This window comes from Salvelinus namaycush, chromosome 4, assembly GCF_016432855.1.
Source record: "Salvelinus namaycush isolate Seneca chromosome 4, SaNama_1.0, whole genome shotgun sequence".
In the NCBI taxonomy this organism is placed as follows: Eukaryota; Metazoa; Chordata; class Actinopteri; order Salmoniformes; family Salmonidae; genus Salvelinus; species Salvelinus namaycush.
Genome location: NC_052310.1, coordinates 23,986,479 through 24,106,358, shown reverse-complemented (window position 1 = coordinate 24,106,358; position 119,880 = coordinate 23,986,479). Strand labels below are relative to the sequence as shown.

Below are 119,880 nucleotides of genomic sequence, written 5' to 3'. Positions count from 1 at the left end.
GAGTGTGCAAAGCTATCATCTAGGCAAAGGGTGGCTACTTTGAAGAATCTCAAATTTGTTTGAGATTTTGTATATTTGTTTAACACTTTTCTGGTTACTACATTCCACATGTGTTATTTCATAGTTTGGACGTCTTTACGATTATTCTACAATGTAGAAAATAGTAAAAATAAAGAAAATTCTTGGAATAAGTAGGTCAATCAATCAATCAAGTTTATTTTATATAGCCCTTCGTACATCAGCTAATATCTTGAAGTGCTGTACAGAAACCCAGCCTAAAACCCCAAACAGCAAGCAATGCAGGTGTAGAAGCACGGTGGCTAGGAAAAACTCCCTAGAAAGGCCAAAACCTAGGAAGAAACCTAGAGAGGAACCAGGCTATGAGGGGTGGCCAGTCCTCTTCTGGCTGTGCCGGGTGGAGATTATAACAGAACTATGCCAAGATGTTCAAAAATGTTCATAAGTGACAAGCATGGTCAAATAATAATCATGAATAATTTTCAGTTGGCTTTTCATAGCCGATCATTAAGAGTTGAAAAACAACAGGTCTGGGACAGGTGGCGGTTCCATAACTGCAGGCAGAACAGTTGAAACTGGAATAGCAGCAAGGCCAGGCGGATTGGGGACAGCAAGGAGTCATCATGCCCGGTAGTCCTGACGTATGGTCCTAGGGCTCAGGTCCTCCGAGAGAAAGAAAGAGAGAAGGAGAAAATTAGAGAGAGCCAAGATTTTCAAAATGTTCATAAATGACAAGCATGGTCAAATAATAATCAGGAATAAATGTCAGTTGGCTTTTCATAGCCGATCATTAAGGGTTGAAAACAGCAGGTCTGGGACAGGTAGGGGTTCCGTAACTGCAGGCAGAACAGTTGAAACTGGAATAGCAGCAAGGCGAGGCGGACTGGGGACAGCAAGGAGTCATCATGCCCGGTAGTCCTGACGTATGGTCCTAGGGCTCAGGTTCTCAGAGAGAGAGAAAGAAAGAGAGAACGAGAGAATTAGAGAGAGCATACTTAAATTCACACAGGACACTGGATAAGACAGGAGAAGTACTCCAGGTATAACCAACTGACCCTAGCCCCCCGACACATAAACTACTGCAGCATAAATACTGGAGGCTGAGACAGGAGCGGTCAGGAGACACTGTGGCCCCATCCGAAGATACCCCCGGACAGGGCCAAACAGGAAGGATATAACCCCACCCACTTTGCCAAAGCACAGCCCCCGCACCACTAGAGGGATATCTTCAACCACCAGCTTACAATCCTGAGACAAGGCCGAGTATAGCCCACAAAGATCTCCACCACAGCACAAACCAAGGGGGGGCGCCAACCCAGACAGGAAGATCACGTCAGTAACTCAACCCACTCAAGTGACGCACCCCACCTAGGGACGGCATGAAAGAGCACCAGTAAGCCAGTGACTCAGCCCCTGTAATAGGGTTAGAGGCAGAGAATCCCAGTGGAGAGAGGGGAACCGGCCAGGCAGAGACAGCAAGGGCGGTTCGTTGCTCCAGAGCCTTTCCGTTCACCTTCACACTCCTGGGCCAGACTACACTCAATCATATGACCTACTGAAGAGATAAGTCTTCAGTAAAGACTTAAAGGTTGAGACCGAGTCTGCGTCTCTCACATGGGTAGGCAGACTGTTCCATAAAAATGGAGATCTATAGGAGAAAGCCCTGCCTCCCGCTGTTTGCTTAGAAATTCTAGGGACAATTAGGAGGCCTGCGTCTTGTGACCGTAGCGTACGTATAGGTATGTACGGCAGGACCAACTCGGAAAGATAGGTAGGAGCAAGCCCATGTAACGCTTTATAGGTTAACAGTAAAACCTTGAAATCAGCCCTTGCCTTAACAGGAAGCCAGTGTAGGGAAGCTAGCACTGGAGTAATATGATCAAATTTCTTGGTTCTAGTCAGGATTCTAGCAGCCGTATTTAGCACTAACTGAAGTTTATTTAGTGCTTTATCCGGGTAGCCGGAAAGTAGAGCATTGCAGTAGTCTAACCTAGAAGTAACAAATGCATGGATTAATTTTTCTGCATCATTTTTGGACAGAAAATTTCTGATTTTTGCAATGTTACGTAGATGGAAAAAAGCTGTCCTTGAAACAGTCTTGATATGTTCGTCAAAAGAGAGATCAGGGTCAAGAGTAACGCCGAGGTCCTTCACAGTTTTATTTGAGACGACTTTACAACCATCAAGATGAATTGTCAGATTTAACAGAAGATCTCTTTGTTTCTTGGGACCTAGAACAAGCATCTCTGTTTTGTCCGAGTTTAAAAGTAGAAAGTTTTCAGCCATCCACTTCCTTATGTCTGAAACACAGGCTTCTAGCGAGGGCAATTTTGGGGCTTCACCATGTTTCATTGAAATGTACAGCTGTGTGTCATCCGCATAGCAGTGAAAGTTAACATTATGTTTTCGAATAACATCCCCAAGAGGTAAAATATATAGTGAAAACAATAGTGGTCCTAAAACGGAACCTTGAGGAACACCGAAATGTACAGTTGATTTGTCAGAGGACAAACCATTCACAGAGACAAACTGATATCTTTCCGACAGGTAAGATCTAAACCAGGCCAGAACTTGTCCGTGTAGACCAATTTGGGTTTCCAGTCTCTCCAAAAGAATGTGGTGATCGATGGTGTCAAAGGCAGCACTAAGGTCTAGTAGCACGAGGACAGATGCAGAGCCTCGGTCTGACGCCATTAAAAGGTCATTTACCACCTTCACAAGTGCAGTCTCAGTGCTATGATGGGGTCTAAAACCAGACTGAAGCATTTCGTATACATTGTTTGTCTTCAGGAAGGCAGTGAGTTGCTGCGCAACAGCTTTTTCTAAATTTTTTGAGAGGAATGGAAGATTCGATATAGGCCGATAGTTTTTTATATTTTCCGGGTCAAGGTTTGGCTTTTTCAAGAGAGGCTTTATTACTGCCACTTTTAGTGAGTTTGGTACACATCCGGTGGATAGAGAGCTGTTTATTATGTTAAACATAGGAGGGCCAAGCACAGGAAGCAGCTCTTTCAGTAGTTTAGTAGGAATAGGATCCAGTATGCAGCTTGAAGGTTTAGAGGCCATGATTATTTTCATCATTGTGTCAAGAGATATAGTACTAAAACACTTAAGTGTCTCTCCCGATCCCAGGCCCTGGCAGAGCTGTGCAGATCCAGGACAGCTAAGCCCTGGAGGGATACGCAGATTCAAAGAGGAGTCCGTAATTTGCTTTCTAATGGTCATGATCTTTTCCTCAAAGAAGTTCATGAATTTATTACTGCTGAAGTGAAAGCCATCCTCTCTTGGGGAATGCTGCTTTTTAGTTAGCTTTGCAACAGTATCAAAAATAAATTTTGGATTGTTCTTATTTTCCTCGATTAAGTTGGAAAAGTAGGATGATCGAGCAGCAGTGAGGGCTCTTCGGTACTGCACGGTACTGTCTTTCCAAGCTAGTCGGAAGACTTCCAGTTTGGTGTGGCGCCATTTCCGTTCCAATTTTCTGGAAGCTTGCTTCAAAGCTCGGGTATTTTCTGTATACCAGGGAGCTAGTTTCTTATGACAAATGATTTTCGTTTTTAGGGGTGCAACTGCATCTAGGGTATTGCGCAAGGTTAAATTGAGTTCCTCAGTTAAGTGGTTAACTGATTTTTGTCCTCTGACGTCCTTGGGTAGGCAGAAGGAGTCTGGAAGGGCATCAAGGAATTTTTTTGTTGTCTGAGAATTTATAGCACGACTTTTGATGCTCCTTGGTTGGGGTCTGAGCAGATTATTTGTTGCGATTGCAAACGTAATAAAATGGTGGTCCGATAGTCCAGGATTATGTGGAAAAACATTAAGATCTACAACATTTATTCCATGGGACAAAACTAGGTTCAGAGTATGACTGTGGCAGTGAGTAGGTCCAGAGAAATGTTGGACAAAACCCACTGAGTCGATGATGGCTCCGAAAGACTTTTGGAGTGGGTCTGTGGACTTCTCCATATGAATATTAAAATCACCAAAAATTAGAATATGATCTGCTATGACTACAAGGTCTGATAGGAATTCAGGGAACTCAGAGAGGAATGCTGTATATGGCCCAGGAGGCCTGTAAACAGTAGCTATAAAAAGTGATTGAGTAGGCTGCATAGATTTCATGACTAGAAGCTCAAAAGATGAAAACGTCATTTTTTTTTTTGTAAATTGAAATTTGCTATCGTAAATGTTAGCAACACCTCCGCCTTTGCGGGATGCACGGGGGATATGGTCACTAGTGTAACCAGGAGGTGAGGCCTCATTTAACACAGTAAATTCATCAGGCTTAAGCCATGTTTCAGTCAGGCCAATCACATCAAGATTATGATCAGTGATTAGTTCATTGACTATGACTGCCTTTGAAGTGAGGGATCTAACATTAAGTAACCCTATTTTGAGATGTGAGGTATCACGATCTCTTTCAATAATGGCAGGAATGGAGGAGGTCTTTATCCTAATAAGATTGCTAAGGCGAACACCGCCATGTTTAGTTTTGCCCAACCTAGGTCGAGGCACAGACACAGTCTCAATGGGTATGGCTGAGCTGACTACACTGACTGTGCTATTGGCAGACTCCACTAAGCTGGCAGGTTCGCTAACAGCCTGCTGCCTGGCCTGCACCCTATTTCATTGTGGAGCTAGAGGAGTTAGAGCCCTATCTATGTTGGTAGATAAGATGAGAGCACCCCTCCAGCTAGGATGGAGTCCGTCACTCCTCAGCAGGTCAGGCTTGGTCCTGTTTGTGGGTGAGTCCCAGAAAGAGGGCCAATTATCTACAAATTCTATCTTTTGGGAGGGGCAGAAAACAGTTTTCAACCAGCGATTGAGTGCTGAGACTCTGCTGTAGAGCTCGTCACTCCCCCTAACTGGGAGGGGGCCAGAGACAATTACTCGATGCCAACATCTTTCTAGCTGATTTACACGCTGAAGCTATGTTGCACTTGGTGACCTCTGACTGTTTCATCCTAACATCGTTGGTGCCGACGTGGATAACAATATCTCTATACTCTCTACACTCGCCAGATTTAGCTTTAGCCAGCACCATCTTTAGATTAGCCTTAACGTCGGTAGCCCTGCCCCCTGGTAAACAGTGTATGATCGCTGGGTGATTCGTTTTAAGTCTAATACTGCGGGTAATGGAGTCGCCAATGACTAGGGTTTTCAATTTGTCAGAGCTAATGGTTGGAGCCTTCGGCGTCTCAGACCCCGTAGCGGGAGGAGTAGAGACAAGAGAAGACTCAGCCTCAGACTCCGACTCGCTACATAATGGGGAGAACCGGTTGAAAGTTTCTGTCGGCTGAATGAGCGACACCAGTTGAGCATTCCAACAGCATTTCCCTCCAGAAGCCATGAGAAAGTTGTCCGGCTGCGGGGACTGTGCGGGGGGGGTTTATACTAACGTTAGTATCTGTACTTACTGGTGGCACAGACGCTGTTTCTTCCTTTCCTACACTGAAATTACCCTTGCCTAACGATTGCGTCTGAAGCTGGGCTTGCAGCACAGCTATCCTCGCCGTAAGGCGATCGTTCTCCTGTATATTATGAGTACAGCGACTGCAATTAGAAGACATCATGTTAATGTTACTACTTAGCTTCGGCTGTTGAAGGTGCTGACGAACCATGTCCAGATAAAGCGTCCGGAGTGAAAAAGTTGAATGAGGGAAAAAAGTTACGATGGAAAAACTAAAAATATAAACGGTAATTAAAAAGAAAAAAAAAGAAAACGTAAAGTTGTCAGCTAGCAAAGTAAAGTTGGCAACAAAACGCACAGCAACAAAACGCACAGCAACACGTCTGCAAATTCAAGAGGAAGTGACGTTCAAAGTGACGTGCAGTCACTAGACCTGGCCTAGTGGTGTCCAAACTTTTGAATGGTACTGTACACATACATACATATACACATACCTACATGCATATAAATACATATACATATTTTTTTTCTCCATTTATTACTTTCTAACCCAACCACCCCTCCCATAATTCGGAGTAAACTAGTGAACAACAACGCATTGGCCTCTACTTCCAGCTTATACATACTACATACATTTTATGGACACAGTCTATTTTACAATAGTTCTATTTTGTTTGTTTTTACTCCTGTCCTTTCTCTACCCTCAACCTCTCCCATCCATTTCTGATATGCATCAAGTTTGATTTCTATTTGCCATAGCTTTCAAACTATGCTCTTTCACAAAAGTTCTTAACCTATATACGTTTTAAGGACACAGTATGTTTTACATTAGTTATCTTGTAGTTATTAGTTGTTATTAGTCCCAATATTTTTCAACTGTGCTGTGATGTTTCACAAAAGTTCTGAATCTTTCTATTCTCATTGCTTCTACAGATTGTAAATTGAAAAAAAATTGTTTTGCTAAAAATATTATTATACTGTATTATTGATCGATTGACTATGACTTTTCAGATCATCCAGTAGTGCTATCTGCAGGGTTAGCTACAGGTAAATATTGCAATAATTCAGTCCTTCCTGGGCCTGTGACCAAAAACAATTTACATATGGACAGTACCAAAACAAAATATCTAATGACTCTGTCTCTTCGCAGGAAAAATCAGCAGAGCTGGGAAGGTTGTATCTCCCATACACAGTTGAAGTCGGAAGTTTCAATACACTTAGGTTGGAGTCATTGAAACTAATTTTTTAACCACTCCACAAATTTCTGGTTAACAAACTACAGTTTTGGCAAGTCAGTTAGGACATCTACTTTGTGCATGGCACAAGTAATCTTTCCAACAATTGTTTACAGACAAATTGTTTCACTTATAATTCACTGTATCACAATTCCAGTGGGTCAAAAGTTTACATACACTAAGTTGACTGTGCCTTTAAACAGCTTGGAAAATTCCAGAAAATTATGTTATGGCTTTAGAAGCTTCTGATAGGCTACTTGACATCATTTGAGCCAATTGGAGGTGTACCTGTGGATGTATTTCAAGGCCTACCTTCAAACTCTGTGCCTCTTTGCTTGACATCATGGGAAAATCCAAAGAAATCAGCCAAGATCTCAGAAAATAAATTGTAGACCTTTCCAAACGCCTGAAGGTACCACGTTCATCTGTACAAACAATAGTACGCAAGTATAAACACCATGGGACCACGCAGCCATCATACCGCTCAGGAAGGAGATGCGTTCTGTCTCCTAGAGATTAACGTATTTTGGTGCAAAAAGTGCAAATCAATCCCAGAACAACAGCAAAGGACCTTGTGAAGATGCTGGAGGAAACAGGTATAAAAGTGTCTATATCCACATTAAAACGAGTCCTATATCGACATAACCTGAAAGGCCGCTCAGCAAGGAAGAACACACTGCTCCAAAACCCCCATAAAAAAAGCCAGACTACGGTTTGCAACTGCACATGGGGACAGACAAAGATCGTACTTTTTGGAGAAATGTCCTCTGGTCTGATGAAACAAAAATAGAACTGACTATCGTTATGTTTGGAGGAAAAATGGGGATGCTTACAAGCCGAAGAACACCATCCGTGAAGCACGGGGGTGGCAGCATCATGTTGTAAGGATGCTTTGCTGCAGGAGGGACTGGTGCACTTCACAAAATAGATGGCATCATGAAAGAGGAAAATTATGTGGATATATTGAAGCAAGATCTCAAGACATCAGTCAGGAAGTTAAAGCTTGGTCGCAAATGGGTCTTCCAAATGGACAATGACCCCAAGCATACTTTCAAAGTTGTGGCAAAATGGCTTAAGGACAACAGTCAAGGTATTGGAGTGGCCATCACAAGCTCTGTCAGGAGGAATGGGCCAAAATTCACCCAACTTATTGTGGGAAGCTTGTGGAAGGCTACCCGATATGTTTGACCCAAGTTAAACAATTTAAAGGCAATGCTAACAAATACTAATTGAGTGTATGTAAACTTCTGACCCACTGGGAATGTGATGAAAGAAATAAAAGCGGAAATAAATCATTCTCTCTACTATTATTCTGACATTACACATTCTTAAAATAATGTGGTGATCCTAACTGACCTAAAACAGGGAATTTTTGCTAGGATTAAATGTCAGGAATTGTGAAAATCTGAGTTTAAATGTATTTGGAAAAGGTGTTTGTAAACTTCCGACTTCAACTATACATAACATTCTATTGGTTGCAAGAATTTAGTATAATAATTTAAATTGAAAAATGTGAAGTTTTGAATCTGCCATGCTTTTGCGTATCAGTTCATAAACCATGTGCCATGGAATTGGTACGTCAAAAATCTCTTAACTATTTTGAAATCTATGTGGCACGGCTGTCAATTTTTTGGTCCTTAAATTAAACTGGTATACTTTTTTATTAATCACAATTTTCTTTAACCAATTATGGTCTTTAATGCAGGTCCGACAAACAAGTTCCTTACTTTTTCCCCCTTCCGCTTTCCTCTTTCCCTTCCATTTTTGCTGTAATGCTGCAATTAGTTGGTTATAATTTTGTGTGGAGCAGATATTTCCATAAGTTTTTGTTAGCTGCATGTGATGTGTGACATAATTCCACCAGTCCTATTTCTGACATCATTTACGAAGATTATAACTTTTTTAAACATAAAAAAAGAAATAGTTTTTTTTATCAATAAGTATATTTGAGTTCAACCACAATATTTGTTGTGTTATTTGTTCTGTCTTTTCTGCTGGATTAAATAGAAATTGCAACCAACTTTCTGTATTGTTTTAAAAATTGTGATATTTGGGAGATGATTTCCTTTTCAAATAACTGAAAGTGAGAGGTTGTAATCTGAATAAAAGGAAAAAGAACATTCTGAAACATAGGGTGAGACATTCTTACAAATTTTCTAGAGAACCAGTTCGGATTTAAGTATAACCTTTGTATGACTCAAGCCTTTTGTGAGAGGTCTAATGCTTTAATATTTAATCATTTCTGCCCTCCTAATTCATATTCCTTATATAAATAGGTACAACAAATTTTGTCTGGATTGCCGTTCCAAATAAAATTGAATATTTTTTTTCTCATATAATTTAAAAAACTGTTCCCTAGGTGTAGGCAAGACCATAAGCAAATAGGTAAACTGGGATATGACTAAAGAGTTAATCAGGGGTATTTTTCCACAAATAGACAGGTGGATATGGATATACATATCCCTTTCCATGGTAGCAACTTTTTATTAAAATGTATTTGAGTGAGATCATTTACTTATTTCGGGATATGTATATCGAGTATATCCACATCAGACCATTTTATTGGTAAACTACATGGTAATGTAAAAGTATTTTTTTGTGATCCAATACATATAGTATACTTATCATAATTTGGTTGTCATCCAGAGAGGTTAGAAAAAGTATCTAGATCCTCTATGAGGCTGTGGAGGGATCCAAATTGTGGATTTAAAAGAAAACATGAATCATCAGCATACAATGACACCTTTGTTTTTAAGCCCTGGATTTCTAACACCTTGATATTATTTTGGGATCTGATTTTAATAGCTAACATTTCGATGGCCATAAAAAATAGATATGCAATCCAAGATGGCGTAGCAGTGCAGACGTGTTTTGTTCGTCCTCTCGGGTACTTTTGTATTTTTTCATATTTTTTGTATATATTTCAATTTTATTTTCAATCTCTTCTCCATTTTAGTTCAATTATACCTTCCGGTAACCTGCCTCACCCAATGTGATACGGAACCGCTATTATTTTAAAATTTTAGACCTTATAGCAAGAACCACCTAGCCATCAGAAGCTAACCAGCTAATTAGCTACAAGCTATTTAGTCATCGTTAGTCATTGCTAGCGGCCTTTACCTTCTGCACAGGTACCAGACCTTTTTTTTTGCCTGGATAATACTCGCCAGCCTACCAGTAACGGACTGTCTCTCCACTACAACGCCGGATTCCTGCCGTAATCCCTGGACCATTACTCCTGATCTTCACAGCTAGCTAGCACCCACCGAGTTACCCAGTACCGAAGATATCCCTGAGGCCCACCTCCCGGCCTACTCAGTTGTTCACCCGGACTCCACCCAAACACGGCTAGAACACACTACTCCACCGGATCCTTGCCGTAAGCTCTGGACCTTGGCACCGGATCACCGCTGCTACCGAGTGGCTATAGTGGCTAACGCCCCTGCCCCGAAGATAGCACCAGTTAGCCGTGAGCCAGGCGCATCTCCCAGCTAGAAAACTAAATTACTACAACTGCAATACCTCTTTCACCATCTGGCTTGGATCCTTAGTCGACACGGCAACCCGCCGCACCACCACGACTGGTCTGCCGACGATTACTCCATCCGCTGTGCCTTCAACCGGCCTCCGTCGGACGTTGGTGCAGACGCTTCTACTAGCCCCGAGCTACTAACTTTACTACTAACTTTAAACGCCGTGTCATCCGCGTGCTAGCGTAGTAGCGACTACTCCGCGGCTTCCCTGTTCCATCTATTGCTGCCCCCTGGACCCTATGATCACTTGGCTACATAGCTGATGCCTGCTGATCTGTCCATTAATCACGGTACTCCATTCTGTTATTTTATTATTATAATTTTTCCTCTGTCGGCCCCAGACGCAAACTCAGGCCCTGTGTGTAGTTAACAATCAACACCTGTGATTACTTTATGCCTCGCTATATGTCTCTCTCATATGTCAATATGCCTTGTATACTGTTGTTTAGGTTAGTTATCATTGTTTTAGTTTACAATGGAGCCCCTAGTTCCACTCATTATACCTCTGATTCCTCCTTTGTCCCACCTCCCACACACGCGGTGACCTCACCCATTATAACCAGCTTACCCAGAGATACAACCTCTCTTATCATCACTCAGTGCCTGGGCTTACCTCCGCTGTACCCGCACCCCACCATACCCCTGTCTGCACATTATGCCCTGAATCTATTCTACCACGCCCAGAAATCTGCTCCTTTTATTCTTTGTCCCCAACGCTCTAGGCGACCAGTTTTGATAGCCTTTAGCCATACCGTCATCCTACTCCTCCTCTGTTCCTCGGGTGATGTGGAGGTAAACCTAGGCCCTGCGTGTCCCCAGGCACCCTCATTCTGTGATCCAAAATGTCTTGGTTTCATGCATGTCAACATCAGAAGCCTCCTCCCTAAGTTTGTTTTACTCACTGCTTTAGCACACTCCGCCAACCCTGATGTCCTTGCCGTGTCTGAATCCTGGCTTAGGAAGGCCACCAACAATTCTGAGATTTCCTTACCCAACTACAACATTTTCCGTCAAGATAGAACTGCCAAAGGGGGAGGAGTTGCAAACTACTACAAAGTTCTGTCGTACTTTCCAGGTCTAGACCCAAACAGTTTGAACTTCTAATTTTTTTTATTAACCTCTCCAGAAATAAGTCTCTCACTGTTGCCGCCTGCTATTGACCCCCCTCCGCTCCCAGCTGTGCCCTGGACACCATTTGTGAATTGTGGTCAAATGACCACCCCTCATCACTGTCAAATGCTCCCTAAAACACTTCTGCGAGCAGGCCTTTCTAATCGACCTGGCCCGGTTATCCTGGAAGGATATTGACCTCATCCCGTCAGTTGAGGATGCCTGGTCATTCTTTAAAAGTGATTTCCTCACCATCTTAGATAAGCATGCCCCGTTCAAAAAATGCAGAACTAAGAACAGATATAGCCCTTGGTTCACTCCAGACCTGACTGTCCTTGACCAGCACAAACACATCCTGTGGCGGACTGCAATAGCATCGAATAGTCCCCGCGATATGCAACTGTTCAGGGAAGTCAGGAACCAATACACACAGTCAGTCAGGAAAGCAAAGGCTAGCTTTTTCAAGCAGAAATTTGCATCCTGTAGCTCTAACTCCAAAAAGTTTTGTGACACTGTAAAGTCCATGGAGAACAAGAGCACCTCCTCCCAGCTGCCCACTGCACTGAGGCTAGGTAACACGGTCACCACTGATAAATCCATGATAATCACAAATTTCAATAAGCATTTCTCAACGGCTGGCCATGCCTTTCTCCTGGCTACTCCAATCCCGGCCAACAGCTCCGCCCCCCCCCCCCCCCCCCCCCGCAGCTACTCGCCCAAGCCTCCCCAGCTTCTCCTTCACCCAATTCCAGACAGCAGATGTTCTGAAAGAGCTGCAAAACCAAATCAGCTGGGCTAGACAATCTGGACCCTCTCTTTCTAAAACTATCCGCCGCCATTGTTGCAACCCCTATTACCAGCCTGTTCAACCTCTCTTTCGTATCGTCCCAGATCCTGCCGCGGTCGTATCTTCCCAGCTGCCGCGGTCATCCCCCTCTTCAAAGGGGGTGACACCCTAGACCCAAACTGTTACAGACCTATATCCATCCTGCCCTGCCTATCTAAAGTCTTCGAAGCCAAGTTAATAAACAGATCACTGACCATTTCGAATCCCACCGTACCTTCTCCGCTGTGCAATCCGGCTTCCGAGCTGGTCACGCGTGCACCTCAGCCACGCTCAAGGTACTAAACGATATCATAACCGCCATCGATAAAAGACAGTACTGTGCAGCCTTCTTCATTGACCTGGCCAAGGCTTTCGACTCTGTCAATCACTGTATTCTTATCGGCAGACTCAATAGCCTTGGTTTCTCAAATGACTGCCTCGCCTGGTTCACCAACTACTTTGCAGACAGAGTTCAGTTTGTCAAATCTGAGGCCATGTTGTACGGACCTCTGGCAGTCTCTATGGGGGTATCACAGGGTTCAATTCTCGGGTCGACTCTTTTCTCTGTGTATATCAATGATGTCGCTCTTGCTGCGGGCGATTCCCTGATCCACCTCTACGCAGACGACACCATTCTGTATACTTCTGGCCCTTCCTTGGACACTGTGCTAACTAACCTCCAAATGAGCTTCAATGCCATACAACACTCCTTCCGTGGTCTCCAACTGCTCTTAAACGCTAGTAAAACCAAATGCATGCTTTTCAACCGTTCGCTGCCCGCACCCGCCCGCCCGACTAGCATCACCACCGTGTACGGTACCGACCTAGAATATGTGGACAACTATAAATACCTAGGTGTCTGGCTAGACTGTAAACTCTCCTTCCAGACTCATATTAACCATCTCCAATCCAAAATCAAATCTAGAATCGGCTTTCTATTTCGCAACAAAGCCTCCTTCACTCACGCCGCCAAACTTACCCTAGTAAAACTGACTATCCTACCAATCCTCGACTTTGGCGATGTCAACTACAAAATAGCTTCCAATACTCTACTCAGCAAACTGGATGCAGTCTATCACAGTGCCATCCGTTTTGTTACCAAATCACCTTATACCACCCGCCACTGAGACCTGTATGCGCTTGTTGGATGGCCCTCGCTACATATTCGTCGCCAGACCCACTGGCTCTAGGTAGAGCTCTGCCCTATCTCAGTTCACTGGTCACGATAACAACACCCACCTGTAGCACACGTTCAAGCAGGTATATCTCACTGATCATCCCCAAAGCCAACACCTCATTTGGCCACCTTTCCTTCCAGTTCTCTGCTGCCAGTGACTGGAACGAATAGCAAAAATCGCTGAAGTTGGAGACTTTTATTTCCCTCACCAACTTTAAACATAAACTATCTGAGCAGCTAACCGATCGCTGCAGCTGTACATAGTCCATCTGTAAATTGCAGACCCAATCTAACTACCTCACCCTATACTGTTTTTATTTTATTTACTATCTGCTCTTTTGCACACCAGTATCTCTACTTGCACATCATCATCTGCTCATTTATCACTAAATTGTAATTATTCGCTCCTATGGCCTATTTTTTGCCTACCTCCTCATGCCTTTTGCACACACTGTATATAGACTTTCTTTTTTCTACTGTGTCATTGACTTGTTTATTGTGTTATTGGCTTGTTTACTCCATGTGTAACTCTGTGTTGTTGTCTGTGGCACACTGCTTTGCTTTATCTTGGCCAGGTCGCAGTTGCAAATGAGAACTTGTTCTCAACTAGCCTACCTGGTTAAATAAAGGTGAAATAAAAAATAATACAAAAATATGCCGATAGTGGACACCCTTGTTTTACTCCTCTTGACAGTTTAAATCTTTCTGAGAAGTAGCCATTATTTACTATTTTACATCTAGGGTTAAGATACATGATTTTAACCCATTTTATAAGAGATTCTCCAAAATTGAAATGTTTCAGGCATTTATATATAAACTCCAGTCGTACTTCATCAAAAGCCTTTTCAAAGTAAGTTATGAATAGCAGGCCTGGTTTCCCAGATTTTTCATTGTGTTCCATTGTTCCCAGTACTTGCCTTATTTGTGACCCATTTCAGGAAACTAGGCAACTAGGAAGAAATGCCTTCTCGAACATGTGAACTTTAATATAGCTTAATAACAAACGTGTATGCCATCTGTAAATACTAATAAAATTGTTCAATTACGAGCCTAGTTGGTTTAGCCACAGAAAAAGTGGGGCAACCTTCCCGCTGGACATGCCGAGAGATGAGTTTGGATTGGTCTGCCATATAGCACGCTTCTGTTTATTTAAGGTGGTCAGTATGTCTAGGTAATCCTGTCTAAAGCAGCTTTTTAAAAAATATAACACGTAGTAAAACTGCGTAATCCTAATGTCAAGTTAAAGTGTACTGTGAGCTAGCTAACATTGCTGGCTGTATGATCTTATTATTTGTATCTCAGAGACATTTACTTGACTAGTTATAGCCTAATGTTAGCTAGCTAACATTGAACCCGGTTGGTTAGCTACCTGCAGATTCATGCAGGGTAGTAACGTCATGAGTTGGGAGTATGGTTAAATGTTTAGCTAGCTACATGTTTTAACAAAAGACTCCACTATACAAGTATCCATTTCAATAGAATGTCACTGCAACAACTGTTGATAGACGTACTAGCTGATAAATTCTCTCTGGATATCTACTCCCATTTCAGACCATGTGTAAGATAGTCTAGCTAACTACATTTTCAGATATTACATGTTTCTAATTTTGACATAAAGTCTTATAATTTCATGGCCTCCTGGGTGGCGCAGTGGTCTAAGGCACTGCATCGCATTGCTAGCTGTGCCACCAGAGACTCTGGGTTCGAGCCCAGGCCCTGTCGCAGCCGGCCGGGACCGGGAGGCCCATGGGGCAGCGCACAATTGGCCTAGCGTCGTCCGGGTTAGGGAGGGATTGGCCAGCAGGGACATCGTTGTCTCATCGCGCACTAGCGACTCCTGTGGCGGGTCGCTAGGTGTACGGTGTTTCCTAATACACATTGGTGCGGCTGGCTTCCGGGTTGGATGCACGCTGTGTTAAGAAGCAGTGTGGCTTGGTTGGGTTGGGTTGTGTTTCGGAGGACGCATGGCTCTCGACCTTTGCCTCTCCCGAGTCTGTGTGGGAGTTGTAGCAATGAGACAAGACAGTTGGATTGGATACCACGAAATTGGGGAGAGAAAAAAAAGGTTAAAGTTTACTGTTAGCTAGCTAGCTAACGTTAGCTGGTTTGCTCGCTAGCTAACGTTATGTGTATGATCTTATTATTCGTATTTGCTTGACTAGTTATAGCATAATGTTAGCTAGCTAACATTGATCCTGGTTGGTTAGCTACCTGCAGATTCACGCAGGGTAGTAACATCATTGGGATTATGGTTCATTGTTTAGCAGCTACGTGTCTAAACAAAAGACTCTCGTCTGAGTGTACCAGAACGCTACGAGAGCGAAACGCTCTGAACTTACGAATGGACAATCTGACACCACAGTTGCAGTCCCAAACGCTCTGGATAACATAACAGCCTAACCAGCTCTGCTAGGGCGAGTAATGTTCAGTGAGCTTTTCTCTCATTTGTGTCTGGAAGTAGCTAGCAAGTTTGCTTGGGTGCTTGACTGCTGTTGTTAGTATAGAATGCTCAGATCAACCCTTAAAGAGATGGGTGGGGCTAAGGCTTAAGAGGGTGTGATCGATGCTGAATGGGTATAGACGTAGAAGAGCTCTCCAGTAGTAGTACCAAAACATTCAAAGGCCATTTTCTCAAAAGTGAGTTTACAAGTTTGTCAACTTTCAAAGCAAAATTACTTTCGCATTGTTCCTCAACTGTGGTGTATGATATACTGTTTTGTAGCTCTGAGTCTCTACTTTTATCCAATGTAAAAAACACACATTTTGCACGATTTGAGCCAGTCGGTCACATATTATCTCCAATGTATCGTCCATGTAAAAAACCTGTCTGATTAGATTGAAAAATGCCCGACAATACCTTTTTAATTCTTTGCGCTATACATTTTGCTAGAATTTTTGCATCACAACACTGAATTGTAAGCGGCCTCCAATTTTTTAAATGGACTGGATCTTTTATATTTCCCACTTGTATCCTGTTTCAGTAATAAGGAAATCAGACCTTCTTGTTGAGTGTCTGATAATCTACCATTTACATAGGAGTGGTTTAAAACTTTTTATGGCTTGGGGGCAGTATTTCGACATCTGGATGAGAAGCGTGCCCAAAGTAAACTGCCTGTTACTCAGGCCCAGAAGCTATGATATGCATATAATTGGTAGATTTGGATAGAAAACACTAAAGTTTCCAAAACTGTTAAGATAATGTCTGTGGGTATAACATAACTGATATGGCAGGTGAAAACCTTTAGAAAATCCATCCAGGAAGTGTCATTTTTTGATGTGGGTAGTTTTCAATTTAATGCCTATAGAGTATCTAATGGGTTAGGACCCAGATTGCAGTTCCTATGGCTTCCACTAGATGTCAACAGTCTTTAGACATTATTTCAGGCTTGTTTTCTGAAAAATTTAGAAAAATGAGAACTTTGTCAGTGGACTGTAGAATCATGCAGTGCTGGTTTGCGCGCATGACCGAGTGTGCGCCCTTTGTTGTTTTTCCTTTCTATTGAATACGCTATTGTCCGGTTGAAATATTATCGATTATTTAGGCAATTGACACCTGAGGATTAATTATAAACAACGTTTGACATGTTTCGATGAACTTTACCGGTACTATTAGGATGTATTCGTCTGCATGTTTTGACCGCCTTTGAGCCAGTGGATTACCCAACAAAACAGAGTTTTTGGGATATAAAGAGGGACTTTATCGAACAAAGCAAACATTTATTGTGTAGCAGGGACTCTTGTGACTGCAACTAGATGAAGATCTTCAAAGGTAAGTGATTAATTTTATTGCTATTTCTGACTTACGTGACTCCTCTACTTGGTTGGAAAATGTTTGTATGCTTTTGTAAGCGGGGCGCTGTCCTCAGATAATCGCATGGTATGCTTTCGCCGTAAAGCCTTTTTGAAATCGGACAAAGCGGCTGGATTAACAAGAAGTTAATCTTTAAGCCGATGTATAACACTTGTATTTTTATGAATGTTCATTATGACTATTTCTGTATTTTGAATTTGGCGCTCTGCAATTTCCCCGGATGTTGTCGAGGTGGGTCGCTAGCGGAACGCCTGCGCCAGAAAGGTTAAACATGTTAATACCGGTCCTCTGAAAATACTGTATTAAAAAAGGTTTAGGATACCTCCAACTGGTATGACATCCAGCCCTTGAGTTTTCCTGAACTTAAAGGCTTTAATTGCATCAAGAAGTTCCTCCTTTGTAATTTTGCCTTCACATGAGTAGTTCTGTACGGCTGTTAATTTTACATTATTAGTGAAAAAATAAGTTAAATATATAATATAATAATACAAAAAAAACATACCGACAACACACCAACCTCAGGGTTTGATGGTTTACAGCCCAAGTAATCCGGTCACAACTTGTGGACTTTACGTGCTGCTGTGCGGTTTGTTGCTAACGTTACTTTGCTACCTGTCAACTTTACGTGTTTTACTTTTAAATTGCTGTTTAATATTTATATTTTTTTCCTCGCTCAACTTTTTAAATTCAACTTTTTCACCTCGGACGCTTTATCTGGACATGGTTCGTCAGGACCTCCACCAGCCGAAGCTAAGTAGTAACATTAACATTATGCCTTCTAATTGCAGTCGCTGTACTTGTAATATACAGGAGAACGATCGCCTTATGGTGAGGATAGCCGTGCTGCAAGCCCAGCTTCAGACGCAATCATTAGGCAAGGGTAATTTAAGTGTAGATAAGGATGAAACAGCGTCTGTGCCACCAATAAGTACAGAGAGTAGTATAAATCCCCTCGCACAGTCCCCGCAGCCTGACAATTTTCTCATTGCTTCTGGAAGGAAACGCTGTAGGAATGCTCAACCGGTGTCGCTCATTCAGCCAACAGAAACTTCAACGAGTCGGAGTCAGAGGCCGAGGCTTCTCTGGTCTCTCCTCCACCCATTATGGGGTCTGAGACGCCGAAGCCTCCCACCATTAGCTCTGACACATTGAAAACCCTAGTCATTGGCGACTCCATTACCCGCAGTATTAGACTTAAAAAGAATCATCCAGCGATCATACACTGTTTACCAGGGGGCAGGGCTACCGACGTTAATGCTAATCTGAAGATGGTGCTGGCCAAAGCTAAAACTGGCGAGTGTAGAGAGTATAGGGATATTATTATCCACGTTGGCACCAACGATGTTAGGATGAAACAGTCAGAGGTCACCAAGCGCAATATAGCTTCAGCGTGTAAATCAGCTAGAAAGATGTGTCAGCATCGAGTAATTGTCTCTGGCCCCCTCCCAGTTAGGGGGAGTGATGAGCTCTACAGCAGAGTCTCACAACTCAATCGCTGGTTGAAAACTGTTTTCTGCCCTTCCCAAAAGATAGAATCTTTAGATAATTGGCCCTCTTTCTTAGACTCACCCACGAACAGGACCAAGCCTGGCCTGCTGAGGAGTGATGGACTCCATCCTAGCTGGAAGGGTGCTCTCATCTTATCTATGAACATAGACAGGGCTCTAACTCCCCTAGCTCCACAATGAGATAGGGTGCAGGCCAGGCAGCAGGCTGTAAGCCAGCCTGCCAGCTTAGTGAAGTCTGCCACTAGCACAGTCAGTGTAGTCAGCTCAGCTATCCTGTTGGGGTTCGTTTCCTTGTTCCTTGTCAATCATTGGCTCATTGGTGCAATTAGCATTATGACAATATCTTTGATTAAATCATTCAAAAACCTTTATTAATGCAATTGCAGACAGAAGTTGACACCAGGAACATAGCACGCATGTTTCCGAGTACATTCTGCATCAAAGAAAAGGTCCCAAGTTATTTTATTAAACCCGAAGTCCAGCCCTAGTGATGTCACTGCCTACGCCATTATCTTCTACTCCTGAGACCAAAACCATGCCTACTCAACACTAAAACTCTTGTTTAAATAGCTATCTAAAAGCTTAGCAGTAAATGTCCAAGTTGATTTATAGTGGAATGTCTGACTAATCTCTTATCTCTTACACTCCCCTGCAGAGTTCTGTCTTCAGTCACACATTTCTCAGACAGTTTCTTCATAAGAGGCAGAGAGCCTAGAAAAGTACTGTGAAACAATATTAAACCTCATAATGTATATATATATTGTTAATCTGTAGTCTAGGACTCTATACATGTAAGGAGGGAGGGGTCTTATAACCCCTCCCTTTCTATTAATAAAACATAAGCATAATCAATTATTATAATACATCAAACATTACAGCCCCTATCATGACCCCTAGGTGAACCCCCTTCAATCCCCATTGAGACCGTGTCTGTGCCTCAATCTAGGTTGGGCAAAACTAAACATGGACGTGTTCGCTTTAGCAATCTCACTGGAATAAAGACAACCTCCATTCCTGTCATTATTGAAAGAGATTGTGATATCTCACATCTGAAATTAGGGCTACTTAATGTTAGATCCCTCACTTCCAAGGCAGTTATATTATAGTCAATGAACGAATCACTGATCATAATCTTGATGTGATGGGCCTGACTGGAACATGGCTTAAGCCTGATGAATTTAGTGTGTTAAATGAGGCCTCACCTCCTGGTTACACTAGTGACCATATCCCCGCGCATCCCGCAAAGGCGGAGGTGTTGCTAACATTTACGATAGCAAATTTCAATTTACAAAAAAATAAATGAATGCGTTTTTGTCTTTTGAGCTTCAATCACGTCTTTTGAGCTTCAATCACTTTTTAGAGCTACTGTTTACATGCCTCCTGGGTCGTATTCAGTTCCCCGAATACCTATCGGACCTTGTAGTCATGGCAGATAATATTCACATTTTTGGTGACTAACAACAACACACACAACAACACAGAGGAAACGTACAGGAACTTGCGAGCTTCTTCTGTATCGTCGGACGGTACCCCCGTTTTCATTTCAGCTGTTAAAAAATGACGTATAGAGGTACGTCATGACGATCATATGTCGTTGATAGGAAGGTGTGGGAAGAGGGTGAGTATAAAGTGATAAATGTGAAGGGAGGTAGAGGGGGAGCAGCAGCTAAGTAAAAATAAATGTGTGTGTGCGCAAAGTAACATCATGCAGAACATTGTAAAATGGTTAAGATGGCGCCGACAGAGGGCGCCTCACACTCCGATAAAACATTGCAGGATTCTACACTTTTCAGCATGTTTTCTAGTGTTTTTCTAAAATGTTCTTCATCCGTGCATTGCTACATAGTTTCTTCAGTGAGGCGCCGATCTACTTGGGAGTCCTGCCAGAGAGTAGGAAGCGAAGACGCCGACAGAGGCAGACGTGGCAGGGTCTTAGTGAGATTAAGACGCTGGCGACCCGTCCTCCATTACCGAGCATACTACTCGCCAATGTTCAATCATTAACCTGTTTGGGCTGCAGGGGGCGTATTGAGTAGCCAGATAAAATGTGCCCATTTCAAACGGCCTCGTACTCAATTCTTGCTCGTACAATATGCATATTATTATTACTATTGGATAGAAAACACTCTCTAGTTTCTAAAACCGTTTGAATTATTTCTCTGAGTGAAACAGAAGTCATTCTGCAGCACACTTCCTGACCAGGAAGTGGAATGTCTGAAACCGAGGCTCTCTTCTACTCCCTGCCTATACATGGGCATGATACGTAAGAGTCTACGTGCACTTCATACACCTTCCCCTGGGTGTCAAGAGGCGGTGAGAGAAGAAATTTCGTGTTTATCTTGGTCTGATGTTGAATACAGGCTCTTTGTATGACGTGTCCCTCATTTCCGGTACTCTGAGGAGCGTGCGCTGGACAGTGGGATTGCCTTCTGTTTAGCTGCCGTTATGGACGACCAATATCTCCGGCTTTGATTTTATTTGATACATGTGACCATATCATAGTAAAGTATGTTTTTTCAATATAGTTTAATCAGATTATTGAAATTTTTTCGGGAGTTTTGCCGTGTTCCGTTCTCTGACTTTGTTGACGTTGGAGTGATTAGAGCCACCTGGCTAGTGTGCAAGCTAAATCGAGAGGGATATTGGACGTCCCAAATCCAAACAACGACTGTTCTGGACAAAGGACACCTTGTCCAACATTCTGATGGAAAATCACCAAAAGTAAGACCCATTTTATGATGTTATTTCATATATCTGTCGTACATGTGAACAAGTCGCCGACGCCCAACCTTTGGGTACTCTAGCTATACCGAAGCTGCATATCGTAATGAAGTTATTTTTAGAATTCTAACACTGCGATTTCATTAAGAACTAATGGATCTATCATTTCCTATACAACATGTATTTTTTAGTTATGTTTATGAATAGCTATTTGGTCAGAATATGTGTGTCAGAAAAAGTGTCAGGAAAAATCCGGACGTAGTGGGGAAAAGTAGCTAAGTTAGCACACGGTGTAACCATTGATTTCAGCTCTAAATATGCACATTTTCGAACAAAACATAAGTGTATGTATAACCTGATGTTATAGGACTGTCATCTGAGGAAGAAAATCAAGGTTAGTCAAAAATTATATATATTTTGCTTGTTTGTTACGATCGCTTACTTTTGCTACTGGGAAATGGCTTGTCTTTCTGGCTATTGTGCTAAGCTAATATAACGCTATATTGTGTTTTCGCTGTAAAACACTTGATAAATCGGAAATATTGTCTGGAAACACAAGATGCCTGTCTTTCAATTGCTGTACACTATGTATTTTTCAGAAATGTTTTATGATGAGTAATTAGGTATTTGACGTTGGTGTCTGTAATTATTCTGTCTGCTTTCGGTGCAACTTCTGATTGTAGCTGCAATGTAAACTATGATTTATACCTGAAATATGCACATTTTTCGAACAAAACAGATTTATTGAATAACATGTTATAAGACTGTCATCTGATGAAGTTGTTTCTTGGTTAGTTTGGTTGGTTCTTGGTTAGTTAGATTGGCTTTGTGCATGCTACCTGTGCTGTGAAAAATGTCTGTCCTCTTTTGTATTTGGTGGTGAGCTAACATAAATATACGTGGTGTTTTCGCTGTAAAACATTTTAAAAATCGGACATGTTGGCTGGATTCACAAGATGTGTACATTTCATATGCTGTATTGGACCAGTTAATGTGTGAAAGTTAAATATTTAAAGAAAATATATTTTGAATTTCGCGCCCTCCACTTGAGCTGGCTGTTGTCATAAGTGTACCGACGTCGGGCTGCAGCCATAAGAAGTTAATTAACAAAGTCAACGAACTCAGAGCGAGGATCTCCTTCCAGAGGGACATCAGATTCTGCAACATATTTAGTTTTTCTGAGACTTGGCTTTCCTCCAATATCCAAACAGATTATATACAACCATCAGGTTTTACAGTTTTTCGAGCGGATAGGAGGCGGGCTCTTTCTGGCAAGAGCAAAGGTAGTAGACTCTGCTTTATGACCTACAATACAGAGGAAACCTACAGGAACTTGCGAGCTTCTTCTATCCCGACTTGGAATACTTGGTCAATAAATGTCACCCATTTTATTTTCTGAGAGAGTTCTCAGGGATTATCGCCATGGTTGTGCACATCCCGCCCCAAGCCGACACCAAAAATCTCTCAACGATCTCCATTGGATCCTGAAAAAACTGGAGACCGCATTCCTGGAGGCAGCATTCATTGTTGCGGGGGACTTTAAGAAAAGTAATTTGAGAACCGTGCTCCCAAATTATTACCAACACATCGACTGTCTAACTCCAGGAAATTCTACTCTCGATCACTGCTACAAGCATATTAACACAGGTATAAGGCCGTCCTCCTTTTGGCACTCTTGTTAACGAGTACGCACAAAAACACAAGAAAGAGAGAGCGCTCAACATTACATTTAAACTACTCAATCAGTGTGAGGAGTGAAGTCTCTGATGGGCATTGACTAGAGCAGTGAAGTCAGGTATAGTTTCTGAAACTATGTGCAGGATTGCTGAGAGGTGAGAGTCAGTAAGAGATGATCTGTGCCTTGACTTGTTATATTTCATCACTGAAAATGTCTGTTCACATACATAGGTTGACCCAAACAGTGCAAACACCTTCTGAGCATGACTCCTAAACTTTGGAAAGTTTTGTTCATCGAGAGATGCATAGAACCTTGTCAGTGACATTGTTTTGAATAGTTCTCCAATCACTGCATCAGACTGAAGATAGATAAACTCAAGTTGCAGGTCAGTGGGATTGTAATCCACATTGAAGGTGAAAGGAGAGGAAACCAACAGCATGTAATTTTCCAACACTTTGAAATCCTCATAGTACAAAGCACGCAGCAGCGATGTATACTTCTCCTGCTGGTCATCTTATAGGCAACAGACTAGTAGTGGCGGGAAGGTGGGTGAGATTGTTGGCTTCTACTTGGCGGGTCAGGAGGAGTCATTTTCCCTTGAAGGCTTTGACAAGGCTGTACATCTGATGTGAAAAAAGGCCCTTCCCTTGTAGTTTGGAATTCAGTTCATTCATGAGGACCATGGTGTCCACGGTGAAGGCAAAATCAGCCAACCATTCTTTATCTTGCAGTTGAGGGAAATCCACATTTCACTTTCATTTTCAAAAACATAGCTTCTTCGACTTCAGGTCCCACACCCTTTTAAGCACCTTCCCCAAACTCAGACATCTCACGTTTGTGTGGTAGGGGAGATCTGCATGACCCAACTCTGTCTCTTCCAACAGTGAGACAAACTGCCTGTGGTTTAAAGATTTTGCTCTTATGAAGTTTACCACTTTAGTGACTGTATCCACAACATGGCTCATTTTCAGAACACATTTACAGAGCACCTCCTGATGCATAATGCAATGCAGGAAAATAATTTTCTGATCTGGGTTCAGCTCAGCTACTTGATCTTGTATCCTTTTCAAAAGACCAATGTGTTTTCCTGTCAAGTTTGGGCACCCATCAGTGGGCATATTGGATAACCTTTCAAAACTCAGTCCCAGCTTCGCAACACACTAAGTAACCTCCTCCAATAAATCGGTGGTTGTGCTCTTCAATCGACTGCACTGAAGCAAGCTCCTCTGTAATTTCAAAATCTGGGGTTATGTCTCGTAAGAATATCAACTGCGCCATGTCACGTGCATCACTAATCTCATCCAGGGCCAAGGAGAAATAGGTGAAATCCTTTACCTTGTCTTTCAACTGTTGTTCCATATTCTCTGCGATGTCCTCAATACGCTGTGTCACTGTTCGTCTTGACAGGGAAACATTTTCAAACAGCTCTTTCTTGTCAGGGCAAAGTATTGCTGCATAGTCAATTAAACATTATTTAATGAATTCGCCCTCAGCGAATGGCTTGCTATGTTTAGCAATTTTGTGGGACACTACATAGCTAGCTCTCGCAATTCCGTCGTTTGCTGAATGCAGTTTTGTGAAAAGTCCTTGCTGCTTTTGCAACAGAAAGCAACTCTTTCGATGCACTTATCCTCTGCTCAGAAGACATATTCCTATATTTCTCTACATGCTTCATCTGGAAGTGTCGGAACAAGTTGTAGTCTTTCAAGACAGCGATGTTCTCTTTGCACACTAAGCACACAGCTTTCCTTGATACCTCAATAAAGAAATATTTTGATGTCCACTCTTGCTGGAACATTCATTGTCTACTTTCCTTTTCTTTGAAATCTTTGAAAAACTCATTTTTGCGCAATTACGAGCAACCTACTTTTCGTAACTGTGACGTGTGTGTCAGCCTGTCAGTCACTGTCTGTCCTCGTGCAGTTGTTATTTATACGTGCCTTCAAAATATATGTCCCACAAGCGGTGGGAGTTATATCATTACACAAAGGCGAGTATTCATTGGGCTTTTAATTTGAATAACAAATACGTTTTTCTAAACTTTATTATCACAAATTCTTTATGTGAACTGAGCATGATTCCGCGGGCCGTATTGAATCAGGTCGCAGGCCGCATACGGCCCCGGGCTGGCCTTTGCCCTGCCCTGAACAGTCTTTACTCAGCCTCCACCCCAATGGACAATTATTTATTCATCACTGTATAGTTATGATGTATACTGAACAAACTTATGAACACAACATGCAACAATTTCAAAGATTTTACAGAGTTACAGTTCATATAAGGAAATCAGTCAATATAAATAAATTCATTAGGCCCTAATCTATGGATTTCACATGACCTGGAATACAGATGTGCATCTGTTGGTCACACAGATATGTAAAATAAAAGGTAGAGGTGTGTATCAGAAAACCAGTCAGTATCTGGTGTGACCACCATTTGCCTCATGCAGCGCGACATATCTCCTTCACATAGAGTTCATCAGGCTGTTGATTGTGGCCAGTTTAATGTTGTCCCACTCCTCTTCAAAGGCTGTGCGAAGTTACTGGATATTGGCAGGAACTGGAACACGCTGTTGTACACGTCAATCCAGAGCATCCCAAACATGCTCAATGGGTGGCATATCTGGTGAGTATGCAGGCCATGGAAGAACTGGGACATTTTCAGATTCAAAGAATTGTGGACAGATCCTTGAGATATGTGCATTATCATGCTGAAACATGAGGTGATGGCGGCGGATGAATGGCATGGCAATGGGCCTCAGGATCTCGTCATGGTATCTCTGTGAATTCAAATTGCCATCAATAAAATGCAGTTGTGTTCATTGTCCATAGCTTATGCCTGCTTATACCATAACCCCACCATGGGGCACTCTGTTCACAACGTTGACATCATCAAACCGCTCGCCCACGCAACACTATACATGTGGCCTGCGGTTGTGAAGCCAGTTGGACGTACTGCCAAATTATCTTCAACAACGTTGGAGGCAGCTTCTGGTAGAGAAATTAGCATTACATTCTCTGGCAACAGCTCTGGTGGACATTCCTTCAGTCAGCATGCTAATTGCACGCTCCCTCAAAACTTGAGACATCTCTGGCATTGTGTTGTGTGACAGAACAGCACATTTTGGAGTGGCCTTTTATTGTCCCCAGCAAAAGGTGCACGAGTGTAATGATCCTGCTGTTTAATCACACCTGTCAGGTGGATGGATTATCTTGGCTCACTAACAGGGATGTAAACAAATTTGGCCACTAAATTTGAGAGAAATAAGCTTTCTGTGCATGTGAAAATTAAGACTTATATTTTTGTTCAGTGTATATAGTGATATTTATATTGTTGTTGTTTTACCATTTTCATTATTTTATTTAACTTAATCCTGCATGTTGCAGCGTCTACTGTATCCTGAAATCACACCTGCAACCCTGTACATGTGACTATTAAACACTCTAATTCTGAAGGATTTTTAGCTATAGGGAAGAGGCATCCTGGGGGGGCGGGATGGGACGGCTCGATCAGTTAGTGCAGCCTCCGCCTTTTAATTAACCTAGGAATCAATTATCATGGTGGCACTTCCTGTACTGATGACGAGGGTGACAGCTATTGTGTTTCCAGGGTCATGCTGTGTCGCACTAACGATGTGTTAACCATGTGCTAACGAGCAAAGGTGAATAGAACAGAATACAGGTGATGCTGATTGAAGTAGGTGTGCCTTAATCCCCACAGATTTCCCACCATGAACACTGTCCTGTTTAGCTAACACTAGAATCGAGAATTTCCTAGTGTTAATGCTGGCAAGTAGCTTATACATTGCCTTCAGAAAGTATTCACACCCCTTTGCGTTGTGTTGTGTTACAGCCTGGATTTAAAATGTATTCATTGAGATTTAGAGTCACTGATTTATACACAATATCTCATAATGTCAAAATGGAATTTTGTTTGTAGAAAACGTTTGAAATTAATAAAAAATTAAAAGCTGGTATGTCTTGAGTCAATAAGTATTCAACCCCTTTGTTATGGCAAGCCTAAATACGTTCAGGAGTAAGAATGTGCTTAACAAATCACTTAATAAGTGTTTAACATGATTTTTGACTGACAACCCCATCTCTCTACCCCACACATACAATTATCTGTAAGGACCCTCAATCGAGTAATGCATTTCTAAAACAGATTCAACTACAAAGACCAGGGAGGTTTTTCAATGCCTCGCAAAGAAGAGCACCGATTGGTAGATGTGTAAAAAAAAAAAAATCCCTTTGAGCATGGTGGAGTTCTTAATTAGGCATTGAATGGTGTATCAGTACACCCAGTCACTACAAAGATACAGGCGTCCTTCCTAACTCAGTTACCAAAGAAGAAGGAAACTGCTTAGGGATTTCACCATGAGCACAATTAAGATTTTAAAACAGTTACAGAGTTTAGTGGTTGTGATATGAGAAAACTGAGGATGGATCAACAACATTGTAGTTACTCCACAATACTAACCTAAATGACAGAGTGAAAAGAAAGAAGCCTGTCCAGAATAAAAATATTCAAAAACATGCATCCTGTTTGCAACAAGGCACTTACATAATGCTGTAGAAAATGTGTCAAAGAAATTAACTTTTTGTCCTGAACACAAAATGTTATGTTCTGGGCAAATCCAATGCAACACATCACTGAGTACCACTCTTCATATTTTCAGTCATGGTGGTGGCTGCATCATGTTATGAGTATGCTTGTCATCTTCAAGGACTAGGGAGTTTTTTTGGGATAAAAATAAACAGAAAACAGCTAAGAACAGGCAAAATCCTAGATGAAAACCTGGTTCAGTCTTCTTTCCAACATACACTGGGATACGAATTCACCTTTCAGCAGGACAATAACCTAAAACACAAGGCTAAATCTACAATGGAGTTGCTTACCAAGACGACATTGAATGTTCCTGAGTGGCCTGGTTAAAGTTCTAACTTATATCGGCTTGAAAATCGATCCCAAGACTTGAAAATGGCTTTCTAGCTATGATCAACAACCAACTTGCCAGAGCTTGAAGACATTTTTTAAAGAAAATGGGCAAATATTGTACAATCCAGGTGCGCAAAGCTCTTAGAGATTTACCCCTTTGGCAGCTGTGTAGATCGTTGACCAAAAATTACAATTAAATACATTTTAATTCCACTTTGTAACACAACAAAATGTAGAAAAAGTCAAGGGGTGTGAATACTTTTTGAAGGCATTGTATATGTGAACATATTGCCTTGGATCTTCTGATAAACTAGCATTTCAAAACAGTGCTACTATAACCTCAGTCATTCTAGTGTCCTTCTGGAGAAACCCTGATCCACCTAGCATAGCTAGCTATGCATTGATAGCATCATTGCTGTCTGGCTAGCATAAATAATTAAATCAAAAGAGGTAGCTTGCATTATCCTGGGTACGTATATTGAATGCTTACACCATGTGGGAAACGTACATCCCTTTCTAAGGTTATTCAGAATTTGGCCAAATACAAAAGATTTTTATACTAAAATCACATGAATGTTGTTAGTTTATCATGGAATCTTCAGTAGAAGTTTAATCTTACAGTAGTTTGACCTTTTAGGTCAAAAACGCAACACCCATAGGCAGTGCAGTACCGTGTCAAGATTAGCTCAATCGTAACAGAGGGATTATAAAGTATTTTTCAAGTCAATAACACATGTAAATGACCTTGCTTCCCCAGTCGATAAGGACACGTGTTGCATATACAGAGTATTAAGTAAGGTATGGATTTTGGGATAGTTGAGATATTGGAATAGAAAGGTTAAGTGAGGAGCAGTATACAGAGGAGGAGATTATAAGAATTTGGCTAGAAGCCTGTGCAACCTTTGACCTAGTGACCAATCCAGTGAGTTATCAGTTATTGGGGAAGCATATTTTATACATTATGTCGACATATTGTAAAAAATGTATTAGCAATGGTACCAAAAATTGAGTGGGAAGGTGAGGAGCCGGATGATAAGATCTTGGCTAGAAGCTGCACCTAGATGACAACCTTTCACCCAATGACCAATTCAAATCAAATAAATGTTATTTGTCACACGCGCCGAATACAACAGGTGTAGGCCTTACAGTGAAATGCTTACTCACAAGCCCTTAACCAACAATGCAGTTTTAAGAAAATATAGTTCAGAAAAGATTTACTGAATAAACTAAAGTTTAAAAAAATCGAAATAAAGTAACACAATAAAATAACAATAATGAGGCTATATACAGGTGGTGCCAGTACCGAGTCAATGTGCGGGGGTACAGGTTAGTCAAGGTCATTTGTACATGTAGGTAAGGGTAAAGTGACTATGCATAGATAATAAATAGCGAGTAGCAGCAGTGTAAAAACAAAGGGGGTGGTGTCAATGCAAATAGTCCGGGTGGCCATTTGATTAATTGTTCAGCAGTCTTATGGTTTGAGGTGTGAAGCTGTTAAGGATCCTTTTGGACCTAGACTTGGCACTCCGGTACCGCTTGCCGTGCGGTAGTAGAGAGAACAGTCTATGACTTGGGTGACTGGAGTCTTTGACAATTTTTTTTGCCTTCCTCTGACATCGCCTAGTATATAGGTCCTGGATAGCAGGAAGCTTGGCCACAGTGATGTATTGGGCAGTACGCACTACCCTCTGTAGTGCCTTACGTTGATGTCTTTGCTCATTTTCAGTTTGAAAGATAGTGGCCAAGGTTCAAAGGTCACTTGCTTTCAGCTCAGTTTTATTGGAGCTTTGGTTATGACTTCCTCACTCGCCCGAGTGTCAGCAAGCAGACCAGTGGACGAGGCTTGGTCCCACACACACACACAAACACACAGCTGTCATCAGTGAGTGGAGCCCCCAAAGAGCAGACGGTGAAATTGTAAAGGACGGCAGAAAAACCGAAAGATACCTGGGAGAAAGACAGGTAGGGTGGCAGTGCTTCATGTCATGTTTTGTGTGCTTGTTAGGTGTAGGGGTTAGACTGTTGACATTGGTCAAACAAACATGTCGTTAAGATTTTATTTGCATAACCCCTCTCAGGTGATCTAAAGATGTTCGACTAAGTATTGACACACTATCAGTATGATGAATTCAACTGCAACATACGTCAACTAAGTTTAAAGAAAACATGTTAGCAGAGTTAGCCTAGCTAAATGGTTTTAGACTGTTTGAGTATACAGATATGTAGTCCTGAATATGGTTTTGCACAGTTAAAACTGTTAAAAACTGGGTGTACTTTATTGGCTGGTGATGTTGATGGGCTAATCGAGTCTTTGTATTTGCCCCTTTATTTGCATAAACGGCATGTCAGATCGATAGTATTAACCACAATGCACCATTTTGACCATTGATCAGATTAAGAAAAACTGTGATATCAAGTGATGCATTATGTAATCGTAGTATGCGTAAAAGGACCAAATAGATAGAGAGAGAATAGATGGAAATAGAGTCAAACAAAAATGGCATGCTATGTGAAAACGTTTTTTTTACCCCCTATCGAATTAAAATACACTTGTATCATCAGGTAACAGAATCTGAGAAAGCATTTTAGATGCGTTTGGCAGATCATGAATATAAATTTGAAGGTCCAAATATCGATCCCTGTGGTACACCCTCTACATTTGATCTCAAGAGGGGGAGTATACTCCTGGAGATATGGTCAGTGGTATTATCAACAGTATCAAATCTTTATGCGTCCAGTGGGTCCGACCTCCCAAGTGCCCTTGAAGTTCTGACTTTGGACTGTAGATGACCATAAAGTCTTATCAATGTCTTTCACTGTTCCCTATGCAGGCGTTTCAGAGGGCAGATCTGTTAGCATAAATCGATTAATTATTCCTTAGTTTCTCCTCTTACTGAAATTACAGTTAGCGTTGAATACACACACAAGCGTGCACACAAACACACCCCAAACACACCCACACACTAGACAAATATTGCCATTGAGAATTGTTAGAGGCAAGCATTGAATTGAAGGAGATGGCGGAAATGGGTAAACCTAGGTAAACAGCATTCTACAATATACCGAGTAGACCACTACGTTGAGAATTACTCTGACAGTAAATGTACATGGGGCAAAAGTCATTGCAGATAACACTACAGTAATATAAACTGACTTTGACCCCATTTAATGGTAACACACACACATGCAGATCCAGTCAAAGTGTGGACACACCAAAACTCTGAAATAACACATATGGAATCATGTAGTAACCAAAAAGGGTTAAACGAATCAAAATACATTTTATATTTGAGATTCTTTAAAGTAGCCACCCTTTGCCTTGATGACAGCTTTGGCCACTCTTGTCATTCTCTCAACCAGCTTCATGAGCTTGTCACCTGGAATGCATTTCAATTAACAGGTGTGCCTTATTAAAAGTTAATTTCTTTAATTTCTTTCCTTCTTAATGCGTTTGAGCCAATCAGTTGTGTTGTGACAAGGTAGGGGTGGTATACAGAAGATAGCCCTATTTGGTAAAAGTCCATATTATGTCAAGAACAGCTCAAATAATCAAAAAGAAACAGTCCATTATTACTTTAAGACACGAAGGTCAGTCAATGGGGAAATTTCAAGAACTTTTTAAGTTTCTTCAAGTGCAATCGGAAAAACCATCAAGCACTATGATGAAACTGGTTCTCATGAGGACCGCCACAGGAAAGGAAGACCCAGTTACCTCTGCTGCAGAAGATACGTTTATTAGAGTTACCAGCCTCAGAAATTGCATCCAAAATAAATGCTTCACAGAGTTCAAGTAACAGACACATCTCAACATCAACTGTTCAGAGGAGACTGTGTGAATCAGGCCTTCATGGTTGAATTGCTGCAAAGAAACCACTACTAAAGGACACCAATAATAAGAAGAGACTTGCTTGGGCCAATAAACATGGGCAATGGACATTAGACTGGTGGAAATCTGTCCTTTGGTCTGATGAGTCCAAATTGGAGATTTTTGGTTCCAACCGCCGTGTCTTTGTGAGACACAGAGTAGGTGAACGGATGATCTCCGCATGTGTGGTTCCCACCATGAAGCATGGAGGAGGAGCTGTGATGGTGTGAGGGTGCTTTGCTGGTGACACTGTCTGTGATTTATTTAGAATTCAAGCAATACTTAACCAGCATGGCTACCACAGTATTCTGCAGCGATATGCCATCCGATCTGGTTTGCGCTTAGTGGGACTATCATTTGTTTTTCAACAGGACAATGACCCAACACATCTCCAGGCTGTGTAAGGGCTATTTGACCAAGAAGGAGAGTGGCCTCCACAATCATCCGACCTCAACGCAATTGAGATGGTTTGGGATGAGTTGGACCGCAGTGTGACGGAAAAGCAGCCAACAAGTGCTCAGCATATGTGGGAACTAATCATTCCAGGTGAAGCTGGTTGACAGAATGGCATGAGTGTGCAAAACTGTCATTAAGGCAAAGGGTGGCTACTTTGAATAATCTCAAATATAAAACATATTTTGATTTGTTTAACACTTTGTTGGTTACTACATGATTCCATATGTGTTATTTCATAGTTTTGATGTCTTCACTATTATTCCACAATGTAGAAAATAGTAAAAATAAAGAAAAACTTTTGAATGAGTAGGTGTGTCCAAACTTTTGACTGGTACTGAACATACATGATGTAATACATGTACATGTACCCTGCACAAAATAAAATTGTCATATTCCAATGAAATCACTACATATCTCAGCTAGACAATATGTACATTTGAGTCATTTACCAGACATGAGCAATTAGGGTTAAGTGCCTTCGCTTTTTGTATGTGTTTGTATTTCTTAAGTATCCCCATTTATTTGGACACATTGACAGATATTTCACCTAGTCGGCTCAGGATTTGAACCCACAACATTTCGATTACTGGCCCGACACTCTTAACTGCTAGGCTACCTACCGCCAATATAAGTGTATACAAGTAATAGTGTTAATATGGTGTATTGGTAACAGCACTTCCTCTCTCTCGTCAGATTTGAACATGGACTTCCTCCTCAACTTCCTGTTTAGCCCTCTGCCCACCTCGGCCATCGTCTCCCTGTTTGCCTTGATGGGGGCTGCCCTGGTCTACCTCAACACCAGGCCTAAACCCCTCACTATGCCTGCAGACCTCAACTGCCAGACCGTAGGAGTCAAGGTAAGGACACTCTACGGCTGAATTCCAAATTGACCCCTAGCCTCTACCTACACCATAGGCACTCCTGTATCTGAGAGGATTGGATCACATGGTTGAGGGTCAATTCCATTTCAATTCAGTCAAATCAGGAAGTCATAAACAGATTCCAATTGCAATTTTCCTCGTTGCTTTCCAATGCGTCTTCCCTTATATGTCATTGCTCTCCCTCATATCCAGGATGGAGCGAGGAAAAGTGTCCTGCAGGAAGATGACAACCTGATGTCGTATTTTCATGACGACGCCAGAACACTGTATGAAGTTTTCCAGAGGGGACTACAAGTCTCAGGTCACCACCATATCTCCTGTCACATATATCTTGTGTCTGCACTAAGAATAAGAGAGAGGTTTTTGGGAATCAACATTAGAATACATAGTAGTATTCATGTCTGACTGAGCGTAGCAAGGTCAAATCCATGTCTCCTTTACAGGTAATGGACCCTGTCTAGGCTACAGGAAACCAGGGCAACCGTACCAGTGGCTGAAATACAAACAGGTATGACACTATCACTGATACTACTTACATTGGCCAGCATTTCTCTGGGTCTGAATTCAGAAAATATTTTCTATACAACATTTTGGAAAAAATATGGAATGAGCCAATGGCTTTTCTAAGGGGTTCATGCTTTTACATTAATTTGTGTTTGTATGTGTATTTATTTGGTATCCCAATGTGTTAGGTCCTGTCCTAACCCATTAAGGCACGTACATCACACAAAAAACCTTACATCATATAACATTATTACACCACTACATATCTAAAATACAACATTTATAATACCACCATATAACAATATTACAATGTACACTACCGTTCAAAAGTTTGGGGTCACTTAGAAATGTCCTTGTTTTTGAAAGAAAAGCACATTTTTTTGTCCATTAAAATAACAACAAATTGATCCGAAATACAGTGTAGACATTGTTAATGTTGTAAATGACTATTGTAGCTGGAAACGGCAGATTTTTTATGGAATATCTACATAGGCGTACAGAGGCCCATTATCAGCAACCATCACTCCTGTGTTCCAATAGCACATTGTGTTAGCTAATCAAAGTTAATCATTTTAAAAGGCTAGTTGATCATTAGAAAACCCTTTTGCAATTATGTTAGCACAGCACTATTGTGCTGATTAAAGCAGCAATAAAACTGGCCTTCTTTAGACTAGTTGAGTGTCTGGAGCATCAGCATTTGTGGGTTCGATTACAGGCTCAAAATGGCTAGAAATAAAGCACTTTCTTCTGAAACTCGTCAGTCTATTCTTGTTCTGAGAAATGAAGGCTATTCCATGTGAGAAATTGCCAAGAAACTGAAGATCTGGTACAACGCTGTGTACTACTCCCTTCACAGAACAGCGCAAACTGTCTCTAACCAGAATAGAAAGAGGAGTGGGAGGCCCCGGTGCACAACTGAGCAAGAGGACAAGTACATTAGAGTGTCTAGTTTGAGAAACAGATGCCTCACAAGTCCTCAACTGGCAGCTTCATTAAATAGTACCCGCAACAGTGAAGAGGTGACTCTGGGATGCGGTGACTCTGGGATGCTGGCCTTCTAGGCAGAGTTGCAAAGAAAAAGCCATATCTCAGACTGGCCAATAAAAATAAAAGATTAAGATGGGCAAAATAACATAGACACTGGACAGAGGAACTCTGCCTAGAAGGCCAGCATCCTGGAGTCGCCTCTTCACTGTTGACGTTGAGACTAGAAATTTCTAAGTGACCCCAAACTTTGTAGAGAGCGTGTGCTAGCGTGTTTCCGTATGCGTGTGAACCTGTGAGTGTCTCTTCACAGTCTGCTTTGTTCCATAAAGTGTAGTTTTATCTGTTTTTTTAAACTTGATTTTACTGCATGCATGAGTTACTTGATGTGGAATAGAGTTACACTATATGTAGTCATGGCTCTGTGTTGTACTGTGCGTTTCCCAGAGTCTGTTCTGGACTTGGGGACAGTGAAGAAACCCCTTGTGTCATGTCTTGTGGGGTATGCCTTGGTGTCTGAGCTGTGTGCTAGTCATTTGAACAGACAGCTCGGTGCTTTCAACATGTCAATACCTCTCACAAATCAAATCAAATTTTATTTGTCACATGCACCGAGGTGTAGACCTTACATTGAAATGCTTACTTATAAGCCCTTAACCAACAACGCAGTTTTAAGAAAAATATCTTTAAAAAGTAACAAATAAAAGTAACAAATAATTAAACAGCAGCAGTAAAATAGCAATAGGGAGGCTACATACAGAGGTTACTGGTACAGAGTCAATGTGTGGGGGCACCGGTTAGTCGAGGTAATTGAGGTAATATGTACATGTAGGTAGAGTTATTAAAGTGACAATGCATAGATAATAACAGACAGTAGTAGCAGCGTAAAAGAGGCAAAAAAGACAAGTAGTGATGCAGTCAATCTTTCCTCTACTTTGAGCCAGGAGAGATTGACATGCATGGCATTGATATTAGCTCTCCGCATACATTTAAGGGCTAGCCTTGCTGCTCTGTTCTGGGCCAACTGTAGTTTACCTATGTCTCTCTTTGTGGCACTTGACCATATGCCTGAGCAGTAGTCCAGGTGCGACAAAACTAGGGCCTGTAGGACTTTTTTTGATGATAGCAATGTCAAGAAAGCAGAGCAGCGCTTTATTGTGGACAGACCTCTCCCCATCTTAGCTACCGTTGCATCAATATGTTTTGAAAATGACAGTTTACAATTCAGGGTGATACCAAGCCGTTTAGTCTCCTCAACTTGCTCAATTTCCACATTATTCATTACAAGATTTAGATGAGGGTTAGAGTTTAGTGAATTGTCTGTCCAAAATTACAAAACTTTTAGTTTTTTAAATATTTAGTAGTAGCTTGTTACTTGCCACCAAAGACTGCATGTCTTTGTTAAGGAATGCAGTGATTTCACTTGCTGTGGTAGCTGACGTGTATAATGTTGTGTTATCAGCATACATATATACACAGCCTTTACTCAGTGCCAGTGGCCGGTCATTAGTAAAGATTGAAAAAAAGTGAAGGGCCTAGAAAACTTCCTTGGGGAATGCCATACTCTACCTTGATTATGTTGGAAAAGCTTCCATTAAAGAACACCAACTTTTCTGATGGGTCATTCTTGATCCACGATACAGCAGGGGATGTAAAGCCATAATAACACGTTTTTACAGCAGCAGATTATGATTAGGCCCAGCCTTTGGACATTTTAGCCTAGATATGGCTACAATATTATGATCACTACATCCAAAGGATGTGGATACTGCTTTAGAGCAAATTTCTGCAGCATTAGTAAAGATGTGATTAATATACGTGGATGATTTCATTACTGTGCTATTTGTAAATACCCTGGTAGATTGATTAATAACCTGAACCAGGTTGGAGGCACTGGTTACAGTTTGAAGCTTTTTCTTGAGTAGACAGCTTGATGAAAGCCAGTCAATATTTGTCACCCAGAAAGTACACGTCTCTGTTGATATCACATACATTATCAAGCATTTCACAGATTTCACAGATACCGACTGTTAGCACTTGGTGGTCTATAGCAGCTTCCCACAAGTATAGGCTTTAGGTGAACCAATCTGTAGCCATATTACTTCAACAGCATTTGACATGAAATCCTCTCTAAGCTTTACAGGAATATGACTGAATATAAACAGCAACACCTCCCCCATTGGCATCCCTGTCTCTTCTGTTGATGTTATAACCATATATTGCTACCACTGTATCATCAAAATAATTATCTAACTGAGTTTCAGAGATAGCCAGTATATGAATGGATTCTGTTTCTAGCAAGTTATCGATTTCATGAACCTTGTTTCTTAGGCTACATATGTTAATGTTAATAATACATACGTTCATTTTTAGCGCTTTTCTGGGTTGTTTGATTGTTGTTATTGCTTTACTGGGAGGCTTGTTATTGCTTTATCAGAGGTAGACATGACAGTGACTTGTCCGTAATTAGAACTTTTGATGGACAGACGGATGCGTAGTGCATTCTTCGTGCATTTGATCAAGCTCTGTATGTATAGAGACCCTAACATCCTTGACTTGAGAACTTTTATGTAATGCCTTCCACCGCAGGTGTCCAATCGGGCTGAGCACCTTGGGTCAGGGCTGATCCACAGGGGCCTGAAGCCGACCCCTGATACCTTCATTGGTATCTTTGCTCAGAACAGACCAGAGGTGAGACATTTTTTCTAGGTTGAGTATATTTCATCTATCACTGTCATATTGATACATACAGAAGTTGCAGTTATTGAACTGTTTGAAAAATCCGAATTGGTATTGTATTCAAAATGGGCAACACATGAGCTGTGCTGTCCATTGAACATTGATCCTTTACGGCTTATTATTGCTCCCTGCTTGTTCTTTGGTCCAGTGGATCATCAGTGAGCTGGCCTGCTACACCTATTCCATGGTGGCGGTGCCCCTGTACGACACCCTGGGACATGAGGCACTGGAGTTCATTATTAAGAAAGGTAATTGGGCCTTCTCCACCATGTACTGCACTTCATTAACAGTGTTAATGAGGACAGGTTTAGGCCTGTCATTCCCTAGGGGTTCCACAAGGCTTGTTCCCGAGTCCACTATATTTTACCTTGACTAATCTTCTTCTTATTTTTCCTCTCTCACTTGGTAACTCCACCTCCTCCCCTCTATGCCACTGCTAGTATAGTGCAAGCCTTCATAAACCCTTTATAAAGCTCACATAGATGCTTTAGAAATAATTTATAAACAAATGTAATGCTATAAAGAATGTGGCAAAAGGGTTGTCCCACATTTGGCAAAATCAAGATGCATGGACCTGTTGCAACCCAGTATGAATACATACATGCACGCATGCGTATGCGATTTGTGAATGACTACCTCTTCTTTATGCCCCACTCATACAATTATCTGCAAGGTCCCTCAGTCGAGCACTGAATTTCTAACACAGATTCAACCACAAAGACCAGGGAGGTTTTCCCAAAGCCTCACAAAGAACGGCACCTATTGGTAGATGGGTAAAAATGAAATAAAAAGCAGACATTAAATATCAAATCAAATTTTATTTGTCACATGCGCCGAATACAACAGGTGTAGTAGACCTTACAGTGAAATGCTTACTGTCGTGTATGCTCCCACTCCGGCTTCTAGTTCACCAGCTGCTCATTATGGAGTACACCTGTCACCATCGTTGGCAATAACTGAAACGAAATGGGATTTAGCTAAGCACAGGCAAAATCCTAGAGGAAAACTTGATTCAGTCTGCTTTACACCAGAAACTGGGAGAGGAATTCATCTTTGAGTAGGACAATAACCTATAATGCAAGGCCACATCTACACTGGAGTTGCTTACCAAGAAGACAGTGACTATTCTTGAGTGGCCAAGTTACAGTTTTGACTTAAATCTGATTGAAAATCTATGGCAACACTAACAGAGCTTGAAGAATTTTGAAAAGAATAATGGGCAAATATTGCACAATCCAGGTGTGAAGAGCTCTTAGGGACTTACCCCAAAAGACTCACAGCTGTAATCGCTACCAAAGGTGTTTCTAACAACAGTATATTAACTCAGGGGATAATTATACTAATCAAGCTATATTAGTGTTTTATTTTTATTATAATTTTTGTCATTACATAGTATTTTGTGTAGGTCAATGTAAAAAAAAAAATAATTTCATTAATTTCAATCCCACTTTGTAACGCAACAAAATGTATAAACATCCAAGGGGGGTGAATACCCACTGTACGTACATGTTCCAGCTGCCACATTTTCAACTGATTGTCACGAATCCCGCTTCCTGAGTCTGGGTTTGCCTGTGTGTCTGTCCTGGAGTGTGTTTCAGGTGTCCTGGAACGCACCCTGTCTGGTTGCCGGGCGAATTAGCTTGTTGGGAGATTGATGTTCACCCGCACCTGTGTCCCATCAGTAATCTGCACACCTGTCCTGATCATCATCTCTCCCCTTCAAAAGCTCTGACCTGACTTCCATTCCCTGCCGGATCGTTAGCCATGAACATTACTCACCCGGATCATTCACCCCATTCACGCCTGGTCGACGGAGGATTCCGCTACTCCATTGGATTCACCTATTTACTCCCATCAATTCACCACCGCTGCCCGCTACGCCACCTGGATATATCTACCCATTCACATTTACTTGTAAATAAATACTCACCTTCTTCCTACGCTCCTTGTCCTGGTCTGCTTCTGGGTTCAATTTTGAAAGAACGTGACAGAACGATCCGGCCAAGGATGAACCCAGCGGACCTGGACTCCGTTTGCCATGCCATTACCCAGCAGGGGAAGACATTGGGACAACACAATACGGCGCTACATGAGATAGCGAGTTCAATCCAGAACTTATCTGCTAGCTTGACACAAATCCAGGATCAGCTCAGTTTGCCGGCGATTCATTCACCACCTGTTTCACCCATCTCACCTGCCGGGTCTGGAGCGGTTTCCTTCCGTGAACCCAAGGTACCGACGCCTGATAAATATGAAGGGGATTTGGGAAGATGCCGTTCGTTTCTTATGCAGTGTGGGTTAGTGTTTGATCTGCAGCCCCATTCTTACGCCACGGACAAGGCTAGGATAGCCTTTGTTATTGAACTGCTGCGTGGAAGAGCTCTGGAATGGGCTTCAGCCATTTGGGAACGACAGGGAACCTGCACGGCTTCATATCAGGAGTTCACGGGAGAGATGAGAAAGCTTTTTGATCATCCAGTCCGAGGTAAGGACGCAGCTAAACGTTTGTTCTCTCTTCGCCAAGGAGCTCGCAGTGTGGCAGATTTTATGATCGAGTTCAGGACATTGGCGGTGGAGAGTGGTTGGAATGAGGAGTCACTACAAGCGGTTTTTTACAAGGGGTTGTCGGAGGAACTTAAGGACGAGCTGATATCTTATCCAGAGCCTAGTGACCTAGACAGCTTGGTCACTTTATCTATTCGGGTAGATAATAGAGTCCGAGAGAGAAGGAGGGAGAAGCAGTGGGGCCCATCCAATCAATCAGCCACTCGGTTACCATTCGGTTCAGGAAGTGAACCAGAAAGTATTGATCGTTATTCCCCACACGGTATTAGTGGAGGGGTCTTGCCACCAGATTCTGAACCAATGCAAGTGGGGCGACACGGGCTAACTAAGGAGGAGCGCCAACGTAGACGTAAGACCAACAGCTGTTTCTACTGTGGTAGCTCGGGACATTACATCTCCGCTTGTCCACAGCGCCCGTTAAACTGCCCGGCTCGCTAGTTTTGGGAGGAATTTTAGCGAGCCAGTTTCAATCTCTCAAGGATCCTGTCAGACCCCGTTTTCCTGCGACCCTTATGAATAAGGATCAGAGATTAGAGATGAACGCTCTTATCGATTCAGGTGCCGATGGCAGCTTTATTGATGCCGACTTGGTGGAACAGCTGGGGCTTTCCAAGGAGCAATTGCCGGAAGCCATTGAAGCAACCACTCTGAACGGGAGTAGTCTGGCACGGATCACTATGAGGACTGAACCGGTTAAGATGTTGGTGTCGGGGAATCATTCAGAGTTGATCTCCTTCCTCATTCTGTCCTCGCCCCATGTTCCTCTGGTTCTTGGTTACCCCTGGCTGAAGGAACACAATCCCTCGTTTGATTGGGTGACGGGTAAGGTAACTAGTTGGAGCATTGAGTGTCATGCTAACTGCCTTAGGACTGCCTGTTCTCCTGCTGTTTCCAGTCAGGTCAGTGACTCTGCTCCTCCTGATTTGTCTCTGGTTCCAGAAACATATCACGAGTTGGGTGAAGTATTCAGTAAACAGAAGGCTCTGTCCCTTCCTCCCCACCGACCTTATGACTGTGCGATTAATCTGTTTCCTGGAGCTGCCTTTCCCAAGGGACGGTTATACAGTATCTCTCGACCTGAACGTGAGGCCTTGGAGACCTACATCAAGGAGTCTCTAGCTGCAGGTCTCATTCGGCCCTCGTCATCACCTCTGGGAGCAGGATTTTTTTTTGTGAGCAAGAAGGATGGCTCTCTTCGACCGTGTATTGATTATCGGGGGTTGAATGATATTACGGTCAAGAACAAGTATCCCCTTCCCTTGATGAGCTCGGCTTTCGATTCCTTACAGGGTGCTACGGTTTTTACGAAGCTTGATTTACGTAATGCGTATCATTTGGTTCGGATCAAAGAGGGGGACGAGTGGTTGACTGGGTTCAATACTCCGATGGGACATTTTGAGTACCAAGTGATGCCGTTTGGACTGACCAACGCTCCGGCTGTGTTCCAAAGTATGGTAAATGACGTTCTGAGAGATATGATTGGAATTTTTGTGTTCGTTTACCTGGATGATATCCTCATCTTCTCGAAGGAGCTTTCTAGCCACGTTCTGCATGTGAAGCAGGTCCTGCAGCGGTTATTGGAGAACCGTCTGTTCGTGAAGGCTGAGAAGTGTGATTTTCACGCCCACACGACGTCATTTCTCGGGTACATCATATCCAGGGGAGAGATCAAGATGGACCAAGAGAAGGTTCGGGCGGTTCGGGATTGGGTCCAGCCCGGTACGAGATTGCAGCTCCAGAGATTTCTGGGGTTTGCGAACTTCTATCGGAGGTTTATCCGTGATTACAGCCGGGTGGCCGCCCCTTTAACTGCCCTGACGTCTTGCACCAGAAATTTCTGTTGGACTCCTGAGGCAGACCGAGCATTTCTGGACTTGAAGAGCCGATTCACCAACGCCCCGATTCTCTCTCAACCTGACACTTCCCGTCAGTTTGTTGTTGAAGTGGACGTGTCTGATGTGGGGGTGGGCGCCATCCTGTCCCAGCGTAGCTCCACTGACGGTAAACTCCATCCCTGCGCTTTCTACTCTTGTCGTCTTTCTCCAGCTGAAAGAAACTACGATGTGGGTAACCGGGAGCTTCTCGCTGTGAAGCTTGCCTTGGAGGAGTGGCGTCACTGGTTGGAGGGAGCGGAGCAACCGTTTGTGGTCTGGACTGACCACAAGAATCTGGCTTACGTGCAATCGGCTAAACGTCTCAACGCCCGTCAGGCCAGGTGGGCGTTGTTTTTTGGACGCTTCAATTTTTCCCTGACGTTCCGACCTGGGTCGAAGAACGGGAAGGCGGACGCCCTGTCCCGGATGTTCTCTAAGACGGAGGAGAGTGGGGCCAAGACTGAGACGATTCTTCCCCAGAATGTTGTCGTGGGAACCGTTACATGGAGGATTGAGGAGGATGTGATGGCGGCCCTTCGGACGCAGCCCGGCCCTGGTAACGGTCCACCCGGTCGGTTGTTCGTGCCTGAGTCGGTCCGTTCTGCTGTTCTTCAGTGGTCCCACGCCAGCAAGATAGCTTGTCACCCTGGCGTTGCTCGGACTATGTCGCTACTGCGCAGACGATTTTGGTGGCCTGCCATGGGAGAAGATACCCGGAGGTTTGTTGCAGCATGTCCTGTTTGTGCTCAGAACAAAAGTACCAATCGGCCCAGCTCTGGGCTTCTTCACCCCCTACCTATTCCTCGGCGACCTTGGTCGCATCTGGCCCTGGATTTTGTCACAGGATTGCCCCCTTCTGTTGGGAACACGGTCATTCTGACCATTGTGGACAGATTCAGCAAGTTTGCTCATTTTGTCCCTCTCTCCAAGCTTCCATCGGCTACGGAGACGTCTGAGATCTTGGTTAGGGAGGTTTTCAGGGTCCACGGATTGCCCAGTGACATTGTTTCTGACCGTGATCCTCAGTTTACCTCTGCTGTCTGGAGATCTTTCTGTTTGGCCATTGGAGCTACAGTCAGTCTCACTTCTGGATTTCATCCACAATCTAATGGTCAGGCGGAGAGAGCCAACCAGAAGATGGAGTCCACGCTGCGTTGTCTTGTCTCCTCTGATCCTACCTCTTGGTCATCTCAATTACCCTGGGTCGAGTATGCCCATAATACCCTTCCGTCATCTGCCACTGGGATGTCCCCCTTCCAATGCCTGTACGGTTACCAACCTCCTTTGTTTCCTTCTCAGGAAAGGGATCTCTCGGTTCCCTCTGTCCAGACCCACATTCGTCGTTGCCACCGGACCTGGCATCGGGCCAGGAAGGCTCTCCTTAGAGTGTCTGACCGGTATCAGATCCAGGCGAATCGTCGCCGTAGTCCTGCCCCAGCTTATACGGTCGGAGATAAGGTTTGGTTGGCTACACGGGATCTTCCTCTACGGACTGAGTCGAGAAAGTTGTCACCGAAGTTCATTGGTCCGTTTGTAGTGGAGAGAATCATTAATCCTGTTGTGGTTCGACTCAAGTTGCCTGCAACTCTTAGAGTACATCCCACCTTTCATGTCTCCTGCCTCAAGCCGGTTCACCTCAGTCCTCTGTTGCCCCCTCCTCCTCGTCCTCCTCCTCCTCGGATGATCGGAGGTGGTCCTGTCTACACGGTGCGCCGCATCATGGACTCCAGACGGCGGGGTCGAGGGTACCAGTATTTAGTGGATTGGGAAGGATATGGTCCAGAGGAGAGGAGTTGGATTCCTCGGCGTCAGATCCTGGATGACGACCTGCTTCGTGACTTCTACCGCCTCCACCCTGGCGCTCCAGGTAGTCCGCCCGGTGGCGTTCGTCGGAGGGGGGGTACTGTCACGAATCCCGCTTCCTGAGTCTGGGTTTGCCTGTGTGTCTGTCCTGGAGTGTGTTTCAGGTGTCCTGGAACGCACCCTGTCTGGTTGCCGGGCGAATTAGCTTGTTGGGAGATTGATGTTCACCCGCACCTGTGTCCCATCAGTAATCTGCACACCTGTCCTGATCATCTCTCCCCTTCAAAAGCTCTGACCTGACTTCCATTCCCTGCCGGATCGTTAGCCATGAACATTACTCACCCGGATCATTCACCCCATTCACGCCTGGTCGACGGAGGATTCCGCTACTCCATTGGATTCACCTATTTACTCCCATCAATTCACCACCGCTGCCCGCTACGCCACCTGGATATATCTACCCATTCACATTTACTTGTAAATAAATACTCACCTTCTTCCTACGCTCCTTGTCCTGGTCTGCTTCTGGGTTCAATTTTGAAAGAACGTGACACTGATTGTTTGTGATTTCAGCGGACATCTGCACAGTGCTGTGTGACAAACAGAATAAAGCCGAGACACTGCTGGAAAACTGTGAGAAGGGAGAGACGCCTGACCTCAAAACCATTATCCTCATGGATGCCTTTGACACCGAGCTGACCGCACGGGGCGCAAAGTGTGGGGTGGACATTCTGTCCCTGAAGGAAGTGGAGGTACTGTACTGTATGACACCATATAGGGATGTATGAGAAAATAAGCATTTACACACGTTCAATGACTTTGAGCAGGTGCTGGGGAACAAAGTATTTGTTAAGTAAAGAAAGAAAGACTGCACACTTTAATCTATGCTTCCAAGTTGTATTAGAATAGCTTTTCGACCCTTGGGGTCTTCATCAGGTCGAAGCCTGTTGCTCCCGAGGAGTTCCTCAAGGGTCTATGATAAGTCCAGCTGTATTTTACCCATGCTCCGAGAACAAATTGACCTTAATCATAGATGGGATCAGCTTTACATTCCCAACTCCTAACAACCATTTGGGGGATAATACTGCAGGACTTACATTGCCAACTTAAGCTGTCTTATCTCTAATCCTGTATTTTCTTAATGAGGTCCCAACTGTAATGGGTCAAGAAAGTTATAGTGGTAATCGCTACTCTCTAGGGCAGTGTTTTGCAAATCCCTCCTCACATCCTTCTACTCAGTTCCACTTATTTGACCATTTCCATTTAAAGCACACCTCAACTAATGAAGTACATGGTTATTAGTTGACGAGTTTAATCAAGTGTGCTTGTACTGAAATGCCATAGTCTTACACCAGCGCAATGTAAGACAATGCTGAAATGCATACAATTTGTGGAACTGGCTGAGAGTACTCAAGAGGTTTGGTAAACAATGCTATAGGGTAGTTAAGCAAGTACTAGTCCCTAGTATTTCAGTGGCCATGCCCAATGTAGAGCAAATGCTGTCCTCTTTTCAAACATTGCCGAAAAACTGTTTTAGATAAATTAATTGAATCCTAAATATGTTTTAGGCTCTGGGGAAGGACCATCTACACAAGCCAGTTGTAAGTAAAATTCATACAATATGTTACTTGTATATTTATTATCCAGTCTAAAAAAATGTTCTAAGAAATATTTAGCTGTATTTAAGCCACCTGCTTTTGATTTCAAAATAGTTATTTTCTGCCAACATTGTATGTAGAAATACTACAAAAAATGTGTGTTTTTGCTTCCTCTACAGCCACCAAAGCCGGAGGACCTCAGCATCATATGTTTTACCAGTGGAACTACAGGTTGACCGTGTGTGTGCGTGTGCGTGTGCGTGTGCGTGTGCGTGTGCGTGTGCGTGTGTGTGTGTGTGTGTGTGTGTGTGTGTGTGTGCGTGTGCGTGCGTGTGTGTGTGTGTGTGTCTGTGTCTGTGTGTGTCTGTCTTGTATATCATGTGAACACCCTCCAAATATTAGTTGTCGGTTTCAGGTGACCCTAAGGGAGCCATGCTGACTCATGAAAATGTGGTCTCGGATGCAGCAGGTGTGATTAAAACCTTTGAGGTATGCATACTCTATCAGGAACTGACATATAAACACTGCCTATGTCTAGGTTTTACCCTGTAGGAAAGTTATCTTGCCCATAGAATGACATCTAGAATCCCATAAAGTAATCCAATAACATATACAGTGAGCTCCAAAAGTATTGGGACAGTGACAGTTGTTATTTTGGCCCTGTACTTCAGCACTGGATTTGAAATTATACATTGACTATGACTTTAAAGTTCAGACTGTCAGCTTTAATTTGAAGGTATTTTCATCCATATCGAGTGAACAGTTTAGAAATAACAGCACTTTTTGCACATATTCCCCCCATTTTAAGGGACCAAAAGTTTTAGTCACCCCCAAAAAAATGCTAACCTTCCCTGTTATTGTAATGGTGAGAGGTTAGCATCTCTTGGGGGTATGATATAAAATGCTAAACTTCCCTGTTATTGTAATGGTGAGAGGTTAGCATTTCTTGGGGGTATGATATTTGTGTGTCTGTAACTTTCTCACTCAAAACAGGGTTGGTTATTAAAATCAGATCTAGCAATAATATCAAGGGGCTACAAATCCAGGGCTTAAAAACAAAGCTGTCATTGTATGCTGATGATTCATGTTTTCTTTTAAATCCACAATTTGGTTCCCTCCACAGCCTCATAGAGGATCTAGATACTTTTTCTAACCTCTCTGGATCACAACCAAATTATGATAAGTGTACTGTATAACATATTGGATCGCAAAAAAATACAACTTTTACATTAAAATAGTGAAATACTCAGAAAGAGAGGTAAGATCTCAATACAATACATTTTAATAGAACATTTGCAAAAATAGATAGGATCTTACTACACTGCTCAAAAAAATAAAGGGAACACTTAAACAACACAATGTAACTCCAAGTCAATCGCACTTCTGTGAAATCAAACTGTCCACTTAGGAAGCAACACTGATTGACAATAAATTTCACATGCTGTTGTGCAAATGGAATAGACAAAAGGTGGAAATTATAGGCAATTAGCAAGACACCCCCAAAAAAGGAGTGATTCTGCAGGTGGTGACCACAGACCACTTCTCAGTTCCTATGCTTCCTGGCTGATGTTTTGGTCACTTTTGAATGCTGGCGGTGCTCTCACTCTAGTGGTAGCATGAGACGGAGTCTACAACCCACACAAGTGGCTCAGGTAGTGCAGTTCATCCAGGATGGCACATCAATGCGAGCTGTGGCAAAAAGGTTTGCTGTGTCTGTCAGCGTAGTGTCCAGAGCATGGAGGCGCTACCAGGAGACAGGCCAGTACATCAGGAGACGTGGAGGAGGCCGTAGGAGGGCAACAACCCAGCAGCAGGACCGCTACCTCCGCCTTTGTGCAAGGAGGTGCACTGCCAGAGCCCTGCAAAATGACCTCCAGCAGGCCACAAATGTGCATGTGTCTGCTCAAACGGTCAGAAACAGACTCCATGAGGGTGGTATGAGGGCCCGACGTCCACAGGTGGGGGTTGTGCTTACAGCCCAACACCGTGCAGGACGTTTGGCATTTGCCAGAGAACACCAAGATTGGCAAATTCGCCACTGGCGCCCTGTGCTCTTCACAGATGAAAGCAGGTTCACACTGAGCACATGAGCACATGTGACAGACGTGACAGAGTCTGGAGACGCCGTGGAGAACGTTCTGCTGCCTGCAACATCCTCCAGCATGACCGGTTTGGCGATGGGTCAGTCATGGTGTGGGGTGGCATTTCTTTGTGGGGCCGCACAGCCCTCCATGTGCTCGCCAGAGGTAGCCTGACTGCCATTAGGTACCGAGATGAGATCCTCAGACCCCTTGTGAGACCATATGCTGACACATGCACATTTGTGGCCTGCTGGAGGTCATTTTGCAGGGCTCTGGCAGTGCACCTCCTTGCACAAAGGCGGAGGTAGCGGTCCTGCTGCTGGGTTGTTGCCCTCCTACGGCCTCCTCCACGTCTCCTGATGTACTGGCCTGTCTCCTGGTAGCGCCTCCATGCTCTGGACACTACTCTGACAGACACAGCAAACCTTTTTGCCACAGCTCGCATTGATGTGCCATCCTGGATGAACTGCACTACCTGAGCCACTTGTGTGGGTTGTAGACTCCGTCTCATGCTACCACTAGAGTGAGAGCACCGCCAGCATTCAAAAGTGACCAAAACATCAGCCAGGAAGCATAGGAACTGAGAAGTGGTCTGTGGTCACCACCTGCAGAACCACTCCTTTATTGGGGGTGTCTTGCTAATTGCCTATAATTTCCACCTGTTGTCTATTCCATTTGCACAACAGCATGTGAAATTTTTTGTCAATCAGTGTTGCTTCCTAAGTGGACAGTTTGATTTCACAGAAGTGTGATTGACTTGGAGTTACATTGTGTTGTTTAAGTGTTCCCTTTATTTTTTTGAGCAGTGTATAATGGAAAGGAAAATACCTGTCGATTTGTGGAAAAAACACCCTGATTAACTCTTTAGTCACATCCCAGTTTACCTGTTTGCTTATGGCCTTGCCTACACCTAACGGCTTGTTTTTTAAATTATTTGAGCAAAAAATAGTCAATTTTATTTCGAACGGCAATTCAGATAAACGGGGCCTATTTATATAATGCTATTTTAAAAACAAACCATGGAAAGTTTGTTGCAATTTCAGTTTAATCCATCAGTAAAAAGACAGAACAAGTATTACAACAAATATTATGGTTAAACTCAAATATACTAATTGCTAAAAGAAGAACGTCAATAAAAAATTAATTTAAAAAAATCGGTATTATCTTTGTAAATTATATCATAAATAGGACTGGTGGAGTTATGTTACACATGCAGCTAACAAAATATATGGAAATGTCTGCTCTACCCAAAATTACAACCAACTAATTGCAGCATTACCGCAAAAGTTGAAGAGGCAAGTGGAGGGGGGAGAAAGTAAGGAACTTGTCTGTTGGCCCAGCATTAAAAACAATTGGTTAAAGAAAATAGTGATAAATAAATATACCAGTTTAATTTAAGGACCAAACAATTTACAGCTGTACCATACAGGTTGCAACATAGTTAGGAGGAGATGTTGTACTGATTCCCTGGCTCATGGTTTATGAACTGATACACAAAATGACGGCGGATTCAAAAATTCTTGCAAACAATAGAATGTTATATATATGCGGGATATAACCATCCCAGCTCTGCAAATTTTGCTGCGAAGAGACAGAATCATTCAAACATTTAAGTTGGTACTGTCCATATGTAGCTTGTTTTTGGTGGCAGATTCAGGAATGGCTGAAGATTTGCAACATTTACCTCAAGCTAACTCTGCAAATAGCACTGCTGGGTGATTTGAAAAGTCAATAGGTCAAGAATATAATAATACTCTTAACAAAAAATATATATATATTTACAATCTGTAGAAACTATGAGAATAGAAAGGTTTAGAACTTTTGTGAAACATCACAGCACAGTTGACAAATATATGGCAAATAGAAGTCAAAATTGGATGGTGTTCAGAGATCGATGGGAGGGGTTGAGGGTAGTTGAAGGATGGGACTAAAAACATCAAAACATAACTATTGTAAAATATACTGTGTCCGTAAAATATATATAGTATGTATAAACTGGAAGTAGAATCCTAAATGCTGTTGTCAATAAGTTTACTTCAATTACGGGAGGGGTGGTAGGGTTAGGGGAAAGTAATATAGGAAAATATTTTATACTGAACAAAAATATAAACGCAACAATTAACGATTTTATTGAGTTACAGTTAATAAAAATAAAAAATCCACTAGGCCCTAATCTATAAATTTCACATGACTGGGCAGGGGCTCAGCCATGGTTGGGCCTGGAAGGGCATAGGCCCACACACTTGGGAGCAAGGCCCAGCCACTGGGGAGACGGGCCCAGCCAATCAGAATGAGTTTTTCCCTACAAAATGGCTTTATTACAGACAGAAATACTCAGCAGTTTTTTCAGCTGTCTCAGCTGTTTCGGCTGATCTCAGACGATCACGAAGTTGAAGAAGCCGGATGTGAAGGTCCTGGTCTGGTATGGTTACACGTGGTCTGTGGTTGTGAGGCCAGTTGGAGGTACTGCCAAATTCTCTAAAATGACATTCAAGGTGGCTTATGGTAGAGAAATGAACATTAAATTATCTGGCAACAGCTCTGGTGGACATTCCTGCAGTCAGCGTGCTAATTGCATGCTCCCTCAAAACGCTCCCTCAAAGGGATTTAAACAAATTTGTGCACCCCAAAAAATTATTCACTGACCCAATACTTTTGGAGCTCAATGTAGTAATTTAATAGGATCACTGTGATCTTATACTCGTGTGTGTGTGTGGGGGGGGGGGGGTTGTGAGTGTGCTTGCGTGTATGCTTGCGTGTGTGTGAGGTTGCATATGTGTGTGGGAGAAAAAGAGAAAGAGAGAGATCTTATAATAATGTAGTTTCTTGTGAATGGCAAAAAGAGAGGCAAGCATTCACACGGGATTTGGTTCTGGATTGCCGAAATTTGTAGTCATGTAATCATAACCTTCTGAATCAACTTGTGTCCCTCACAGATTTCCGTGGTTCCTACTACTCAGGATGTGTCCATCTCCTTCCTGCCTCTGGCACACATGTTTGAAAGGGTTGTACAGGTGAGTTCACAGTCTAACTGCAAACTAGTCTTGAATTTTTTTGCATTAACTCAACCTTATCTTTGAGTACCTTCAGCTTTAGCATGAATACATAACAAATACTTTATGACAAATAGTTACTTTTTACACTGTATATATTTTGTATTTTATCCAGGCAAGTCAATGAGGAACAAGTTCTTCTTTCTTGTTACAAAAAAAATATGTTTTCTATTGACAAGGGACATTTATCACCAATGGGAGCAGAGGACATTGAGTTCTCTGAGTTGAGTATTGAGGCTGATGGGTGCTAGTCTAGAAGTGCTTGTGTTCTCTCCCAGACAGTGCTGTACGGTGCTGGGGCCAGGGTGGGATTCTTTCAGGGAGACATTAAACTACTGCCAGACGACATGAAGAACCTGCAGCCCACCGTCTTCCCCGTGGTGCCGCGACTTCTGAACCGCGTGTATGACAAAGTGAGTTATTAGTCTGCGGTCCTTCTCCTGAAGTGTACACTAACCCCACCACTAATCTCAGCGCTTTACCTAAACCTTACCCACAGCAAATTGTTGCATATCAATAGGGTTACAGAGTTACAGTTACAGAGTTACAGTTGATAGCTGTAATAGACAGTTTGAACATCTATAGACCATTCAAAATTGATGTAGTTCTGTCCTTGAGCTGTTCTTGTCTATTAATGTTCTGTATTAGGTCATGTTTTGTGTGGACCCCAGGAAGATTAGCTGCTGCTTTTGAATAAGCTAATGGGGATCATAATAAAATACCAAAACAGGACTATCTATATAATATGAGACCAAAATGAGTATCCTTTCTCTTTCCACTGTAGGTCCAAAATGAAGCCCAAACCCCCTTCAAAAAATGGCTCCTGAATTTTGCCATTGACAGAAAGCTTGCCGAAGTTAAGGAGGGTGTCGTCAGAAAAAACAGTATATGGGACAAGCTCATCTTCCACAAAGTTCAGGTATTGTACCCTCCAAGTAGGAGTGAGTCATCGTGTTCAAGGAAGTCAACAATGCTATTGCCAATGTTGTGCCAACAATCCTTGGAAGCTACATGTAAACCGTTTCCTGTGCCTAAAAAGGCAACAGGGGAGAAAAAGAATGTTACACTGCAGGGGCTGTGAATTGGGAGGTTGTTATGGTACAGAATGCTCTACAATCTAGAACGTGTCGTGTCGGTTCTCTGTAGGAGTCGTTGGGGGGACGTGTGCGAGTGATGGTGACGGGAGCAGCGCCCATCTCTCCCTCCGTTCTCAACTTCCTCCGGGCATCTCTGGGGTGTCAGGTACTTTAGCACCATCTACCCATCTATTATCTACCATAGATCTACCGTCTACCCATCCATTTTTTTCTACCACTCAAAAGGGCTTTTCACACTGCATGTTCTTGGCCCATGGCTATCCTTTACCCTAACGTACGCTCCTTTTACACAAGCATGTGTTAACCCTGGGCTAACTGAAACGCAACGGGCACTTTTTGGAGTAGAATATTCAAATTAGATGACATTGGAGCTCTGTGATTGAAGTGCATTGTGAACGGGTCTTATGTGTCTCCAAACTCTTTAGTGAGACACCTCCGTCAATGATTATATTACTGTGTTAAAGGAGAACTTGTCAAAACAGGTCATGACTCATATCAAATATACCTAGAAAGCAGTTGAATAGATGCTTCAAAGTCACACACATGCCACTGGAAGGTGTTAACAATACCTGAGTTGCAAGTTTGATTCCTACATGTATGGGTCATTCGTATTGAATAAACATGCTGAGGTAGGTCACTTTGGATAATGACAAGACCGTATTATAAAGTATAAATGAAAAAAGAACCTACCCTGACCAAACAAGGATAAACTTGTAAAATAAAATCACCGTTGCACACCTTGAAATTTGGAAGTCTTCATCAGGATCCCTGCAAGGAGAGAATAGTGTACGACTTTCATTTTATTTTCTGTAAAGACCATAAGATGGTCATTATTATATAATGAAACCAATCCTGTGCCATTGTGGATCTTGTAATAGCACTGAGCAACTGAGACCATGTGCTTTTGTTTGGAGAGCAGAGATGACCTCAAATGTATTGCTCTGTCCGTGTTGCTGTGACAACCAGATCACACTGACCCTACTGATCTCTCGGTTCTGATTGGTTCTCCAGATTTTTGAGGCGTACGGCCAAACAGAGTGTACTGCCGCCTGCTCCTTCACTATGCCGGGAGACGCCACTTCTGGTATGTCACTACAAATATTTACAACCTCACAGAGGATGCTAAATTAAAGGGATAGTGCATCTAAATGTTAAGTTTATTGTTTCCTTACACTAAAAGCAGTCTATGGACAAGAGAGACTGTAATCCATGCTTTGTGTTTGTTTACCTAGCCACTTGTACCAACCGCAATGTAATTTTGTAATTTGGTTGAACTGTCCCTTTAAGTTGAGAACACTTGCATCCTTTCTTCCTTCTCAAAATAGGGACCTTATATAATCACCCAAATTATAAAACAGGTGTTTCTTTCCTCAGGGCACGTTGGAGCTCCTATACCTTGTAACATTGTGAAACTGGTTGATGTTGAAGAGATGAACTACTTTGCTTCCAATGGTGAAGGGGAGGTAAGTGGTTGTCACTACCTAGTCATGCTGCAATGCATGGAAAAACAAAAAAAATGTAAAAGCTTATTTTTCAACTTCCCTTGGGTGTTGTTTTCTTCAAACCATAAAACAAGCTGGTTATTTAGTAATGTCCAGAATATTCTGGCTATCATTTTTGGAGAATATAGCAATGTTAGTGGAAACAGATTGTTTACGTTAGGGGTCATTCAAAAGCATGGGGGTGGGTGGGGGGGTGCATGGTCTTTCCCCGATTACCCCATACTTAATTTGTAGAAAATTTGCTTAAAGACACAATATGTAGCCGACCAAATTCACATGAGTTATAGATCTGTCATTCTCGTTGAAAGCAAGTCTGAAAAGCGGCAGGTCTGTTCTTTATGCGCTATGTCTTTACTTACTGTCCTTAAGTTAAAATGTTGCTTCTTTTTACTTTCAGTTTTGCACACCAGCTTCAAACTGATATATTTTTGGTTATTGAAAATATATTTCAAAGAAGTTTAGATGTTACAATGATTCTCTACACATTGCTTGTTTAGTCACAAACAAATGAAAATATGCACAAAAAAAAAATTAAATTGCATCCAGTAAATGGTGGAGTGATTTCTGCATTTTGCAGCTTTAACTTTAAAAAAAAAAATCTTAGTTTAACCTTTTGAATGAATTGGTTGCTATGGCTTGCCTGCCTTAGAACTAGGAGCTGGAGTTTTTCCTGGTCAGGTCACATGGTCCGGAAAAACTCCCCAGTGGTACTTAGAACACTTCACTTATTGACGCAAACTTTCCTATTTTCTCAGGTCTGTATCAAAGGTAAAAACGTGTTCATAGGATATCTGAAAGACCCTGAGAAGACAGCAGAGGCCCTGGACAAAGATGGCTGGCTACACACTGGAGACATTGGCAAATGGCTACCGGTGAGATTCTCATACATACAAACCGAACAGTAGGAACAATAAAATAACCTTCTGAATTTATCAGCATACAATCAATCTGACATCAATTTCCATGACAGTGGTAGAGGAGTTTAATATCAGGACCGAGTAGAATAGCTTTCCGGCTCTCTCCTGTTCATTCAACGCAAAGCCAGACAAGCAATCAGTGGGGTGAAATACTGGGGTTGTGTGTCATCTGCAGCATCATTATACTTTCCAAACCCAACTATTCTATTATTACAAGCAGGACAAAGGGCAGTGTAGATTACCATTATGGGCGGTAATTCATCTGAATTACCCGTTTCAAGATTTCACTATTTCTATACATCATCAGCAGAGCAATTTTATTGTAGTAGTTGTACAAGGTCATACAGTGTCTTGATTTATAAAATGTACACTGTTTTTATACAACATTTCAGTTACAAACATGTCTAAATGCACATTTAAAAATACAATAAATCACATTTTCATGTCAAGTTCAATGGTTATGAACCAAATCATGGACATACAGATTGGATCATACAATTGTGTCTAAGAACATTATAAACGAGACCCCAGCAGAACTGGCTTTGCAGGCTGACATAGGTCCCGATCCCAACGAGAGTGAAGCGCGTAAATGGAACGTACTGTAATTTCCCTTTTATGCAGTTTTCTATGAGTATTCTAAAAGTGTGCTATTCACCTGCTTTTTGTTTAGGTCCCGATTCCGACTTAGGAAATTCCACCTTTCCTACAGTATGCACTTCTCAGTAGTTCGTATTCAGACTTACCTTATGAAGGTGCGTAATGGGCTTTGTAGGTATGGATCCCTTGCATGCGCTGAATACATGTAATTAACCACTGACAACACTCCTACTTTCTGGCCAACAGATTTTCAATTTCAGTACATTTATCTTAAGCCATCTTTAAATAGTGCACCTTTTAGCTGACAGACTCAGAATATTAGGGATGAAAGAAAGCCATCTAAATATATGCATATTCATCACCAATTGGTAGATACATTTGTTTTTTTAATGCAAATTTTGTACAATAGTAGGCTGTATCCGCATCTTGCGTGCACTAACCATGGAACTGTGTGATGACACAGTTTAGAGTAGCATGCACATGGGTAGTTTGGGGATTACCTTGACGTTGTGACAGGACGGCCCCCACCTCTGAGGCCATGTTACATTATGAAACATTTAAATTGTATGGCCTTTTAACTTGCAAGGAGGGGCACTCTTGAATGTCTTAATTATAAGCTACCACGTTTCCTATTTCTATCATGTTAAATATTAGCCACTATCAGTACTGACCGTCAGTAGGCCTAATAACAACACATATTGCACTGCAAATGTACTGTTTGATCCCTTCAGGTGGTATAGCCTACTGTACATTAACATCATTACATTTTGTTTACCTTCATTTGCTTCCTCTGTAAACGGCCATGTGATTGTTGATGAGGATCATTAGTAACAGTGGATAATATTTTTTTAAAGACATGTAGGCTAATTCAATGGTTATGGAGCGGAGCGCAGACCAAGCCATAACAGTTTGAACCAGCCACTGTGCCATGACTGTGTCATCACACAGTTCCATGGTTAGTGCATGCAATAGGCGAGGGTATAGCCTGCTATTGTACACTATTCTCCCTATTATAATTCTATGTACACTAATCTTCCAACATTACCATGGGATAATTTTGGAATTAATCAACTCACCGTTATCTTTCTTTTGTGTGTAAAGGCTCCCCAAACCTGTTTTTTATGATTCATAAATACTTTCCTAACCCTAATTATAAACTGAGTGGTTCGAGCCCTGAATGCTGATTGGCTGACAGGCGTGGTATATCACGTCAGACCTTATACCGCGGGTATGACTTATTTTTAATGCTCTAATTACGTTGGTAACCAGTTTATAATAGCAATAAGGCACCTCGGGGGTTTGTGGTATACGGCCAATATACCACGGCTAAGGGCTGTATCCAGGCACTCTGTGATGCGTCGTGCCTAAGAACAGCCCTTACACGTGGTATGTTGGCCATATACCACACCCCCCCGTGCCTTATTGCTTAAATAATCTACAAGATCAGAGTATTATTCATTTTTTTAAATGGGGGGTAGATCAGCTTAAATATTCCAGATAGATTGTGGCTTCCATCAATGTAAATGTCTGCATCATTTCAAATCCCCCATATATATTTTTGTAAATATATAAAACATGTATATATATATATATAAAATATATTAAAATATTTTTATATATTTTCGTTTATTATTTTCAGAGTACTTTTAAATCTATCAATTGGTGCTGAAACAGACGAATATGCATATATTTAGATGACTTTCTTTCATTGATCCCTAATATTCTGAACCCGTTCTCTCTATATATTCTATTGAGTCTGTCAATAGAATTCAAACTAAAAGGTACAGCGTATTTAAAGAGACAATTTAAGATAATGTAATGTATATGTACTGAATTGAAAAATCCATGAGAAGAATCTGTTGGCCAGCAAGTAGAAGGGTTTTCAGCGGGTTAATTCAATTTATTCAGTGTGCGCCAGGGAACCACTCCTGCAAAGCCCGTAATGCCCGTAATGCACATTCATAAGGTAAGTCTGAATACCAACTACTGAGAAGTGCGTAGGAAAGGTGTGCATAAGAAAGGCGTAATTTCCTAAGTCGGAATCTGGTCTATATAGAACAGTGAATGATGATGCATTCATGTGATACCAAAATTATTGGTAACTCTGAAACTTGGCACTAAAAAACTGATGTAAAGCGCCAAAACGCATCATAACTCAGAGCTTTTGACGTCAAAAACTGGTCTTAATGAGCTTCCAAGTGGAAAACACGAGTAGAAGACTCAGTTTCCCAGTTGGATAGTGAGTTTCCCAATTCTGAGTAGCACATGAATGCTGCATGACTTGACATAGGCCCAGGGTCAGTTTTAAATTAATTCACACAGGCATGCCACTCACCTGTGAGGGCTGTGTCACAGATGTTACAGATGTCAGATGTTGGACCTGTCCTAACCCCCTAAGGCCATTAGCCTAGTTAATGATCTCTCCCTCTGCACTCTGTGGCTTCACCAGCCTCAACATGGGATGTTCATTATCTGAGAAAAGAAGGGTGAGAGAGAGGGGGGGGGGGGGTGTAAGAAAAAGGAAATTGAGTTAATTGATTCGCTCTGTCATAATGTAGGCCCTTTTTAATTTCTCCAGGGGACCCTTTCTTTCTCAACACAGACAGATGGCATGTCCATTAGGGACCTGTCTAAGCTTGCTCTTAGGTTTCAGTAATTACACACGCATGTGTGTGTGTGTGTGTGTGTGTGTATGTGTGTGTGCATATGTATGTCTGTTTACCAGAGGAGGCTGGTGGTAGGAGCTATAGGAGAACGGTCTCATTGTAATAACTGTAATGGAATTAATGGAATGGAGTCATGTGGTTTCCATGTTTGATTTGTTTGACTCCATTGCACATATTCCATTGCAGCCATTACAATGAGCCTGTTCTCCTATAGCTCCTCCCACCAGCCTCCTCTGGTAAAAACACATATATATGCACACACACACTTTTACGTAACTCAGTAATTATCTTTTCTCGTTCTCTCTCTATACTTATATCCTAGAGGCATATTTTGTTTATAAGGCTCCAAATATAATATGAGCAATCATGATGACATACTGTATTACTCAAGATACAATCTAGTTCCTTGGTGATTTCCGATTGACAAATTAGGATAATGTATATCTTGTTGAAAATACTAATGATCAAAATGATGGCAGAGTGGAGTCTTGAAGATCGTTGACCGTAAGAAGAATATCTTCAAGCTGGCTCAGGGAGAGTACATTGCCCCGGAGAAGATAGAGAACGTTTACATCCGCAGTGCACCTGTAGCCCAGGTGTTTGTCCATGGAGACAGTCTTCAGGTACAACACACACAGCATAAAAACGTACACACATTTACGCACATACAATACTTAGACAGAATGTGTGTGTGTGTGTGTGTGTGTAGGCCAGCTTGGTAGCCATTGTGGTTCCTGACCCAGAGGTCCTGCCAGGTTTCGCCCAGAAACTAGGAGTCCAGGGTTCTCATGAGGAGCTGTGCAAAAGCCAAGTGAGTGCTCTATCAGAACCTTTCCACTAATAACGTTATCAGAATATTTGAACACACCAGCATCATGTTCATTACTTAGCCACCAAACGGAAGAAAATGGACTATCTATAATAATCAATAAGACTTATTTTCATTTTCTGTTCCAAAATGTTTTAAAACACTGTCCGTTACGTGCCCTAATGAACATGACCTTGGATTCATTCATCAAATAAAAGTGTGATTGTCTATAATACTCTTCATACATTTGCACAGATACAATGGGCATACAAATATTGTATAAATGGTTGTCCATACATTGGGTACCACGAAACACAAAACTGCTACTACAGTCCAAGTACTTCACAAGACCATGTTTCAAATGCACTCCTGATTGAAGCAAATTTATTTTGTACCACTGAATGATGGCCTGAGTTTGACCTCTCCTTTTTCCTGCGGCAGACAATCAAAAAGGCCATTATCGCTGACCTGGTCAAGCTGGGCCAGCAAGCGGGGCTGAAGTCATTCGAACAGGTGAGCTTTTCTCTTCAACATGTTTTCACCAATCCCCATTAAGACCTGGGCCCGTATTCATAAAGCTCAGAGTAGGTGTGCTGATCTAAGATCACTCCCCCCCTGTCTATGTCATCTTTTTCATTATGATCTAAAAACAGTGGTTCTCAGACCTCTCCTCTGAGACCCCCTGCCGTTCCGTGCATTTGAGCTATTCCAGAGCTAGCACACCTGAATCAGGTGAGCTAGTTCAGAGCAACAACAAAATTGTGAAACGAGTAGGGGTCCCAGAGGAGAGGTTTGAGAACCACTGATCCTAGATCAGCATTCCTACTCTTAGACACTTTATGAATCTTGTCATTAACTCAGAAGCTCCCTGCCCTTCTTAATTTTCTTTCACTCGACATGCCACTTCAAACATACTGTATACTCTTTACTGCAGTTAATCCTAAATGTGTTGAGGTGATTTTCTCAGTATTTAAAAAAAATCAACAGTCAATGCTGTGGATTTGCTGTGTGTACTAGCTAAAGGTGGGGGTGAACTACTGAGCAAAGACAGACAAATATTGATTGATGTCAATGCGAATTGGGTTTGAGAATAGCCAAACCATGAAACTTTGTTGCCCATTTTTGTTTGAAGTCTTGGTTACACATTTTTAAGCAAACAGCCACATTGTATGTTGACCAGCTCGGTTGCAGAAGAAGTTATGGCTAGATTAGGGTAAGACTAGAGGAGACTAGGGACAAAGGACAAAAACCCTCATGGCCGGTGGTCTCCATGTAATCAATAAATTCACTTGTTGGAGCAGTAATACTGTACACAGGGATTATTTCAGTTCTTACACAGTGACTAAGCCATTTTTGCCTGGTGGAAATGACCCAACAACATGGGTCATGTTCATTAGGCACCAATTGGAGGAAAAATAATTTGAAACAGGGAGGGACTACCTTAAAGAATCTGTTGCAAAATGTTTTCCATTGTGTCCTAATGCTCTGTTTCTATTTGTTGTGCAGGTGAAAGACCTGTACATGCACCCAGAACTGTTCACCATAGAGAACGGCCTTCTCACTCCTACGCTGAAGGCCAAGAGAGCCGACCTCAAGAAGCTCTTCCAGCCGCAGATCGACAGTCTCTATGCTAGCATGAAGTGACTGGTCTGAGGGGTAGGAGGATGAAGTAGGACCCGATGGGCAACAGCTTCACTTCCTGTTGACCTTTCAGTAAATAAATACTGTACATTTTATGGAAGTTAGAATTTACATGGGAAATGTGTAATTACTTTTGTTTCTTTGGGATTCATTAAAACAAGCGCCACCACTATCAGAGTACCCATGGTTAGCACATAATTTAATAAATACCAGATAATTACTGTAACAGTGGAAAAAGTTACATCAAAGAATATGCTAGGAATGAAAATTTCTCAATGACATTCACATTGAATCCATGGAATTAAATTATGATTTTTATATTGACTCCAGAATGAAGCAACATTGTGAACTGTATACACCTCAAGGGCAGCTGGTACTCCCATATAAATATAATTCCTAGAAACAGAATTCTATTTTTATGGGTCCTCAATTTAGCCATTTACCAATAATAAATAGCCCTGCAAATGTAATTGATAACGGATATGCCATTATGGTGACCTGGGCCCGTATTCCTAGTCTGCCGTTCCCTCCAGCACTCCTGCTCTGAGACACTTTAGGAATACGGACCCAGGTCACCAGTTCAACAATATCTCAACCACTGGCTTGTGGTTAGAGAAGCAGACCAGCAACTGGAGGGTTACTGGTTTGAATCCCAGCTCAGACAGGGAAATCTGGTGCAGAGTAAGCTGGCAACCAAAGGGTTGCTGGCATCATCTTAGATACCAACAAGTGCCCTTGAGCAAGACACTTAACCCCTAAATGTATTTATAAAGCCCTTTTTACATCAGCAGATGTCACTAAATGCTTATACAGAAACCCAGCCTAAAACCTCAAACAGCAGATTTTCTTCAAGGGCCCTGCAATAAGGCTGGCTCATTGCTTCCAGCCCCTTCGGGTATACGTGTGTCCTAAAGGTTAGGTTGTGAGGCTAAAGACACATTTCGATTACCTGTAAATTAATGGACAATAAAGTACATCTTGATCTAGGATCAGTCTTTCAAACTATAATGTATAAGATTATATGGACAGAGGGGTCCTGATACTACATCTGTGCTGAGACGCTTTGTTATTAGGGGCCCTGAAGGTTTGCATCACTTCGGCCCAAGACATTAAGCGACACAGCAGTAAATATACCTAAAAATAACAGTTTCACACAATAAAGTCAAAGGTCATTCGTGATGGAGTGTGAAATACAAAGATAACTGACACTCTGCTGTTATAGGGAAGGACAAGTTTAATTTTTTAAATTCACTTTGAGGGTGACAGTGTTTTACAAAAATAATAAGAACAATTCAAAAAATTGAAATAAAAGTTAGCATTTTCTTTTGGCTGTACAAAGAATACAGAGAAGAAATTGCATGACGAAGCCCTGGGTTAAAGCTGGGCAGAGGAATTTGCATAATTGTATAATCGGGCAAAGGACATCAGGAAAAATGATAAAACAGCGGATTCAAGTAAAAGGCTCAACTCCTAAACAAATGAAATCCCTATTGTTTAAGACTATAGTTGTCTCTTTCTATGGCAGCGGTATCAAACTAAACTCCTGGAGGCCAGGGGCGTATGCAGGTTTGCAGGGCTGCAGGTAGCCTGGCGGTTCAGAGCGTTGGGCCAGTCTGGTTGCTGGTTTGAATCACGGAGCTGAATAGGTGAAAACCGCCGGTGCCCTTGAGTAATGCACTTGACCCTAACTGCTCCTGTAAATCGCTCTGGATTATAGTGTCTGCTAAAATGAACATGTTTCCTTGTAACTAGTATCTGATTTTGACCTGGGAAAGCAGGGATGTATTTCAATAAGCTAAAGTGGCTTCCTCTCCTTATCTGCACTGATGTGATTTTGACAGGCGAATGAAACAGTCCAGAAGCATTCACCATATTGCTCTCATTGATCCTACGTTTCCAGATCAGTACAGACAAAGGGTGAAAGTCACTTTGCCAAGTCATTGCCTATTAAAACACATCCCGGGTGTGTGAACTCCTCAGTTGATCAGTGACTGGGGGGTGAGTCTCAATAGTATTCAAAGCACAGAGCGCAAAAATACAATTAAGATTCACCCATTGAAAGACACACAAAGACCTCGGCGGCTCAGTTGGTAAGGGCATGGCGCTAGCAACACCAGGGTAGTGGGTTCATTTCCCACAGGGATCACATACACATCACACATTACTCACTGTACTTCGCATGAATTAAAATAATCTGTTTAGTGGCATATAGTATTATATATTACCAAGGAGAAAGACAAAAGACACTGCAGACCTCCAGGAATTGAGCGTCATACCACTCCCTGCTCTGTGGCAAATCTTAATGTCATAACTTATTTAACTTTCTTCTCCTCACTGCTGGTCTCACTGGTCATTGCACTAGTCACTGCTGTGTCGTAATGGCACTTTTCTACGCACCGGCGGGGAAACCAACCCCGCAGGCGAACTCCAGCTGAAGGAAGAACCAAAAAGATCACGTTAGAAATATACAGTAAAGGTAATTATTGTAATTCTGCAGTGTTGGGAGGGCCAGATTCCCGTCATTCACTTGCTTCTTTGCTCTATTTTTTCTCTCTCTGGAAGATAAATCCAGAAAAGGCAAATATAGAACCACACACATTAAAAAGTGGGAGATAATCAAGATTACTATGTAACAGCTCTGTTGGGAAGTTTCCATTCTCTTCTGCAAAATGGCTGAAAAATGTGCACAGGTGAGAAAGCTTTGAGTAAAACCTGGCATTCTTCCATGTTCGGAGCCATACCTTTAGTCTGCTCGTCATCCAGCACTTTGTCCCCATACATCCACCATCTGAAGAAACACAGAAAATAATTCATGGTTCTGAAATTCTCTGAAAATTTTGAGAAATCAATTCATTCTCTGACATTATCCGGCCATTCAGGTACAGTCATTTACCAACTGACAACCTGGCAGGCATGTGGGGAAGCACTCAGCTGAAAAAAGAAGCTCGGAATAGCCAAAACATAATACCTGGCAGCAAATGGAGACTGTAAGAACCAACTTCAAAAATAACTAAATTATAGGGACAGGCTAATAACCCCAAAGGCGTAGAATATTGCCATTTCTCTTCTCTATTGAGGCACTCAGGACTTTTCCAAATGGTACTATCGCTATGGCAATGAGTAATACCATGACTACGGTAACTATCAGACTGGTTTTCCCCAATCAGAAGAGACGTGTGTATCACCATGGAGGTCATGGAGTTCACTTTAGTGGTTCGCCTCAATTGGAACCACCAAAGCCTGAAAATACATTCCCCACAAACAAACTGCAGATTGTTTCCAGCCATAAACTTGCAGATTGGTTGCCCTAAACCTGAAGATTGGTTCCCCCCAAAAGTCTGCAGACTGTTTGTCTCCCAAAAGTCTGCAGACTGATCCCCCCCCCAAAAGCTAGCAGATTAGTTCTCAAAAGAAACTCACTTGGTTCCCCGGGTGGCAAGGATGGTCTCCCCCTTGTGGAGGCCGATGCGGGGCTCCTCGGTGCAGGGAGTCCTAAAGAAGGTGTTGAGGCCCTTGCTCAGTGGGCAGCAGGCTCCGTTGTAGTCCTCCACTACCCGATACTGAATCTGCTGGCCGAGTCACAGGATAAAATATGGTTAATATACTATCATGACCATAACATCAGAACTTCAACATTTAAAAGTGGATTATAGCGACATATTTGTAAAGAAATATGATGCAGACGTGGCTTCAGAAAGGGATGCCAATGTAGTCGGCGTTTGGAAGGTACAGTGCATTCGGAAATTATTCAGACCCCTTCCCCTTTTCCACATTTTGCTACGTTACTGCCTTATTCTAAAATGGATTGGGGGAAAAAAATCCCTCATCAATCCACACACAATACCACATAATGACAAAGCAAAAACCGGTTTTTAGACATTTTTGACAATTTATATATATTTTTTTAATCTACAGAAATATTACATTTACAGTTGAAGTCGGAAGTTTACATACACTTAGGTTGAAGTCATTAAAACTCGTTTTTCAACCACTCCACAAATGTCTTGTTAACAAACTATAGTTTTGGCAAGTCGGTCAGGACATCTACTTTGTGCATGACACAAGTAATTTTTCCAACAATTGTTTACAGACAGATTATTTCACTTATAATTCACTGTATCACAATTCCAGTGGGTCAGAAGTTTACATACACTAAGTTGACTGTGCCTTTAAACAGCTTGGAAAATTCCAGACAATGACGTCATGGCTTTAGAAGCTTCTGATAGGCTAATAGACATAATTTCAGTCAATTGGAGGTGTACCTGTGGATGTATTTCAAGGCCTACCTTCAAACTCAGTGCCTCTTTGCTTAAAATCAAAAGAAATCAGCCAAGACCTCAGAAAAAAAAGTTGTAGACCTCCACAAGTCTGGTTCATCCTTGGGAGCAATTTCCAAAATGCCTGAAGGTACCACGTTCATCTGTACAAATAATAGTATGCAAGCATAAACACCATGGGACCACGCAGCCGTCATACCGCTCAGGAAGGAGACGCGTTCTGTCTCCTAGAGATGAACGTACTTTGGTGCGAAAAGTGCTGGAAAAAGTGCTGAAGATGCTGGAGGAAACAGGCACAAAAGTATCTATATACACAGTAAAACGAGTCCTATACCGACATAACTTGAAAGGCCGCTCAGCAAGGAAGAAGCCACTGCTCCAAAACCCCCATAAAAACGCCAGACTACGGTTTGCAACTGTACATAGGGACAAAGATCGTACTTTTTGGAGAAATGTCCTCTGGTTTGATGAAACAAAAATAGAACTGTTTGGCCATAATGACCATCATTATGTTTGGAAGAAAATGGGGGAGGCTTGCAAGCCGAAGAACACCACCCCAACCGTGAAGCACGTTGGTGGCAGCATCATGTCGTGGGGGTGCTTTGCTGCAGGAGGGACTGGTGCACTTCACAAAATAGATGGCATCATGAGGGAGGAAAATTACGTGGATATATTGAAGCAACATCTCAAGACATCAGTCAGGAAGTTAAAGCTTGGTCGCAAATGGGTCTTCCAAATGGACAATGACCCCAAGCATACTTCCAAATCTGTGGCAAAATGGCTTAAGGACAACAAAGTCAAGGTATTGGAGTGGCAATCACAAAGTCCTGACCTCAATCCTATAGAAAATTTGTGGGCAGAACTGAAAAAGCGTGTGCGAGCAAGGAGGCCTAAAAACCTGACTCAGTTACACCAGCTCTGTCAGGAGGAATGGGCCAAAATTCACCCAACTTATTGTGGGAAGCTTGTGGAAGGCTACCCGAAACGTTTGTCATGTGTCTTTTACTGAGTAGTGGCTTCCGTCTGGCCACTCCACCATAAAGGCCTGATTGGTGGAGTGCTGCAGAGATGGTTGTCCTTCTGAACGTTTCTCTCATCTCCACAGAGGAACTCTGAAGCTCTGTCAGAGTGACCATCGGGTTCTTGGTCACCTCCCTGACCAAGGGCCTTCTCCTCCGATTGCTCAGTTTGGCTGGGCGGCCAGCTCTAGGAAGAGTCTTGATGGTTCCAAACTTCTTGGGGACCTTCAATGCTGTAGAAATGTTTTGGTACCCTTCCCCAGATCTGTGCCTCGACACAATCCTGTCTCAGAGCTCTACGGACAATTCCGTCGACCTCATGACTTGGTTTTTGATCTGACATGCACTGTCAACTGTGGGACCTTATATAGACGGGTGTGTGCCTTTCCAAATTATGTCCAATCAATTGAATTTACCACAGGTAGACTCCAATCAAGTTGTAGAAACATCTCAGGGATGCTCAATGGAAACAGGATGCACCTGAGCTCAATTTTGAGTCTCATAGCAAAGGGTCTGAATAGTTATGTAAATATGTTTTTTAATATATGTTTTTATACATTTGAAAAATGTTCTAAAAACCTGTTTTCACTTTGTCATTATGGGGTAACGTGTTTAGATTGATGAGGAAAAACATTAATTTAATCCATTTTAGAATAAGGCTGTAACGTAACAAAATGTGGGAAAAGGGAAGGGGTCTGAATACTTTCCGAATGCACTGTACATACACATGTTTTCCCGAATTAATGGGAAAATAGAATAACATATTGTCTGAAATACTGAAGACACTGCAAACAAACATTCACCTAAGTAGATGAGGTTGCAAATATTTCACCATCCATCAATATATACGAGGTGTCTTTGAACCAATGCTACCCATTGCTGTCTGAACAGGAACATGTCAGCTACTTACACTTCTCACCCGCTTGTCAGCTTTTTGTTTCAGTTGCTCAATCTAGAAAGCAAACAAACACAAGAGAATGGTTTATCATTGAAAATGCCAAACATCTCAAGTCTGTTAAGTGTGACAACCCATGTTCCGATGGTTCAGTTGGGTTGGAGCATGGCGCTAGCCATACCAGAATGGTGGATTTCATTACCAGATGGACCACACATACTTACAACAACAAAATCTATTATATCTATCTATATTTATTTCAGCCACACCCATTGCTGATAGGTGTATAAAATCGAGCACACAACCATGCAATCTCCATAGACAAACATTGGCAGTAGAATGACCTTACTGAAGAGCTCGGTGACTTTCAACATGGCAACATCATAGGATGCCACCTTTCCAACAAGTCAGTGTGCAAAGCTGTCATCAAGGCAAAGGGTGGCTACTATGAAGAGTCTCAAATATAAAATATATTTTGATTTGCTTAACACTTTTTTGGTTACTACATGATTCCATATGTGTTATTTCATAGTTTTGATGTCTTCACTATTATTCTACAATGTAGAAAATAGTAAAAATAAAGAAAAACCCTTGAATGAGTCGGTGTGTCCAAACTTTTGACTGGCACTGTATATTTACACACACATCTGACTGTCAGTCACATTGGATTCCATTTTACATCATTATAACAACATGACAATACAAACCTAGTGTTCGCTTTAAAAATGCATATAATAGCATAACTGAATGTAAGTCAACTTTGGATAAAAATGTCTGCTAATGCTAATTGACAATATTACATCAACATCATTATCGCTTACGGTTAAGGTGTGCTGGTGACACTTGGCGTGGATGGGCCACTGGATGCCGTCGCCCTCTGGGCTCCCTGACCAGGTGAACACCTGTTTGAAGTTCTCCCAGCGCCGGCCCAGGTCGTAGGGGAAGACAAACTCTTCCCCCGTTTGGTAGTACTGAATTCTGTCTTTGGCCTGCGGATGGAGGAGATGGAATGGGAAAAAGAGAAACGAGGCAGGAACGAGAGAAAGCATGAGAGAGAGAAACATTTAGTGAGTGAGTGAGAATGACAGAGTGAGAGAAAAATACATTAAAAAGTAAGAGAGAAAGAGATGAGAGAAAGGGAGTGAGACAGAGAGTGAAAAAGAGTGAGGGAGAGCAAAAGAGTAAGATAAATAAAGTAATTGATAATGAGACACACACACAGAAAGAGAGTGAAAGAGTTCACATGGTTCTTTCTGGCTTCAATGTTTGTCTTAGGGTTTACCTACCATCTTAAAATCCTAGTGTCACATTAGCTAAGTTCTTCTGTACTAAGTCCTTGACAGGCTAAGAGGCCACTAGAATAACACTGATGTCTAGTCTATTAGATTAGTTGAGATCTACTGGATTATCCTGCCCTTTGGACAACAGTGGCACGGCTGTTGACAAACACACTAGCACCAGTGATCGTGAAGGTTATGGCCTAGCAGGTGGGAAAAAAACATATCCAGAAGAAAAAGGAGACGAGGAGTAATGAGGTTGTAATTTTCAAACAAGGTAAGGTTGTATAGTGGTTGTACAAAACCTAATCAAACTGCTTATTCCATGACAAACACTTACCTTTTCCTCGATCCAGGCCTCAATGGAGGTCTTGTTTCGAAGGATGACTTTCATCTTGGGTGGAGAGAAGAAAAAAGGTTTGGTGGGAATTATTTGAGAGAAACATGGGCAACTCTCAGTTCCTACTGTGTAATACCTACCAAAAGTACTACCATCATCTCTTAAAGAGATGTTGTATAGTTTTTAGCCAGCAGCTCTGAAAGTAGAGCTCATGAGCCAAAAGTGGTCACCGAAAAATGCTACTACTTCACATGTGCAGATATGTGCACCACGGCTTCGCTCTCTCCCGATTTCTGCTGTGTATGCATCTTGCTAGCTGTCACTCAAACGGCGAGGGGCTAAAGCTCATTGGCTAGAACTGAAATTTCTAGGGGGCTGGCCCACGCGGGGGCAAATGTAGGGGAAATGGCACAGCATAGCTTCCAGAAAAACTGTTCAAACTAGGGATTTCGTGGCTAATTGAGGTAAGACAGTAAAGTTTTTTTTTTGTTTGTTTGTTTTTTTTTACTTAGTAGTCGCCAAAGTTCCGGAGAATGTCTTTAATTAAATACACACTCAAGTATACAGTGTCATCTACTAGAGGTGAATCCACTAGACATTCATATGGGTCTACCCTGCACCTGGAAAATAGCTGAATATGGACAATGGGCACACTATTACCATCAGTATTCTATTACCGCCAATGTGCATGTTACCTGTATGAAGAACAACATGCCAACGGCTATGGTGGTGCCCAGTGCCAGCCCTAAGGCAAAGAGAGTGGCAGCGAAGGCGGGTACGCTGAACGGCATGATGGGTTGAAACCGTCTGACGGCGCTCATGTCGATCTTCACGGTACTCCAGCCAAAGGATATCTATAATAACAATTAATAAGAATGTATTTATATTGAGCTTTTCTAGGACCCAAAGACTACTTGACGAAAATGCACTATCAATTTAGAATCTCCATTGAGCATGCTTTTCAGTCCAGGAGTAGGCTTAATCTGATACCCTTTTCCCACTACTGAGTCAAGTCAAACTGAGCCAAAGTGTACTGTGCTGGCCTGGTTACATATCCACCATAGTTGCTGGAAGCATAAAAAGTACTGTAATATATCCAAACGAAACAGTATCGTTCGGGTCGGCATGAATGTGAGGTTATGGGTCTGGGAACCCAGCCTACAATGATGAATTGATAAGAGGTCAAATGCAAGTGTGTCACTGACTCCTCACCCTCTCGTAGAGCTGTGTGTACATGGTCATGATGAAGATGAAAGCGGCGTGCGAGCAGCCGAGAGGCGCCAACAGCAGGAAACTGGTGAAGTAGGCGTGGTTCTGGTGGCCGCAGCAGTTGTTGATCCACGGGCAGTGGTGATCCATCTTCATCACACACCTGAGGATGAATAAATTAATGAAATGATTTATCAATTTAAAAAAGCATATGAACTTGTCTTAGCCATGTGAATACAACAACACACACATTAAAAGTAATTGAGGATTAAAAACAATAAAGTCAGACGTATTTTCATTGTGGATCTTAAAGAAGGGATGGAGGCGAAAAGGAAGAGGAGAAAGGCAGAGGAAAAAGAGGAAGGGGAGGAATATCAGCATTGTGAATCACAGGCTTGAATGATTGACATGCTGATGGCACTGGCAGGAAGAAATGTGACGTTACAGAGCAGACAATTTCTTTATTATGAATCGTAGCATTGGTAGAAAGTATGAGTAGTAAAAACCAGCATCCATTCTATGTGGTTAATCTCTAACTGCAATCTCCTTTGTTTCACCCAGCTGAGCACACCCCATATTTAAGTGAGTTAGTAGAGCTCAGGCTTAGACATCTACTAAGAGATAAAGAACTAATGGATGGGTGCATACATTTCAGTAAATTGGCTTAAACTATACTGGTGTTTATTCATTAGTGCACACCGTAGCAAACCGTAGCAAAAATGTTTTGCAACTTATTGGCCAAGATCCAGTTAGTCCCTCCCTGTTTAGTCCGGTTTGCTTCCAAGTGAATAAACCCTTTTGCTTTAAAGCCCAACATGTGCTATTCAATCATTTTGGGACCGAATTATAGGTAAGCTAAGTGTGGGCAAATAAAATGTTCAAGTAAATCATTCATTTACGTCAATGGGAGACTTGCCTGAAGAAAAAAAAAAGTTAGCATACGCTATAAAGAAGCACAACTAGAGCACATTTGTAGCAGTGACAAGACAGAGTCAGGGTTGCCAAGTCTACCTGTTGCACTTGCGGCAATGGTGGGATCTCGGGGCCTTGTAGCCTTGGCACATTCTGCAGAACTGAAGGTACTTGGTGTCTTCTTCCTTCTCCTGTTTAAGAGGAAAAAACACACGTCAATGGCCTGATCCATTCAATTTCTACTCTATCGGATATCCGGATAGACAAATTGTATTTCTTTTTTAAATGCTATTGGCTCTAGACCAATCAGAATGACGCAAATACACATGACAGAGGTAAACGGGATATGCTGCTTTTCTCCGGTAGTTTAGCTAAAATCAACAGCGAAAAATAAGTTAGATTTTCACCATGATAGAACTGTTTGTTACAAAAAGGTTGTCTTTGTCGGGTATAATGGAAAGTCCATTAGGTGAGTGCCTGTAATGCTATTTGAAGTGGGGGAAATATGTCAAGACCGATGTCAAGGCAGCCTGGAGGGATAAATGCGCAGCAGTAGCTCAACGCACCGCTATAAAAACTACATTCAAAAGTTTGTCATTTTATTAAACTAAAAATGGCAAAAGTCATGGTATATCCTTGTAGGTAAAAATGTCACAATAATGATTTAATTGAGACAAAGCTTTTCATTGTTAAAATGTTCTCTCCAAAAATGAACAGTCACTCAAATAATACAACACTAATGTCCGTTCGGATAGTCAATTAACCGTGCCCATCCCTACCTTGGTCCCACAGGATGAGCAGGCTTTTGTTCTAACCCAACACCAACACTCCGGATTGAACCAATCAGGGCCTAGTGCTGGGCTGGAACAAACGCCTGGCTGCACCCAATTGGCTCTCCAGGAGGACCAGGGTATAAGGCTAAGTGACCACTCTGCTCTACAACACAATTTCACACATTGTTGTGTAGCAGCAAAATTATCAGTTTCCCTTGTCTCTGTATAATGGGTTAAGAAAGATGTATTTCTCAGCTTAGCTCCTTACTGGTTTCCAGCCAAGGGGGATGTAACCAGGGCCCACGAACATGGCGTTGAAGTAGTTGTAGAGAATGAGCACGGACCAGTTGATGAGCATGATGAAGTTGAAGCTCCCTCCCGTGGTGTCCAATGGCCAGTACCAGATAATGGAGTCTAATATGGCCATGGAGGAGCACACGGCGATGACCGTCAGGGCTATCACTGGGCCCCAGTGACACAACCTCCGGACCTCATGGAGGTTCTCGAACGTCACGAGGGCTGTAAGAAAGTTCATAGTTTTTTTGGTTGTTTTTGTGTGTGTTGTGTTTAGGTTTTAAAGGCGTTGTGGTTTGGGAGTTCGTCAAACACAGAGGTTAGATGCACTGCTTCTCTCTACTATCTGGCACAGACAATGAAGACAACGGGCATCTTTTCTCTCGTCTTCTGAACACCCAGCAACCGGCTGGGTTGCAAGTTACAGAGGCAGTCCGTGTCCCAGAGTTCTTTGTGTTCCTGGCGATGAGCGGCATCCTTTGACAGCACGGGAGACTGCACTATCCCTGTGAGAGATGCAAGTTCTCCATCTGAGAGAAGGACATAAATATGACCACATTGTGAGTGACACTGATAGGGAATTGACTGTTTGAAAGATTGACACGGTATACTTAAGTTTATAACAGTTGCTTGGCTGAACAACACTGGACCAAGTTAGCTACTTCAAATTAGTAGCTAGCAAAGTTGTTTAAGGTCTCCCAAATATAATAACCAACTACAAAGCTACTTATTGTCAACAAGGGGGAGTTATGTGTAACACTATTTTGAGTGTGACAACGTTATAGTTATGCCAACGTATTTTACAATAAAGCACCCTACGGTTAAGCTTAATTTAACCAAAGCACCTGTGACCTGCAAAAAGCTCAAACTGAACATGGCCTGAGCCTTTTGCTTGTGTCATTACTTTACTGCCATATAGGTAGCTAGCTAGTAAACTTAAAATGAGCAGACCAAGACGATGGCCCCGATTAACTAGCTCATGGTAATTAGCTAGCTAGCTGACCAATTTGGACAGACAGTCGGCTAACATCGTTAAAGTGCCTCCCTGCTCATAAATCAACATAACTATTTTGAATATGCCAGCTGTCAGTGTCAAGGAAAGACAACAGACTGTCAGTTTGACAAACAAGAACTACACGGACAGGTGAAAATAACTGGGTTCTCAAAGCAAATTCAGGCAAAGCTAGCTAGCGAACATTACTAGCTAGCTAGTATCTACGCTAGCTAACGTTAGTAACGATGTCGTTGCCTGTCCTGACTGTTTTGTTTCCCAGTGCGAGCTAGCTAGCTAGCTAGCCAAGCATTAACGTTAGCCCATCCCCGATGTTTCAAATTGTGTGCGATTTAGATGAAATGTAAACTGCAGGCATTTTTCAAAGACCATTAACATATTACTTAATAGATAATCGTGATATTAATAACTACCGACATGTCAATGTTCATGAATGAAGTAAACTACCCACCTCGCTACTTCCTTGATTTAAGCCGTGTTCCAGTCTACGCGAGATTACCGTGGGACCTGGCGTCAACGTTTTTTTCTTCATGAATTTCAAAATAAACGTCTTGTCGGTTACTTGTCGGTTACTTTTTGAACAGAAACTTGTGAAATTGATACAAATGATTACTTTTTTGACACAACAAAAATAATAAGTCAATGAAATACCAATTATTTGAAATAATACAATAAAACCATGTTACAGTGTACATCAAATTGTGACGAAAACGATTAATTAGTTGGACAGTTGGAGAACCTTATGAGACCTAAACTCAGCAAAAAAAGAAACGTCACGTTTTCAGGACCCTGTCTTTCAAAGATAATTCGTAAAAATCCCCAAAACTTCACAGATCTTCATTGTAAAGGGTTTAAACACTGTTTCCCATGCTTGTTCAATGAACCATAAACAATTCATGAACATGCACCTGTGGAACGATCGTTAAGACACTAACAGCTTACAGATGGTAGGCAATTAAGGTCACAGTTATGAAAACTTAGGACACTAAAGAGGCCTTTCTACTGACTCTGAAAAACACCAAAAGAGAGATGCCCAGGGTCCCTACTCATCTGCATGAACGTGCCTTAGGCATGCTGCAAGGAGACATGAGGACTGCAGATGTGGCCAGGGCAATAAATTGCAATGTCCGTACTGTGAGACGCCTAAGACAGTGCTACAGGGAGACAGGACGAACAACTGATCGTCCTCGCAGTGGCAGACCACGTGTAACAACACCTGCACAGGATCGGTACATCCGAACATCACAACTGCGGGACAGGTACAGGATGGCAACAACTGCCCGAGTTACACCAGGAACGCACAATCCCTCCATCAGTGCTCAGACTGTCCGCAATAGGCTGAGAGAGACTGGACTGAGGGCTTGTAGGCCTGTTGTAAGGCAGGTCATCACCAGACATCACCGGCAACAACATCGCCTATGGGCACAAACCCACCATCGCTGGACCAGACAGGACTGGCAAAAAGTGCTCTTCACTGACGAGTCGCGGTTTTGTCTCACCAGGGGTGATGGTCGGATTCTCGTTTATCGTCGGAGGAATGAGCGTTACACCAAGGCCTGTACTCTGGAGCGGGATCAATTTGGAGGTGGAGGGTCCGTCATGGTCTGGGGTGGTGTGTCACAGCATCATCGGACTGAGCTTGTTGTCATTGCAGGCAATCTCAATCCCATTGAGCACGTCTGGGACCTGTTGGATCGGAGGGTGAGGGCTATTCCCCCCCAGAAATGTCCGGGAACTTGCAGGTGCCTTGGTGGAAGAGTGGGTAACATCTCACAGCAAGAACTGGCACATCTGGTGCAGTCCATGAGGAGGAGATGCACTGTAATACTTAATGCTGCTGGTGGCGACACCAGATACTGACTGTTACTTTTGATTTTGACCCCCCCCCCCCCTTTGTTCAGGGACACATTATTCAATTTCTGTTAGTCACATGTCTGTGGAACTTGTTCAGTTTATGTCTCAGTTGTTGAATCTTGTCATGTTCATACAAATATTTACACATGTTAAGTTTGCTGAAAATAAAAGCAGTTGACAGTGAGAGAACGTTTCTTTTTTTGCTGAGTTTATGACTGTGGTATGTAGAGAAGATTGTAAAACTAGGTCCAACCAAATCCCCCAGAAAGAGAGAGGTTATTGAAAGTGGTGTGGGGGGTAAAACATATTACATAATTAAATCAATAGGTGCAGCATCAAAATGGGCAAGAAAATAACAGAATTCTTTAACCAGGAGCGGGTCCATCGCCAGGGTTGCAATCTCAGTCAGCCCTGTGCTCTACAATATTTACATAAACTAATTGGCCACTTTTCTAGAAAAATCCTCAGCCACTGGTGTTAGTCTGCACAATTCAGAGGTTAAATACCTTCTCTTCGCAGATGACCTGTGCCTGCTGTTACCCACAGCACATGGCCTAGAGCAGAGCCTGGACCTTCTAGAGCAGTACTGCCTGACCTTGGTCCTGGTAGTAAACCCAAAAATACCAAAATACTGATTTTCCAGAGAAGATCCAGATCTCAGGGAATTAGACCAAAGTTCTCAACTAGTACCAAACATATAGGTGTGGTTTTGCGTACTGAGTTTAATTTAAAATCAGGGCTAGGCTAATTATACTTCAATTAATCCAGATTTTAAAAAATGGCTTTCTAAAATGTTGCTTAACTTCAGATTAATTAGGTCTAGACTAGGTAGCCCCAGACTAAGGTAAAGTTAATCTTTGTGAATCCTAAATAGATTAACGATGTGCACTAGGTGCTGACCTGAGGATGCTTCAAAAACCAGGGATGGGACACTTAAACATAAGCATTGTCCTTTCACCACCTGGACAAACAGAACACCTGTGTGAGAATGCTGTTCATTGAATACAGCTCAGCGTTCAACACCATAGCGCCCACAAAGCTCATCACTAAGCTAAGGACCCTGGGACTAAACACCTCCCTCTGCAATTGGATCCTGGACTTCCTGACGGGCCGCCCCAGGTAGTAAGGGTAGGCAACAGCGCATCTGCCACGCTGATCCTCAACACTGGGGCCTATCAGGGGTGTGTGCTCAGTCCCCTCCTGTACTCCCTGTTCACCCATGACTGCGTGGCCAAACATGACTCCAACACCATCATTAAGTTTGCTGACGACACAACAGTGGTAGGCCTGATCACTGACAACGATGAGGCAGCCTAAATGGAGATGGTCAGAGACCTAGCAGTGTGGTTCCAGGACAACAACCTCTCCCTCAATGTGAGCAAGTCAAAGGAGCTGATCGTTGACTACAGGAAAAGGCGGGCCGACTAGCCCCCCATTCACATCGACGGGGCTGTAGTGGAGCGGGTCGAGAGTTTCAAGTACCTTGGTGTCCACATCACCAACAAACTATCATGGTCCAAACACACCAAGACAGTTGTGAAGAGGGCACGACAATACCTTTTCCCTTCAGGAGACTGAAAAGATTTGGCATTGGTCCCCAGATCCTCAAAAAGTTTTACAGCTGCACCATAGAGAGCATCCTGACCGGTTGCATCACCGCCTGGTATGGCAACTGCTCGGCATCTGACAGTAAGGCGCTACAGGGTAGTGCGTATGGCCCAGTACATCAATTGGGGCCAAGCTTCCTGCCATCCAGGACCTATATACGAGGCGGTGTCAGAGGAAAGCACAAAAAATTGTCAAAGACTCCAGTCACCCAAGTGATACTGTTCTCTCTGCTACCACAGGGCAAGCGGTACCGGAGCGCCAAGTCCAAGACCAAAAGGCTCCTTAACAGCTTCTACGACCAAGCCATAAGACTGCTGAACAAGACTGGTGGCAGACCCCAGTAAGACCAGAGACAGATGAGCTGGGGGACTTGTTGACCGGGATCATTGATAGCCAGCAACCCCTGGATGGTATCCCCGATGATGACCATTTGGACAGTTATGGTGGAAAATTGCAAGATTATGTTATAATACTTTTATTGCATCAAATGGTTGTTTTATGCAACAGAATAGACTATTCCTATAACTATTGTGTGTGTTCTACTGAGGATTTACATTGTCTTTTGGGTGATAAAACCTAAAGAGACCGCATTCCAGAGCATGAGTTAATGTTTCTGTTCTATATGGTACCAGGGAGAGATGACCCCAGGGCCAGACCCTGGTCTGTACACAAAGATGACTGTTTTTACAGCAGATACTGTCTGCTGTGAATTATAGGTATCTTTCATACAGATCTTAACCTTGTGACCCATTCTATATATCTGTTGTTCGTCATGTAGGTTGAAAGGGGTGTATGTTAGCTATAGAAAAACCTTTGTACTTTTGTCTCGGGGCTCTCAACGAATCATCTGAGGGTGATTCGTCGACCAGCTATCGCTATTGCTAAGCTCTCACTAATAAAGATTTAGTTTAAGTAAAGCTCTGACTTGTGTGATAAGTTTGTCTCTCCTCATTTGATAGTAAAGAAATTAACCACCACACAGTTCAGATTGGGGACTGTTCCAATCCTCATTTAGTAGGACACATTCTGTCAACATGTGCCATCCCCAGACTGCAGGGAATATGCAATATTGTCAGTCATCTCTTGCACTCCCATTATAAAAATGTATGTCATGAACTCAAGTCTTGAAGAAATAATGTTCTCTAATGAAGCAATGTAATCATTTTCGAAAGGCAAATGATCACCATAGCTTGGAGGGGATAAGACAGGATGAAGGTCCGCCTGCTACATCTGCAGCAGCCAGGAGGGAACATTGTGCGCTAACCCAGGCCGGAGGATAAAGACAGAGGCTGAGCAATGCATGAGAAACTGGCCATGGAATTTCATGAGCGCAAACTAATGTATTTATAAGAAGAGCATGGATGTAAATCCTTCCTGTTGAGTTGGCTATGAAGGAGGAGGGAAACATGAAGCAGCGGCAGTACCAATGTACTTCTCAAACCAGCACCAGTTCGGGGTCACAATATTTCCATTTGTGAATTAAAAACCTCTTTGTTACCAATCCATGGCTATTGTTTGCTTCAATCAAACCTCTTTGTTAACAATCCATGGCTATTATTTGCTTCAATCACTTGAGCTATCTTTGTTGTGAGAAGTGCTGCATAGCAAAAGCATCTCTGCAGGCTAGTCCATTTCTATCATTGTCTGCCTCAACCATGGGAACATCTGGGTCATCCTCACTTTCAATGCGAAGATCTGGGCAGCCATGCTGTTTGAGGTAATTGTGAAGCATTGCTGTTGCAATTATGACAATGCAGCATCTTCTTGGTTGAAATGTGTTTCTGAGACACTGGAAACGACTCTTCCATACAATAAACATGCGCTCCACTACACCTCTGGTGTGGAAATGAGCTTGGTTGGACCGTTGTTGCTCAGGTCCTATTGCAGGAAGATAAAGGGTGAACAAGAGGTTGGTCTGTGCATACCCACTGTCACCAAGTATGTTTCCACTATGTTGTCCTCCTTCAAGCTGAGCATACAAAGAGGAGTTTTGGAAAATCCTTGAGTCATGAGTTGCACCTTACCAACGTGCAACAATGTTGGAGAACATTGGGAGTGCACACCCTTTGTATATTCATTGAGAACCAGTTTTTACGATTCCTGTACTTGATGAAAAGGGATACTTGATGGGAATATGACATCCATCTATATAGCCAATGACTCCAGGGAAGTTCCCATATTCATAGAACTCTACCTTGTAGTTGGCTGGGGCAGTAGCATCAAATAACTTGAAGTAATTGTCTTTCAATTCACATATAGCATTGCAGACTTTGTCGATTATTCTGCATACCATTTCAGTTAGTCCAGTTTTAAAGTGCAATTTAGTCTAGGATTAGGCTTAATCTGTGTCCGCGAAACCGCCCCATCGAGTACTGTACACATTACAATTACTTAGGTTTAATAATAAGCACAACTGGACACCTAGATGAGGCAGTGAATGAACTGAGAGATAAAGCACACTGGGAATTACATGCCATTAAAAAAAAATGAATTGAAATACCTATTAAAGTTCGACTAAAAGCAATTAAATGTCTCATTAAATCAATTGCACTTTATGGCAGCGAGGCATGAAGTCCAGCACAATATTTCACCCAATGACATAAACACACAAAAAAGATACCAACCACCCAAGCCATAGACTATTCTCTTTGCTTCCGCACGGCAAGCGGTACATAAAGTCTGACACCAACAGGCTCCTAAACCACCTCTATCCCCATCCAAAAAGACTGCTAACTAAATAGCAAACAAAATGACTACACAGACTTTTTTCTTATTGTCTTTATGCAAACTCACAGGGCCCTACACACTTATGCACACTGACACTCCAACACACATACAAACACTTCACTAATTTGCTCACACACACACACATAATATGCATACACTGTACAGTACATTCATACTGACTCTACACACATGCACACCCACACATACAATCAACATATACGCTGCTGCTACTCTGTTTATCATATATCCTGATGCCTAGTCACCTTACCCCTATACATATCTACCTCTATCGATCCAGTATCCCTGCACATTGTAAATAGGGTACTTGTCACGTTCGTCGTAACATTTAAGTGAGGAGGACCAAGGCGCAGCGTGATAACAATACATTCTTCTTTAATGAAGACGAAAACAAAACAAACACTATACAAACTAATCAAAACAACAACCGTGAAGCTATACAAACAATAAGTGCAGACACTGGCAACTTACACATAGACAATTACCCACCACCTACCTAATGACTATGGCTGCCTAAATATGGCTCCCAATCAGAGACAACGATAGACAGCTGTCTCTAATTGAGAACCAATCCAGGCAACCATAGACTTACATAAACACCTACACTGAACACAACCCCATGAACTCTACAAACACCCCCTAGACAATACAAACACCCTATACGAGACAAAAACACACAAACATCCCCCATGTCACACCCTGACCTAACTAAAATAATAAAGAAAAACAAAGATAACTAAGGCCAGGGCGTGACAGTACTGGAACTGACCCTGTATATCAGAGGAGGCTGGTAGGAGGACACGCTCATTGTAACGTCTGGAATGAAATCTATGGAATGGTACCAACACATCAAACACATGGAAACAACTAGTTTGACTCTGTTCCGTTTAATCCATTTCTGCCATTACAATGAGCCTGTCCTCCTATAGCGCCTCCCACCAGCTTCCTCTGCTGTATATGGTATGCTTACTTTATCGTGCTCTTATTTCTTGTTTTTATATATTGTATGTTTTTGTTCTACCTTGTTATTTTTAGTATTACATTGTTATTGATTACTGCATTGTTGAGGTTAGAGCTGGCAAGAAATGCAATTCACTGTACTTCACTGTGCATGTGACATAACCCTGTAATGCCAAGAGCTGAGCAAAGAAGAGTCTCCTCTTCCAGCTGGTCCTGGGCCTGAGTTCACAAACCTGTTCTACTAACACACTGAAGCCTCAGGACCAGAACATCCAATCAATTAGAATAAAACAAATGACAACCCAGTCAAAACAAAACTATATCACCTATTGGGTAAAAATCACACGCACAAAGCAAAATGCAGCGCTATCTGTCCTTAAATTGACAGTACATCATGACAAAACTTTGTAAAAACATTTGAGAAAGTACAGACTCAGTGAACACAGCCCCTAGCCATAGAAAAGGGCAGACACAGAAAAAGCTGGCTGCCAAAAGTAGAAAAGCTGTGTGATCACTGCACCATGAAAGAAACAGAGCTACACTTCCCAATAAAATGCACAAAATACACAACAATTTAAGAGTCTTACTTCCACAAATTTGAAATTATAATTAAAAGTTTCAAAAACCTCTGATTAAGAAAAGCTACCAATCCTACTAGTAGAGGGCATAGACAGTGGTAGGTTGGCAGCACACTACATCACATCCTGAAGGACAGGTAGTGACAATAAGTTTTATAAGTTATGGAAGAATGTGTATTTTCTATAGCTATTATCTAGTCCATTATTTACCCCCACAACCTGTTCATGTTATATATCTTTTTGTAATGTAACATTGTGCTTTCAATACGTCATGCCAATAAAGCCAATTGAAACGAGAGAGAGATCTACAGAAATGACCCACTAAAGGCATCACCACCGTAAGAAGAAGTAACGGCTAAGGACAAAAGTGAACGGATGAGAACAAACAGAGATAAAGGTACACAAAATCACATCACCAATGTAATTGTTAGACAGCGCAAACAAGTTTATTTCTATCTTATCTCATGTACAGAATCGATTTACAGTTTACAAACTGACAGTTTTTTTTTTTCACACAGAATATACAACGTGTTGTGTCCTCTTCCACTCCCAAAGATGTTTTTAATATACAGCTGCTCTTTATACACAAGAGTGACAATAATGTGTTTTTGTGCAATCAGGGTATTGGATGGAAATTAGGTGACCCCAACAGACATTTATTGAATTCACAACCACAAGTAAGATTTGCAGGACATTACTCAGACTTGTGTACAGGTGTACGTTTGTTTTTTGATTTTGTAATATTGTGATATCACAAAACGTATAAAAAAAACTTTGGGAAAAACTTGAACGCATCTATTTTTGTAATTTTGCTCAATTCAAGGTCTGGTATCAAACTAAACAAATCTAAAATCAAGATGCTGTCATATCCGGCCTAGTAGTAGGTAGGGAGATTCTGAACATTTCTTTTGCCTCTTGTAACCAACCAAACACGACATTACATTGTCTTACTGCATTGGAAAAGGTTATGGACAGCTTGTACGAAAAAAATTACATCATTTGGCAAGAATAGACCTGGGAATCCATTAGAATAGGGCTATACAATTTTTCATCCAGAGTCAGGGTAGCCATACTATACATTTAAGTCAACATTATTCAGAACAACTTTGAAAATAGCAAAAACAAGAAATTCATAAAAGTCTACTGTCAATATAAACGGAACAAATTCCTCCCCATTTATAACAGAGAGAAAAAAATGTACTGCAACAAAATAATGTTGTTTTACCCTCGTATTGTCGCATTTTTAATAACTTTTTGTCTATTTTTACAATCTCTCTCAATGGTATTACATCCATTTATAGATCTACTGCACCAACTCTTTGTGACTGTATTGTACTGTAGCTATGCATTTCTTCATGTACATCTGTAAGAAATATGATTCACAGTTGTTAAGTGTCATAGGCAATTGTGATGCAATCTACAGTGAGAGCATATTGGCCAGTATATTGTACTTGTAAACATTTAAGACCGGAAGTGAATTTTAAGAGTAGAGCGAAATTCATCTAAAATGTGTGTACATTTGGCAACAGAATTTGATATACTTCATGTGTGCCAGCAACATTCTGGATATTATCAAAAAAACTTTCCATTAAAAACACCCTACTCTACATATTACATGCACATACAGTACATATACACACAATCTTATATAGTTCTCTGAATTTGTCACTTATCAAACTTGAACAATAAATAGCAATCACTTAGTCTACACGTTTGGTGAGAAAGGATAGACACAAGAAACTATGAACACAAGGACATATTAAACACAAAATGAGTCATTGATCAATTTTGGCATGCATGCTCTTCCCCCGAGGAAGAGATGTGTGTTCTTAACTAAATGCAGTGTGCTTCCATTTTTGTTTCTGTCCATTTGACAAGACTAGCTTAGGTGATGTAAACCTTCTTGGGCTGCATTTTGAAAAGGCCCTCCATGCCAGTCACTTAACCCTATGTAAAAGGCACTTACAGGAGAAAAGTGGTACAGATTTGCATGGCCTTTTTTTGGTGCCTTCTGTTCATTTCATACATGCAACCTTCAACCAAAAGGTAGACTCTCAAAGCTAAATATTATTTACAGCAAGCAAATAACCAAATGGCACAGGAGAAAAGCAGAAATGTCTCACATTTTGGCCAAGTTTATCACTACTACACAAAATGAATGAAGACCCTGGAAGTAAAGGAAAGGTTGTGCATCATGCCCGACATTTCAAATTGTTATCGTCATCTTTGATAGCTATATACAATACACCGGTGGCACCCTCGCCCTACAGGAGGTAAATCAATAGATCTGATTAATTTGATTCAATGCAATTTTATCTTTGTGGACTGCAACCGTCACAGAATTGTTCACTCAATAACCCCACCTACAAAGCAGAAATTCATGCTGCTAAAAAGCTATTTGCAACTTCCCGTTTATTTAAAATGTTATGGTTATTTTGCTCACTGCCAATTGCTCAAGAAAAATGTCACTCTTTGTGTGACATATTATATGCGACTCCCCGCCAGAGACCCGGGTTTAATCCCCGGGTTGACCCTTCCAACTTGTCCCCTCGTTACCTCTGTATCCCCTTGTAATTTAATCTGTATAAATAAAAACTAGAAAATATATGTGAAAGTGGAATTCCCCTCTCCTATTTTTTGGGGTACAATACAATGATGGTTGCAAAAGTTACTGGCCTGCACTACACAATAGAAATATAATTCATATTGTGACGCATAATTGCCATGGTAGCATTGTGATGCATAATTGCCACAGTAATTTGGAATGTTCAGTCAATGGGCATTATAATAATAATACAAAATAAATGTTATTGAAGCACTTTTCACAACACCCAAAGTCACTTTACATACACACGAGGATCAGCAGGATAAAAAGCATTAAAATCACATCATAAAATAATTAAGTATATAAAAGTACACTAAACGTAAGGACAGACTAACCATGGAGAACACTAAACACGATGACAGATTAACCAAGGAAGTGAACTAGACAGAGGATAAAAGCTAAAACAACAGATAATCCGGGTAAGCCTGTTTGAAGAGGTGTGTATTTAGTGTGGACTCCATATGTGTATGGATTGTCCGGTTCTGACATGGAGAGGGAGGGAGATCCAGACTTGAGGAGCTGCACAGCTAAAAACCCAGTCTCACATGGAGTGGAGCCTGGTGCGTGGGATGGTGAGGAGGCCAGTGTCAGGTGGGAGTTTAGGGGTGCAGGAGGTCAGTAACGTATGTGGGCGCCAGTCCATTGAGTGCTTTGTAGGTGAGCATGAGCAATATGATCCTGTATTGAACTGGGAGCCAGTGGAGGTTGATGAGGGTGGGGGTGATGTGGTCCCAAGGTCTGGTGTGTGTGAGTACCCGTGCAGCTGAATTTCGAAGTTTGCCCAGTGTTTTGTTGGGGAGTCCGTAGAGAATGGCGTTGCAGTAGGCCAGGCATGATAAAACAAAAGCATGGATGAGGGTTGTGGCGTCAGTGAGAGAGGGTCTGAGTCATGAGATGATTTTGAGGTGGAAAATAGGCTGACTTGGTGATGTTAAGGATGTGGGGTTCAAATGTAACACCGTGTATCCTGACTGTGGAGTTGGAGTGGATGGTGCAGCAGTTGATTGTCATGTTGAATTGACCCAGTTTCTTGATGACGGAGTTGGGGCCCATCAGCGTGATCTCGGTTTTGTCGTCGTTTAGTTTTTAAAAGTTATTGCTCATCCAAGTTTTCAGACAGTCAACCACAGAGGGGGGTGGCATAGCGGAGTTGGATTTTGTGTGGATGTAGATGTGTGTCGTCTACATAACAGTGAAATCCAAATTGACGGAGGAGCTGACCAAGGAGTAGCATGTAAATACTAAACAGTAATGGACCTAACACTGAGACTTGTGGGACACCTTGTGATACAGGGGCTGGGGCAGACCTCCAGTTGCCAAGGGAGACAAAACAGTTGTCTATTAGATAGATAAGATTGGAACCAGGCAAGGGGTGTTGAGGAAACTACAAGAAGCCTCTCCATGCGGTCAGTTAAAATCTAATGACAGACCGTGTCAAATGCTGCAAACAGGTCCAGGAGGATGGAGATGTTCCCAGCATCAGCAGCACAGAGGAGATTGTTCACTACCTTTATCAAGGATGTTTCAGTGCTATGCATAGCCCAGAAGTCCGATTGGAGGGGTTTGAAAAGTTCATGAGAGGCCATGTGTTTTTGAATTTGTGATGCTACCACCCAGTCAAGCAGTTTGGCGAGGAAGGGTAGGTTTGAGGTAGTCCTGTAGTTGGTGAGGATCTCAGGTTCCAGGCACTGTTTCTTCAGTATGAGAGTTAGACACTGTTTTCAAAGGAGTAAGAACAATGCCAGATGTAAGGGATGCATTTACAACCTTGACCACCAGGGGGCAGAGAACAGGGAGGCATGCCTTAACTAAGACAGTGGGCATTGGGTCAAGAGAGCTTTGGTTTGGGATTTAGAAAATACTTCAGTAATGGTGGTCTCATTAACAAGGGAGAGACATTAAGTCTGTTCACAGGTTGTAAGGCAGGTAGTCGGGGGTGGGTGGGTGGGTGGGTGGGTGGGGGGGCAGATGAAGGGTGAGACTGCTGCAGCTGTTGGTAGATAGCCTGAAGGCCAGAAAACTGTCACAGAGGTCGGTGGTGATTGTAAGAGAGGGGTTGTCCAATGGAAGGAGAAGTTTGTTGATGGTTGAGTAGAGCATTATAGGTAATGCAGTTATTCTACAGTTTCGAAATTGGCCTACAAATGCATTGAGACAGCATGATCTCCCATAGCAACCGTGGTATTCCAAACACAAAAACAGAACATTTTTTGAAATAAAACCAGTGGAATATAAAATGGCCAGTGGCATGTAACAGGACGACAAATCTGTGCAAAATTGTAGGAGATCCCACCTCAGATAAGTGGCTTACAGTATTATAATAAATCATTACAACACATAAAGAATTGCAAATACATTTCCCTGAAGGAGTAACGCACATTTCACATTAAAAGTACATAATTGTACACACGACAAATGGAGATCAACAGATATTTTACACTAACTATCATTCCATAAAAAATCCTCCAAATAGAAAACCATAAAGAAAGAAACCACAATCTCCACACATTTATGCTTTGGGATAATGTGTGCTAATGTCTTCACAGAGATACAGTATCTCCTTATGGTCCAGGAAGCAGGCTGACCAAAGCGACAGAATTACAACCACTAAAACTCATATCAGGCTTTTGGTCAATTCCATTTTAATTCAGGGCGCAAATGTAAATTACACATTTCGGTTTGCTTCCTGAATTGACTGAACTGAAATGGAATTGACCCTGGCCTTCATAAAATGTGTAGTACACAAGTCCAGGAGAGAAGAGGGTAGTCCTGTCCTTGAAGTAACGTGTCTTTCTCATGTAGAAGTCCATTCACAAAACTGGGCAAATTATTTCAGTCGCAACAAGATACTGTAGGTTAATTCTCTCCAAATATAACCATTGGGTTTTCCTTAAGATGGTTATTTCCAAAGTCAGTGGCTCAGAGTTGAATTTACTGAGAGCGATCTCAAAAATGGATTTGTAAAGACAAGGAGAACAATGGTGGGAATTAGGAGTGTGATCGAAAAAATGTGAAACACAAAAACCATAGAAAGAGGCTGTCATTAAAATAGTACCATTTGACGGATTATCAAGCAGGCTTGTGCTTTTCTAGGATCTTATTTCGGTCAAATGGTACTCCTCCATTGTTTCTTTAGGTGTCTCAAAATGGCTGTATAACTGCCCTGACTACTGGACCAACTTTTATGTTCCATATGAGTGGGGCCTGAGATGTTAGCCTACAACTTTTTAGGGGGAAACACCATGAGAGGCCGGTCTTCAATCTTCTGCCACGGGCTCTTCTTGTTCTCGTCCTTGCTGTCCGGGTCGTCCTCTGGGCTAGTCATGGAGTCACGACGGTTCTCACTGTTGCTGCTGCGCGCGCTGTTCATGCGGCTGCGGCCCCTCCGGGGGATGGTGGAGCCCCGCGACGAGGGCCCCTCGTCCAGCAGTGGGGTAAGGGAGTTCTCCTCGGGCGACACCGGGCGGCCCTCGCTGCTGCTGGGCTCGCTGTGCTCCTGGTATGCCAGCTTGGACATGCCCTTACTGCCACCACCCTTCCGTCCACCAGTTCCCCACCGTTCGTCCTTACCCTTACGGATTGCCGCAGCCTTGCGGTCTTGGGTGCCGTCCATGGGTCCTTCGAGGTTGGCTTCTCGGATTGTGCTGCAGCTGGGGCCACCACCTCCCCCTCCAATTCCGCCGCTGCTGAGGTCGTTGCTCACGTCGATGTAAGAATGGCGCACGTGGTTGGCGCGGCCGTCCATTGAGATGAACCAGGCGCGTGGGTGCTGCTTAATGCCCAGCTCCAGGAGCTTCTTCTCAGTCAGCCCCTGCAGCTCGCCATTCATCTGTGCCATGGTGGAGTCGTTAAAGAGCACAGGGATCCGCACAGGGCCCTGGGATGGGTCCGAGTTCCAGTTTTGACCCTCCGAGTCATCCCCTTGGGAGCCGCCCTGCTGCTGGTGCTGGCTCTGTTGCTGGGGATGGTGTGACTGACCGGCACCCATCTGCATTCCCCCTTCCTTATCCTGCTGCTGCTCCTTCCCGGAGAAGTCTGAGGACATACGCATGTAGTGGGCCGGTATGACCAAGGTGGGCACCATGCTTCGGTACATGTTTTCCTTCATCTGGTCCATGGAGTGGCAGAAGATGATCTGGCCCGGTTGCGTGTTGAGCGATGTCGGGCGGGCCAGGTGGTCGGCGGCGGCCGCAGAGTATTCGGGAGGCTTGTCTGACTTGTCCGACAGGAAACGAGGTGGGGAGCCCCCGTCTGAGGTGTAGCCGCGATTGTCGTTGGCGGTGTGGCAGCGTATGTGGTAATCCGAGTCCTTGTCATCCTCCATGATGGGGCTGTAGTTCCGTGAGTAGTCTTCTTGCAGTAGCAGGGGGTTGTCGAGATTGTTGGTGTCTGTGGCGCGGGTCACCTTCAAAGGGAAGCTCTCACCCCTCTGGGGTCCCGAGGCTCCTTTCGCCTTCGAATGTCGCAGCTTGTGGGCGGGGACGTGCTTGGCGAACTCCTCTCGCGAGCTCTGGTAGTCTCGTGAGGGGGAGGGGTCAGATTTGCTGGCGTCATTGGATGGACCGGATTCAACATGGCCGCCACAGATGAGGTTGAGGCGGGAAGTGGACGTTCCCTGGTCGCGCTTGGAGCTGTTCAGAGCCGTGTGTGGCTTGCCCTGTTGTCGCCGTGGTTTTAGACACTTCCGTCTAGAAAAAGAACAAATCAAAAAAGTCAGACAACACAAAAAAAAACGCAGACAAAACCCCAGTCAAAAGAAACAAAAACTTGGACAAAAAATGTGGAACCCCCAGACAAAACAAATCAAAAAATGTATGTTCATAATGTAGAAGCCCATTAGAAGTGAGACCTATGTCTATGTGATCCACACCTGCAGTAGTAGAGCAGCACACAGAGCAGGATGAGCACCAGCAGTGCCAGCGAGCCCAGGATGGAGAGCAGGAACAGAGTGTGGTAGGTGGTGATGTCCCTCAGGCCCGAGTGACCCCCCAGACCCACGCCTGCATGGAAGACAAAGCCCATAGGAGCAGACCTGGGTCAGAAATTGGAGCTGCGCTTGATTTAGTTTGCCTGATGAAATTTAACCAATAGAGTAGTCCCAAAAGTGCAAACTCCATGCTAAATCAAGGGCACCTGAAACCCAGGACTACGCCTGCGTGGAAGATATAGCGGAGCAGACCTGGGTCAAATACTTTAAAAAATACTGGAACGGCGCTTGATTTAGTTTGCCTGGTACAATGGAAACAGTGGAGTAGACACAAATGTGCCAATTCAGAGCTAAACCAAGCACACCAGTAATACTATAGTATTTTACATAATGTATTTGAACCATGATTGAAGCAGAAACCTACTTACAACTAAAGGGATTACAGTGCATTCGGAAAGTATTCAGACCCTTTGACTTTTTCCACCCTCTGTTACGTTACAGCCTTATACTAAAATTGATGAAATTGTTTTTTTCCCGTCATCAATCTACACACAATACCCCATAATGACAAAGCAAAACCAGGTTTTTAGAAATGTTTGCAAATTTCTTAATTTTTTAACTGAAATATCACATTTACGTACACTACCATTCAAAGGTTTGGGGTCACTTAAAACAAAAAAGGCCAGCATCCCGGAGTCGCCTCTTGACGTTGAGACTGGTGTTTTGCGGGTACTATTTAATGAAGCTGCCGGTTGAGGACTTGAGGCGTCTGTTTCTCAAACTAGACACTAATGTACTTGTCCTCTTGCTCCTCCGTTGTGCACTCCCACTCCTCTTTCTATTCTGGTTAGAGACAGTTTGTGCTGTTCTGTGAAGGGGGTAGTACACAGCATTGTATGAGATCTTCAGTTTCTTGGCAATTTCTCGCATGGAATAGCCTTCATTTCTCAGAACAAGAATAGACTGACGAGTTTCAGAAGAAAGTGCTTTATTTCTAGCCATTTTGAGCCTGTAATCAAACCCACAAATGCTGATGCTCCAGACACTCAACTAGTCTAATGAAGGCCAGTTTTATTGCTTCTTTAAATCAGAACAACAGTTTTCAGCTGTGCTAACATAATTGCAAAAGGTTTTTCTAATGATCAATTAGCCTTTTAAAAATGATAAACTTGGATTTGCTAACACAATGTGCCATTGGAACACAGGAGTGATGGTTGCTGATAATGGGCATCTGTACGCCTATGTAGATATTACATTCAAAAATATATATATATTAATGGACAAAACATTTGCTTTTCTTTCAAAAACAAGGAAATGTGACCTCAAACTTACCGACCCCAAACTTTTGAACGGTAATGTAAGTATTCCAACCCTTTACTCAGTACTTTGTTGAGGTACCTTTATCAGTGATTATAGACTTGAGTCTTCTTGGTACACCTGTATTTGGGGAGTTTCTATCATTCTTCTCTGCAGATCCTCTCAAGCTCTGTCAGGTTGGATAGCCGCTCAGCTATTTTCAGGTCTCTCCAGAGATGTTCGATTGTGTTCAAGTCCGGGCTCTGGCTGGCCCACTCAAAGACATTCAGAGACCTGTCCAAAAACTACTACTGCATTGTCTTGGCTGTGTGCTTAGGGTCGTCGTCCTGTTGGAAGGTGAACCTCCGCCCCAGTCTGAGGTCCTGAGCGCTCTGGAGCAGGATTTCATTAAGAATCTCTGTACTTTGCGCCATTCATCTTTCCCTCGATTCTGATGAGTCTTCCAGTCACTGCCACTGAAAAACTACCCCACAGCATAATGCTGCCACCACCATGGTTCACTGTAGGAATGGTGCCAGGTTTCCTCCAGACGTGATGCTTAGCATTCAGACCAAAGAGTTCAATCTTGGTTTCATCAGACCAGAGAATCTTGTTTCTCATGGTCTGAGAGTCCTTTTAGGGGCCTTTTGGCACTCCCCAAGAGGGCTGCATTTTAAATGAGGAGTGGCTTCTGCCTGGCCACTTTGTCATAAAGACCTGATTGGTGGAGTGCTAGAGAGATGGTTGTCCTTCTGGAAAGTTCTCTCATCTCCCCAGAAGAACTCTGGAGCTCTGTCAGAGTGATCATCAGGTTCTTGGCCACCTCCCTGACCAAGGCCCTTCTCCCCCGATTGCTCAGTTTGGCCGGGTGGCCAGCTCTAGGAAGAGTCTTGGTCGTTCCAAACTTCTTCCATTTAACAATGCTGGAGGCCACTGTTTTCTTGGGGTCCTTCAATGCTGCAGAATTTTTTTTGTACCCTTCCTCAGATCTGTGCCTCAACACAATCCTGTCTCTGTACTCTACGGACAATTCCTTCGACCTCATGGCTTGGTTGTTGCTCTGACATGCACTGTCAACTGTGGGACCTCATATAGATGGGTGTGTGTCTTTCCAAATCATGACCAATCAATTGAATTTACCACAGATGGAATCCAATCAAGTTGTAGATACAATTCAAGGATGATCAATGGAAACAGGATACACCTGAGCTCAATTTCAAGTCTCATAGCAAAGGGTCTGAATACTTATGTAAATAAGGCATTTCTGTTTTAAATTTTTTGTAGATTGATGAGGATTTTTTTTTAAATACATTTTTTAATAAGGCTGTAACGTAACAAAATGTGGGAAAAGGGAAGAGGTCTTAATACATTGCAAACGCAAAATATATGTAATTCCAAGAAGCTGTCTCTCTCCCTGTACCTTCGATATGTCCTGTGTGGTTTATTTATGTTTCTTTGAACATCTTGGTACATATGCAGCAACATACATACATGTGATGTCATACAATATAAAACACAAATAAAACATATGATCAACCTTATTACTACATGGACACTGCGTCATCAATAAATCATTAGTCAAACAACAAATTGGCATACCATTAAATCCATAAACATGCATATGAATGTCTTTAGTGATAGAGAGACCATTTGCATGTAGTTTGAGAACTCTTGCCAAGAAAGCTGTCTGGTGTCTTGTGGTGCGGCTTATTAAAATGGAGTATTGCCTTGAACTCCTCAGATCATAGTGTCTCTGTGTAGGGGTTAGAAACTTGTACAGTGGACATGTTTGGACATGCAGGATGTAGTGTTATGTTTTTTTCCCAGTCCTGTGACATCACTGAAGGAGTGTGAATGAAGACAGGGGGAGGAACCTTCTGGAATGAAACAGCTGGGGACTGAGCATCAGCATCAGACCTGGGTTCAAATGCATGGAGTATTTAAATATTTGTACTTGAAAATACACTTGTCTCAAATACATGCCAATACTTTCCAAGTGTATTTCAAAATACATTCCGATATTCAACCACTTGTATTTACAAAGAAAAAAAATCCAAACACTTTGAAATGTATGTGAAAGTATTTGAAATACAAGAAATAGTATTTGAACTCAGGTCTGACCAGTATACTGTCTTCTTGGGGGGATAGGGGAAAGGACATAACACCTGTGTCATTCCACCAAAGATGTTCAACGGAGAAAGTGCACCACTATACAGGAAGAATGGTACATACTGTACAGAGCATTGATGTAGGAGAATATCACCTTCACAGTACTTCAAGTGATTAACGAAGTCCAAATAGGGTTTATGTGCTACATGGGATGTCATATTTTTGGAGCAAAACATTTCCCAACGGGACATGGTACTGGACCTCGTTTCCCAGAGCCTTCATAGCCTGAAGATCATCGTTAGAACCATCTTACGATGCATCTTCAGTAGCCGAGTGCTTTCCCAGAGCCTTCGTTAGTTAGGTGGCTCTTAAAAACCTTTTCACATCTATGAGTGATCCAGACCACTCGTAGAGCAGCCAAAGTGCACCGTTAGGGTTGTTTTCCACCTTCCCTCACAAGAAATCATTCTAAAACCATTTATAATTATTTTGTGTGAATGGGAATGATCATACGACGTTTAGGATGTATAGGAACTCATTTCTAACATTTTGTCAAGCTTAGTTTTATTGAAAGCTGAATCTTATCCAGTACAAATTGGAAACACCTGGAACACTATAAACGCCAAACCATTGTCAGAGGTCAGCAGAACAACAATAATACAGCATGGCTGCTATTCAGCGGACTGTTGCTCTCCAACATAACCACCGCACCGGCCGCACAGTCGGTTGGTTTATATAAATGTGCATATTTGTAACAACCTGAGCCCATTGCAGACTCACAATGATGGGGCAAACACTCAAAAATACAGGCTCCCACGAGAGGAGATACTCAGACTGTTCGACCTGCACTGACATTCACAGGCAATGGACACAGGGACATTCTATGGGTGAAAGGAGCCAAATCGAGCAGTAAGGATCATACCCTGATAGTGAGGACAGGTTTGAGAGGCAGTGAAATACTAGTTTATGCCCAACTTGTATACAATAATTATTCCTGGAAGAAATAACTATTCCAAACCAAGAATAAAAGGAGACAGACAGACAGACACAGAGACAGGAGAGGACAGAGAGAAACGAGAGAGGACAGAGCAACAGACAGGAGACAAGAACTGGATAGGACAGAGACAGATTGCAGAGGACATAGAGCCAAAAGACAGCTAAGACATATAGACAGACAGGAGACAGAAAGACAGGGACAGGAGTGGACAGGGAGAGGACAGAGAGGAGAGGACAAAGTGACAGTTGAGGACAAAGAGATAGACACAGACGAAAGAGGAGGGGAGACAGAGATAGATAAAGAGATTCAGATGGGACATATGGAGGGAGAGATAGTGGGGAGGGGAGAGACAATTGTGCTTAATGCACAATATAAATATGTCCTGAACAAATTGTCTTATGAAAAGAGTGCTTGTTTCTACTATATTTTATTTAAAATAAATGGTCTGAAAATATCAGATTTTCCTTTGAGTTTCAGTACCCTTATGGCAAAGCTTTGCCCTGAGGCAACAAAAAGAATTCTGGGTGTAAGGGGTAAAAGTAAAACATTTTTGGGGATACATTAGAAAGCCCAAATCTGCTAAAAAAATAAGATGGAATATTTTTTTTTCTATGAAAATCCAAAATATGTGCTCCTAGAGGATTAGTTACTGGTACTGTATATTTGTGGGCTAAAAGGGAAATATCTGAGCGATATATTTTGGTGCAGTGTGCAAAAGCACTGTGGCGGAAAGAAGACGACCAGGGTTCAATGAACATTACATGACGAAAATGGTTAGTTTATAGATGATGCTGTTACAGATGTAGTATCTTAATTTGATCACTATTTTGTTGCTGTGAATTTTCCTTCATAGCAGGAAATGCAAACATGTAGTGTATTTGAGTGTTAAAAAAGCTTCTAAAGTGTGTCATTTCGACACCAGACTTGATTTACCATAACGGAAAATTTATCAACCACTACAAAAATGTCCATTAATTATAATCCACCTAATAATTCATATTTCCAGTTGCTGCATGATTCATTTCCTGCTGTAGCAAACTGGCTTAAATTAAGATCCTAACAAAATGTCCAAGACGTAGCACAAGGCAATTAGCCAGTTACAGTACCTGCAGATGAAGGGAAGGCTGCGACCCAATACCCCAACTGAGGAACGACCACGTTCCAGATTAGTTGTGTGCCCTCTTTTTTAATGTAGCCAGTTCCATTCCTGACCCACAGACCTGCAACAAAATCCACACACCCAACATATAAATGTTTTAGTAGGCAACAAGTTAAAAGCATTCAAACATATGCTCCCGAGTGGCGCAGCGGTCTAAGACACTGCATCTCAGTGCTAGAAGTGTTACTATAGACAACCTGGTTCAACTCCAGGCTGTATGACAACTGGCCGGTGTGGAAGTCTGAAATGGGTCTCTAAAACCAAATAATCCAGGGATTTTGTAATACATTACCGAAGCATTCATTAAGCTGTAAGTGCAGACACCTTAAGATTTCTAATGAACTTAAAAGCATGCTCAATGCAGTCCAGGAATATGCTTAATATAGGTTAAAGCTGCAATATGTATCTTTTTGGGCGACCTGACCAAATTCACATAGAGATATGAGTTATAGATCTGTCATTCTCATTGAAAGCAAGTCGGTAGATCTGTTCTATGGGCGCTATTTTTATGCTTCCCATTCTTAAGTTTGTTTTTTCCGTCTTTTACTTTGTTTTTTACACCAGCTTCAAACAACTAAAAATACTGTACAATATTTTGGGTTATGGATGATATATTTCACAGCAGGTTAGCTGGTACAATGGTTATCTACACTGTACATGTTTGTTTTGTCACAAACTTAAATTAGGCAAACTACCAGAATTTTTGCACCTAGGAAATGGCCGAGCGATTTCTGCAAAGTGCAGCTTTATGGGTTAAGGAGTCATTTTATCCCAGATTACCTATTTATCATGTTTGTGTCTATAGATATAACACAGACTGATGGATGAATATGAGAATTTCAAATGGAACATATGATCCCAGTAGCTTTCACATACCCGTCTTGGGCTGGTACAGCCAGGCGGGAATGCTGGTGGCGATCCTGGTGCGAGTATCCGAGGGCAGCGGTACGGAGACGTGAACCGGGTCAGACACCTGGATGACGGTCCCATCGTGGTCAAAGAGCTGAACGCTGACCACCGCCAGTGCTGTTAAGTCTGTCCATCCTGTCTCTGCCCCTGTAGTGTACATGTTATTGTTAAATCAAATCAAAGTTTGTCACGTGCGCCAAATACAACAGGTGTAGACTTTACAGTGAAATGCTTACTTACAGGCTCTAACCAATAGTTCAAAAAAGGTATTAGGTGAACAATAGGTAAGTAAAGAAATAAAACAACAGTAAAAAGACAGGCTATATACAGTAGCAAGGCTATAAAAGTAGCGAGGCTACATACAGACACCGGTTAGTCAGGCTGATTTCAGGTAGTATGTACATGTAGATATGGTTAAAGTGACTAAGCATATATGATGAACAGAGATATGTTGACCACCCATAGCCTATAACAACAAGCATTCCTAACACTATTCCCTTGATATCAACTACCACCAAACAAGCTGGGCCAATCATGATTTTGTAATGATCGTCATGATACGTAGTTATCTTACCTACTTCATTGAAGGCACTTATTGTGCGTCGCTCTGGATACGAGCATCTGTTAAATAACTAAAATGTAAATGTTCTTTCTCCCAAGCCAACCTGTGCTGTTGGTTTCCAGGCCCAGGAGGTAAGGGAAGCCCCCGATCTCATACTGGCTTCTGGCAGTAGTCAGCACAGCCGACAGTGCTGTGTAGTTGGAATCAGCTGGCAGCTGAAGGGACTTTCTCTGGAGCTGGACCAATGGCTGGTTCCGTGCACCTATAAAGGAAGTAACAGATGCCAATCGTGAGACATATGGGTCATGTTCATTAGGGCATTTAACAGAAAAAAAAAAGGGGGGAAAAATGGTGTTTCTTATTGGACAAATCCTGGTAGTCCCCCCCCACACACCATTTCAGTCCCTTTTCTTGTCTGGTGCCTAATGAAAAATGACCCAAAGTCTGGTACAACCATAACAGCACTTGCCTGGCAGTGACTTTTTGACATAAAAGCTACAGTATGTAGGGTAAAATACTACATCACTATCAACACTGAAAGGGGCAATCTGCAGTAGCTACATACACATTTTTTTTTTTTTACTTTTACATTAATGATATATACTGTACATATATACCCATTGATTCTTGAAGAATAGGACTTATAAATGCCTCATGGGCTTAGTTAAACTGTCGTACCCCATAAGAACCCAAAATATAAGCTTGTTTTATTTCATTGTTTGTAAACATGCTACTCAAAACAAACACTTTAAAGCCTCAAAACATGGTTAAAACTATGATTTTGATCAAATCAAATGTATTTATATAGCCCTTCTTACATCAGCTGATATCTCAAAGTGCTGTACAGAAACCCAACCTGAAACCCCAAACAGCAAGCAATGCAAGTGTAGAAGCACGGTGGCTTGGAAAAAAACTCCCTAGAAAGGCCAAAACCTAGGAAGAAACCTAGAGAGGAACCAGGCTATGAGGGGTGGCCAGTCCTCTTTTGACATTTTGATGTCATGGATGGTCAGTCCTTGCACCCATAGCTCTGTTTATGAATTTGAGAGGTAACATTTCTCTAGCCCCAACACTAAGCGGTTTACCAAAAACAGTGGCGGGGTGTCCGCTTTGTTATTGTATCTACGGCAGATTGCCCCTTTAAGGCAATAGTACTGTATGTTTGAGACATGAGACATGCAGTCATGAATTTGGGAAATGGACTTGTACAAAACAGCAGCCAAGTACTCCACTGTGGTTGTTGCTATGGAGACAGCAGAAGGAAATAGAGTGTCACGTGAGGTGAGAACCTCTGGAGGCCGTTGAGTGCAAGAACAGAGAGGAGTCAGGTGAAAATTGGACCTTCACACCCCTCTTTGAAGGAGGTGGATTCTGGACAATAAATGTTTGTTATTGGCCTCAAAACTCTGATCAGATTTCAGATAGTGCATCAAACCTGAAACACCACATTGCTTTCATAATTTCTGTAATAGTCTGAGTAAAGACTGCCCCTTTAGGAGGAAAATGTAATGCAGAGAGCAGAACAAAGAAGCAGTGTTTCCCTTACCATTAGCAGTTAAGAGCATTGGGACAGTAACCGAAAGGTTGCTGGTTTGAATCCCCGAGGTGGAAAATCTGTCAATATGCCCTTGAGCAAGGCACTTAATCCTAATTGCTCCTGTAAGTCGCTCTGAATAAGAGCGTCTGCTAAATTACTCAAATGTAAAATCTATAGGCAGGACGGGTCCCCCCACCTAAGAGAGTTTGGCTTCTATTAATTTCAATTGATCATTTAGATCCTAGTTTCTCTGGATGTTGTTCTAGGGAGAAAGACTGAAAAAGACCAACTAGGCAATACCACTGAGCTCGTTATTGTAGCCTACCTGGGGATCCATGCAGCACCTGGATGATGTCATCATAGAGAATGAGGGTGCCTGGCCTCTGGACTAGGAGGTACAAGCTGACCGATGCATACACTGCAAGACAGGAAAAACACCAATATTAATGTGCGTCTGAGTCTAGCTAGCCAATTTCTTACATCTACCCCTGGATTGCAGATCTACAGGAATGCCTAGGGAGAAGCGGCTAAGGGCCCCAATTTGGAATTCAGCCTATTTTGAGAGACAGAGAGACAAAGGATAGGATCACTTCTGCGTGGGTCTGGATGTGGCAGACCAACCAATGTTTATTGTGTCTTTTTTTGTGTGACTATTGTAAAAACATTTAACCAGTGGATACAGTTACTATTAGAAGTTATAACATTAGAATTATCGACATCGAAACAATTGAGGCCTGGACCAAATACACTTGACTCTGTAAAGGACAATCTCAGCTAAAGCCCCACACATACAAACCAATTGCAGTGCCTTCAGAAAGTATTCATAACCCTTGACGTATTCCACATTTTGTTGTGTTACACCCTGAATTCAAAATGGATTTAAAAAACGATATATATATCTCACCTATCTACATACAATTTGGCCTTGTGTTTTAGGTTATTGTCCTGCTGAAACATGAATTTGTTTCCCAGTGTCTCTTGGAAAGGACACTGAATCAGGTTTTCTAGAATTTTGCCTGTGCTTAGCTCTATTCCGTTTCTTTTTATCCTAAAAAACTCCCTAGTCCTTGCCAATGACAAGCATACCCACAACCTAGTGCTCAGTGATGTGTTGTGTTGGATTTGCCCCAAACATTAAGCTTTGTATTCAGGATATAAAGTTAATTTCTTTGCCACATTTTTGTAGTTTTACTTTAATGCCTTATTGCAAACAGGATGCATGTTTTGGAATATTTGTATTCTATACAGGCTTCCTTGTTTTCACTCTGTCATTTAGGTTAGTATTGTGGAGTAATAACTACAAAGTTGTTGATCCATCCTCAGTCGTCTCCTATCACAGCCATTAAACTCTGTAACTGTTTTAAAATCACCCTTGGCCTCATAGTGAAATCCCTAAACGGTTTCCTTCTTTTCCGGCAACTGAATTAGGAAGGATGCCTGTATCTTTGTAGTGACTGGGTGTATTGATACACCATCCAAAGTGTAATTAATAACTTCACCATACTCAAAGGGATATTCAATGTCTGCTTTTTTTTTACCCATCTACCAATAGGTGCCCTTCTTTGCAAGGCTTTGGAAAACCTTCCTGGTCTTTGTGGTTGAATCTGTTTGAAATTGCTCAACTGAGAGACCTTATAGATAATTGTATGTGAGTTTATGTTATCATTCAACTAAAACTCTGGAAAATGTGTCTAGTTTTAGTCACAGCCATTTTAGTCACAGTCTGTGCCTTCAATCTAATAAATAATTAATATTTTGGCTACCTCTAACTTCCATAATGTGCACATTCAGATAGTAGGCCTAATTGGACAATGCTATGTCAAATAAAATGTCTATTAGTCTCACGTGGAATTCTCGTCACATTTTCGTGAACTGAAATGAAATGTAATTTGTAATAGGCATTTTCACTTACGAGGGATGCGGCTAGCGTGCCAGGGGACGGAGTTGGTGACATAGTCGTGTTTGGACGCTGAGATGATGACCCAGGTCCCCGGGTGGTACAGGAAGGTCACCCTAAGCACGCCATCACTGCCCGCCTGGCTGGACGCTAACACAGACCGGTTCCCATGAACCTCTATGGCGGCGCCGGCCAAAGGTGAGAGGTCACTGTTGTCGAACACCTGAACTCTGATCTGGACCTCTGCAAAGAAATGAAAACAATCAGCGCTTGAGGGGTTCAGTGTGAGCGAGGCGAGGTGCAGAAATTGATCATCTTGATCACATAATTAGTAGTTATTTGGCATGCAGGATGATTTTTAGATCAGTGATTTTGTGCAGTCTGACTGTAGTCGATCTCAAACACGCACAATGGTGCTGTCAAAATTCAGCTTCTATGGCATCCTATTGGGTTCCCGAGTGGCGCAGCGGTCTAAGGCACTGCATCTCAGTGTTAGAAGAAGCGTCACTACAGTCCCTGATTCGACTCCAGGCAGTATCACATCCGGCCGTGATTGAGAGTCCCATAGGGCGGCGCACAATTGGCCCAGCGTCGTCCAGGTTTGGCCGAGGTAGGCTGTCATTGTAAATAAGAATTTGTTCTTAACTGACTTGCCTAGTTAAATAACAGTTCAATTGCGAGAGCTTGGGATGTATCCTTAAAAAGTTGATTCTGAGAAATTGGCTTAAAGGTTACGAACCTTCATTGGTTTGAATGGTGTCAGCAATTTTTATATAGTATTCTTCAGAACTTAACATGAATTGGTGTATTTAGAGTTCTATATTGGTAGCAGTGGAGACTGGTGGGAGAAGCTATAGGAGGATGGGCTCATTGTAATGGCTGGAATGGAATAAACGGAACAGAGCCAAACCTGGTTTCCATATGTTTGATGTGTTTGATAGCGTTCCATTAATTCCATTCCAGTCATTACAATGAGCCCGTCCTCCTATAGCTCCTCCCACCAGCCTCCTCTGATAGGTAGAGTACATTGCACAGAACTAGGCTAGGACCAATAACAACATTTTGACAAAAATGCAGATGGAACCCTAATAGTCCCAAACTCGCGATTGCTAACTTGCAGACGTAAACGTGTGTGCTGCTGGCGTTATTGTTGTTGACAAAGTACAGTATTTGGTCTTCAGTCGAATAAGCCAATACCATAAACACGAGCAACAGATAAAATTGATCAATTCATCCTTTCTAAACCAATCCAACACCCAAGTAGACACTTTGGGGACCCCCTACTGATAATTTCCTCTCGGGAACATTTTGTTTCGCATCTTGCTTCTCTAACGCCATAGATATGGGTCCTGCTGTGGAAGTTTCAGTGGATACAGGAGTCTCCACTAGGTGTGTTTCAAAACGGCAAATAGAAATGCTACTGGAATGGGTGTAGGCCTACAGTAAGAGACCTAGGCCGACTGTTAACTAGACATATGTTGCCATTCTTAATTCTGATAGCTCTAGCACTTATGTCCAATAGCAGGCTACATGCATGCATTCCTATGCGTTTCCTTCTGCCATGCATGAATCATTACGGAGCCCTACTGTTTCAACAAATGCATTTGGTGTGTTTGAGGACACAGGCTCCAATAAATAATTGCTGGGGGTGTATTTATACAATGAATATATTCCAGAACCAAATATGAAATATGAAGGGCTGAATAGAATAGATACAGTAGATGTTTTTTTATTGGGAGTGGGACTATGCTTTACATACTATATAGGCCTGTATATTTCTTTGCCAAGGCCTACATGAGCAGTTTATGAATGCACGAATGGCCGGGATACATTGTTACTGTTAAATGAATTACTATATTGACCCCTGGCTAGCATAGCTGCTAAAGGGACATCGATTTAGGACCTAACTAACAAGGGAAATATGTGAACACCTAGGCCTGTGATTTATTTTCCTCGACTATGCTGACTATATGTTTTACAGCGGCACATTTTCCCTTATGACGAGCCCTTCAAATAACCTGACAGGGAAAATTAGGTTGTAACAATTTGATAGGCCTATATTGAGTTTTTGATTTATTTTACATATCTTCAAAAAGCTGATAAGGTAAAGATTATTTTACCAATTGTTATAAACACATACGCTTCATGGCATGACTAGCTATTTAATTTGATTGGGATGCTCCGACGATCCATTTGATGCAAAATACACATTGATAAACAATACAATTTATGAAAAACGGTGACTCGTATCATTAGCAAGAATCATTTCAAACCAACGGTTGCAATTTCAGTAATATTTGTCAACAAAAGCCATAAAAAAATTGCAACCACTCCCATCCTCCCTCATTGTGCAGCATCCCATATGGCGTGAGCTTACCAAGTGCTCCTTGATCTGGAAGAGATTTGGCTCGCGCCTCCCAGACCGCGGTGATAAAAATAAAGAGGAACAAACGAGAGATGTAGATGGGTGACATCCTTGAAACTACATCTCTATTCCAAATTCGGCGGCCATACATCCATATTTCTCCCGGGCGGGTTACTGGGCTGTTGACAATTAATTCACAGTCATTTCTCGGTTGCCCACCACCTTAAGAATGCTGTTGAGCCTGAGCTGCCGTCTGTCAGCTATCTCTTGCTTTTATTGTCTGGTGTGGACGCTAGGTTTCACTATACTACCCTCTAGTGGTATCGAAATTAAACTGCGATAAACATCTCGAATATGGTTCCGATTAATAAGTGAAATGTAATGTATTCATTATTCTTAAAGTTCATTTGAACATGAATGGCCGATTAGCTACTATGTTGTGCTTATTGATTAAAGAACGTGGGGACTTCCTTACACTTCTTTGTTTGCTGAAATCCATAGCCTACTTTTCAAGAAAACGTTTATCAAGTACAACCATTGACTGCTTTCTCATTGCTGTTGCTCTAAAATGGTAATTCGGCGCGAATGCACATCAAATCTCAACAAGAAAACAGTCGGTGGTTGTATTTCATTAACATTTATTAAAAAGTATTGATTTCATCAAACAACGAAAGGCAAGCAACGACAGAGGACAAACATATGTACAATGTAAGCGTTTCATAATTGTACAATGTTGATGTTATTGCGAGTGTATGGACGTGTTCTTATGCTTCTAGTCCCGACAGTGCAGCAATATCTAACATGTATTCTAACAATTCCACAACAACTACCTAATTCACACTAATCTAAGTAAAGGAATGGAATAATAATATATACATATAAATATATGGATGAGCAGTGACAGAGCAGCATAGGCAAGATGCAATATATAGTATAAAATACAGTATATACATATGAGATGAGTAATGCAAGTTGCGTGAATGCATGTGTGGAGCGAGCGTCTGTCTGTGTGTCTGTGCGCGCGCATCTGTCTGTTTGTCTGTCTTTGAGCATATTAATATATATTTTTTAAATTCCACATTTTCTCCTGGGATATACTGTATATGTAAAAGAGAAGGTTAAAAAAATATTCTGCAATTATTAGTTTAGGTTACAATACATAACATGTGCTGGGGGCATCCCCTCCCCATAGATACATGCACAGGTTTAATCATTGTAAATGGATGTTCCTTTTTAGAGGAGAATATCCTAAAGGTTATGGAAACCATAGGCCTAGAGCAGATGACCCAGTGACAGTTTAAACAGTGGTTGATCAGCGATGGAGGGAAAGCTCTTTCACAATTACACTATATATACAAAAAGTATGTGGACATCCCTTCAAAAATGTGTGGATTCAGCTATTTCAGCCACACCCGTTGCTGACAGGTGTATAAAATCGAGCGCACAGCCATGCAATCTCCATACACAAACATTGGCAGTAGAATGGCTTTACTGAAGAGCTCAGGTACTTTTAATGTGGCCATGTCCATCATAGGATGTTTCTGCCCAGCTAGAGCTGTCCTGGTCAACTGTAAGTGCTGTTATTGTGAAGTGGAAACTTCTAGGAGCAACAATGACTCAGCCGCAAAGTAATAGGCCACACAAGCTTACAGAACGGGACCGCCGAGTCCTCAAACGGGTGGAGCGTAAAAATGGTCTGTCCTCGGTTGCAACACTCACTAGTGCCTCTGGAAGCAACATCATCACAATAACTGTTCGTTGGGAGCTTCATGAAATGGGTTTCCATGGCCGGGCAGCCACATACAAGCTTAAGATCACCATGTGCAATGCCAAGCGTCGGCTTTAGTGGTGTAAAGCTATCCGCCATTGGACTCTGGAGCAGTGGAAACACGTTCTCTGGACTGATGAATCACGCTTCTCCATCTGGCAATCCGACGGACGAATCTGGGTTTGGCGGATGCCAGGAGAATGCTACCTGCCCCAATGCATAGTGCCAACTGTAAAGTTTGATGGAGGAGGAATAATGGTCTGGGGCTGTTTTTCATGGTTCGGACTAGGCCCCTTAGTTCCAGTGAAGGAAAATCTTAACGCTACAGCATACAATGACAATTCTGTGCTTCCAACTTTGTGGCAACAGTTTGAAGAAGGCCCTTTCCTGTTTCACCATGGCAATGCCCCTGGGCACAAAGCGAGGTCCATACAGACATGGTTTGTTGAGGTCGGTGTGGAAGAACTTGACTGGCCTACACAGAGCCCTGACCTCAACCCAATCAAATACCTTTGGGATGAATTGGAACGCAGACTGCGAGCCAGGCCTAATCGCCCAACATCAGTGCCCAACCTCACTAATGTTCTTGTGGCTGAATGGAAGCAAGTCCCCGCAGCAACGCTCCAACATCTAGTGGAAAGCATTCCCAGAAGAGTGGAGGCCATTATAGCAGCAAAGGGGGGACCAACTCCATATTAATGTTCATGATTTCGAAATTAGACGTTTGACGAGCAGGTGGCCACATACTTTTGGTCATGTGTATGTGATGCTTTAAAACTCTTAATTCTCATTCTGTAGCCTTGAATATACCATGTTCGGCTTTTGACTCTTTTATTGATTAAAACTCTTCCAAATCGCATTCATTTTGTTATGTATTCTATGTCCTATATTGAAGGTTTGAGCTATTTTTCAAATGGAGGAATCAGATCCTCTATCGGATCAGGGATGACAAAGATGAGTCTCCTGAAGGAGTCTTTACAAGTGAGGAAGGAAGACATTTTGGACCGGACCAAAGTTGAGACCACCTGCGTGAAGAACCCCAAAAGAGTCGCTCTCTTGTCCCACTCTCTTGCCCATTGAGATGATGTTGAATGGTCCAAAGTCATGCCCACCTACCTGCAGAGCCCTGGACTTAAAGGGGCAACATTTCTGACCAAACCTCCTGTTGTTGAAAGTGTCCCACTTTTTTCTCCTCCCTACCGAAATTGTTAAACTGGTCCCAAGTCAAGCCCTGCCCACCTGCAGAGCCATATACAGTGCATTCGGAAAGTATTCAGACCCATTCCCTTTTTCCACACTTTGTTATGTTACAGCCTTATTCTAAAATGGATTAAATAAAGAAAGGTCCTCAATCTACAAAAAAGAAAAAACAGAAATATCTTATTTACATAAGTATTCAGACACTTTGCTATGAGACTCAAAATTGAGCACAGATGCATCCTGTTTCCATTTATCATTCTTGAGATGTTTCTACAACTTGATTGGAGTCCACAAGTGGTAAATTTCCTTGATTTGACATGATTTGGAAAGGTACACACCTGTCTATATAGGGTCCCACAGTTGACAGAGCATGTCAGAGCAAAAACCAAGCCATGAGGTCGAAGGAATTGTCAGTAGAGCTCTGAGACCGGATTGTGTCGAGGCACAGATCTGGGGCAGGGTACCAAAACATTTCTGCAGCGTTGATGGTACGCAAGAACACAATGACCTCCATCATTGTTAAATTGAATAAGTTTGGAACCACCTAGAGCTGGCCACCCGGCCAAACTGAGCAATCGGGGGAGAAGGGCCTTGATCAGGGAGGTGACCAAGAACCCATGGTCACTCTGACAGAGCTCAAGAGTTCCTCTGTGAAGATGGTTGTCCTTCTGGAAACACTCCACCAATCAGGCCTTTATGGTAGACTGGCCAGACGGAAGCCACTCCTCAGTAAAAGTCTCATGACAGCCCACTTGGAGTTTACCAAAAGGCACCTAAAGGATTCTCAGACCCTGAGAAATAATATTCTCTGGTCTGATGAAACCAAGATTGAACTCTTTGGTCTGAATGCCAAGCGTCACATCTGGAGGATCCCTACGGTGAAGCATGGTGGTGGCAGCATCATGTTGTGGGGATGTTTTTCAGTGGCAGGGACTGGAAGACTAGTCAGGATCGAGGGAAAGATTAATAGAGAAAAGTACAGAGCGATCCTTGATGAAAACCTGCTCCAGAGCGCTCAGGATCTCAGACTGAGGCGACCCTAAGCACACAGCGAGGAGTGGTTTCGGGACAAGTCTCTGAATATCCTTGAGTGGCCCAGCCAGAGGCCGGACTTGAACCCGATCGAACATCTCTGGAGAGACCTACAAATAGCTGTGCAGCGACGCCCCCCCATCCAATCTGGACAGAGCTTTAGAGGATCTACAGAGAAGAATGGGAGAAACTCCCCAAATACTGGTGTGCCAAGCTTGTAGCATCATATCCAAGAAGACTCGAGGCTGTAATCGCTTCCAAAGGTGCTTCAACAAAGTACTTAGTTAAGGGTCTGAGTACTTATGTAAATGTGATATTTCAGTTTTCTGTTCTTAATAAATGTGCAAAATTGTCTAAAATCCTGTTTTTGCTTTGTCATTATGGTGTATTGTGTGTGGATTGATGAGGGGGGAAAACAATTTAATCAATTTTAGAAACAGGATGTAACGTAACAAAATGTGGAAAAAAATCAAGAGGTCTGAATATTTTCAGAATGCACTGTACTTACTGAGGACACATCTCTGACCAAATGCCAGATCAATGTTGAGTCCCAAACTAAAATCGTCAACCAGTCCAAAGTGGAGCTCAGCCTCGTGAAGACCCCTGTATTTATTGCAGAGGACACATCTCTGAAAAAACCTAGAGCTGTTAAAAATGACTCTTCTTTCCTCCCCACACCCATCACCACCACCACCATCCTGAAGCAGCTGCTTAAGGACTTGTTCCGCAACACGTGGGGGGTTCGCCTTTAATGAAGAATGAGCTGACCTTGCTCAACAACGACATGGTGAAGCTCATCATCGCCCCGATGAGACGCCATCTGCTCACTTTTCAACAGAGCAGAGTCTGTTTCTACTGGCTCCACTTGCTGTGTGAGAACGAGCATTGTCTGAAGCTCACCAACAATCTGGCCCCAGGACATCCTGAGGAAGTGTGCCCGCCCACGTCTTGCATCTCCAGGAAGGTTTCAGGAGGGACATCCTAGACACGGAGATGAGCCTAGATGTTTGCAGCGTTATCGGCAGACATCTCCTGGACAACTTGAGACCTCCAGACCTGTGGAGCTTATGGGACTATGCCAGAGGATTTGATGGACCCTACCTCATGCCACCGATGGTGGGACTCCAACAGCGCCTGGGATAAGACACCGAGATACCTTGGTGAAGCTCTGGAATCTGTAAGACCATAGACAACTTATGACACCAGTACCATTGATGCTATAAATGATCATGTGAATCCGAAATGGCACACTATTCCCTATGTAGCGCACTACATTTGACCACTGCCAATAGGGCTCTAGTGCACCATATAGAGAAAAGGGTGCCATAAGTGTGTCAATCCAGTCACCATTTATCTCCAACATGTATAGTTGTGAACACTGATCATTCCTCTCTCTGTTCCAGCCCACTATCTGAAGACTTCCGAGATAGGCCTGCAGAGCCTGAGTGATGCGAAGTTAACTTTTGCTGTACCTAAGCAGCTGAAGATCCGGAAGTCCTAGATCACAAGTAAGTTCTTGCGGTTCATGGGAGTGAACAAATAGTGTTGAAAAGATGCTCTGGATTGCCCACTTTATTACTTGCTCTACTTTATTATTAGAATTTGAAGTGGTAGCAAAGGAAAAATGCTTATGCCTTACTAACATGTCACCTTGACACGAATATTTAGCTAGCTACCGGTATGCATATGTATTAGTAGGCCTAGGCTAAATTGCTACTGCAACCTACCCATTTTTGAAGTAGGCTAGATGACTTATTATTGATGATTAAAATAAAGTGTTGTAATCAAACTACACAATTTTCCTACTTTTTCCTTTCTTGCTCGTTATCATCTTTTCTTAATGACTTTCGGGAAAGATATTAGTTCTATATCCATCTCAGATGTTCATGTCATTTTCTGAACACCAGAGGGCACTTACATAATAGCCTATTAATGTGTAACAGTTCTTTTAGCGAAGTCCAGACAACCTTTTGACACAGGATGCAGTGATGAGTGTCAAAACAGTCTGTAACAAATCGAAGGGCGCTATGGTAGATGGCCGTCACGTCTTCCCCTTTATCTAGCACTCCGTCGTATCACCCATTAGGTCGAATTTTTTTCTCATGTTTAGACGCTACTCCTGTTTTTGTATTCACTCCGTGTTCTTTCCTATTAAACTCACCGACTGCACCTGCTTCCTGACTCCCTGCGTCTCCGTTACAATGGCATCCAAAGGTTTAAGAGTAGTAGCAGCTGCACTATAAATAAATAATATCACCATAATCAAGAACAGATAAAGGTTGACTGAATAATCTGCTTCCTACTGCTTAGAGAGAGGCACAATTTGTTTCTGTAGAAAAAGCCAAATCTTAGCTTCTTAACCAGCTCACCTAAATGTTTCTTAAACATCAAATCCATATCAATCCAAATGTGCAAGAACACGTTCGATTAGAGAAGCAGCTAATGAGTGAACATACATTTCATCTGAAACATTCTTATGAGAGTTTAAAAACAACATGTATTTCATTTTGCCTGTATTAAGTATTAAATCAGCAATGGATTCCTACATACCTATAAAATCTGACTAGTTTTGACACAGCCAGATCAACAGTCGGGGCAATAGCATACATAATAGTATCATCCACATATAGATGATTTTTTTTATTTTATTTAGATTGACACATTTTTTAGATTGACTATATAAATACTGACGAGAACAGGTCCCAAAATCGACCCCTGTGGTACACCTTTATGTACTTCAAGAGATTCAAACTTAACCCCATCAATCACGATGGCCTGAGTTCTGTCATTAAGATAATCATGAAACCATGAACAGGTGTCAGAGATAACCTATTCAATATAATAGCATGATCAACAGTATCAAAAGCTTTTGACAGGTCCACAAACAAAGCAGCACATTTCACTTTAGTGTCTAAAGCATTGACCAGATCAACAACTAAAGTGGTAGCTGTAATAGTGCTATGCCCAGGCCTAAACTCTGATTGTTTTTTACATTCAAGATACATTGCTCAGATAAAAAAGAGCAAAGTTGGACACTTACCAAGGATTCAAGATTCTTCGCTAGACAAGGAAGCCTTGAAATGGGGCGATAATTATTAAGATCACTACTATTCCTGCAATTATGGAGTGGCAGCACAAGAGCTGATTTCAAATACTTTGAATATTTCCTGATAAATGTTGAATAAAAAAATGTGGGTTATTGAGCCAACAAGGATGGGCACTGCAGACTTAAGCAGACCAAGATCCAATTGGTCAGCCCCTGTGGATTTCTTGTTGTCTATTGCTAGCAAAACACCAGGACTTTTTAAAATAAATAGACTAAAAGAAAAGCTTTGACTATGATTTCTCTGATCATTCAGCAAGTTTCCCCTATCAGCATCCAGCCCAATATCATTGTGAATAGGCTTAGAAGTTCTTTCGAAGAGATGGTGATTAAATGCATCAATGATGGCATTTTTTCCCGTAATGAGGCCAGTGTCTGAATGAATTTGTTGTGGCAGATAGGAGGAAGTAGAACCCTTCAGGGATTTGACAGTTTACCAGAATTTAGCCGGGTTCCCATTACAATCCGAAAGAGCGGTTACATAATAATCAGATTTAGCCTTTTCGATTTGTCATACACAATGATTCCTCAGTTGCTTGAAAGCTTGCCAGTTCGGGGCCGAAGCCTGTGTTCCTGGCCTTGACCCAAGCGTCATCTCTTTTATGAATGTCTTCTGGTAATTCCAGAGTGTACCAAGCATTTGATCTACCTTTAACCCTTCATGTTTAGAGGGGAGCCATATATTCTATGAAAACCTAGACTCTTTCTCTCTCGCTTGCTTAAAAGCACCAGACAGATACATGTCCTAGTACTGTAGGTCCTACTACTGCGATATTCAAATATACAAAAAAAAATTATCTGAAATGCAGCCATTCACGTCAACGACCGTCGTTTTACATAGCTTAATAACACAAGATAGATATTGGTCTCCAGTACGACATAAGTGTATCTGAACTGAAGCCTTAGGCTACACCTAAACTATAGCCCTGTTAAAACCGATTTCTCGTAAGAAATTAGCACTTTTTAACAGGAAGTTATCCCACACCTGTATCAATTAACAGACTGTCAGAAAAGAAAAGAACACTGAACTTACACTGGAATTAAATAGTATATATATACACATTGTGTATATGAAACTATACTCTGACATTATTTGAGATATAGTAGCAAGATGTTTTTTGATTTAACTAGGCAAGTCAGTTAGAAACAAATTCTTATTTACAATGACAGCCTACCCCGGCCAAACCCAGACAACGTTGGGCCAATTGTACGCCGCCCTATGGGACTCCTAATCACAGCCGGATGTGATGCAGCCTGGATTTGAACCAAGTACTGCAGTGAGGCCTCTTACACTGAGATGCAGTGTCTTTGACCACAGCGCCACTCAGGAGCCACCCACATCTGTTGATGGCAGAAATAAAAATGTTATGTTTAAAGTTAATTTCCTGCAATTCTACACATTTTGCCATGGGGCAGAGAGAACATTTTTAGAAAATGTATAACTCATTTATTGCAATTCTACCAGTGGCGTCATTAGGCCTGGGCTTCCGAGGCTTCAGCCCAGATGTTTTTGGTCCAGCCCAGAACCTTTTGATGGTGAAGAATATTATTATTTTTCAGTCAGATATGACTTTCCATAACCACAGATCACTTGTGCTATGCAGTATAAAACAAATAAATGTATAATACAATATATTGCACTAGGCAATGGCAGGCACTGCAAATCAAATCAAATTGTATTGGTCACATACACATGGTTAGCAGATGTTAATGCGAATGTAGCGAAATGCTTGAAAAGAAGCCACTGGCGTGATGCACTGCCTGCTGAGATTTGCAGAGAGTTCACAATGCAGTGGATCGCTCACTTCCCTTGACCCCTCCCCCATGACTACAGCACCGGTTAGATGTCAATGTTGTGTCAGTCAGTCTGCAGCATAGCACAGAGCAAATATGGATATTTGGAACTTCTTCCGAAAGAGAAGCAAAAAGAGGCAGTAGGTTGAGGCAGCAGTGAATGAGGTGGAGAGGGCAGAACAGCCAGAATGTAAAAGTGCAGTAGCAGCAGAGTCAACCACAGGTTTGTGCAAGGTTGGTGGTAGCTAACTAGCTAGTCTCCCTCAGCATAAGGGTTGGCTAATGCTACTAAGCTAGCGTTAGCTATTGGGTGTCTGTCAGAGTTATTTAACAGTATATTTAGTAAATGGTCAAGCTAAGGATGTTGATATAAATCATGATATTAGGAAAAGTGTTTAGTTCCAGAGAGTGTATTTGATGGGTTTCGTTTCTGTAGCTAGCTTGGCTGGCTAGTTCGGTAGCTACTGGCTGGCTAGCTAGCTGAGACCGAAGAGATGAGAGAAGGTTTTTCTGACTGAAGCACATATCTTTTGACAGTGACAAGGTGCCCCCCTGTGGACTGAAGCTGAACCTTACTACAAGATTATATTTAATCCTGTTTAAAATTAGCAATGTTGAGGTGGTAGAACTGACAAAATGAAATTGATCATAGAGGTCTTTATCCTATTACATTCTACAGGTAAACATGCTTGGCTCATGTCTGTTATTTCCATATAGGCTATGTACAGTTGAAGTCGGAAGTTTACATACACTTAGGTTGGAGTCATTAAAACTCGCTTTTCAACCACTCCACAAATTTCTTGTTAACAAACTATAGTTTTGGTAAGTCGGTTAGGACATCTACTTTGTGCATGACACAAGTAATTTTTCCAACAATTGTTTACAGACAGATTATTTGACTGTATCACAATTCCAGTGGGTCAGAAGTTTACATACACTAAGTTGACTGTGTCTTTAAACAGCTTGGAAAATTCCAGAAAATGTCATGGCGTTAGAAGCTTCTGATAGGCGAATTGACATAATTTGTGTGATGTGTGAGGGGGCTTTGCTGGTGACACTGTCAGTGATTTATTTAGATTTCAAGGCACACAACCAGCATGGCTACCACAGCATTCTGCAGCGATACGCCATCCCATCTGGTTTGCGCTTAGTGGGACTATCATTTGTTTTTCAACAGGACAATAACCCAAAATACACCTCCAGGCTGTGTAAGGGCTATTTGACCAAGAAGGAGAGTGATGGAGTGCTACATCAGATGACCTGGCCTCCACAATCACCCGACCTAAACCCAATTGAGATGGTTTTGGATGAGTTGGACCGCAAAGTGAAGGAAAAGCAGCCAACAAGTGCTCAGCATATGTGGGAACTCCTTCAAGACTTTTGGAAAAGTATTCCTCATGAAGCTGGTTGAAAATGCCAAGAGTGTTCAAAGCTGTCAAGGCAAAGGGTGCCTACTTTGACAAATCTAAAATATATTGTAATTTGAATAATACTTTTTTGGTTACTATATGATTCCATATGTGTTATTTCATAGTTTTGATGTCTTCACTATTATTCTACAATGTAGAAAATAATACAATTATGTCACGCCCTGACCGTAGATTGCTTTGTATGTTTCTATTTTTAGTTTGGTCAGGGTGTGATGTGGGTGGGTATTCTATGTTGTAGGTCTAGGTTTTCTGTTTCTATGTGTTTGGCCTGGTATGGTTCTCAATCAGAGGCAGCTGTCTATCATTGTCTCTGATTGAGAGCCATACTTAGGTAGCCTGTTTTCCCACTTGTGTTTGTGGGTGGTTATTTTCTGGTTAGTGTTTGTTGCACCTGTCAGAACTGTTTGTTGGTCATTTTGTTGTTTTTGTTCGTGTATTTATTTTGATTAAAATTATTATGGATACGTACCACGCTGCACTTTGGTCCTCCTCTCCTTCTGCCGGCGACAATCGTTACAGAACCACCCACCAACAAAGGACCAAGCAGTGTGGTGAGAGGGACTCCTGGACAAGTGAGCAGCACTATGTGGACTATGAGACAATCTGGGAGGAGATAGAAAGGTGGTCGGTCGACCCAGGGAGAGTGCCGGAGCCCGCCTGGGATTCTCTGGAACAGTGCGAGGAGGGATATCGGAGAATGGAGTTGGCGACACGAACACAGCTGGCAAGGAAGCCTGAGAGGCAGCCCCAGATTTTTTTGGGGGGGGGCACAAGGGGAGATTGACGGAGTCAGGTATGACACCTGAGCCAACTCCCCGTGCTTACCGTGGCGAGCGTCGTACTGGTCAGGCACCGTGTTATGCGGTGGAGCGCACGGTGTCTCCAGTACGTGTTCATAGCCCGGTACGTTACATCGCAGCTCCTCGCATCTGCCGGGCGAGAGTGGGCATCGAGCCAGGAAGGAGTGTGCCAGCCCTTCTCTCCAGGCCTCTAGTGCGTCTCCTCGGCCCGGGTTATCCTGCGCCAGCTCTGCACACTGTCTCCAGTGCGTCTGCATAGCCCAGTGCGTCCTGTGCCTGCGTCCCGCACGTGCAGGGCCAAAGTCACCATACAGCCAGGACGGGTTGTGCAGGCTCTTTGCTCGAGACCTCCCGTGCGCCTCCACGGCCCAGTGCATCCAGTGCCTCGGCCAAGGACAAGGCCTCCTGCATGTCTCCCCAGCCTGGTGAGTCCTGTGCCTGTGCTAAGCCCTAATCCTCCTGCATGTCTCCCCAGCCTGGTGAGTCATGTGCCTTCTCCCAGAGCCAAGCCTCCAGTGTTGATCCATGGCAAGAAGCCTCCAGTGATGATCCATGGCACGAAGCCTCCAGTGATGATCCATGGCACGAAGCCTCCAGTGATGATCCATGGCACGAAGCCTCCAGTGATGATCCATGGCACGAAGCCTCCAGTGAGGATCCATGGCACGAAGGCTCCAGCGTCGCCCTCTAGTCCGAGGCCTCCAGCGTCGCCCTCCAGTCCGAGGCCTCCAGCGTCGCCCTCCAGTCCGGAGCAGCCAGCGACACACTCCTGTCCGGAGCAGCCAGAGCCTCCCTCCTGTCCGGAGCAGCCAGAGCCTCCCGCCTGTCCGGCGCTGCCAGAGCCTCCCGCCTGTCCGGCGCTGCCAGAGCCTCCCGCCTGTCCGGCGCTGCCAGAGCCTCCCGCCTGTCCGGCGCTGTCAGAGCCTCCCGCCTGTCCGGCGCTGCCAGAGCCTCCCGCCTGTCCGGCGCTGCCAGACTTTCCCTCCTATTCGAGGTCCATTGGCGGCAGGGTCACCACTCCAGAGGCGCTACATAAGGGGGCCAAGACTAAGGTGGAGTGGGGTCTACATCCCGCACCAGAGCCGCCACCGCGGTGAAATGCCCACCCAGACCCTCCCCTATTGGTTCAGGTTTTGCGGCACTAGGTTTTGCGGCCTTGGTCAGGGAGGTGACCAAGAACCCAATGGTCACTCTGACAGAGCTCCAGAGTTCCTCTTTGGAGATTGCAGAAGCTTCTAGAGGGACAACCATCTCTGCAGCACTACACCAATCAGGCCTTTATGGTAGAGTGGCCAGACGGAAGCCACTTCTCAGTAAAAGGCACATGACAGCCCGCTTGGTGTTTGCCAAAATGCACCTAAAGGACTCTCAGACCATGAGAAACAAGATTCTCTGCTCTGATGAAACCAAGACTCTTAAAAATCCACCTTTCCAGAAACAAGTCTCTCACTGTTGCCGCTTGCTATAACCCATCCTCTGCCCCCAGCTGTGCTCTGGACACCATATGTGAACTGCCCCCCATCTATCTTCAGAGCTCATGCTGCTAGGTGACCTAAACTGGGACATGCTTAGCACCTCGGCCATCCTACAATCTAAGCTTGATGCCCTCAATCTCACACAAATTATCAATGAACCTACCAGGTACAACACCAAAGCTGTAAACACGGGCACCCTCATAGATATCATCCTAACCAACTTGCCCTTCAAATACACCTCTGCTGTTTTCAACCAAGATCTCAGTGATTACTGCCTCCTTGCCTGCATCCGTAATGGGTCTGCGGTCAAACGACCACCCCTCATCACTGTCAAACGCTTCATAAAACACTTCAGCGAGCAGGCCTTTTTTAATTGACCTGGCCCGGGTGTCCTGGAAGGATATTGACCTCATCCCGTCAGTAGAGGATGCCCGGTTATTCTTCAGAAGTGCCTTCCTCACCATCTTAATTAAGCATGCTCCATTCAAAAAATGTAGAACCAGGAACAGAAAAAGGTTCTGGGACACTGTAAAGTCAATGGAGAATAAGAGCACCTCCTCCCAGCTGCCCACTGCACTGAGGCTAGGAAACCCTGTCACCACCGATAAATCCACTATAATTGAGAATTTCAAAAAGCATTTTTCTACGGCTGGCCATGCTTTCCACCTGGCTACCCCTACCCCGGTCAATAGCCCTGCACCCTCCACAGCAACTCGCCCAAGCCTCCCCCATTTCTCCTTCACCCAATTCCAGATAGCTGAAAGAGCTGCAAAATCTGGACCCCTACAAATCAGCCGGGTTAGACAATCTGGACCCTCTCTTTCTAAAATGATCTGCCGAAATTGTTGCAACCCCTTTTACTAGCCTGTTCAACATCTCTTTCGTATCGTCTGAGATCCCCTTCAAAGGGGGAAACTCTAGACCCAAACTGCTACAGACCTATATCTATTCTACCCTGCTTTCTAAGGTCTTCGAAAGCCAAGTTAACAAAACAGATTACCGACCATTCCGAATCCCACCGTATCTTCTCCACTATGCAATCTGGTTTCAGAGCTGGTCATGGGTGCACCTTAGCCACGCTCAAGGTCCTAAACGATATTGTCACGATCGTCTATGGGTGAGAGAGAGGACCAAGGCGCAGCGTGTGCAAAATACATTCTCTTTATTTCGAGAAAGGAAAAAACACGCAACGAACACTATAACAAAACGAAACAAAACAACAAACGATCGTGAAGCTATAAACGTAAGTGCACACACAAGCTACAAACGTACAACATAGACAATTACCCACAAAACCCCAATGCCTATGACTGCCTTAAATATGGCTCTCAATTAGAGACAATGAACCACAGCTGCCTCTAATTGAGAACCAATCTAGGCAGCCATAGACATACAAACACCTAGACAAGACGCTGACCCATATACCATACAAACCCCTAGACAATACAAAAACACATACATTCCCCATGTCACACCCTGACCTAACTAAAATAATAAAGAAACAAAGAATACTAAGGCCAGGGCGTGACAGATATCATAACCGCCATCGATAAGAGACAATCCTGTGCAGCCGTATTCATCGACCTGGCCAAGGCTTTCGACTCTGTCAATCACCACATTCTTATTGGCAGACTCAACAGCCTTGGTTTCTCAAATGATTGCCTCGCCTGGTTCACCAACTACTTTTCTGATAGAGTTCAGTGTGTCAAATCGGAGGGCCTGTTGTCCGGACGTCTGGCAGTCTCTATGGGGGTGCCACAGGGTTCAATTCTCGGACCGACTCTCTTCTCTGTATACATCAATGATGTTTCTCTTGCTGCTGGTGATTCTCTGATCCACATCTACGCAGACGACACCATTCTGTATACTTCTGGCCCTTCTTTGGACACTGTTAACTAACCTCCAGACGAGCTTCAATGCCATACAACTCTCCTTCCGTGGCCTCCAACTGCTCTTAAATGCTCTTAAATGCAAGTAAAGCTAAATGCATGCACTTCAACCGATCACTGCCCGCACCTGCCCGCCCATCCAGCATCAGTACTCTGGACGGTTCAGACTTAGAATATGTGGACAACTATAAATACCTGGGTGTCTGGTTAGACTAAACTCTCCTTCCAGACTCACATTAAGCATCTCCAATCCAAAATTAAATCTAGAATTTGCTTCCTATTTCGCAACAAAGCATCCATCACTCAAACATACCCTCGTAAAACTGACCATCCTACCGTAATTTACAAAATAGCCTCCAACACTACTTAACAAATTGGATGCAGTCTATCACAGTGCCATCTGTTTTGTCACCACTGCCCCATATACTACCCACCACTGCGACCTGTACGCTCTCGTTGACTGGCACTCGCTTCATACTCGTCGCCAAACCCACTGGCTCCAGGTCATCTACAAGTCTTTGCTAGGTAAAGTCCCGCCTTATCTCAGCTCACTGGTCACCATAGCAGCACCCACCCATAGCACGTGCTCCAGCAGGTATATTTCACTGGTCGCCCCTTTGGCCACCTTTACTTCCAGTTCTCTGCTGCCAATGACTGGAACGAACTGCAAAAATCACTGAAGCTGGAGACTCATATCTCCCTCGCCAGCTGGCAGAGCAGCTCAAAGATCACTACACCTTGTACATAGCCCATCTGTAAATAGCCCATCCAACTACTGTAACGGTTGTTGGAAGGAGAGGACCAAGGTGCAGCGTGGTACGTGTCCATATTTATTAAATGAACACTGAAATAACAAAGAATAACGACCGAAACAGTTCTGGCTGGTGCAGACACACAACAGGAAACAACAACCCACAAAACACAGGTGGGATGAGGCTACCTAAGTATGGTTCTCAATCAGAGACAACGATAGACAGCTGCCTCTGAGAACCACACTCGGCCAAACACATAGAAATATAAAACATAGAACAAAAACATAGAATGCACACCCCAACTCATGCCATAACCAAACCAAAAATAGAGACATAACAAAGGAACTAAGGTCAGGGCGTGACAACTACCTCATCCCCATACTCTATTTATTTATCTCCTTTGTACCCCAGTATCTTTACTTGCACATTCATCTTCTGCACATCTACCATTCAAGTGTTTAATTTCTATATTGTAATTACTTCGCCACCATGGCCTATTTATTGCCTTACCTCTTATCTTACCTCATTTGCACACACACTGTATATAGATAGACTTTTTCTACTGTATGTTTGTTTATTCCATGTATAACTGTGTTGTTCTATGTGTCGAACGGCTTTGCTTTATCTTGGCCAGGTCGCAGTTGTAAATGAGAACGTGTTCTCAACTAGCCTACCTGGTTAAATTAAAGGTGAAATTTACATTTTTTTTTTTTTAAAGATTGATCTCTTTGGCCTGAATGCCAAGCTTCCCATCTGGAGGAAACCTGACACCAATACTACGGTGAAGGATGGTGGTGGCAGCATCATGCTCTGGGGATGTTTTTAAGCGGCAGGGACTGGGAGACTAGTCAGGATCGAGGGAAAGATGAACGGAGCAGAGTACATAGAGTTCCTTGATGAAAACCTGCTCCAGAGCACCCAGGACCTCCGACTGGGGAAAAGGTTAACCTTCCAACAGGACAACGACACTAAGCACACAGCCAAGACAATGCAGGAGTGGCTTTGGGACAAGTCTCTGAATGTCCTTAAGTGGCCCAGCCAGAGCCCGGACTTGAACCCTATCGGACATCTCTGGAGAGACCTGAAAATAGCTGAGCAGTGAAGCTCCCCATCCAACTCAACAGCGCTTGAGAGGATCTGCAGAGAATAATGGGATGAACTCCCTAAATACAGGTGTGCCAAGCTTGTAGCGTCATACCCAAGAAGACTCAAGTCTGTAATTGCTGCCAAAGGTGCTTCAACAAAGTATTGAGTAAAGGGTTTATTTTGTATAAATTTGCAAACATTTCTAAAACCTGTTTTTGGTTTGTCTTTATAGGGTATCGTGTAGATTGATAAGGGGAAAAAACTATTTAATACATTTTAGAATAAGGCTGTAGCGTAACAAAATATGCAAAAAGTCAAGGGGTCTGAATATTTTCCCGAATGCACTGTACATACACACACGTATACACACAAACATACGTATGTATACACATACATACAATTCATTCAGAAAGTATTCAGACCCCTTGACGTTTTCCATATTTTCTTACGCTACAGCCTTATTCTAAAATGGATTAAATTGTCCCCCCCCCTCATTTATCTACACATAATACCCCATAATGACAAAGCAAAAACAGGCTGACATTTTTGCATTTTTATATATATTTAATCAAAAACAACAAACACTAGCACTCAAAACTCACATGGGGGAAACATAGGAAACTGAATTCAAGAACTAACAAAAGGAAACAGAAAACACACCTCTCTTAAAGGGGAAACAATCATGAAATAAGACACACCTGAGTACAATAAAGGTCTCTAGGGTGGTCTCTGCCACCCTCTTGTGCCAGGAGAAACCATGACAATACTCTATGAACACAGGTCTGTTGTTTTGTATACCACTGACACCGAGAACCATTGTGGGTGAATACTCAGTTAAGTACCTCTCTTAGTGTGGCTTTGGTGCAGTACGTGTATTAGCATAGGCCTACCCTTATTTCTCACATTTCAACATCCGTTTATGGCTTTGCCAGCACCACAACAAATAACAAGGGTATTTCTAAGTAATTACATAGGAAAATGGTAACTATGTTTAATAACCTAATAATTCTGTTTATGCACCTTTTAATATTGTTTATATTGTTTAATATTGTATATGTTGTTATATACCATTTACGTACACAGAAGACTGGGGGGAAAAAAACTATTAGAGAATCCAATATCAGACAGATATATCATAAATCTTACAGCAAATGAGGCATAGCTCTGCACCAACATAAGCATAACTGTCCCTGCTGTTTGAAATCATAATCTTCCCATGGTTTCATCCTCAAACAATCCTCCTTTTATCTTGACTGAGCAGAAGATTGATGTTGGGGGGACACATTGTGCTTATTATCATTGGATGGTTAGACAAGTTGTTATGAATGGTAAGGTTATGTAGTGTCAATGTGTCATATGACTCATAACACACACACACACACACACACGCGCGCGCGCTTGGCTGTGTGGGCATCAAAAGTGCACAAACGTTTGGCACAATTCCAACCATTTTGACTCATATCCATGACAACATGACACTTAGAGTAGTATAGTGGCTGCAACATAATCTTGTTTTCATCAAATGTGAAACATTATGGAAACTCGCTTGAGGAAGCACTTTCTGATCTATCGGTTTTCATCCTATCCACATGTTTGTATTTCAAACTCTGTATACTACATTGTAAACCCCAAGGCATTTTTAACTCAAATACTTCTAGTAAGTGAACTCAGTCAATAAAAAGTAATTATTACTTATACCACAGAATTGTTGAATACTCGTTTCTGATTGGCTAGGAGGGCATTCTAGAATGGACATTTCAGATAAAACCAGATAAAGGGACATTTGGAAAATATATCAGGACAGTTGAAGAGGATATCCGGACACCTTGCAATCATGACTCAATATGTGCTTACACATGCAGACCGTACTTGCTACAAAGTTACAGAAAGTTAAACCAACAACCACACAAAACGAAATTGGATACATTGTAAACGCAGGTCCAACGACGAAAAACGTAGATAGCTAGCTAGCAATCGATTTGTTTTTGCAAAGACATTTTTTGGGAGCATCTAACGTGGTGAGTGATGATGAACATGACTTTCTCCGGTCCCAACTGTCAAATCCTCCCACATTACATTTTGTTTGACAAGCTGTTTTCAGCAACTGATATTTTTGAATTCAGTTTGCTAACAAACTATTTTGTATTATATTAGGATCCCCATTAGCAGCAGCTACTCTTCCTGTGATCCACACAAAACATGACATAATACAGAACATTAATAGACAAGAGCTCAAGGACAGAACTACATCAATAAAAATAGGCACACGTAGCCTACATATCAATACACAAACTATCTCGGTCAAATAGGGGAGAAATAGGTTAGCTTCTAGCCTAGTGTTTGATATGCAATCCTCGTAATGAACAGTGTCAACGTGTGTCCCGATGAGAAGGCACTATATGCCAGGCAAAATTGGGCATCATCAGCTCATTGTTATGGAGGTATCCACATTTAGATTTATTTATTTAACCTTTATTTTATCAGTGACTCATACTGAGACTAAGGTCTCTTTTACAGATGAGTCCTGAATTACGTAATTTACAGAAAATACACACAGCAAAATATAAATACAAAATACAAGCAAAAAAAATAAAAATCATAAAAACAAACAAAAGACAATAGAAAACATCTTAAACGAAAATGCAGCTACTTTTCTGTTATTCTGGCTGCAGCGGTTGTGACTGTAAAGCCAATTTATGCTTGCTCTGGAACAGAGGGTGTGACGCAATTGCGGAGCCTCAGGAGGCTTACAGAGGCCAAATCGAGGTCAGTACAAGGCTCTGCATGTACTGCATGGTCAATCTGACGTCTGAAGTGTCCGTACAGCATTTACTGTGATGCAGCCTCCGCAGACGTCAGTGCTATCCTACTTCTTGCGCTTAGCAGAGCAGAGCTATTGTGAAGGAAGTAGTCAAGAAAGTAAGTTTGTTTTTATATAGGATGTACCACCCCCCCACCTACCATCAACCAGGAGACAAAGGGCTGTGAGACATGGGTTTAACTCTGGACACATGAAAGGTGAGATGTATACGAAGGGTTTGGGGCAACTGAAGATGAACAGCAGAGGGACTAATACTTTTGGAGATGGGAAACGGGACGATGAACCGCGGGGAGTTTACGGGATTCCCCCCGGAGTCGCAGATCCCGGGTGGATAGCCATACCTTCTGCCCGAGACCGGGGAGCCGGAGTCCGATGGCGATCCAACGGCGGACAAACATCTGGGCAGAAGGTATGCCAACCTCTTCTTCCTGCTTGGGGAAGAGCGGGGCCTGATACCCCAGGGAACACTCAAATGGCAATAGGCCCGTGGCAGAGCAGGGAAGGGTGTTGCAGGCATATTCCACCCACACAAGCTGCTGGCTCCAGGTGGTGGGGTTGGTGGAGACCAGGCAGCACAGAGTAGTCTTGAGGTCCTGGTTGGCTCAGTAATCCAGATAGGTGGGGCAAAGGTACAGGACGGCAGGCAGAAAAGGTAAACTCCGGGAAAACTAGAAAACAGCAACAAGTGAGAGACAGGAAGAGAGGGAAAACCGCTTGTAGGCTTGACGAAACAAAATGAACTGGCAACAGACAAACAGAGAACACAGGTATAAATACACAGGGGATAATGGGCAAGATGGGCAACACCTGGAGGGGGGGTGGAGACAATCACAAAGACAGGTGAAACAGATCTGGGTGTGACCCTCAGCATTGTTACAAAATTTGAGAGGTGCACGATGATGCGGTACGGACCTTGATTTGGCTTCTGCATGCCTCCGGAGGCTCTGCAATTGCGTCACACCCTCCATACAAATCCTCGGACCACATTTTCGGATCAAGCATAAATTGGCCTTAATGCACT

General features: G+C 42.6%; 3 protein-coding genes across 4 annotated transcripts; 1 reads left to right on the top strand and 2 right to left on the bottom strand.

Moving 5' to 3' along the window:
* The first annotated feature begins 32,984 nt into the window (after positions 1-32,984).
* Positions 32,985-59,596, top strand: acsl5 (acyl-CoA synthetase long chain family member 5). The gene is made up of 20 exons (XM_038991541.1): positions 32,985-33,140; positions 33,357-33,465; positions 33,608-33,672; positions 37,242-37,343; positions 37,540-37,639; positions 44,207-44,385; positions 45,202-45,234; positions 45,411-45,462; positions 45,647-45,720; positions 50,249-50,326; positions 50,644-50,778; positions 51,150-51,284; positions 51,512-51,607; positions 52,474-52,546; positions 52,837-52,925; positions 53,720-53,836; positions 57,624-57,767; positions 57,854-57,955; positions 58,394-58,465; positions 59,459-59,596. Exons 1-20 carry the CDS (start codon positions 32,985-32,987, stop codon positions 59,594-59,596), a joined length of 2,049 nt encoding a protein of 682 aa, XP_038847469.1.
* A 1,211-nt stretch (positions 59,597-60,807) lies between these two features.
* zdhhc6 (zinc finger DHHC-type palmitoyltransferase 6) lies at positions 60,808-72,111 on the bottom strand. Of its 2 annotated transcripts, none has more exons than XM_038991542.1 (11): positions 72,053-72,111; positions 70,564-71,119; positions 69,622-69,713; positions 68,614-68,773; positions 68,097-68,255; positions 67,402-67,455; positions 66,606-66,773; positions 65,800-65,841; positions 63,014-63,162; positions 62,335-62,381; positions 60,808-62,024 (listed from the first exon to the last, which is right to left on the bottom strand). In XM_038991542.1, the coding sequence occupies exons 2-11, from the start codon at positions 70,828-70,830 to the stop codon at positions 61,906-61,908; spliced, it is 1,257 nt and encodes a 418-aa protein (XP_038847470.1). In that variant the 5' UTR covers positions 70,831-71,119; positions 72,053-72,111; the 3' UTR covers positions 60,808-61,905. The 2 variants fall into 2 exon arrangements, with proteins under 2 accessions (XP_038847470.1, XP_038847471.1); XM_038991543.1 differs by having other exon boundaries at positions 63,014-63,159.
* A 13,057-nt stretch (positions 72,112-85,168) lies between these two features.
* LOC120045798 (protein FAM171A2) lies at positions 85,169-104,631 on the bottom strand. Its single transcript, XM_038990731.1, has 8 exons — positions 104,478-104,631; positions 97,360-97,587; positions 95,773-95,865; positions 94,014-94,172; positions 93,316-93,495; positions 92,387-92,500; positions 86,822-86,951; positions 85,169-86,639 (listed from the first exon to the last, which is right to left on the bottom strand). The coding sequence occupies exons 1-8, from the start codon at positions 104,629-104,631 to the stop codon at positions 85,169-85,171; spliced, it is 2,529 nt and encodes an 842-aa protein (XP_038846659.1).
* Between the last annotated feature and the right edge of the window lie 15,249 nt (positions 104,632-119,880).

Coding starts and splice junctions, on each gene's coding strand:
- zdhhc6 (XM_038991542.1), bottom strand. CDS start 70,830: ATGAACTTTCTTACAGCCCTCGTGACGTTCGAGAACCTCCATGAGGTC. Junction 69,714..70,563: donor TCCCCCTTGGCTGGAAACCA/GTAAGGAGCTAA, acceptor CCTCTTAAACAG/GAGAAGGAAGAAGACACCAA. Junction 62,382..63,013: donor CTTGCCACCCGGGGAACCAA/GTGAGTTTCTTT, acceptor GTGTTTCTTCAG/ATGGTGGATGTATGGGGACA.
- acsl5 (XM_038991541.1), top strand. CDS start 32,985: ATGGACTTCCTCCTCAACTTCCTGTTTAGCCCTCTGCCCACCTCGGCC. Junction 37,344..37,539: donor TTGCTCAGAACAGACCAGAG/GTGAGACATTTT, acceptor TCTTTGGTCCAG/TGGATCATCAGTGAGCTGGC. Junction 51,608..52,473: donor GGGCATCTCTGGGGTGTCAG/GTACTTTAGCAC, acceptor TTGGTTCTCCAG/ATTTTTGAGGCGTACGGCCA.
- LOC120045798 (XM_038990731.1), bottom strand. CDS start 104,631: ATGTCCTGGGGCCAGATTGTTGGTGAGCTTCAGACAATGCTCGTTCTC. Junction 95,866..97,359: donor GCACGCTAGCCGCATCCCTC/GTAAGTGAAAAT, acceptor CCTGTCTTGCAG/TGTATGCATCGGTCAGCTTG. Junction 86,952..92,386: donor AGCCTTCCCTTCATCTGCAG/GTACTGTAACTG, acceptor TCTTCCATGCAG/GCGTGGGTCTGGGGGGTCAC.